Here is a 144,179-nt window from a genome sequence, read left to right as displayed (position 1 = left end):
CTAACATATTCTTATGACTACATTTATCTCTTATTCATGTTGAATAGAATGAATTATCTCAACCTTGGCTAGTCCATCAATAATATTAGATTTTCAAAAATATATGTAACTTTGAGAGTTTATCGATGAACCATGACCATATGATTTGTTTGGCATCTCCAAATCCATGTTGCTTCCAAACTAGAGTCTCAACCTTTGGAAACAAATCATATACTTCTTCATGGTTTGGGCATTTGGTCTTGCACTATATGATTCATCAAGCTTTCCTTTATCACAATTTTCACATTCGAGCTTCAAATATTTTCCATCTACATTGATTTGATAGAGGCATGATTAAGATTCCCTTCACCTATTGCTAGTGACCAACCAAGATTGCATGGGTGTGGATAACCACATAACATCAAGTTATCACATGGTATGTTCTTTACATAGCTCAATATTCTTCAAAGAAAGTGTGCACTTGAGCCTCTATACCATATTGAAAACTCATCAAATAGTTTGTAGAACCCTCAAGATTTGTGTACTACTACAAAAAAGTGACTTGGACATTATGTCAAACATATTACTTGCACTATTTACACCTCCAGATTGTGTCTTTGAATTCACCCACATAATGAACCTAGTGATTGCCATGTATTCATGTGGATATGCACTTATTTTGAGGTCTTTTAATCATATAAATCTTCATCACAAATTCTCTTTGTTAGATCTCTCGACAAATACAAAAGCATCCATTCTAAGAAAATTGTGCTCTTTGATTGGTTGACGTTTGATCGAACAACTTGTTTTGATTCTTTATTTCTTCATGACCCTCTATAGTCTTTTCATTTGAACACTATTATCATGATAAGTTTCTTCTCTTCAATCCTTTACATTTTTTATGAGAAAAAAAGACAACTTTTAACATCAAGCTACACTATGATGACTTGTTGGACTGATAGGATTTGGTATTGAACTTCCTACAATTGGGTTTCTACCAAAGGCTATGTTACAATGAGTCATGGATATTGAAATTTTGTTAAAAAATTTCCATGTGTTTGTATACACATTTTATTGGGCTGATTAATTGACCATAATATTTATTTGACCAATAATCATGTCAAGTAACCAAGTCAATAGTCTTCATCCACATGTCAGTAAATTCATTGTACAATTGTTTGACTTCATTAATTATTCTACCATGCCTTGAAGAACATGGGAAATATATGCCTTCTACTCCATCATTAGCTATACATATTCCTTTAAACTTTAGTCCATCATTAGAAACTATATCCCCAAAAGTAGGATCATAGTTTGACTACATAGATTTCAGTTTCCATATTGTGCAATAATCTATGAATAGAAGATCATTTTGTTACATGTAATATAGTCCCTTTATTTTTTGGAATACATCTCCATTGATACCCATGACTAGTCTTGCATAAATTGGAAGCCCAAACTTGTTGGTAGAGAGATAGACTTGAGTCAAAGATTCATATAAAAAATCTTATGAATATCAAATTTCCACTATCCATTGTGTTCGAATGAGGTGTTTCACATGGAGACTTAGTTAAAAAATTTGGACATTACATTCTAATTCTAAACCCATACCCTTGAATTGATGAAACTCAAAGAATGAAAATTTAATTGATAATCATGCTTCCAACCTTGACCATATATCTCTAACTTGGACTTCAATCTTGAATCTGGGGCTTGAACTTTGAACTTGAACCAATTTATTGAAAACCATGAACTTTGTATCATGTATCCAAACCTACACACTACGAGTCTAGGTTGAACATTGAACCTCTAAAACATGGATTTTGTTGGAAATGCTTTAGAATAACTAAGAGGGGTGGTGAATTAGTTATTCAAGGTCCAAATGTCCTAATAATTTTTTTTCATCAAGTAAAGTGAGCCCATCAAACTGTTCATTCATCCAATCTTAAACTTTCCTACTTAGTAAGTTATTGAAAATCAACATGCAAGAATAACACATGAAGAATCAACACATAAGACAATGATTTATGTGAAAATCCAATTTGGGAAAAACCACCAATAAAATGCTATTTAATTCTCACTCTTCTAAAGTGATGCCCTATGAAAAGCCTGCCCTATTAAAGGCTACAACACACTGTTAAATGTGACTTGGATAAAGGATTTAGCTACCTTGTTAGAACTAGGCTTGGTTAGTGGATTATAGAACATTCACTTGGAATGCCACCCTGTTAAAGGATTTACAAATGACTATTAAATCAACCTAAGTCCATAGGATTTCACCCTAACTAATACAATTGTTAGAGAGCAACAACAAGGTCTTTTGACCTAATACAACTCACAACTTAACTTGTAGATTTTAGATCTCTGTTCAGCTCATAACATTGCCTAGATTTTAGTCTCTACAGCTCTAACAGTTTGTTCTCCTTTCAAGATTTATCTCCTTGAGTCTCCATGCTTGATATGTCGTACAATCTATATGTGACCACTTATCAAAGTAGAGTCTTTGTGCTCTATTCTTTCTTCACTTTGATGCCTTCTCCTTGACACCCTTCAAGCACTTCACAATTTGGCACACCAACAACTCTATCTTCTTGGCCTATGAATTCTTAAATAAAAGTTTAAAATTGCTTTTCCTGCTCGATTCTTCCCTCCTTTAATTTCAATTCAAATGGATTAGGTAGGATTCAATTAATCTAACCCATAACTTGTTCCTTCTAGAAACATCATGAAGAATCCTCCTAAATCCATGTAAAAATGGTTTATCTAAAACTCTGTGCCTCCATCTCATCATCCTTATCCTCCACATGGTTCACAAAATTCAAGGTAACAACCTTGTCAGCTCAGATTTGGCGAATCTTTGATTTTTCACATAATGTAATAGCTCGACACTATTGAAATTCTGGTGCTTGGCACATAAAGTGTTACTTGGCACCAATTACATTTTACTAATGCTTGGCACCTACTATGGATTCACTCAGCATCCAGTAAGTTTTTTGATGCTCGACACCTATTACTTCGCTTGGCTCCTTTTGTATCACTTGGTACACACTAGATTTTGCATTTCCTCCGCACTAACCAAAAACTTTCTTGGCATGAACCAGATTTCTTGACACTCACTAATGAACTTAGTTAAGCTTTATAGATAGCCTTGTTACAACTTATACTTCTAGTGTTTCTAAGTGTGGCCAACATTTGTATCTTCAAGTATACTATCAATACATCATTTTACCATTGTCTTAACTGATCCTTGTACTTCATTACAAAATCATAACTCAACCTTTCCCTTAGGTGCTTTTGTTACATCTTGTTGATTAAATCCTCTACATCAATCAACTAATTGATAGTACTTCGATCTTATAAGAAATTGTCATTCCAACAAATAGCAAGTTTGAGATTAGTGACAAACACTAATACATTTGGTACCAAATTGTGATGGCAGTGCCGTTGCAGTTTTTCTGTCACAACCTTGTTGTCGTCACAATTAAGATGGTCTACCATCGCAATTGCGATGATGACAAGGTTGTGATGAAAAAATTGCAACGGCACTACCATTGCAATTTGGTACCAAATGTATTAGTGAAAACAATGATTGAAAACATTCTTTATCAACAATCTCCTTCTTTACAATAGTCTCTCTTCTTCAATAATGATCTTTTCATTTAGATTTCCACTAGGTTTTTGAATCTTGGAATCTAAATCTTGAACTTCAAGCCTTGAACTTTGAACTAAACTCCTGAACTGACGAGTCTAAACTCCAAACTTGAACTTGAACTTTTGAACTTGAGGCTCAAGTTTAGGTTTAGCATACCCTAAGAACTTTATCTTCTTCACAAGTCAAAGTCTAAAAAATCATCATTATCAATAAAAAGCAGCCAAAGGTTCTTTTTATGGGAACATTTTGAAGTTTAAGATGTGGATGCTACAAGCATGCTTATATGTAGGATCATGGTGTGCCAAAAAGAGGAAATCTGAAAAATATGTAGTTCTAAAATGTCTCAAAGCATTTAAAAGTCTATTCCAACCTTTCCCCACCCATCCTGATACCAAACCAAAAAATTAATAACTTTAAAAGGCCTAATATATCTTTGGATACCAACCCTAAATGGTCAATAAAATGCCTCGAAAATGTGTTTTTGGCCTTTTCTTATGTGTTTTTTTTTTATACTTCAAACATGTATTTGATGACTTTTTTTTCACCCAAAATTGATGAAATGAAAGGGTTTCTTAAGCATGTTCTTATCTCGCCATAAATGTAATGTCTATCAAATTATGAGTTCACTAAGTAATTATCACCTATTTTCTGATGGAGTTATGTATAAAGTGTTAATTGACAAACTAATTAAAAAACAACTATAACCTTCAAATGGTACAACCTCTTTCAAATCTAGAAGATGCATCACATTATTTTTTTCTTCTTCTACTATAAAGAATAAATAAATAAATAAATGTTGCAGAGTTTTGAATTAGTTAATGCATTCAAACATGAGAATTTTTTAATTCAAAAAATACTTTAGTAGAAAACCCATAATTAATTATTTATTTAGAATAAAAATTTCCAAAAATACACATCATATTTTGGCATGAGTCTAATTCTTATGCCTATAATCTTTTTAGAAAAAAAATATCATTTGATTTTGATTAAGGTGGTCATACATACGTCTACTTTTAATTTTTTTTTGAAATATTTGTACTATTGCATTAAAATTAAAAAAATTGACGAACAATTTTTTTAATTTTGTAGATAAAGAATAGTATTTTACAAACTAAATTTAATTTCATAGAGATGCTTTTGTTTCAATTTTTTTTATTGAAAGTTCATAGCAAGTTGAAAATTGCATGTCAAGTTTACATAGTCTTGATTTGCTATTTTTTATTGCAAGTTAACAACATAGTTTGGTCTAGCATGATCTTGCACATGCCCAAATTTTTTTTGAATCCCTTAGATGTCATTAAAACTTCCTTTGAACTCACAACTCAATTAGAGCTAAATATACATTGTATCTCAATTAACAAAAGCTCAATCTGAAATATTAATGTGTATTAGCCTTTAGTAATTTAGTTGTAAAAAGATGAAATAATAACAAAAATAACATAAACACTTGAGACTCCAAGATTTAATGTCAAAAATCAATTTGGGAAAACCAGCAATGCAACTAGTTACAAATTTTTCACTCTTGTGAAGTAAGCTCTATTAGGAGCCAACCCTATTTAAGTTTACAAATTACACTATTAGGTGTGACCCTATTCAAGGGTTTAAATCACTCTATTAAGAGTGGCCTTTTTAGAGGTCTTAAGACACCTCAATCTAGAAATGCCACCTAGTTGGAGGATTTAGAAGATGACTGTAAAGTCAACCTTGTTAAGATATTTATTTGCTACTACAATTGTTAGAGTAACAATGATTGGCCTGATTTATGAAGCAACCAAATTATAGATATAGATCACTATTTTGGATTATCTTCTAGATCCTGCCTAATTAGAATATTCTCTATAGCTCCTTGGATATTCTTCACTTAATTAGATATCCTTCTCTTTTTGCATCTTATACTATTCACTTTTTTCTCCTATTTCAATTGACATCTTGACCTTTCATATATATGAAATCCAATGTCAAGTCAGATTGAATACACTTTCAAGAAAGAAAACTTCCATTGAGATGGCTTGCATAAACCAAAAAATGGATACAATTAATTTGTCGAAGGTCTGCTAAAACTGGGTCACTTAGTTAACACTAAGTTCCTTGCTAACCAACCTAAATCAGTTTACACTGAAGTCCTTTGTAACCAACATGACTCGATTTACATAGGAATTCCTTAACTTCTGTTTTTCTAAAAAAATTCTTGGTGAATACTATAGTCTTTTGAACTTGGTTCCAACTAGAAGTGCTTAGTAAGAGTAATATTTATGTAACATCAATGACAATATACAATTGAATAATTATTATCAACAATCACCCTATTTGGCATTGATTGAAACACATGTCATTAAGAAAAGAAAAATTAGAGAAATCAAGATGATTTGTAAAATTTTAGAATATCCTTAATTTCATTTTTATTCTCTATGCATCTATGAGAACTCCCTTTGAGATTCTCCCTCTACCATCTTATCTTTAGATTCCATTAGATCAAGTTCTCCGTCCTATAGATTACTACCTCTAATTCTCATTATACCAATCTCTCTCAATGAATAAATGGCATGATTCTATCCCTCTTTGACATCAAATGCCTAAGACTTGATATAGTGATTTTTTAATATACATAATGTACTGATTCATATGCAATGACCACTAATTTATTTGCATCAAATTGATAGATCTTCCATGCTATTTGGTTGATGCATCACTAATCTGTACTCTAGTAAATATGAGACAGGGAAATGACCCCTGTCTTTCCTCTCAAATACAAAGAATGTATCCTTATGTAATGTTTTGGTAAATATATCAACAACCTACTCCTTTTTGTTAACACATTCCAATCTAACCTCTTTATCTTGAACTAATTCTCTCAAAAAATGATACTTGATTGCAATGTGTTTTGTCTTGGTATGCATCACTAGATTTTTAGATATATTGATTGTACTTGTGTTATATCACAATAGATAAGTATTGGATCCTTGATTTCTTCATTCCTTTTAGTAGTTTATTGAACCACATTATGTTGGAACAATTAACTATTGCAGCAACATAGTCTACCTATGCTATAGACTCAGAGATGTAGTTCTTTTTTCAACTTGTCCAAGATACTAACCTCTTTCCAAGAAAGAATGCTTCTCCACTGGTGCTCTTCCTATCATCAGTGATTCCAGCCCAATCAACATTAGTAAAGGATTTCAACTAAAATTTTCCTCATTTCTCATACCATAGACCATAGGCTTGTGTTCCTTTTGGATATCTCATAATTCTTTTGATTTCCATGATGTGATTTTCTCTAGGATTTGCAAAGAATATTGAAACTATATCAACTGCTAATGCAATATGAGGTCTTATATGCACAACATACTAAAATTTCCCAATCATAGATCTATAGGTAGTCTAATTTACCTCTTTTGAATCATCTTTCTTGGATAACTTATGTCTAGTAGATATAGGTGTTCCAACTAGTTTGGAATCTTCTATTCCAAAGGTCTTCAACATATCCTTGACATATTTTTATTGATTAATGTAAATGCCATCCTTTATTTGATGAATTTGTAAACCAAAAAATAATTTTATTTCTCCAAACATTGTCATTTCAAACTATTTCCTCATTTCTTTAGAGAAAGGCTTAAATAATTCATCATGAATTGTAAATGGGATATCATCCTCAAATATTTCTACTAGAAAAATCATGTTCTATGGTCCCTCTTTAATGTGCAAACCATTGTTATCATTGGTTCTCTGAAAATAAATCTTTACTATATATCCATGAAGTCTCTCATACCATTCTCTAGGATTTTTCTTTAGACCATATGAAGCTTTGTGTAACTTATAGACCATGTTTCTTTTGTTTGGATCAATGAAAACTTCAGGTTGTTTAATGTAGAATTCTACTTCTATAATTCCATTCAAAAAAGATGATTTTACATCCATTTGATACACTTTCAATACTTTAAATGAAACATATGCAAGTAGTGTACTAACTCATTGAAGTCTGGCAACATGATAAAATGTTTCTCCATAGTCTATGCCTTCTTCTTTAGCATATTCTTTGCACACTACCCTTGCCTTATTCCTTGATACTTCATCATTTTCATTCAAGCTATTTTTGAATACCCACTTTGTACAAATTGTATTTTTATCCTTGGGTCTAAGAACATGAGTCCAAGTATTATTCCTTTCAATTTTCTCAATCTCTTCATTAATTACCTCTATCAAACTTTCATTATTCAATGCATATTTAAAACTTCTATGTTAAAATTCAGTAAGAAAACATGTACCTTTTAGTTTTCTCCTTGTCATTGTGCCTCCTATATGATCTAAAATTATTGACGAGTAGAGTTAGTGTTAGACCTCAAACCTTACCTATGTTTCTAATGTCTATGAGTAATCAAGTGAGCATTTTCTTCTCTTAGGTTAAGAGCATACCAATAGTCACCCTTTTGATCACATAAAAACATCATTTAAACTAAATATTGCATATGAAGGAGTTGTATTTTATAATTTGGAGGGTAGTAATACAACACATACACTGACCTATTTTTTGGTGGCATTCTTTGATTTCCTTAGATTCAGGGCATCTAGAGTCAAGATAAAGCCAAGTTGGAAAGAGGGAAAAACTATTAATTAACAATTTTTGGCTACTGCATTGGGGATCAAAATCGAAGACCAGTGCTTGGTTTATCATTCTCAGAAATCTAAATGTGTCTTCACTAGGATGAAGACTGGTGATTCTATATGAATGACCTATTCCCTTTGGTCTAAGAAGGTCTAGTTTAATTCAATGGCCATGCCAAATTCAAAAATTGGGAGAAGGCCAAAGCCTAAGCCCACTCTCTAAGAAATCAATAAAACTACTAACAAATTGCTAGAAAATCTTGTACTTCTATTTAAAACAAGCATCTCCCATTTTATTGAAGAGATTATCAGGATAAAAGAAGATCATGTTTCTGCATCTTTGTGAGAATTTGTATGCACCAGATTCAACAAGATGAAAGACATTCAAAGAGAGGAACTGAGGTTGAAGAAAGAAAGGTTGAAGCACAATCTTGAAAAACTCCACCCTATAGATGACAAGGTTCTTCATGAGCTCTTTGATAAATATAAAGAAACCAACTCTAATAGAACATCACCATATAAGATGATCATATGTTAAAGATGCATTGGTACCACATCTATTCCCAATTCCAAAGACTCAAGGACCTACAAGAAGGTGAAAGAGGGAAGCTAAACCAAATACAAATAGTTGAACATGAAAAAATATTTGTAAGGTTAGCTAACTCTATTCATTAAGTTTTTTAGATTTTAAAGGGCTAGTGAAGACTTCTGATGTGAACACAAAGGAAATGGAAAGGCTTGAACTTACTCTTCAAGTACTCCATACACCTAAGGATAAGGTCTTTCAAAAGATATTGCTAAATCTTGTAGAAAGCTTTAATAGATTAGATGACTCCAAAGAAAGGAAGATATGGTTTCACATCTACAACCAGTTCCACAAGTTGAATGACCATAAAAGGAACAAGAGAAAACAGCTAAAGCTAAAGATAGGATCTATGTAATCATGAAGCCCCAATGGTAATTTCACCCAATTCTTGTTCTCATATTATTATAGTCTTTGGTAGACAAGAGGCTATTCCTGGTGCTAGAGAGCAAGGTGAAAATACTCCATCCGAGCCCTCTAGAGAAGAATCTTATGACTATCATCTTCTTGCACCAGATAATTCCACTTATGAGCTACCAATATTTTCAAATCTAACTCCAATTGAAGAAATAAGTAATGAAGTTCAACCCAAAAAATGGTTGTGTCAACATGAGGAAGAACTTCATGAACCCACTGGTAAGACTCTTATCCTTGATAAATATTTTATTGAAGAAAAGATTCCTAAGATCACTTCTCAGTGTGTAGAAGAATTAGTAAAATTTGTAGATGCAAATTTTCCATATATTAAGGAAGAAGAGATTGTCTATAGGTACTTATCATCCCTCAAAATAGAAGAATCATTGGATGGCCAAAGTACAAATCCAAATCAAGTTGAAGAAGGGTCATTAATGGTTAATTTTTCTCCCCCTTCTCCTTTATTTATTTATTTAGTTCTCCTTGAAGATAATAAATATGCATTGGAGAATAGAGATTACTGCATAGCTAAGGGAGATTCTATTCTTGAATGCAGTGAAGCAGGCACTCATCTAGTAACATAACTTTTGCAAGAAAAGCCTTTCTCTTCCCTAGTTGATGAAGCCTAGTTATTTGAGAATGTAAAAGCCATAGTACTAATCACCTTACTCCTAATAAGGAAGTGTATGGCCATCTTCCTCTCGTAGAAGATTATAAGAAGGAGACTATGAGAGGATCCAAGGAAGATGAAGTAATCTATGATAAGGCATGGTTGTTTGGAGCAGAATGGGTATATAGCTAGCTAATGAATATAATCAAAGAATCATTTTGAGTTTCTATGTTTTTATTGCTAGGTAAAAGTTCAAACCTATGTTGCCCTTTTCTAAAGGAAAAGGTTAACAAAAGTATAATTTTTCACTTTCAATGACATAAAATTGGTATTATTATTTTTAATTTGAAAATGAAGTAAACTAATTAAATGTGTAGACATGGATGAAGTTTAGGATAATAATTTTTAATAATTATTTGGAATAAGATTGATATATGTTTCTAATTTTTATAGATAATTTTTTAGCTACTAAAAAATACTGCAATTAGGGATCTAGTTCCCACCACAAAACTATATTGAAATAAACTTATTTCCCTTTGATCTCAAACTATTGTTATAGATAACGTATATAGCTAGACCAATGAAAAATAAAAATAAGGTTTAGACCTATATTTTCTCTTTTCTAATGATTCAAATTTCAACTCACTTGAAATCGATAGTTTTTAGCTCCCACCACATTTTTCAAAAAAATCCATTCTAACCTAGAGAAAAAGAAAAATTCTAGAAGACGACTCTCTCCTCTAGAATGTCATATAATTTAAATTTTTTTTTTATATGATTTAATATTGTTTTCTTTCTCAAACTGAACATTTTTTCAAGTGTTAAATACATTCTAGTAGAATTTTTTAATTACAATATACTATATCTAATTAAAACACTATAAAATCTACATGAGAATATTTTTTACTCTAAGCTATATAAAATGGTGTTTATATGTTATTAAAAAAGTATCTTAAAAAATAGTAAGAGTTATTAAAATGCCACTTTTTTGAAAAAAATTGATTTCTTTAGTAATTGGATATAAACTAGTATAAACATGCATTTAATAGACATTTTCAATTGGAAAAGTGTAAGACCATATATAACTTAGCTAGAATGAATCTATCTAGATCATATGTTTGAAAAATATTGATTTTTTGATAGAAATACTCAAATTTAGTCACTCTAATATGTCAAGTTGAAAGGTGACTCAAATTTGTACTTTTTCCCTACTACAAGTAGGAATCCTTCTTAGATGAAAACATCAATTGTGGAGGAGGGGATCCTATTTCAATCAATTAGTAAGAGGATTCACTTGAGAATTTTTTGTTGCTAGTTTCATAAGGTGAAATTCATCTCATCTCTGTAAATATGTTATGTTAGGTGTGTGTTTAGGGTATGTGAAGGATCATGGTGTGCCAAAAAGTGGCTATGTGAAAAGAGTGGAGTTTGAAAAGATCTAAAATAATTTCAAATCTGCACTGACTCTTTTCCACCATTCTTGATACTAAGGCTAAAAAGTTTGGACCAAACCTTTTTGGGTATCTGATCAATAATCGGGTATCCAATTTCATATTGGGTACCTGATATCATATTGGGTATCCGATATGAAACTGGATACCTGAAACTTGCTACATAGATTTAAAAAAAAATTGAGATCTATTTTCCATTGTGTCTTGAGCTCCATTTGAGTATTGGACTTCTAAATCGATATTAGATAAAGGTAAGTTTTTTTCAAAATTTTTTGAATGAATATTATTATAAATTAGTTATTTTAAATAGAATTTATTAAAAAATAGGTTTCTTAAATAGAAATTGTTGAAATTTAGGTTTTTTTAATAGAAATTATGTTTTGCAAATTAATAGGTATGGCTAACCCAAATGATGATACTAAGGTAGGAAATAATGTTCCTCATAACCCTCCTCCAAATAATTTAGTACCCCCCAAAACCATCTACCAAATGATCCCCTACCCCCTTAAAACCCTCCTCAAATTGAAGATTTAATATTTGAAAATCTTGCCAAACTGAGGGTTTTGTGAACCACATATAACAATATACCCACATTGGCTCCCATGTTATCCATGTTAAACACCATAGTGGATAATAGTGAAACACTTACCAATGAACAAAATCTTGCTCTTCACTAGCATGAGAAAATACATGCCATATTTGATGATGGGTTAGAGTATGATGAGGTTGTGGCCCTAATTATAACTAAAGATGATATAATTAGCCTTTTTGCAGACCCAAAAAACAATAAACAAGTAAAATTCACAAAACCTAGATTATCAATTAAATGGTACACAAATAAGGCTATGTGTGTGAACTTTTATAGTTGTTGGTGGATGGTTTTTGACATCCCTCCACATAGAAATTTAGAGGTGTCATTCTATTTCAATAAAAAATTGTATGCCAAATTTGTGTTGTACCTCAAGGTGAACTATTGGAGCATAAGGCCCAACATGGTGTAGGAGGAGGAACTCTCTAGAATAAACCCTTTTTCCCAATGAAAGAAAGCTAGCACTTTTTCTGCCCTACTAATGTCTCCCCCTCCTCCAGTGCAGCATCCTAATATCATTGCAAAGGCTAGCTCTTAGACTATTAGATCCATCCATAGATTGAGTAGCCTATTGATATCCTAGGCTAGGTCAGTGTTGTCTCCATATGTTGATGATGCTCATGTGAGTTCATCATTAGTGAGCCCATCACATGTTTGTGTGCCCCATACTTGCATAACATGCAAGAATATTTTTCTATGTCCTAGAGGTGATCTCTCTATGTATCAATTTGTATTTGAGGAGGATACACCAAATGCACATAAAGAGGCTACACATCTTGATACAATAGAGGAGGGGCATGCAGAGGAATGGAATCCTTCTATGTTAGTACGTGTATACATTTTTTTGTTATGGCATATTCTATTTAAAGTTAATCTTTATAATAGAGTAATTTTAACCTATGATGATTTATACTTGTATGTCATCTTCATTCATGTTTAGTTGATGACTGAGGAGGAGCTCAAATAGGTTGATAATGTCACACTTTCAACTATTTCATTTGGTCTTGAGACATCTATAGTACATTATGTTGTGTTCTAATTATTTTTCTATTTGATATTGGAGCATATATGGTTTCTAATCTTTCTTTTTTCTTACAGGTATCACCTGTCAGTGGGGGATAGAGTATGGGGGGGTGAGGCACTATACATTGATAAGGGAAAGGTAATGAGGTTCTTTTAAAGTTATTAAATGTGGATACATTCTTGTAAAATGTTTGTGGTAATGAAATTTAATTACATTCTTTACTGTACAGGGTGTAGTTATTGGTGATGACTCTAAGAAGATTTCATGTCATAGACCATTTGAAATTTTGATTTTTAGTGAGAGCCACATCATATGTATAAGTATCATTTATTTTTTATTTTCCTTATTTTCATAAATAAATTTAAAACTGATTTCCTTGATATTAACAACTATTATTTTGTATCTCATAGGCAACACCTAATGCGTAGGAGGCTAGACACTAGAGTTTTGTATCTTTTCTACAACAACCATTATATCTAGAGGAGTCAATAGAGGTAAATTGTAGTCTGAATTTTTGATTATATGTTATAAATTTAGTATGCTATGAATTATAATGTTATATTTTATGTTGTAGATTCATCTAAAAGACATACCTAAACATTCACAAGTCACAATCAACAAGGTTCAAGTATTGCCAAGGACATATGAGAGGACTCCTGACCAACACAGAAGGTCAAAAATGTTATAATTCTTTAAAACAAGTAAGAAGGGGGGGGGGGGGGGGGGGTGAATCAGTTATTCAAGGTCCAAATTCCATAATAAAACTTTTTTTGTTTTCTCTACAAATCCTTAATGGTGCATAACTGAACTTATCATGCATGCAATTTAAATATTGAAACAACCAAGAAAAGTAAACATGCATCACACCATAACACTATGAATTTGATAACCCAGAAACCCTTCAAAAATAAGAAGGTAAAATTGGGGTGGGGATGATACCCACAAAATAACTGCACAATTGATTTTAGCCACTTCTAATGGTCTACCCTATGAAAAGCCTGCCCTGTTAAAGGCTACAACACATTGTTAAATGTGACCTTGTTAGAGGATTTCACCAAACTGTTAGGAATGGGCCTTGTTAAAGGACTTTGGAACATTCACTTGGAATGTCACCCTGTTAAAGGATTTAAAACATGGCTATTAAACCAACCTAAGTCCATAGGTTTTATCTTAACTATTACAAGTGATAGAAAGTAACAACAATGGATTTGATCTAATTCAACTTACAACATATCTTGCAAATTATAGATCACACTTCAGTTCAATCCTTTTCTTGGATTTTAATCACTTCAGTTCTGTTAGCTTGTCTTCCTCTCAAGCTTTGTTTCCTTGAGTCTTCTTTACTCATCATACCAATGCAATCATATCTGTGGTCATCTAGCAAAATAGAGTATTCTTTGTTCTCTTACTCCTTATCACTTTTCTTTAGCAGCTCATGATTTCATACTTTCTCACCATCACTCTACTACTTCATGACCTTATGATTTCTTAAATAGAAATTTGAAATATCTTTCCCGCTCAATTCTCCCTCTCTAATTTTAGGGTTTCAATGGATTAGGTAGGATACAATGTATCTGCCCCATTTTTCTTCTTCATCCAGAAACCTTATCTAGCATCTAGTTGTTTTCTCTAAAAACCTTTTTACATGGTGTTCTATGCCACTAGCTCATCACTCTTATCTTCTATTTGGTTTACAAACTTCTAGGTAACAACCTTGTTGGATTAGATCTAGAAAATCTTCGATTTCAAAATAATGCAGCAACTCGACATTATTGGTTTACTAATACTCGACTTGTTCTGTGTTACTTGGCACTTGTATCCTACTTGGCATCTATATCTTTACTCAGCACTTATTTCATGCTCGGCACTTGATGTTTACTCGGCACTTATTTTCTTCTTGGCACTTGATATTTACTCAGCACTTATTTTTTGTTCAACACTTGATATTTACTCGGCACACTCTAAAAGTGAACTTGCTCGGCTTCAACTAAGAATCTGTTCAACACTAACTTGCTTGCTTGGCTCTCTCTCTCTAATGACTTTACAAATGACCTAGCTAAAACCTTACATCTTTGATATGTTTTAGTGTGCCCACTCTCTGTGTCTTAGAGTATGTCATCAATACACTTTTTCATCAATGGCTCAGTTGATCCTTGTATTTCATTACAACATCATAACTTCAACCTTTCTCTAGGTACTCTAGTTACATCTTATTGATTGCCTCCTCCTTGTTAATCAACCAATTGATAGTATTGGATCACTAAAGCAATTGTCATTCCTGCAAGTAGCAAGTTTGACATCAATGACAAAACAATGATTGAGAACATTCTTTACCAGTTCCATTACTTTTTATGTATAATCTCTTCAACCATTTCCAACAATCTCCCTCATGATCTTTTTCAATCATTTCCAACAATCTTCCTCTTTGGCATTGATGGAAAACCAAACTGATCATTTGATCAACTTAGTTACCATCAAAATTACATACACTTTTCTGTCACTTTCTTTTTCTCCCTCTTTTGCTATAGTTTTACTACTGATCATATATCTTTACTCATAAGTCTCCCTCTTTCATATATATCTCCCTTATGAGTATCTTTCTCTTATTTTGTTTATTTTGATTAGTTTCTTCGTATCTCCCTCTTTGGCATAAATGCCAAAGATGTAGCATCTTTAACATGTGAAATATAGGCTTTGCATCTCATATTTTCTCCCTTTGTCACCATGCTTGTGATTGATTTGGAGTTTATGCTCCTAGTGTCATCCTCTGCATCATTCTTCTGATATTTCAATGATTTATTCCTGTTGATGCAGGGAAGCTTCCTTGTTATTTTTATACTACTTCAGTTAGGTTTATTATCCCCAACTTGCCTCTAAGATATTCATAAGCATCCTTGGGCAATGTTTTGGTGAAGATATCTACAGTTTGTTCCTTTGTGTGAATATACTCCATCTTCACTTGTTTGTCCTCTACCAATTCTCTGACATAGTGATACTTGATTGCAATATGCTTGGTTTTTGCATCCATTACTAGATTCTTGGATATGTTTATATCACTTGTGTTATCACAATACAATATCAAAGGTTTGCTTACCTCTTCTTTCATTTCTTTCAATAAATGTGTGAGCCACACAATGTTTGTACAATTGACTGTTGTTGCCACGTATTCTGATTCTATAGTGGACTAAGACGTGCATGTTTGCTTCTTGTTGGTCCAAGTAACTAATATTTTTCCTAAAAATAGTGCTCCTCCACTTGTGCTTTTTCTGTCATCAATGTTACCTCCCCAATCTGCATCTGTGTATGCATTGAGCTCAAAATTTTCATTCTTTTTATAATATAGACCAAAGTTATTAGTTCCTTTGAGATACCTCATTATTCTTTTTACTACTATGAGATGATTTTCTTTGGGATTAGCAAAGAATCTAGCCACTATTCCAACTGCTAATGCTATGTCTGGTCTGCTATGTACAACATATTATAGTTTTCCAATCATGGATCTGTAGATTTTTTTATTAACTTCAGCTTATACATCATTTTTGGATAGCTTATTTCCTATTTCCTTTGGTGTGCTAACAGGTTTGGAATCTTCTAATCCAAATGTTTTAAGTATCTCTTTGACATACTTTGATTGTGTCATAAATATACCATATTTTAGTTGATGTACTTGCAATCCAACAAAGAATTTGAGTTCTCCAAACATAGACATTTCAAATTCATGTTTCATTTTGTCAGCAAAACTTTTGCAAAGCACTTCCTTTCCTCCAAAACCTATGTCATCTACAAAGTTTTCAAATACAATAATGTCCTTACCTTCTTCTAATTTGATATACATGTTTTTTTTGTCATCAGTTCTTTCAAATCCAATTTGCACTAGATACTTGTGAAGTCTCTCATACCATGCTATAGGTGCTTATTTCAGACCATAGAGTTCTTTATGTAGTTTACAAATCATATCTTTTTTGTTTTCATCAACAAAACCATCTGATTTTTCAATGTAGACTTCCTCTTCCAATATACCATTCAGAAAAGCAGACTTTACATCCATCTAATAGACTTTAAAACCTTCATATGTAGCATATGCAAGTAAAGTTCTTACTACTTCCATTCTTGCAATAGGGGCAAATGTTCCACATAGTCTAATCCTTCTTCTTGATCATAACCTTTACACACTAGTCTGGCTTTGTTTCTGGTAATTTCTCCATTCCCATCTAGCTTTTTTCTGAATACCCATTTGGTACAAATCACATTTTTGTCAACTAGTCTGGGAACTAAATTCCAAGTTTTGTTCTTCTTAATTTGATCAATTTCTTCTTCCATAGCTTTATACTAGTCACCATCTTGTAATGCATCATACACTATCTTAGGTTCAATTTTTCTTAGTAGACATGATTCATTTCTTAGTCTATTCCTTGTCATTGGTCTTGCATCTTTGTCACCAATTATGTGTTCAGCAGGGGGATGCCTCTTCACATATTTGGACAATCTTGGTTCTATCCTTATTTCCATATTTGATCTTTCAGATTTAGGATTTCTATGCACTTCATTGTCAGGTAGCTCTACATCTCTATCATGTGTACTGACTTTAGAGTCAGAATGAGCATTTTCTTCATTCTGCAACTCAGCTTCTGAATGCAACTCGGCATTCATTGGTTGTGAGTTGACTAAAATTGAAACTTGTTGTTGAATCCCAGTTTGATTGATGGTATCTTTGTCAATGGGCATTCCTTCATAAGAATACATGAAGGTTCTGTAGTCATCCATTTTCTTTGGTTTTTCAACTTGGACATCTGCATGCTCATCAAATTTTACATTTGCACTTTCCAAAATTTTGTCAGTGTTAGTATTTAAACACTTGTATGCTTTACTTCTAGTGAAGTAACCAAGGAATATTCCTTCATCACTTTTTGCATCAAATTTTCCATTTCTAGCATCTTTAAGGATAAAACATTTGCAGCCAAATATTTTGAAATGCTTTACATTGGGTGAGTGACCATACCATAATTCAAAAGGTGTTGCATTTGTACCTTTCTTGACTTGTACTTGGTTCAACGTATGAACAGCCACACTTACAACTTCTCTCCAATATTTTAGAGCAATAGTCTTTTCCATCATTAATGTTCTGGTGCAGCCAATCATAGATCTATTTCTTCTTTTAGCAATTCCATTTTGTGGGAGAGTTCTTGGGGCTGATGTTTGTCTCTTGATTCCTTTGTCATTGAAGAATATCTCAAATTCATTTGATGTAAATTTACCACCTCTGTCCGATCTCAGGAATTTAAAAACTTTTCCCTGTTTCTTTTTAAACTATAGCCACATACCATTTAAACATTTGAAAAGCATCAGATTTTTGCTTTAAAAACATAGGAGTCATCATCTTGGAATAATCATCAACAAAAAACATTATATATTTGTCTCCTTTGTAGCTTTGTACTTCCATTGGACCACATAAGTTAGTATGGACTAACTCAAGTACTTCTTTAGATGTATAGTTTTTTTTAATTTTAAAACTTGACTTGGTCATCTTTCCTAGCTAACATTGTTTGCACATGATATTGTCAGGTTTCTTCAATTTAGGTAAACCTTTGACTTTCTTCATTTTACTGATATTGACCATGTGGACACCTAAATTTGATTACACCACTTTGGTAATCCTATTTAGTTATCTCTAAAGGCATCATTAATTAAATTCTTATTTATTTAATCCTTTGTCATCCCCTAGCTGATTAATTTAATCAATCATCTATAGTCCTAATTGATAAATCAAATAACCTATTATTTATCAATTAAATCCTATTCTCCTATCTAATTCCAAATCCCAAATTTATTAAAATCACTTTAATAAATAAAAGCCCTCAAATCTAATAGCCCCTAACTTATACCTAACCTTCCATTTAACCTAATCCATCCCATCCACCCATACTAACCTAGCTTAGCCACTAACTCGCCTACCCTCATGAATTCCATCCACTTGCACATCTCTAACATCCCTAATCTAATCCTAAACCCAAGCCTAATCCCCTCCCTAACCTTCTCACATTCCCTAAGTGAGCTTAAGACTTTCCTCAGCCAAAACAAAGTCTCCCCTCCAAAATATCCCAACCACCAAGCCATAAAGACTCTTACAAGCCATTTATGAGGATCTTTAAAGCTTTGAGCCTCCTTTGTTGTTCATCCTTGCCGTTTCCTCCATCCACTCACCTTGTGACACATGTCACTCCTTGATTGGTGCTAAACAAGCTCAATCCATGTGCCCCACTTTGAGTGCATCTTAACCTTCCATAAGCTTTCATCTCTCCTTGCATCTTAGCCATCCATCCCTCAAGCCCTTAGCATATAAATTGAACCTCCTCCCTTCACAAAATCATCCATCCTCTATTGCAAAGTTATAATGCTATTTTGAGAGCACAAACACTATCAAAATACCATTATAATGGCAAAATCACTTCATGAATCCATTGTCAAAACATTGTTTCACTCACTCCACCCATCCATTTGAAGTTTGAAGCATAACTTGTGAGCATACATTCCTAAAATCAAGGATAAATCTATTACATCATTGTGTTATACCATTTGGAGCTTACCATTCTTGGTTTGCCTCCATTTTTGGTGGCAACAAATCAGTCTTATCATAAGGTTTTTCCATTTTAGTATTGTTAATGATTTCCATAATAGATAGTGTTCATTTTATTCTACTAATCTAGGTGATACATTTTGGCATGCCTAGTGGGACTCCACATATGGGTCAATCTAATCATATTTTTGGGTTTTATGATAAACTAACAAAACTAACATTGTTTGCTTGCAACTTTTTGTGTTAGGTTTGCTAACATTCTTATAGGTACACAGGTTACACTTTCGAAGTCACACTCCCAGCCATATCATTGGTTTCCATTTTTGAGACTTCAAAAAATCAAATTTTTTGCGAACCCACAACTGCAAGAACACATCCCCGTGACATGGGAATGAGGCTATTCATCGGCGAGAATGCGAACCCATGATGGCGAGTTCGTAGGTCATCACCGGACAGTTTTACCACATGTCTTTAAAACTTTCTCCACATCCCCACCGACAAATGCTCCTGCAGGAATGTGCCTAATAACAACGGGATCGCCATTCCTACCTTACCATTTCTTGTCTTGACATTTTCGAGATTGTAATAAACCTTTTTCTGCGGGATCGTCATTCCCGCTTGTGGGAACTTTGTAAGGGCATAAACTTGTGGGATCGCTCTGTCAAAAAGAGCTCATGATTTTTTGGCTCATGTTTTGATTTTTCTTTTTAGCAGTCTTTTCTGTCATTCTCACAGTCTACAGGCGTTGTGGGATCATCACTCTCACAAGCAGAAAGCCAGTAGGATCAATAACTATTTTGTGAGATTGCTAACCTATGTGTGGGAATGCTAGTACCATCGCGGGAACATTGTTTCTCACCTTTTCCTCTGCAGGAATGCTTTCTCCCCCTTTGGTCTGCTTTTAAGTCATTGTCTTTCACATTTTCAAATTGGGAAAAATGAACTTGTATGCATAACAACCCCACAAATCAAACACTCAATTTTGGTGCTTTAAAACAAACAAAAACAAACTTTCAATTTTGCATGCAATCTAGGCACACTTCAATTTTTGGGCCATGAAAAGAATCTACATTTTAGAAAATTTCTAAGTTATAAAAACAAATAAAAACACTTTTGAGTGAGTTTGTAGTTGGACTCACCCTCTTTAATCACCCATCAATTTAACCATTGGTTGCAATCTCAACACCATCTATGGGAATGGGTCCACCCAAGAGGGTGTCAAGTGCTCCATGCAAATCAAACTCCACTCACTTGGGTTTTTAGTGGTTTTTCTAAGTTAGAAAATTCCTTGAATGCACATTAGTCTCGCTCACACTTCATTTGGGCTTTAAAATTGAACACATCCTTTACATGAAGGGCCTCCGAGCGTGCGTTTGAAATCAAGCTTCACATGCATCTTTTGTTTTGGACTTAAAAAAAACTCACACTAACTCTTGAATGCCTTAAAGAAAATCAATCCATACTTGATGTGAAGGGCCTCCAGGCGCACAGGTTTATTTCTTGTTGACCCTAACTCTTCTTTGTCCTTGCATTCTTTGATCAATTTTTACTTTTGTTGGCACTTCAAGTTGGAATAGAACATTTACATCCTAAACATGTGTGTTTGCAAGGTCTAAAATAGATAACTTAAGTGTCAGTGGAAAAGAACAATCCTGTTTTTTAGCCCAAGGTCTTCCAAATCTTCTCTCCCCTTGTCATCTTTCAAGGCCATCTTGGGTGTATAAGACTAGGATCCAAAACATTGTTTCTCTTTTTAGAAGGAGGCCTGCTTGGGGATTTCATCACCCCTTGGGATGACCTCAACTTCCGCGTTCTGACAGAGTATAAGAATCGGGGGGTGAATCGATAGACACCTCTCTTGAGATCAAGATTTTGTCACTTGGGCTAAGCCTCAAGGAACTTTATACCCTTGAGAAGTGAAAGAGGAGAAGTGGGTTACCACTCCTCTTAGCTGTGTGAGATCTTTTCAATTTCATCTATGGATTTGGGCATCACGTACCTTGGGTATATCGAGGACTCCCTAGCTAAAGCCAATTGTCAACCTTGCAGACAACCATCTAGGGTGTTAATGTGTTTAAGGTGATTGATGAAAACATTTGTAGAACATACACACTCCTTGGTGCAAATATCATATTCTAAGAATCAAAACTTCTATCTGGTTGTTCTTATCTATTGCTTGATATTCTACTTGTTGAATGAATGTTTTCCAAATGTGGTCAATCCTAGCCTAGGGCATACTTAGCATAGTCGCTGCCTCTAGGAAAACCCATAGTTGTGATCTCACCCCTTGGAAATATCTCATGTCAAGGAAACCTAAGACTAAGTTGAAGAAGGCTAAGCTTCCTTAAATACCAGCCTACAAAGAAATTGAAGCAGAGCATAAGAAGCATACCCCCAACACCAAGATTACCAAATTGGATCAAATTGAGAAAGACGGAGCTGAAGTAGCATTGCAAACAGAATGGGACAACAAGATCCAAAACCTAACCCTTTAATGTGGTGTTAATATGAGCCTTATCGACAACTCTACTATTACTCATTTTGATCAGGTCCTTCCTTTTTCCACACACACTTACACACATATAGGTTTAGTCTCTTCATTTCACTACCACATCTAAGCATTTGAAGTCAGACCATCTCCTCTCATCTTAGGCTATTAAGGAAGAATCCTCCACCTACATTGACAAAATCTCAGTGTCACCTCCTCACTCACTTAGAAAAATTTTACATCACATCTCTCATCATCTTGAGTATCCTTGAAACATAACGCTTCACTCAGAATAGGTTATTTTTGGTGTCCCACATCACCTTGAGCCAAAGGTTAGGGTCACACCTTTTGCATCACTATCACATTCCCCACATTCACATCTTAGGAAAGCACAAGCACCATATCATTTGGACACCTTTAGTGTCATCCCTCGCTACATTTAGGAGAAGCATCCTTTCATGCCACCCACCACACATTTTGGTAGGCACACATAGAAAAAATACATGGATCATGATCATAGTGGTAACACATCTCAAGCTCAACCGTACTCTATGGTATCCATGACACCATTAGATCCACCACCACAAATCCCAAAGGAACGAGGATCATCCATAGATATTGAGGCTTTTATGAACCAACCTAGTCATGCTACTATCATCAATGCCATTATAGATCGCAACAAGGAAACCATCATGGAAAATTTCTTACGAGACCATGTTGGTGTCTTTGAGTTTGGACGTCCACCACCTATCAACATAACAGATCCTACTCACCCATTGTTTGGATGGCAAGCACCTCAGGTAGAACCAACAGACCCAAATATCCCCTCGAACTAGGTGTTGGTTCCCATTCTACAAAACACTCATCCCATCCCCACTCAACCATTGGTGCATACTACATCCCAACCAACCTCAAGTATACCATTTACATCTGCTTCCACCCCTCATTTTTTTGCTCCACCAAATTCTCCATTTACATCTAGTAGCACTACCTTTTCATTCCCACCCCATATCACATCTAGTCTATTTGCTCCTCAAATACCACCATCAGGGTCTAATACCTCATCCTCCATCCTACCAAACATTACCATCAACCCCTTTGTAACTAGCCAAAGCTCTTCAACTGCTTTTCCTTTGGGACCTTGGAATTTTGCTGTGACATAGACACCTATCATTAGTCTTCCCCCTAGCACTATAGTTGCATTCACACCTTCTGCACTATCATCCATGCCTTCACATATCTATTCGCTCCCACCCCTCACCAACTATTTCTCCATGCCTTCTTTAGGCAATAGCCCAAATCCACCGCCATTGCAGTTCTCTACAGTAAGCACTTTGCTGCAATTTAACTACCTTATGCCTACTCCAAATCAGTCCTACTCTCAAGTAGGTGCACAACCCACATATATTGGGCATGGTATATATTCCCAAAGCATGGCACAAGCATCATCTACCTTACCACTGCACCAGGGGCACCTGGATTGGGGGCACCAGTTCCTCCACCTGTAAAGTCTGAATGGGAAGAAATGAAAAATGCTCTCAAAGCCCTTAAGGATCAGACATACACCAAGACTTTCAAATTTGAAAATTATTGCCCGTATCCTTTTGATAAGACTATCACATTGACTCTATTTCCTAAACATTTCGAGGTCCCCAAGTTTGACAAATTTAGAGGGAAAAGTGATCCAGTCATGCATGTTAAGGAATTCTATATGCATTGTTAGGAGGTAGCTTATAATGATGTGTTCCTCATGCAGCTCTTTCTCAAGAGCCTAGTAGGACCACCCTTGGAATGGTTCTACCACATACCTCAAGGTACTATTAAAATTTTTGTAGAACTTTCTAAAGCCTTTGTTGCTCAGTATGCCCATCTTGTTGAGACTAAATTATCTGTAGTAGACCTTGTCCACACTAAACAAAAAGGAGTGGAAAGCCTTACAGAGTATTTACAACACTGGTAGATCCTGACAACAAGGATCTCTTGCACCATTCTCAAGTGCCATCTTGTCAAGATGTTCATAAACAACGCACACCCTAGCCTTGCTCATCATATGGTTATGAACTATTTGCAAACATATAAGGACATCAAAGAAAAAGGAATGGGCTTTGAGCAAGGTCTCATCAAGGATGGTGTCATCCGATTGTACAAAAAAAACACCCAGGACCATAGTTCGAGCAATGGAAAAACCTGATATTGGAACAAAAACAAGAATACGGTGACAGATGGTGCCATTGACACTCGACAAGTCCATATTGTTGGGGTGGCTACCAATATTCCCACCACATTTTTCCAACAACAAACTTATCAACAGCAACCTCCTACGTATCACCCACCACCCATACAAAGTCGTCAGTAAATACAAGTTCCTCATAATCAAACCAATGCTAACACACTGGTGGCAGGTAGTAAACCCCGTGTTTAGAGGCAACCATGAACATACACCCCATTAGGGGAACCTCTTAATACCATCTTTCAAAAATTGGCCAAAGACAACCTTGTTTAGTATCTACAAATGCAACCCTTAGAACCCAATTAGTCTAGAGCATCCTGGTACAAAGATAATGAATATTGCAAATTCCATCATTTCAAAGGGCACACTACCCTTAAATGCATGTAGATTAAGAATTATGTATAGGACCTCATTGAACGAAAAGAGATCATAGTGGGGGAACAACCCTCACCCAATGCAGGATTAATCATGTATCAAAATGCTTTCCCTCCTCATAACACCAACCTAGGAAAGGCACCTGCAAACCCTCCTTTCAACAAACCTAACAATGCTCCAGGTAAACAAGGTGATAACTGAGACACGTCTTAGAATTATACCTCAACATACTTAGACTATGGTAGCTTAATTGGTTGCATATCCCAAGTTGAACCATCTATCAATGTTATCAATATCAAAGGCCCAGACACTCAATGTGCAGTTACTACCCATCGGATGCGACTTAATATAGCTGGTCCATCTGTATCCACACAAATTAGACAACCATCAGCATGACTACCTCCATCTCGAGCATCTCCATAAGAATCACCTTCACTAGGACCACAATATAACCTCTTGGAACACCTTGGAAACACACCAGCCTAGATCTCCATCCTGGATCTCTTACGGACAAGCCCACTTTATCAAGAGATCCTTGACAACACTCTACATGAGTCATGTGTCCCTTCGGACATCAACACCACTAAGTTTCACAACTTGGTTGGCCATCTTTCAGCCTCATGTGCCTTATCTTTCAAAGCTACTGATATCCTAGCAGTTGAACCCGATCACATGCTCCCACTTCGCATAGCTATTATGGTTTCTGACTTTGTAGTTAAGCATGTCATGATAGATAATGGATCAGCTCTCAACCTATGTACTCTAAAGTTCATCAAGTAGGAAGGATATACTGAAGTAGATATCATCAATGAGGTGATCACCATCATGGTATATGACAATTTGGAGTGTACTACTGAAGGAACCATCTTGCTCCCTATCAGGGTTGGCCTAGTCACTCAAGAAACACTTTGTCATGTAGTTGATCTTAATCTTCCATATAACATCCTCCTCGATCATCCATGGATTCATGCCATGAAGGTTGTTCCATCTACATATCATCAGTGCATCAAATTTTTGCATAATGGCACTAAGATAACCATCCATGCAGATCATGAACCCTTTGCTTATTGCAATGCAGTTGAAACTTCATACACCAATCACTATCCTAGCATCGAAATTGGCACCACCATGGCCAGCTCCTTTGGCACCTGCCATGATCTGGACACCATTTTAGCCTCCACTCTCTCCATGATTAAGATCAACTACCAAGGTTGTGGCAAGTATAGTCTCACGGATGCCTTTTCTATTGGCGCTCTACCACTTGACCCACATACTCAAGGATGCCCAACACATCAAGGACCTATACCAAGAACCATCTCTCAGTTTCACCAGTTGGGCCCTACTACTTTTGTCACCAAAGGTATCCTTGATGGAGCAGAAAATACACTAGACATTAGCACATGGCTATACAAAGAGCCACCTCCTAAAAGTGAAGCACTTCTTGATCACTTTAAACAAAAATATCCCTGGTCACATTGTTTGGCCACGGAGGAATGGGATTATCAGGGAGGTGGTTTAGGCTGCTAGGAATCAATTATGAGACAACCTATAGAAGCACACCAAGGGTAGAAAACCACAGGCTTAGGCTATGGACTCCCCGCAACTGGGGGCACTACAACGAAAGACCATGCCTTTACGAACATCCAAAACACTCTCGTTGAGGTTGAAGACATCCCTGAGGAAGTTGAAAAGAAAGACGATGATATTTTCCTTGAAAAAATAATCCTCAGAGCCTCTATACTCTACCAGTTATCCTTGAACCTCATAGGCCTCCCCCTCACTCACCCCAAACTCATAGATTGGGATCAACCAAGTGTCATTCATGTTGATAAGTTCTCTACCGAGCACATGCTCCTTAAATTCATGGGGGCAAAAATGCCACATAAACGGCCACCTCCACCATCGACATATGTCTACAAGTTGGACCTCACAGGTTACTTCGAGGAGGAGGAAATCTCTAGTTGCAAAAATGAAATTCCAAAAGAAACAAAAAAACAAAAAGATAAAAGAAAAACATCCCATGGTGAAAACTCCTCTAGAGCGCCATTGGGTGACTTAAAAAATGAAACAAAAATAAAAGACGTATCCAACGGTGAAAATCTCTTAGAGGCACCTGAGGATGGAGATTTCATCCTCCCCCCACAGGAGCATCGACCTCCTATATCTTCAGTTTTGACAGAAGAAACTCGACCTCTAAATATCAGTTTGATAGAGATACCACATATCACATACATCACAACCTCTTTACCACCGGAACAAGTGGAACTTCTTCTTGAAGTCCTCCATGAAAATATAGGCCACTTTGCATGGTCATATTAGGATATGCTAGGGTTAGACCCCAAACTAGTTGTATACCATCTGGTAGTCGATCCAAGGGCCAAGCTCGTCAAGCAAAAACTTTGAAAAATGCACCCCAAGGTGGTATTATTAGTCAAAGTAGAGCTAGAGAAGTTATTAGAGGCCAAAATCATTTGACCAATAGATTATTCTGAATGGATTTCTAACATGGTACCTATTACCAAGCCCTCAGGTGATATCAAAATTTGCATCAATTTTTGGGATCTTAATAAAGCCTGTCCAAAAGATGACTTTCCATTGCCAAATATTGACATGATTGTGGATCTCACCGCAGGTCATGAACTCTTGTCACTAATCAATGGTTTCTTTGGATATAATCAGATTCATATAGCAGAAGAAGATCAGCGTAAGACAACATTTACTACACCTTGGGGCACATTCTTCTATAATATGATGCCATTTGGGTTAAAGAACACTAGAGCAACCTATCAGCGCACAATGATGGTCATCTTCCATGACCTAATCCATAAGATACTTGAGGATTACGTGGATGATATTCTAGTCAAATCTCTCAATGCTTTGGATTACTTATCTCACCTCGAGGAAATGTTTAACTAATTGGCAGAATATCATCTCATGCTAAATCCAAAGAAGTGTGTATTCAATGTTACTTCAGGAAAGCTCCTATGTTTTATTTTGTCATAGCGCAGTATTGAAATTGACCCTAAGAAGGTCAAAGCCATAATGGATATGGCTCCTCTCAAGATGCTTAGGCATCTTCATTCTTTTCAAGGAAAACTCCAATCAGTTTGGTGTTTCATTTCTCAGCTTGCTGATAAGTGTCAACCTTTCACTCACTTGCTTAAGAAAGATCAAAATTTCAAATGGGACCCAGCTTGCCAGCGCAATTTTGAGCTCATCAAGAAATACTTAGCTAATCCACCTATTTTGGTTCCTCCAGTTGCAGGGCACCCACTTATATTGTACGTCACTACTACTCCTACAACATTAGGTGCTCTGCTAGCACAACTTGATGATGTAGGGAAGGAATGAGCTATTTATTACATCAGCCAAACATTAGTGGGCCATGAGCTCAACTACACACCGATGGAGAAGGCATTCTTAGTAGTAGTATTCGCCACCCAAAAGCTACGTCACTACATGTTGAGTCACACTATACAACTAATATCAAAGATCGATCCATTAAAACATATGCTCTCCTATACAGTACTCACCGGACGCCTGGCAAAATGGGTTATGTTTCTCAGTGAGTTTGACATTCAGTATGTGGACAGAGAGGCCATCAAAGGCCAGGCTATTGCAGATCACTTGGTTGATGCACCTTTAGTTGCAGATCACCCACTCATCATGGAATTTCCAAATGAATACCTCTATTTGATAGAAAAATAATCACTCTGGAAGCTATATTTTGATGGCTCCTATACCTCTCATGGCTTTAGTGTGGGCATACTTTTGGTTACACCTCAAGGTGACTATATTCCTAAATCTTTCAAGCTATAATTTTGGTATACCAATAACATTACAGAGTATGAGGCCCTTGTTGTAGGACTCAAAATTGTAATTAAATGGAATATCACAGAGCTTTAGGTCTATGGTGATTCTTAGCTTATCATCAAACAAGTTTTGGATGAATATCAAACCAAGGATGACAAATTACTACCTTACAAAGACCTAGTTGATCAACTAAAGGAGCATTTCACTCAGATCCAGTTCATACAAATCCCTAGACTCTAGAATAAGGCAGCTGACACTATGGCTACTATTGGTTCTCTCTTAGAAATACCACATGAAGCTACGCAGTATGAATTCTTGGTTGAGAAGCTGCATGAACCTACATATGAGAATGATGAATCAACACGGGTCTGTATCTTGGTTGGTCCCCAATCTCCATGGCACCAAAAAATTCATGCTTACCTACTAAATGGTATCATATCTCCTCACCTCGCATGAACCCAATGGAAAAACCTTATTTGCAAAGCTTCCCATTACACTATCATCACCCAAACCTTATATCATCATGGTTATCATGATACTCTCTCTCGATGTTTAGATCAAAATGAGGTTGTGATGGCTCTCAAAGAGGTACATGCTGGACTTTGTGGTGCTCACACAAGCGAGATGGTGCTAGCAAAGTAGATCCTTCGATCTGAATATTATTGGCCTACTCTAGAACAGGATGCATGTGTGAATTTGTGAAGCAATTTTTACCTTGTCAACAACATGCTAATTTAATTCAGGCTCCAACACAAGACTTACAACCCATTGCACCACCATGGCCTTTTGCCTGCTGGGGTTTTGATCTTGTTGGTCTTATTGTGCCACTTTCTTTAGAAGGGCACAAATGGATAATCACCGCAACTGATTATTTCACTAAGTGGGTCAAAGCAGTTGCCCTTGTTGCTGCCACGGGAGTTTAGGTGTCCAAGTTTATATTATATCACATCATATGTCACTTTGGCATCCCAGCTACCATTTTCATAGACCATGGAGGTAATTTTGAAAACCTAAATATGGAGGAATTGTTCACTTCCCTCCGCATCTACCACCACTTCTCGAGCCCATATTTCCCACAAGGTAATAGTTAGGCTGAGGCAACTAATAAAACCCTCCTCAAAATCCTCAAGAAAGTTGTCAATTACTTCGGCCTTGATTGGAATTTGCAAATTAATTCTGCCCTATGGGCATACCGCACCTCATTCCGTACAGCCACTGGTACAACTCCATACTCCTTGGTCTATGGTGCTGAAGCAGTCTTTCCTATTGAGGTTGAACTCCCATCACTCCACATTTCTCTCTAAGGATAGATATCTGATGAGGAATATAGAGTGGCTCGACTTACTCAACTTGATCTACTTGATTAAAGAAGGCAACAGGCTTATGACCATCTCATGGTCTATAAAAGTCGCCTCAAGCACAGTTTCAACAAGAAAGTCCATCTGCCCAATTTTCAGGAAGGTGACATGGTCCTTAAAGAGAATATGAAGGTTCAAGCTGACTGAGAAAAGAAAGGCAAGTTTGAGCCCACTTGGCTTGGTCCTTATGTAATCATAGCATCTTTTCTCTTAGGAGCCTATCAGCTATCTACCCTTGAAGGTGAAATTCTAAATGATCCTACCAACATCATTCACCTCAAGAAATTCTATGCCTAAGAATAGAATTTACAATTCAAGGAAAGAAATAAGACATCAAATAAAAAAATAAAGCATCCAATGGTGAAAACTTGGCAATTCAAGTGCCTTGGATACGTCCTTGGTGAAAACCTAGAAAATAGGTACCAGGTGTACTATAGCTTCTCCATTATCTATTATCGACGCAAACCCCTTTGATTTCTCCTCCGTATGCTATCACTCATCCCATCCACTTTTCTAAAGGTGTTCCTTATCATTATCCACCATACTTCACAACATCATCCTCTAAGCACTTTGCACTATATAGCATTCCATCTCATTTGTAGCATCTCATGTACCATACCCGATGTACCCTACCATTGTACTCTCCTAGATCTACCTTGTCACATGCCTTTTATCCTTACCATCTGTAGCATATACTACCCATGTAAAAATGTGTCTCATACCCCCTGCACTAACCTATATCACCCATATACTATACCTATGTGAATACAGCAATATTCGACCCCTTGTACATAAATCGTGCTTCACATAACCCTCCCCTCAATGAAACCATGTAGTATGACAACACTATCTCCTCATCATGAGCTTTCCCCCATCATGGATATACCTACTATACTATGCTATCCAATCTCGAGTTCCTATGACCTTACCTAGTCTCGCTTGTACATACTATCCAGGTCTTGTTGCAACCCGTTAGTAACCCGTCAATCAATCTCTTTGGCAAATGTTTCCTTTTTCACTTTGTGGAATCTTTTTGTTTCTACTTTGGTTGATTGTTTCCCCATACCTTTTGTTGTTTCATCCTCAAGATCACTATGATCATTTCATATCATGGTGTGTTTTGATTGGAGCACCTAAGGAGGTTGGGTTCGATCACAGTCTTTCACTATTTGAGATTCAGTTGATATTATCCTTGCATATTTCAAACATGTTTTCATCTTTCAGTAAAACATAATGTACTTGGGTGATCTCATTTTCTTGTGGATCACCAGCATCATGCCAACACGGATCTCTTTGAGACTCACGTGTAATGCTGGGGCAATCCTTGTGTATTTGTTTTACATCCGCTTGTCAATCCTCTGGACAATTGGTGAAAAGGCCTTGATGTTCTTGGTAACCTTGGCAATTAACCAACCATCCTATAGCAAATCTAGTGCTCAACTACATGGTGGTACTTCTCTTTGAATTATCTCCCTACTCAAAAAGCTTCAATGGACTCCCTTCATCTCTATTATCCCCCATCCATCTCCAACATTTGTCTCTCCTACCCCAGCTTAGGCATCAGTATCTCTTTGCTTCAATAATCACTCTTAGCTTTAGGGATCAACAATCCTAGTCTTATGGATCCACCCATCAAATCAATCCACCAAGCCTCATCTTTCGAGATCCACCATCCTAGTCCTAGGGATCTCTGACACCCATCTTCTACCAATCTGACTCTTTGGCATCCTGTTACATCAGCTTTATCATCCCATCATCCATCTCCCTATCTTGGATTCTTTTTTATAGCACTCTGCTCCTTCATCTTCCCCCCAATCCTAAAAGTCTTAAGCTTGCTTCCTCTTGTGCATCTAACCTCCCTTTATCATTCTCCCATAGTGAGAGTTTGAGCTAATTCAACCCCTTCTCTTTGCTAATCTGTGTCTCTGCTCATCTCAGATTCTTGTATTTTTTCAAGAAGCCGTCATGCCTCATTTCTTTCCCTGCCACCTTCTTAAGGGGGCATCATCTAAGTCTAGTCTCTCCTCTTCTTATCTGAGACTAGGGAAACCTTGTTGCTGAAAACATCTTCATCGTGTCATCTTCATTCAAACTTCTTTAAAATAGTTTTGTCTCAACACTATGTCAAAGAGGGGCAAAATGTAGACACCTAAATTTGATTACACCACTTTGGTAATCCTATTTAGTTATCTCTAAAGGCATCATTAATTAAATTCATATTTATTTAATCCTCTGCCATCTCCTAGCTGATTAATTTAATTAATCATCTATAGTCCTAATTGATAAAGTAAATAACCTATTATTTATCAATTAAATCCTATTCTCCCATCTAATTCCAAATCTCAAATTTATTAAAATCACTTTAGTAAATAAAAGCCCTCAAATCTAATAGCCCCTAACTTATCCCTAACCTTCCATTTAGCCTAATCCACCCCATCCACGCATACTAACCTAGCTTAGCCACTAACTCACCCACCCTCATGAATGCCATCCACTTGCACATCTCTAACATCCCTAATCTTATCCAAAACCCAAGCCTAATCCCCCCCTAACCTTGTCACATTCCCTAAGTGAGCTTAAGACTTTCCTAATCCAAAACAAAGTCTCCCCTCCAAAATATCCCAACCAGCAAGCCATAAGGACTCTTACAAGCCCATTCATTGCTCTTACAAGCCATTTATGAGGGTCTCTAAAGCCTTGAGCCTCCTTTGTTGACTCATCCTTACCCTTTCCTCCATCCATTCACCCTGTGACATGTGTCACTCCCTGATTGATGCTAAACAAGCACAATCCATGTGCCCCCCTTTGAGTGCATCTTAGCCTTCCATAAGCTTTCATCTCTCCTTGCAGCTTAGCCATCCATCCCTCAAGCCCTTAGCCTATAAATTGAACCTCCTCCCTTCACAAAATCATCCATAATCAAGTGCAAATTTATAATGCTATTTTGAGAGCACAAACACTATCAAAATACCATTATAATGGAAAAATCACTTCATGACTCCATTGTTAAAACCTTGTTTCACTCACTTCACCCATCGATTTGAAGTTTGAAGCATAACTTGTGAGCATACATTCCTACAATCAAGGAAAAATCCATTGCATCATTGTGTTATACCATTTGGAGGTTACCATTCTTGGTTTGCCTCCATTTTTTGTGATAAAAAGTTGGTCTTATCATAAGTGTTTTCCATTTTAGTATTGTTAATGCTTTCCATAATAGATAGTTCTCATTTTATTCTACTAATCTAGGTGATATAGACCAGATTATCAAAGTTGACATGACATAGCCTTCTATTCCATAACTACACATCATCAAATTTTGCAACGAGACAAGAGGTATTTTCCAGATCAAGATAAAATAGATTACTTCTTGTTTGATCTCCTTTTCCTATCAGTCTATCATCAATATCATAGATTTTTGCAATTTTATTTCCAAATTCTACTTTGTAACCTACATTTCCTAACTATGAGACACTTAGCAAATTGTAGTTTATTCCTTCAACATAGTATGCATTATCACATGAAATTTTTTCTATAAGCTTAATGGTACCTTTTCCTTTGACTTGACATGGAGCATCATTACCAAATCTGACACAATTTCCATCATACTGAATAAAGTTAACAAACTTACTTTTGTCTCCTGTCATGTGATGTGAGTATCCACTGTCTATGATCCATTTATAATTATTGTTCATGCATGCTACCAGTGTTGTTGGCTCTTCTTCATCAGATTGGTCCTTCATGGCCACATAAAAAACTTCATCATCATTATCATCAAAATCCTCTTCAGCAATATAGCACTTCTTGCCTTTGTCTTTTTAATCTCTCTTATCATCTTCTCTTCTATTTTTTTACTTGTTGCTTTCCTTGTATTCCTTTTTCTGTATAAACCTTGCAGCAATATGTCCTATGTCATTTCAATTAAAACAAATGATAGGCATCTTACGTTTGAATCTTCCTTTGCCTTTGTGAAATCTTCTAGCTAGTAGTGCTTCCAATTGTTCCCCATCTTCCTCATTAGTGCTACTGTCACTGGATAAATATTTCTTCTTTCTTCTTTCTTTCTTTGATTTCACCTGATCAACATCTTTTAATGATAGCTTGGCTTCGAAAGAAAATTCAACATTCTTAGGTGTGTAGTTATCAAAGTTAGATAACTAAAATGCAGTGAGTCTAACTAGTATGCCTTCAAAACTTAGATTGTTTCTTGGCACACATCTTATCTCTTGTATAGCTGATACTCTAATAGCATAGATAGGGAGCAAGGTTCATCATCTAATTGACCATTCAAGCATCTTATTGCACTTACCACTTCCTTTATTCTAGCAGCATACTGAATAGCATTCTCACCTTCTTCCATTTTCATATCATCAAACTTTCCTCTGAGACTTTCTCTTTTTACTCTTTGGACATTCTGATCTCCTCCATAAATGTCAAATAGGGCTTTCCCCATTTTGAATGTAGTGTCACATCCTTTGATATCATCAAATTCAGCATAGTTGAGTGCAAAAGCAATTTTCAGCATTGTTTAATTGTGTTCCTGTTTGTTTTTTAAATCTTCTGCAGTAGGAGCACTAGTCGGATTAACATGTTCAGTATCAATTGAGTTTTAGGCATAATCTCCTATGGATCCAAGAAGTAGCTTCATCAATCTTTGCTGAGAAACAAAGTTGTCTTTCTTGAGCTTGGGAGCTTCTCTCTTAGGCATTTTGATCTTTTATGCTTCTGGTCTTTTAAACTAAATCAACAGCCAAGGCTTTGATACCAATTGTTATAATTTTTTTGAATAACTTAGTGGGGGGTGGGGGGGTGAAGTAGTTATTCAAGGTCCAAATTCCATAATAAAACTTTTTCTATTTTCTCTACAAATCCTTAATGGTGCATAACTGAACTTATCATGCATGCAATTTAAATATTGAAACAACTAACAAAAGTAAACATGCATTACACCATAACACTAAGAATTTGATAACCCAGAAACCCTCCAAAAATAAGAAGGTAAAATTAGGATGGGGATGATACCCATAAAATAATTGCGCAATTAATTTTAACCACTTCTGATGGTATGCCTTGTGAAAAGCCTACCCTATTAAAGGCTACAACACATTGTTAAATATGACCTTGTTAGAGGATTTCACCAAACTGTTAGGAATTGGCCTGGTTAAAGGACTTTGGAACATTCACTTGGAATGTCACCCTATTAAAAGATTTACAACATGGCTATTAAACCAACCTAAGTCCATAGGTTTTATCTTAACTGTTACAATTGCTAGAAAGTAACAACAATGGCTTAGATCTGATTCAACTTACAACATATCTTGCAGATTATAGATCACACTTCAGTTCAATTCTTTGCTTGGCTTTTAATCACTTTAGTTCTGTTAGCTTGTCTTCCTCTCAAGCTTTTTTTCCTTGAGTCTTCTTTACTCATCATACCAATGCAATCATATCTGTGGTCATCCAACGAAACAAAGTATTCTTTGTTCTCTTACTCCTTAGCACTTTTCTTCAGCAGCTCATGATTTCATACTTTCTCACCACCACTCTAGTGCTTTGTGACATTATGATTTCTTAAATAGAAATCTGAAATATCTTTCCCAGTCAATTCTCCCTCTCCAATTTTAGGGTTTTAATGGATTAGGTAGGATACAATGTATCTACCCCATTTTTCTTCTTCATCTAGAAACCTTTCCTAACATCCAATTGTTTTTGCTAAAAACCTTTTTACATGGTGTTATGTGCCACCAGCTCATCACTCTTATCTTCTATCTAGTTTACAAACTTCTAGGTAACAACCTTGTCAGCTCAGATCTAGTGAATCTTCAATTTCAAAATAATGTAGCAACTTGGCATTATTGGTTTACTGATACTCAGCTTGTTCTATGTTACTTAACACTTATATCCTACTCAGCATCTATATCTTTACTTGGCACATGTTTCATGCTCAGCACTTGATGTTTACTTAGCACTTGTTTTCTGCTCGACACTTAATATTTACTTGACACTTATTTTCTATTCGGTGCTTGATATTTACTTGGCACACTCTAAAAGTGAACTTGCTTGACTTCAACTAAGAATCTGTTCAGCACTAACTTGCTTGCTTGGCTCTCTCTCTCTAATGAACTTAGTTAGACTTTACAAATGACTTAGTTAAAACCTTACATCTTTGATATGTTTCAGTGTGCCCACTCTCTGTGTCTTAGAGTATGTCAGATCAATACACTTTTTCATCAATGGCTTAGCTGATGCTTGTATTTCATTACAACATCATAACTTCAACCTTTCTCTAGGTACTCTAGTTACATCTTATTGATTGCCTCCTCCTTGTCAATCAACCAATTGATAGTTTTGGATCACTAAAGAAATTGTCATTACTGCAAGTAGAAAATTTGACATCAATGACAAAACAATGATCGAGAACATTCTTTATCAGTTCCATTACTTTTTATGTATAATCTCTTCAGTCATTTCCAACAATCTCCCTCATGATCTTTTTTATTCATTTCCAACAATATCCCTCATGATCTTTTTCAATCATTTCCAACAAAACAAAGATATTTATGATGAAAGGTAAATATTATATATCCTCATTAAAAAAAGAATCATTATAAATTTGACTAATTCAATGTTATATACATAAAATCATATAAATTTAGTGGTCTAAATTTGGATTTTCCTTTTTTGTTTATGTAGGATGCATTAATCCACCTACTGTAGTAAAGAGGCCACATTTTGATAATCCACCACTAGAATATAGGATAATATAGTTTTCATAGGATGCATCATGAGATATTTTCAAATGGAATATGCCACATTGTATACAAAAACATTTATATTATACACAATTTGATGGCATGATCTACCATATTTTGTATATGGATCTATGCATTTTGATATATATATATATATATATTTGCATAATTTATCTATAGATGCAGGAACTTTGATATATATATATATATATGTATGTATGTATGTATGTATGTATGTATGTATGTATGTATGTATGCATGCATGTATGTATGTATGTAATTTGATATATATATATATATTTATTTATGTGCATAATAATATACACATTAATTTGGTATAGTATTGTTCAATTTATAGTGGATCATGTGTATTGTTCATGCTAATGGAATAACATTCATTTTGATCATGTTTTTTATATTTGATTCAAATGCAATAATTTTTTAATAACATTTTAACAACCTTCATTATCAAATTTTGTTGCAATGTTTAATTTGAAATGCTATCATATATGTTTAATTTGAAATGATCTCTAAAATATCTTAAGATGTCACTATGGTTCACTCACACAAATTCTCTTAGAGTACCTTGGAAGTGAGATAGTTTATTCTAGGCCTTGCGACCATCATTTAAAATTTTATGTTTCATCGATAGCCCCCACGAGCTCCAAGTTACAACCCTCAGAACATCGACCTCAAAACACACTTAGAGCACCTTGGAGACTCTTCAGTATAGGTTGGCCAATAATTATGAAGACTCTCCATAGCTAGAATAAGAGTGTCACTAGGTTTCCTCTACCCATTTAGAGCTAATGGCATTGATTCAATTCCAAGATCAGCAGTTGCAAAGTTATGCAGTGGTGCACCTATGAACTAAGGTACACTGTGAGTTTTTTCATTGAGCAAGATAACTATTTAAAATCCAAATGGAATGTGAACTCTAAAAAATGTGATAGGTTATTATAGACCTCAACATGACCATCCTATAGCATTCAACATTTCATCAATAGACCCCATGAGCTTTGAGTTATGACCCTTATAAGATTGACCTCAAAACACACTTAGATCACCTTGGAGACTCTTTCATATGGGGTGTACACAAATGATGGAGGATCTCCACAACCAAATAAATGGTGTCACTAGGGTTTAAATTCACATCTAGAGCTAATGGTACTAAAAATTTGATGCCAAGATCAGCAATTTCAAAGATACACAGTGATGCACCTATGAACTAAGGCACACTTCAAGTTTTGGCATCAAGGGAGATCATTGTGCCAAAACCAAATGAAATTGTATCTCTCATAAATGAGATAGGTTATTGTAGGCTTAAACATGACCATCCTATATCATTTTATATTTCATTAATAGCTCCCACGAGCTCTGAGTTATGACCCTCAAAAGATTGACCTTGAAACACACTTAGGGCACCTTGGAGACTCTTCGATACATGGTGGTTGTGAATGTTGAAGGCTCTCAATAGTTAGAACAAGCATGTAACTAGGGTTTAACCACTTAGTTAAATCTAATAGCATTGATGATTTGATGCCAAGATTAGTAGTTTCAAAGTCACTTAGTGATGCACCCATGAACTAAGGTACACTATGAGTTTTGGCATCAAGAAAGATCATTGTGCTAAACCAAAAAGGAATTTGATTTATCCAAAATTAGTTAGATTACCTTTTCATGAGAAACTTGTAGCATTTGATGTTTCATTGATTTCTACAATGAGCTCCAAGTTATGACTCTCTAAAAATCAACCTCAGAATGCAGTTTGAGCACATTGGAGATTCTTTGATATGGGGTAGCCTCAAATGATGGAGGCTCTCCATGGTTGAAACAAGGGTATCACTAGGGTTCACCCATCAAGAGCTAATGGTGATGATGATTAGGTACCAAGATCAGTAGTTTAAAATTTATGCTATGATGAACCTATGAACTAAGGTACACTACAAGTTTGGGCATCTAGTGAGATCATTGTGCCAAATTGAAATGGAATGTGATCTCTTGAAAATGAGATAGTTTATTATAGGCCTCAACATGACCATCTTGTAGAATTTGACAATTTATCGAGAGCCCTTATGAGCTCTGAGTTACAACTCTTGGAAGATAAACATTGAAACACACTTAAAGCACTTTGGAGACTCTTGGGTATAAGGTAGCTGCAAATGATGAATTCTCTTTGTGGCCATAACAAGGGTATCACTAGGGTTCAACCACCCATCCTGAGCTAATGGTGCTAATGATTGTATGCTGAGATCAATAGTTTCAAAGTTACACTATGATGCACCTATGAAATGAGGCACACTACGCGTTTTGGCATTAAGTGAGATCATTATGCCAAATTCAAATGTAATGTGATCTTTCAAAAATGATATAGGGTATTTTAGGCCTCAATATGATCATCTTATAAGATTTTATGTTTCATCAATATCCCCTATGAGCTTTGAGTTACCACCCTTAGAAGATCAACCTTGAAACACACTTAGAGTACCTTGGAGACTCTTTGATATGGGGTCTCCATAAATAATGGAGGATCTCCATGGATAGAACAAGGGTGTCACTAGGTTTCACCCACCCATCTAGCTAATGGTGCTGATTATTCACTACCAAGATCAATAGTTTCAAAGTTACTCCGCAATGTACCTATGAACTAAGGCACACTACTAGTTTTAGCATTGAGTGAGATCATTGTGCTCAATCAAAATCGAATGTGATCTCTCAAAAATGAGATATTTTATTGTAGGCGTCAACTTGACCATCCTCCAGCATTTGATATTTCATTAATAGCCCTTAGGAGCTTTGACTTTTAACCCTAGGACAATTGACCTCAAAACACACTTAGAGCACCTTGGAGACTCTTTGGTATGAGGTGGTAACAAATGATGGAGACTCTCTGTAGCCAAAACATGGGTGTCACTAGGGTTCATCCACCCATAAAGAGCTAATGGCACTAGTAATTTTATGCCAAGATCAACATTTTCAATGTTATGCACTGATGCACCTATGACCTGAGACACATTGCGAGTTTTAGCATTGTGTGAGATTGTTGTTCCAAATCCAAAAGTAATGTGATCTCTCATAAATGAGATAAGTTATTGTAAGCCTTGTTATGATCATCCTATAGTATTCAAATTTTCATCAATAGCCTCCATGAGCTTAGAGTTATGACCCCCTAAAGATTGACCTTGAAACACACTTAGAGCACTTTGGAGACTCTTTGATATGGGGTGGGCACGAATGATGGAGGTTCTCTGCAGTTGGAAAAAGGGTGTGACTATGGTTATTGTTAAGTAAAAACATTATTTTTTACCTCATGTTTTTGGCATTGGGCACAATGCAAGTTTGGTGTTAGTATGTATTAAAATAATCATTTTTTAGGTCCCTCCATATAAATTGCATCAAGTAAAATCATCTTTGTTTCTGACATTCAATCAACAAGTTTACATTTATAAAATCTCAAGTGTTTCATAATTATTACATCAATACACAACTATTAAAAACTATAGTGTCAAAAATAGTAGTTTCAAAAATCATAGTGTCAAAAATAGAATAGATTTTTCTTCATTTGGCTCCTTATTTAGTTTTTAATCTTCATGGATGGCTACTTTTCATGATGTACCTACATTCCAATATTGTTAAAAATATTAGTAACTTATTCTATTAAACAAGATAATCATTGGTTCAATAAATCATAATGAACAAAAGAACATAAGAAGTAAATGTACCTAGTTGAGTGTTCCTATAGGGTCCTCTATATGTTTTAGGGTTTCAATAGGGCTTAATGATCAATATTAGTAATACTAAAAAGTTATTTTACTTTTGGTCTTCCTTGATGCTTCAAAAACTTCACATGTTTTTCTATAATAAGATGTGAATATATGATAATTTTTTTGTCCTTCTAATAGTCTTCAAATGTAGGAATTCCATTCCTTCTATGAATGTACGTCTGTAGCTATGTTCTTGCAACAACAATTGAACCATTACGATATGTTAATCTATCATCATCTATGATTAGTTGTGCAAGCTTTTATTTACCTCTTATATAATGTACTAACCGATAATATAAATTCTAATTATTCCCCTATGATGCATCTAATGCAATGACACATCCTAGCTAAAGAAGATTTGATAGATGTTTATTATCAAGTGAAATTTCTATGTCATCATTTCTAAGGGAGGGTATGATAAACAACAGAGCAAGATAATGTGGAGCCCTTGTGTCCACCCACTCACTTGACTCACAGTGATCCCAATCACACTAAAAATAACTAGGACTAAAGAAAGCTAGATGTCATGTTCTTATGGTCCATGTACTAGAATTAAAGCTCTAGAATGAATGCATTATTTATGAGACTGTAACTGTATCACAAACTGATCTATCACCTATGGACCTTTCCTCAACCAACCAAAAGTACTTGCATACTATTGAATCAAGAGTCTCCCCCTATAATAATATTGAACTACACCAATCAACAATGCTATGAGCATCAAGAAGCTCTACTTTGAAAATCCTCAATTTCTCCTTAACTATAGCTCTCTTCACAAATGCACCTGCTCCATCATGATCCCCTTTCCCATGGCTGGATTCAAAAAAAATCCAAATATGATTAACCCCCCTCTCCATGTGCATCCTACACAACCAATAAAACATGTAGGCATTCTTTAATTGACCTATGCAATTATCTAATTAAATGATATGTCTATCCATAGAAATGTCATACTCCTATAAGAAATCAAAATAATTCTCAAAACAATGTTGCACAAACTTGTGAGAGTGAGATTTATCATCACTCGTATAAAAATGGTACACTCTAATAATTTTTCGATTATCTTCTACACTATCAAGGGCATGTCTATACGTTATGTGGTAAAAAAAAGAAATCTAAATGAAGTTCCAATACTAAGATTGTGTCTCATTTTGAGGTTGCAATGTGTAGCTCTCAACAAAGGCAACAACTAATATAATAATGCCAATGGAAAAAGTCTACTTACACATTCTAAATTATTGATCCAACCATTGAGACCTATGACTATGGCTATTGGAATTAAAGATGGAGTAATTGAGAGGGGGGGGTGAATCAGTTAATCATAAATATTAATCCTCAAATCCCTTAGATGTCGTAATGAACTACTTACTACTGATAATTGGTAAACAGATGCTGCAACTCAGTAGATTAAGCTATTACTCATCTTTGAGCATTCATACATATAACTAAAAACAAAATGAACACAAGAGACACTAGATTTAACATGGAAACCCAATATGAGAAAAACCACCAAGTAACTAGTCACCAATTTTCACTCTTTTGAAGTGAGCCCTGTTAGGAGCCAACCCTATTAAAGGTTACAATAAAAACTATTAGGTGTGACCTTGTTAGAGGATTTAATCACCCTGTTAGGAGTGGCCTTGGTAGAGGTCTTTAAAAAAATTCAACTAAACTATCACCTTGTTAGAGGATTTACAAAATGGTTGTTAAACCAACTTTGTCAAGAGATTTGAAATCACTCCTACAATGGTTAGAAAGTAACAATGAACTGACCTAAACAAGATAAAACTAAACTTGTTGGATATAGGTCTCTATTCAGAATCATTAGATCCTCCTTGATCAAATACGACTCTGCTACTCCTTAATGATCTCTAATCATTCTTCAAATTCGCTTCCACAATAATCAGTCTTCATATCATATTAACTTTGCATATCTCCTCGCTATATTTTTTGAATTCACAACTTGACTTCTTACTTATACCATTCAAGTTGTCAAGTCAAATCATTTACATGTTTCATTTACCAATAAACCATTCATCAGTCAACTACAGATATTATACTTAAACAAATAAATGTCCTTTACTGGCCAACCCTGCTCGATAAATATTGATTCCTAGAATTTCCCAGAGTTAACCTTCTTGACTCGTTTAATGTTAGAAAATCTTAAAGTCTTTTGGTTTTCAAGTTTACTTGGTAAGAATTGCTTTTACCAAATTACCTTTGATGACCGAGTGAACTCGGTAAGAACTATTTCTGTCATATTTTCTTCGATTACCGAGTGACCTTGATAAGAACTACTTTTGTTATATTTTCTTTGATTATTGAGTGATCTCGGTAAGAACTAAATTTCTTTGATTACCTTGAAGGCTCGGTAACCAATTATCTACTCGATAGACACTGTAAGCTATCTTTACTAACCTTTTGGGCTCAATAGACACTGTCTATTGCCTTGCTAACCTTTTGAGCTCAGTAGTCACTATCTATTGCCTTGCTGATCTTCTGAGCTTGGTAGACACTGTCTAATGACTGATATGACATTTGCATGATATCAAAAATAACGCAAAATTGAACAATTATATCCAACAATCTCCTTCTTTGGCATTGATGGCAACACAACATGTCATAGCAGAATAAAATTTGAAAACAAGTATTTCTAATGACAAAACTCCCTCTTAAATATAATCTCTCCCTCTTACACAAACTCTTATTATTTGCAAATTTCAGAATGAAATGAAAATATATATTCTCCCTCTTTGACAACACATGCTAAAGATAACTCAAAACAACTAAATAGTAGTGTACCTAATGTATTGATTCATATGCAATGTCTTCATTGGTTTGTTGCATCAACTGATAGATCTTCAATTCTATTCCTATTGATGCATCACTAAAATTTTATTTTAGTGAGCTTCAAATAGAGGAATGACCCTAACTTACCTCTTAGATACAAGAATGCATCCTTAGGTAAAGGCTTTGTGAATATGTCAGAAATTTGTTTCTTTGTATGCACATATTCTAATCTTATTTCCTTTTATTGCACCAATTCTCTAACAAAGTGATACTTTATGGAAATATGTTTTGTTTTTGAATGCATCACTAGATTCTTGGAGATATTAATTGCACTAGTGTTATCACAAAACATAACAACTAGTTCTATGATTTCTTGCTTCATACCTTTCAATAATTGTTTAAACCATACAATGTTTGAACAATTTACTATTGTTGTAACATATTTATCTTTTGTTGTGGATTGAGATGTACAATTTTGCTTTTTGCTTGTCTAAGAAACCAACTTTTTTTCGAGAAAGAAAGCTCCTCCACTTGTGCTCTTTCTATTAGCAATATTTCCTGCCCAACCTACACTAGTAAACACCTTTAAATCAAAATTTTCTCCAAGTTTATACCATAGTCCATATTCTTTAGTTCCTTTCAAGTATCTCATGATTCTTTTGATTGCCACCATGTGATTTTCTTTTGGTTTTGCTGAGAATCTTGCTACAATTCCTACTGCAAGGGCAATGTCTGGTCTTATGTGCACTACATATTGCAACTTTCTAATCATAGATCTATACAATGTCTGATCCACTTCTTTTGATTCATCATCCTTAGTGAGTTTTAATCTAGTACAATATAGGAGTTCCAACTAGTTCGCAGTCTTCCATACCAAACTTTTTCAGTATCTCCTTGATGTATTTAGATTGAGTGATGTAGATGCCATTCTTATTTTATTGAATTTGAAGATCAACAAAGAATTTGATCTCACCAAACATTGACATTTCAAATTCCTTGTTCATATGTTCAGAAAATTCTTTGCAAAGATCATCATTTCTTTTGAACAAAGTATCATCTACAAATATTTCTTCCAAAACAATCTTATTATCTGGTCCTTCCTTAATGTACAAACTATTGTTGTCATTAGTTCTTTGAAAACCAATCTAAATAAGATAGTTATGCAATCTTTTATACCATGCTCTAGGGGCTTGTTTCCAACCATATAATACTTTATGCAATTTGCAGACCATGTCCTTCTTGTCTAGATCAACAAAATCTTCAAGTTGCTCAATGTAAACTTCTTCCTCCAATATGCCATTGAGAAATGCTAACTTCACATCCATCTGATAAACTTTGTATCCTTTGAATGCAACATATGCAAGTAAGGTTATGACACCTTCCAATCTTGCAACTGGAGAAAAAGTTTCTCCATAGTCTACACCTTCTTCTTGAGAGTATCCTTTGCACACTAGTCTAGCTTTGTTTTCCCTGATACCTTAGCATCTTCATTTAGTTTTTTTTGAATACCCACTTTGTTCCAATCACATTCTTGTCTTTGGGTCTAGATACAAGAGTCCATGTTTTATTTTTCTCTATCTGTTCTATCTCTTCATTCATAGCTTCAATCCAACTTTCATTGTCTAGTGCATCTTTGACATTTCTAGGTTCAAAATCAATAGGTAAACAAGTGCCTTTGAACTTACTTCTTGTCATTGTTCCTTCTCATTTATCACCAATGATCTGATCTACTGCATGATGCTTTCTGACATATTTGGCTAACATTGGCTCCTTGTCTTTTGAATGAGTTGCATTGTTATCCTTCTGTATCTCAACTTCTAGTTCTAATTTAGGTTGCTTAGGCTCAGTAGATGTTGACTTGGTAGTTGTTTTTTGCAACTCGAGTTCTTGTAACTTGGTAGATGTTGACTTAGTTTGAACTTCTTATGAATCAATTAATGAAGACTCGGGAGTTGAAGATTTTTGATTGATAGGTATACTTGGTATTGTATCAGGTTCAATGTAAAAAAATCTTCTATAGTCTTCAGGTTCCTTCTTGCTTTCTTCTTCTATTCTTTCTACAAACTCATCAACTTTCACATGTGCACTTTCTATGACTTTGTGAGTAGATAAGTTCAAACATCTATAAGCTTTACTTTTGCAAGAGTATCCCAAAAATATTCTTTCATCACCTATTACATCAAATTTACCTTTTCTAGATTCTCTCAAAATGTAACATTTGCTTCCAAATACCTTTCGATAACTTACATTGGGTTTGTAGCCATACCATAATTCATAGGGTGTTTTGAATGAGTACTATTTCAGATATACTTGGTTTAAGGTATAAACTATAGTGTTGATAGCATCCTTCTAGTATTTGATAGCAATGCCTTTTTCAATCAATAAGGTTCTTGCACAGTCCATTATAGATCTATTCCTTCTTTCTGCTATTCCATTTTGTTCAGGAGTTCTAGGTGTTGAAACATGTCTTTTGATTCCTCTTTCAATGCAAAAGTTATTGAACTCATGTGAAATGAATTCACCACCTCTGTCAGACCTTAAGCATTTCAGTCTTTTTCCTGTTTTGTTTTCTACTCTGGCTAGATACCATTTGAACTTTTCAAATGCTTCTGATATCTCTCTAAGGTACATGAAAATCATCATTCTTGAATAACCATCAACAAACATAATGAAATTTTTTTCACCAGTATAACTTTCAATGCCAATTGGTCCACACAAATTAGTATGCACAATTTCTAGAACTTCTTTATTTTGATAGTTCTTGCTTTTAAATTAGTCTTTCCCATTTTACCAATTTGACAATTCTTGCATAGACCAACCTTAGGTTTCTTTATGTCAAGAATACCTCTTACTTTTGTGAATTTACTAATCTTTATTTAGTTGTCAAAGTTTACATGACACATACTCCTATGCCATAACCAAATTTCTTCAATTTGAGCAATGAAACATGAACATTCACCAAGTTCAGGATAAAATAAGTTACCTTTTGTTTGAGTCCTAGATCCAATCAACTTTCCTTTTCCATCTAGCAATCTTGCCTTTCCATGCATGAATTCTACTTTGAATCCATTATTGAGTAGTTGTGCCACACTCAACAAATTGTGTTTTAGTCCTTCTTCCCAATATGCATTATCACACACAAGTTCCTTAGTTAGAGAGATTCTTCCTTTTCCTTTTATGTAACAAGGTTTATTGTTGCCAAATCTTACACTGCCACCATCATAGTCTTCAAAGTATTCAAACTTAGTTTTATCACCAGTTATGTAATGAGAACAACCACTATCTATGATCAATGTATCATTTTTTCTCATATGAGAAATGAGTTCCATTTCCTCATCATTATCAGACTCATCTTTTATAGCAATGTAGACAATTTTGTCTTCTTCTTCATTATCAAAATCATTAGAATCTTTAGCTATAAAACACATTTATTAACCTTTATCCTTGAATGATTTGAACTCTTTCTTGCCATTGTACTTGTAACCTGTCTTCTCTTTTTTTTCTACTTATTTGGGCACCTAGTAGCAATATGTCCAATTTCTTCATAAGAGAAACAGATTAGAGGACTATTACCTTTGTATTTTCCTTTGCCTCTTAAATATTTTATTGCTAGTAGAGCTTCAACCACTTCAAGATCACTATCTGAACTTTGTTCTGATTCTTCATCACTTTCTAATTGTGGTTCCTTCATCTTTCTCCCTTTTTCTTTGAGTGAAAGCTTGGCTACAAATGCTGATTCAACATTCTTGGTAGCTAGAACATAGTTGTCATAGTTGTCTAGCTCAAATGTCGTCAATCTTCCAACTATGGCTTCTAGATTTATCTTATGATTTGCTTCACATCTTCTTTCTTGAACTTCAAGACTCTGATTGCATAAATGGGAAATAGAGTTCTAAGAACTTTACTTATGATTGTCTCCTCCTTGATATCTCCTCCAAATGCTTTGATTCCACTAACACATGCTTTGACTCTTTCAACATACTTTGCAATGTTTTCATCCTCTTTCATCCTCATTTGTTCAAATTGTTCTCTCGAACTTTCTGCTTTGGCTCTTCTTACATTATCATCTCCTCTATAGATTTCTTTTAGCTTCTCCCACATTTCAAAGGCAGATTTGCAGTCCTTGATATCATCAAATTCTTCATAACTCAGAACATATGCTATATCTATCATTATAATGTTGTGGGTCTTCTTTTCAGCAATATCATTAACAGATAGTGTACCAGCTAGTTCAACATATTTTTTATCAAGGTACTTTAGTCCTGTGTCTCTAATAGAAGCTAGATGAAGTCTCATCAACCCTTTCCATGCTGAGAAGTTGTCCCTATTAAGTCTTGGAATTTCCCTCTTATAAGACATCTTGATCTTTACCTTAGATCCTTGAGATATTTTCTTGTAAGTGCTAAAAGCTTTGATACCGATTGTTGGAATTAAAGATGGAGTAATTGAGAGGGGGGTGAATCAGTTAATCACAAAAATTAATCCTCAAATCCCTTAGATGTCTTAATGAACTACTTACTGCTGATACTTGGTAAACAGATGCTGCAACTCGGTAGATTAAGCTATTACTTATCTTTGAGCATTCATACATGTAACTAAAAATAAAATGAACACAAGAGACACTAGATTTAACATGAAAATCGAATATGGGAAAAACCACCAAGTAACTAGTCACCAATTTTCACTCTTTTGAAGTGATCCCTATTAGAAGCCAACCCTATTAAAGGTTACACTACACACTATTAGGTGTGACCTTATTAGAGGATTTAATCACCCTATTAGGAGTGGCCTTGCTAGAGGTCTTTAGAATAATTTAGCTAAACTGTCACCTTGTTAGAGGATTTACAAAATGGTTGTTAAACCAACTCTATCAAGAGATTTGAAATCACTGCTACAATGGTTAGAAAGCAACAATGAATTGACCTTAACAAGATGCAATTGAATTTGCTGGATACAGGTCTCTATTCAGCATCATTAGATCCTCCTTGATCAAATATGACTTTGCTGCTCCTTAATGATCTCTGATCATTCTTCAAATTCGCTTCCACAATAATCAGTCTTCATATTATATTAACTTCGCATATCTCCTCATTATTTTTTTTGAATTCACAACTTGACTTCTTACTTATACCATTCAGGTTGTCAAGTTCACTAATCTACATGTTTCATTTACCAATAAACCATTCATTAGTCGACTACAGATATTATACTTAAACAAATAAATATCCTCTACTAGCTAACCCTACTCAGTAAATACTGCTTCCAAGAATTTCCTAGAGTTAACCTTCTTGACTCAGTTATAATTACAAAATCTTGAAATCTTTTGGCTACCAAGTTTACTCAGTAAGAATTTCTTTTACCAAATTACCTTTGATGATCGAGTGAACTTGGTAAGAACTATTTCTATCATATTTTCTTCGATTACTGAGTGAGCTTGGTAAGAACTGCTTTTGTTATATTTTCTTCGATTACAAAGTGATCTTGGTAAGAACTAAATTTCTTTGATTACCTTGAAGGCTCGGTAACCAACTGTCTACTTAGTAGACACTACAAGCTATCTTTACTAACCTTTTGGGCTCGATAGACACTGTCTATTGCCTTGCTGACCTTCTGAGCTTGGTAGTCACTGTTTAGTGCCTTCCTGATCTTTTGAGCTCAAAACACAATTTCTAATGACTGATATGAAATTTGTGTGACATCAAAGACAACACACAATTGAACAATTGTATCCAACATATGGTTTGCATACTTGTATAAAATATTTATCTTGAAATCTGAAATAAAACTAGCCACATTAATTTCTTTTGCAACCAATTCACATCTAGAGCCCTCACTCCCACTCTTCAATGTCTATTTCATCATTTCATATACCACTTTTTTACTACCATCTTCCCAAGATCTTGTTCACACCTATCATAGAAACATGTGTCAAACTTGGATAAGCCGCCACATTCTGAATTGTTCTCATTTAAGCAAGCATTTCTATAAAACAAACAACCATCAACTCTACGACATAAAAATTGATCTAGCAAGTCTCTTGATGATTTTGGAAGCCCGGTAGAACCATAATTCAACAAAATTTATTTACTATAAAAAGTAGAAAGGATGAAGCATAATAGTTCATGGTGCATAGAAAACTTGAGATGATATTTGCACATGTATTTCAAATTTTAAGTGGGACACAATAAAATTGCTTTAAATATTCAAAAGCCCTTTGTGATATATGCATGACTCTCTCTAAATTCTTTGAACAACATAGTTTGACTTACGTCCAAATAATATTTAGGATGTGGCATGTGATCTCTAATGTCAATTCTATTTATTTCAACATATATTTAGCATTGGGTGATACACTTGAGCTAGAGTGCCAAAACTATGTAATTTCTTCCTTCACATCATCAAATAGCTTCTTATCAAAATGTGGAAGTCTCCCACAAAAAGTCCATGTTTTATTTTGAAGAGGATCATCAATTCTCTCTCATCTACTAAGTTATTTTCTCAAAGTAGTATAATTTAGGTTCAAGTCAATACAATTTTGTCTCATTTATCTACCCTTTCTCAAATTATGACTTAACAAAGAAGTTGTAATAACCCTTCAAGCAACTCTCTTATCCTTCTCTTTGCTATTGAGAGCACTAAAAATATTATTCATAATAATGAAATTTCTTTCCAATTTGGAAAGCAGGTCTCATATTTTGCATCTTTAATAAGTGCATAAAAAGTTGACATTGCTTCACCACTGTCTTATTATCAAAAAACACCTTATATAGCCTTGAAACCCATAACCAAATAATTCTTTGTGAGTTTTTCCCTTCCAAATTTGTAATAATCATTTCATAAATTTTAATTATCCATTTTTGTGTTCTAGGACCTTCATGTAGATTATAATTAGGAGATATGTGTTCTTATGCATTTTCATTTTAGGCATAGTCAATCATGCAACTTACATTATGAACTGGTAAATTTTCATTCTCCAAATTTTCATTCCCTAAATTTTCAATCCTTGCATTACCAATATTAATTGGTACATTTTCATTCTCAAACTATACATATTCATTATATAACTCTATGATCTCACTTTTAATCAATACATCATCAACTTAATACACATTTAACATAGCTTGTCTCTTCCTTTTGTGATTTACCTTGTCCCTTTCCCTATACGTTGCAATGTCTTCATCTAATACCTTCATTTTGTGTTTAGCCTTTTGACAACAACTGCCCCCCATTCAGAAAAAAATATTGAACACCTAATCATACATTATAGCAACTTTTTCTATTTTATGGGCCCCAAGAAATCATTTTTCTCCAAACTCATGAAAATGGCCCCAAAACATGTGATTGCCAATGCTGCAGTCACAAAATATTTTGGAAAAAGTTTGCTAGTATTTCAGGTACTCGATCCAATATTAGGTATCTGATTCTAGATTGGATACCCAATATGATATTAGGTAACCAAAATGGATACCCAAATTTTGGAGGGAAGTCAAAATTTAGCAAGTGTGTGCCATGTAAACTAATTTGTATACTATTATATATTATAATTTTATAAAATATAATATAGTAATATAATTATTATTATGACCTGTAAATATAATATATTAATATATATGATAATTATTTTTATATTTAATAGGATATTATATATGATTATTATATTATATAATAACCTATGATCCCTTTCTATTCATTTCATGACAAAATATGTCCCTATGGGTCCTATGACCCCTAGGGAACTATTTGGTTCTAAAGATTAGATCCAAATCCTATGCCCTGTTTTGATGCATTTCATGACAATATATGTCCCATGGTTTCTAAGAACACTAGGGACCTATTTGGTTTGATCAAATGGGTCAAAAGGGATCATAAGATAACCTATGATCACTTTCAATGCATTTCATGACAACATATGCCCTTAGGGGTCTTACAACCCCTAGGGACCTATTTCATTTGATTGAATGGGTTGAAAGTGGTAATAAAATAGCCTATGAACCCTTTCAATGCTTTTCATGACAACACATGTCCTTAAGGGTCCTATGACCACTAAGAACCTATTTGGTACAATCAAATGCATTGAAATAGGTCATAGGATAACCTATGACTCTAGGCACCATATTTCATGATGACATATGTCTGTAGAGGTCCTAGAACCCCTAGGGACCTATTTGGTTCAATCCAATAGGTCAAAAGGGGTCATAACATATCCTATGTCCCCTTTCAATAAATTTCATGACAACATATGTCCCTAGGGGTCATTGTTAATTCAAATGCATCGATAACCTATGACCCCTTTCGAAGTATTTTAGGACAACATATGTCCCTAGGGGTCTTAAGACCCCTAAGGACCTATTTGGTTCACTCGTATGCCTTGAAAAGGCTCATTGGATAACCTATCAACCATTTTGATGCATTCCATGATAACATATGTCCTCGAGGGTCCTAGGGCCCTTAAAGACCTATTTGATTTGACCGAATGCATCGAAAGGGGTTATAGGTTCCAATGCATTTAATGACAACCTATGTCCCTAGGGTTCCTAGGACCCCTAAGGACTTGTTTGTTTTGATCAAATGGGTTGAAAGGGGTCAAAGGATAGCCTATGACCCCTTTCAAAGCATTTCTGAAGAACATATGTCCCTAGGAGTCCTAGGGACCTATTTGGTTGGTTTGAATGTATTGAAATGGGTCATAAGATAATCTATAACCCCTTTCAATGCATTTCATTACAACATATGTCCCTAGGGGTCCTAGGACCCTTATAGAACTATTTTGTTCAATCAAATGGGTTGAAATGGGTTATAGGATAATATTTGACCTATTTCGACATATTTCATGACAACATATGTCGCTAGGGTTCCTAGGACCCCTACAGACCTATTTAGTTCGATTGAATACCTCAAAAGGGGTAATAGGAAAGGACTCCTATAGATGTATTTAGTTCAATTGAATGAGTTAAAAGGGGTCATAGGATAACCAATGACCCCTTTCAATGTATTTCATGACAACATATGTCTCAAGGGGTCCTAGGAGACCTAGCGAATTATGTGGTTTGATTGAATGTGTCAAAAGGGCTCATCAGATAACCTATTACTAATTTTGATATATTTTATGACAATATGTCTCCATAGGGGTCCTAGGTCCCCTAGGGACCTATTTGGTTCAATCAGCTATGTTGAAATGGGTCATAGGATAATGTATGAGCTCTTTTAACACATTTCATGACAACATATGTCTCTAGGGTCCTAGGACCCCTAGGGACCTATTACATTTAATTGAATGGGTCAAAAGGGGTCATATAATAACCTATGGTCTCTTTTCATGCATTTCATGACAACATATGTCCCTAGGAGTACTATGACCCTTAGGGACATATTTGGTTGTTTCAAATGTATCAAAAGGGCTCATAGGATAACCTATGACACCTTTTGATGCATTTCATGACAAAATATATCTCTTGGGGTCCTAAGACCCATAAAAACCTATTTGGTTTGATCGAATGGGTTGAAAGGGATCATAGGATAACATAAAATGACTTTTGACACATTTTATGACAACATATATAACTAGGGGTCCTAAGACCCATAGGAATTGACTTGGTTCAATTAAATGTGTTGAAAGGGGTCATAGGACCCATTTTGAGATATTTTATCACAACATATCTTGTTAGGGGACCTATTTAGTTTGATCAAATGGGTTGAAAGGGATCATATGATAACCTACAATCCCTCTCAACACATTTCATGACAACATATGTCTCTAAGGTTCCTAGGACCCCTAGGGACCTATTTGGTTCATTTGAATGTGTTGTAAGGCGTCATAGGATAACATATGACTTTCAACCCATTTCATGACAACACATGCGCCTATGGGACCTCAGACCCCTATGGACCTATTTGGTTTGATTGAATGGGTTGAAAGGTGTCATAGGATAGCCTAGAACACCTTTTGATGCATTTCATGACAACATATGTCCCTAGAGGTCCTAGGAGGTTTGAATGTTTCGGAAGAAGTCATAGGATAACCTATGACCCCTTTTGATGCATTTAAAGACAACATACATCCCTAGGAGTCTGAGGACCTCTATGGACTTATTTGGTTTGAATGCATTGAAAGGGTTCATAGGATAATCTATGACACCTTTCAATGTATTTCATGAAAACATACATATTAGGGGTCCTAGGACCCCTATGAACCTATTTTAGATTGAATGCATCAAAAGTGGTCATAGGAAAGGACCCCTACGGATGTATTTAGTTCGATTGAATGCATTAAAATGGGTCATTGCATAACCTATGACCCCTTCGATGCATTTCATGATATAATATGTCCCAAGGGATCTTAGGATTGTTACGCACCTATTTAGCTTAATTGAATTCATCAAAAGGGGTCATAGGAAAGGACCCCTATAGAGATATGTTCCTAGGTGACCCATATCCCCTAGGAAAATATTTGGTTTGATCGAATGACTTGAAAGGTGTCATAGTGTAATCTACAACCCCTTTCAATGCATTTCATGACAATATATGTCACTCTAGGTGTTGGGACACCTAGGGACATATTTAGTTTATTCGAATGCATTGAAAGGGGTTATAGGATAACCTTTGACTCTTTTCAATGCACTTAATGACAACATATGTCCCTAGGTGTCGCAGGACCACTAGGGAACTATGTGGTTCGATCAAATGAGCCAAAAGAGGTCATAGGATAACCTATCACCCCTTTCAACATATTTCATAACAACATATGTCCCTATGGATCCTTTCCCTAGTGACCTATTTGGTTTGATTGAATGGGTCAAAAAGGGTCATAGGATAACCTATGACTCCTTTCAATGCATTTCATAACAACATATGTCCCTAGGGGTCATAGGATGTCATGAAAACTATTTGGTTCATTCGAATGTGGTGAAAGGTATCATAGGATAACCTATGACCCCTTTCGATGCATTTCATGAAAACATATGTCCTTAGGGGTCCTATGGCCCCTACAAACTTATTTGGTTGATTCAAATGCATCACAAAGGGTTATAGGATAACCTATGACACCTTATGATACATTTCGTCATAACATATATCCTTAGGAGTTCTAGGACCCCTATGGACATATTTAGTCCAATTAAATGTGTCAAAAGTAGTCATAAGATAAACTATGACCCCTTCCAATGAATTTCATGAGAATATATGTCCCAAGGGGTCCTAGGACATGTAGGGAACTATTTGGTTCAATTAAATTGGTCAAAAGGGTTATAGGATAACCTATGACCCCTTTTGATGCATTTCATGACAACATATGTCCCTAGGGGTCTATTTTTGTTGGGTGGAATGTGTTTCAATGCATTTCATGACAACATATGTCTTTAGGGCTTGTAAGACCCTTAGGGATCTATTTGGTTTGATTGAATTCTTGGAAAGGGGTCATACGATAACCTATGATACATTTTGATGCATTTCATGACAACATATATCCTTAGTCATCCTCGGGCCCTAAAGACCTATTTGGTTTGATCAAATGCATTGAAAGAGGTCATAGAATAACCTACAACCCATTTCAATGCATTTCATAACAACCTATGTACCTAGGGGTCCTAGGACTCTGAGAGACCTATTTATTTCGAATGCATGTGTTAAAACGGGTCATAGGATACCCTATGAGCACTTTTGATACATTCCATGACAACATATATCCCTAGGTGTCCTAGTTCCCTTATGGATCTATTCGGTTGGATCAAATGGGTTAAAAGGTGTCATAGGATATCCTATGACCCCTTTTGATGCATTTTATGATAACATATGTTCTTAGGAGACATATTTGGTTTGAATAAATGGGTTGAAAGGGATCATAAGTTAATCTACAAACCCTTTCAATGCATTTGATGAAAAAATATGTCCCAAGGCATCCTAGGACCCCTAGGGACCTATTTTTTTCATTCAAATGTATTGAAAGGGATCATAGGGTAACCTATGTCCTCTTTCAATACATTTGATGACAAAATATGTCCCTAGGTGTCCTAGAGATCCTACAGACCTTTTTGGTTTGATCAAATGTGTTAGAAGGTTTCATAGTATAACCTATGACCCCTTCTAACACATTTCATGACAACATATGTCCCTAGGTGTCCTATGACACATAGGTACCTATTGATTTCGATCAAATGCATTGAAAGGTATCATAAGATATCCCATACAACCTTTCAATCCATTTCATGAAAACATATATCCCTAAGGGTCTTAGGATTGATAGGTACCTATTAGGTTCAATTGAATGGGTCAAAAGAGGTCATAGGATACCCTACAACCTGTTTTGATGCATTTCATGATAACATATATCACTAGGGGTGCTAGGATCCATAGGGACTTATTTGGTTGGTTAAAATGTGTCAAAAGAAGTCATAGGATGACCTATGACTCCTTTTGATGCATTTAAAGATAACATATGTCCCTAGGGATTCTAGGATTGCTATGTACATATTTAGTTTGAATGTGTTGAAAGGGGTCATAAGATCATCTATGACCCTTTCAACATATTTTGTGCAACATATGTTGCTAGGGTTCCTAGGACCCCTAAAAACCTATTTAGTTTCGATTGAATGTGTCAAAAGGGGTCATAGGAAAGGACCCCTATGCATGTATTTAATTTGAATGAATGCATCAAAATGGGTCATAGGTTATCAAAATATTTCATGAAAACATATTCCCAAGGGGTCCGAGGATCCCTACAAACCTATTTATTTGAATAGAATGTGTGAAAAGGGGTCATAGGAAAGGACCCCTATCCATGTATTTAGCTTGATTGAATGCATCAAATAGGCTCATAGGATAACCTATGACAACTTTCAATGCATTTCATGGAAATACATGTCCCTAGGGGTTCAAGAACTCCTACATACCTATTTAATTTAATTAAATGCATAAAAAAAGCTCATAGGAAAGGATCCTTATGGACGTATTTAGTTTGATTGAATGCATCAAAAGTCAACATATTTCATAACAAGATATGTCCCAAGGGGTCTTAGGACCCCTAGGGACCTATTTGGCTTGATCAAATGGGTCAAAAAGGGTCATAGGATAACTTAAGACCACTTTCAACAAATTTCATGACAACATATGTCCCTAGCGATGCTTGGACCCTAGAGACCTATTTCGTTTGATTGAATGTGTTGAAAAGGGTCATAGGATAACCTATGACTCCTTTTGTCACATTTCATGACAACATACATGCCTAGGGGTCCTAAGACCCCTAGGGACCTATTGGATTTGATTAAATTTCTCAAAAGGAGTAATATGATAACCTATGACCCCTTTTGAAGCATTTCATTACAACATATGTCCCTATGGTTCTTAGAACCACTAGGGGTCTATTTGTTTTAATTGAACGGGTCAAAAATGCTCATATGATAACCTATAACACCTTTCAACACATTTTGTTACAACATATGTTCCTCAGGGACCTAAGACCCCTAGGGACCTATTTGGTTTGATTGAATAGGTCAAAAGAGATTATAGGATAAACTATATCCCCTTTTGATGTATTTCATGGCAACATGTCCCTAGGGGTCATAGGACCCCTATGGAACTATTTGGTTCATTAGAATGTGTTGAAAAGGGGTCATAGGATAACATACAAGCCCTTTCGATACATATCATGACAAATTATGTCCGTAAGGGACCAAAGACACTTGCAGACCTATTTGATTCAATCGAATGGGTCAAAAGTAGTCATTGTATAACCTATGACCCTTTTTGATGCATTTCATGACAACATATGTCCCTAGGGGTGCTAGGACCCTAGGAACCTATTTGGCTTGATTGAATGCATTAAAAGGGGTCATAAGATAATCGATGACCTCTTTCGACATATTTCATGATAACATATATCCCTAGGGGTATTAGGACCCTTGGGGACCTATTTGATTCTATCAAATATGTCAAAAAGGGTCATTAGATAACCTATAACTCATTTTGACACATTTGACGACATGTCCCTAGGTGTCCTACAACCTGTAGGGACCTATTTATTTGGATCAAATGCATCGAAAGGAGTCATAGGATAACCTATGAACCCTTTCAACACATTTCATGACAACATACCTATTAGGTTTTATTAAAAGGGTCGAAATGGGTGATAGGATATACTATGACCCCTTTCAATGCATTTCATTACAACATATGATACTAGGGATCTACTTGGTTTGATCAAATGGGTCAAAAGGGATTATAGGTTAACCTACAACCCTTTTTATTGCAATTTATGACAATATATGTCCCTATGGGTACTAGGATCCATTGGGAGCTATTTGGTTCATTTGAATGTGTCAAAAGGGGTCATAGGATAACCTACGACCCCTTTTGACACATTTCATGACAATTGTCCATAGGGGACATAGGACCCCTAGGGACCTATTTGTTTGGATTGATTGTGTCAAAATGAGTAATAGGATTACGTATGATGCCTTTCAATGTATTTCATGACAACATATGTCCTTAGGACCCCTAAGGACCCTTTTCATTCATTTGAATGTGTCAAAAGGGGTCATAGGATAACCTGCATCCTTTTTCAACACATTGCATGACAACATATTTCCCTAGTGGACCTAGATCCCCTTGAAAAATATTTAGTTTGGTTGAATGGGTTGAAAGCTATCATAGGATAACCTACGACCCCTTTAAATATATTTGAAGACAACATATCTTGCTAGGGTTCTTGGGACTACTAGGGATCTACCTAGTTGGTTAGAATGCATCGAAAGGGGTCATAGGATAATCTTTGACCCCTTTCAATGCATTTAATGACAACATATGTCCCTATGGGACCTATGACCCCTAGGAAACTAATTGATTCAATCAAATAAGTCAAAAGTTGTCATAAGATAACCTATGACCCCTTTCAACATATTTCATGACAACATATGTCCCTAGGGGTCCCAGCCCTAGTGACCTATTTAGTTTGATTGAATGGGTTGAAAGTGGTCATTTGATAAACTATGACTCCTTTTGATACATTTTATAACAACATATGTCCCTAGGAGTTGTAGGACTCCTTGGGACCTATTTGGTTCATTCAAATGCATTGAAAGGGGTCATAGGTTAGCCTATGACCCCTTTTAACACATTTCATGATTACATTTCATCGTAACATATGTACATAGGTGTCCTAGGGCCCCTATAGATCTATTTGGTTCAATCAAGTGGATCAAAAGGTGTCACATGATATCCTATGATCCATTTTGTTGCATTTCATGACAAGATATGTTCCTAGGAGACCTATTTGGTTTGATTGAATGTGTCAAAAGGGATCATAGGTTAACTTACAACATATGTCCCTAGGCATCCTAAGACCCCTAGGAACCTATTTTCTTCTTTCAAATGTGTCAAAAAGAATCATAGGATAATACATGATCCCTTTTGATGCATTTCATGACAACTTATGTTCCTAGGTGTCCTAGGACTGCTAGGGATCTGTTTGGTTTGATCGAATGTGTCAAAACATTTCATAGGATAACCTATGACCTCTTTTGACACATTTCATGACAACAAATGTCCCTAGGTGTCCTGCGACCCGTAGGGACCTGCTTATTTTGATCAAATGCATCGAAAGGGATCATAGGATAACCTATGAACTATTTTGATGTATTTCATGACACCATATGTCTGTAGAGGTACCAGGATCCCCAGGTACCTATTAGATATGATTGAATGCATCAAAATGGGTCATAGGATAACCTATGGCCCCTTTCTACACATTTGATTACAACATATGTCCCTATGAGTACTAGGATGCTTAGGGAATTATTTTGGTTGGTTTGAATGTATTTAAAGGGGTCATAGGATAAACTATTATGCCTTTCAATGCATTTCACGAAAATATATATCTCTAGTGATCCTAAAATCTCTAGGGACTTATTTGGTTCGATCGAATGGATCGAAAGGGTCATAGGATAACTTAGGAACCCTTTCAACACATTTCATGAAAACATATGTTGCTAAAGGTCATAGGAATTTGAATATGTTCAAAGGGGTCATAGGATAACCTATGACACCTTTCGATGCATTTCATGACAACATATGTCTCTAGGTTTCCTAGGACCCCTATGGACCTATTCGGTTTGATCGAGTGGGTCAAAAGGTCTCATAGGATATCCTATGACCCCTTTCAACACATTTCATGACAACATATGTTCCTAGGGGACCTATATGGTTTGATTGAATGGGTCGAAAGGAACCTATTTGGTTTGATTGAATGGGTTAAAAGGGATCATATGTTAACCTACAACTGCTTTTGTTGCATTTCATAACAACACATGGGATCTATTTAGTTCATTCAATTTTTTTGAAAGGGTTCATAGGATAAGTTGTGACTACTTTTGAGACATTTCATGACAACATATGTCTATAGAGAATATAAGACCCCTCACGATCTTTTTTTTTTTATCGAATGGATCAAAAGGTTTCATAGGATAACCTATGACCCATTTCGATGCATTTCATGAAAACATATGTCCCTAAGGGTCCTAGGACCCCTAGGGACCTATTTGCTTCAATTGAATGGGTCAAAAGGACTCATAAGTTAACCTATGATCCCTTTAGATGCATTTCATGACAAATTATTTTCCTAGGGGTCCTAAATCCCCTAGGAATGTATTGGTTCAATTGAATGGATCGAAAACGGTCATAGAATATCCTATGAACCCTTTCAATGCATTTCATGATAATATATGATCCTAGGGGACCTACTATTGAATGGGTCGAAAGGAATCATATGTTAACCTACAAACCCTTTTGATGCATTTCATGAAAACATATGTCCCTAGGTGTGCTAGATCCTCTAGGAACCTATTTGGTTCATTAGAATGTGTTGAAAGGGTTCATAGGATAACCTATGATCCCTTTTGATAGATTTCATGATAACATCTGTCCATAGGAGACATAGGACCCCTAGGGACCTATTTGGTCTAATCGAATGGGTCAAAAAATATCATAAGATAATCTACAACCCCTTTTGATGGATTTCATGACAACATAGGTTCGTAGGGTTCTTAGGACACCTAGGGATCTTTTTTGTTGGTTTGAATGCATTGAAAGAGGTCATAGGTCATTTTGATGCATTTAATGACAATATATCTACCTAGGGGCCCTAGGACCCCTAGGGACCTATTTGGTTTGATCAAGTGGGTTGAATGGTATCATAGGATAAACTACGACCCCTTTCAAAGCGTTTCATGACAACATATGTCTATAGGTGTCATCAAACCCCTAAGAACCTATTTGGTTTCTTTGAATGCATTGAAAGAGTTCATAAGATAACCTATGCCTCCTTTAGATGAATTTCATGACAACATGTGTCCCTAGGTGTCCTAGGACACCTAGGGACATATTCGGTTTGCTCAAATGCATCAAAAGCTTTCATAGGATAACCTATGACACCTTTCAGCACATTTCATGACAATAGATATCCCTAGGTATACTACAACCTATAAGGACCTACTTATTTTGGTCAAATGAATTGAAAAAAATCATAGGATAACCTATGAACCCTTTCGATACATTTCGTGATGACGTATATCCCTAGGGGTCCTAGGATCCAAAGTACCTATTAGGTTTCATTTAATGGGTCGAAAGGGGTCATAGAATAACCCATGGCCCCTTTCTACACATTTCATGATATCATATGTCCAGGGTATTAGGACCCTTATAGACCTATTTGGTTGGTTTGAATGTATTGAAAGGGGTCATAGGATAATCTATGACACCTTTCAATGCATTTCATGACATCATATGTCCCTAGGGATCCTAGAACCCCAAGTGACCTATTTGGTTCGATCAAATATGTCAAAAGGGGTCATAGGATAACCTAAGACCCTTTTTAATGCATTTCATGGCAACATATGTTCCTAGAGGTCATAGGACCCCTTAGGTCCTATTTGGTTCATTCGAATGCATCCAAAGGGGTCATAGGATAACCTATGACCCCCCTTTCAATACATTTCATGACAACGTATGTCTTTAGGTGTCCTAGGACCCCTATGTACCTATTTGGTTCAATCAAGTGGGTCAAAAGGTGTTATATGGTATCCTATGACCCCGTTTGACAAATTTCATGGCAACATATGTTCCTAGGGGACCTATTTTGTTTAATCAAATGGGTTGAAAGGGATCATAGGTTAACCTACAACCCATTTTGATGCATTTCATAACAACATATGAGACCTATTTGGTTCTTTCAAATGTGTCAAAAGGGTCCATAGGATAGCCTATGACTCCTTTCAACGTATTTAATGAAAACATATGTCCATATGAGACAAAGGATCCCTCAGGATCTATTTCATTCGATCAAATGCATTGAAAGGTGTCATAGGATAATCTACAACCCATTTCAATGCATTTCATGACAAGATTTTTCCTTAGGGGTCATTCAACCCCTAGGAACCTATTTGGTTGGTTAGAATGCACTAAAAGGGAAATGACGACATATGGCCCTAAGGTTCCCAAGACCCCTAAGGACCTATTTGTCTTGATCAAATGGGTTAAAAGGAGTCATAGGATAACCTAGAACCCCTTTTGATGCATTTAATTACAACATATGACTGTAAGGGTCCTACGACCCCTAGGGACCTATTTTGTTGGTTGAAATGCCACCCCTTTCAACATATTTTGAGACAACATATGTTATTAGGGGACCTAGGACCCTAGGTACCTATTTGGTTTGGTTGAATGGGTCGAAAGGGATCATAGGATAACCAACAACCTCTTTTAACAAATTTCATGACAACATATGTACCTATGGGTCCTAGGACCCTTAGAGACCTATTTGTTTTGACTAAATGGGTTGAAAGGGGTCATAGAATAACCTACGACCCATTTTTTCACATTTCATGACAACATTTGACCGTACAGTTCCTAGGACCCCTAGGGACCTATTTTGGTTGGTTTGAATGCCTCGAAAGGGTCCATATGATAACTTTTGACCCCTTCTAATGCATTGAATAACAACATATGTCTGTAGGGGTCATAAGATTCATAGGGACCTATTTGTTATGATTGAATGCATATAAAGGGGTTATATAGGATAACCTCTTTACCCTTTCAATGGATTTCATGACAATGTTTGTCCCTAGGGGTCCTAGAACTCCTAAGCACTTAGTTGTTTAGATCGAATGGGTTGAAAGGGGTCATAGCGTAAAATATCACCCCTTTTGACACATTTTGTGATAACATATGTTCTTAAGGAACTTAGGACCCCTAGGGATCTATTTTGTTTGATCGAATGGGTCAAAAGGGTCAAAAGGGAGAATAGGATAACCAACAACCCCTTTCAATGCATCTGATGACAAAAAATTTCCCTAGGTTTCCTCCCCATAGGGACATATTTGGTTTATTTAAATGTGTCAAAATGGGTCATAGGATAACCTACGACCCCTTTTGACAAATTTCATGAAAACATATGTCCCTAGGGGACCTATTTGGTTTGATTGAATGTGTTGAAAAGTGTCATAGGATAACCTATGAACCCTTTGACATATTTCATGATAAACATATGTGCCAGGGGTCCTAGGATCCCTGGGGACCTATTTTGTTTGATTGAATGGGTCAAAAGGAATCAAAGATAACCTATGACCCCTTTCAACACATTTCATCACAACATATGTCCTTAGGGGTCCTAGGACCCCTAGGTTCCTATTTCATTCGATTGAATTGGTCAAAAGTGGTCATAGGATAACCTACAACCCTTTTCCATGCTTTTTATGAAACCATATGCCCCTAGGGGTCCTAGAACTCCTAGGGACCTATTTGGTTTGATCAAATGGGTCAAAAGGAATCATAAGTTAACCTATGACCCCTTTCGATGCATTTCATCTCAACATATGTCCTTAGGAGTCCTAGATTCCCTTGAGACATATTTGATTTCATTGAATCAGTTGAAAGGGGTCATAGAATAACCTATGACTCCTTTCGACACATTTTATGACAACATATGTTCCTAGTGGACTTAGGGTCCCTAGACCTATCTGGTTCGATTAAATGCATCAAAAGGGGTCATAGAATAACCTATGGCCCATTTTGATGCATTTCACAACAAGATATATCCCTAGTTGTCTTCAAACCTATTTCTTTCGATTGAATGGGTTGAAAGGGGCCATAGGATAACCATTGATCCCTTTCAATCGATTCCCTGATAACATATGTCGCTAGGGGTCCTACAACCCTTAGGGACCTATTTGGTTTGTTCAAAAGCATCGAAGGAGGTCATAAGATAAACTATGATCCATTTCAATTCATTTCATAACAACATATGTCTGTAGGAGTCCTTGGACCCATAGGGAACTATTTGGTTTGATGGAATGAGTCGAAAGGGGTCATAGAATAAGATATGACCCTTTTTGACACATTTCATAAAAACATATGTCCCTAGGGGTCCTAGTACCCTTATTTAGCTTGATTAAATGTGTCAAAATGGGTCATAAGAGAGGACCCCTATGGAGTATTTAGTTTGATTGAATGAGTTAAAAGGAGTCATAGGATAACCTATGACCCCTTTCAATGTATTTCATGACAAAATATGTCCTAAGGAGTCCTACGAAACTTATGGACTTATTTCTTTTGATAAAATGTGTCAACAAGGGTCAAATGATAACCTATGACCCATTTTGATGCATTTCATGACATAATATTTGCCTAGGGGTCCTCAGACCCCAAGGGAACTATTTGGTATGATCAAATGTATCAAAAGGGGTCATAGCATAAGCTATGACCCTTTTTGACACATTTCACAATAACCTATGTCCCTAGAGGTCTTGCGAGCCCTAGGTAACTTTTTAGTTTGATTAATTAGATCAAAAGGGGTCATAGGTTATTTGATGCATTTCATGACCACATATGTCCCCACAGTTCGTAGAACACCTAGGAATATATTTGACTCGATCAAATAGGTTGAAAGAAGTCATAGGATAACCTATCACCCCTTTCAACACATTTCATGACAATATATGTCCTTAGAGGTCCTATGCCCTTAGGTACCTATTTCATTTAATCAAATGGGTTGAAAGGAGTCATAGGATAACCTATGACCCCTTTTGATGCATTTGATGAAAACATATGTCCCTAAGTGTTCTAGGACCCCTAAGGAACTCTTTGGTATGATAAAATGCCTTAGAAGGGCTCATAGGTTTGATGCATTTCATGACAACATGTGTTCTTAGGGGTCCTAAAACCCCTAGGGACCTATTCGGTTTGATTGAATAAGTCAAAAGGTGTAATATAGTAAACTATGAACCCCTTTGACACATTTTGTGACAACATATATTCCTAGGGTACCTAGGACCTTTAGGGACCTATTTGGTTTGATCAAATGGGTTGAAAGGTATCATAGAATAATATACAACCACTTTCTACACATTTCATGAAAACATATGTTGTTAGGGGTTCCAAGACCCCTAGGGACCTATTTGGATAACCTACAACCCCTTTCAACACATTTCCTAAAAACATATGCTCCTAGGGGACCTACGACCTCTAGGGACCTATCTGGTTTGATCAAATGGGTCAAAAGGTGATATAGGATAAACTAATACCCCTTTTGATGAATTTCATGACAACATATGTCCCTAGGTGTCCTAGTACTCCTAGGGACCATTTTGGTTGGTTTGAGTGTGTTGAAAGGGGTCATAGAATAGCCTATGACCCCTTTGAATGCAATCAATGACAACATATATCCCTTGGGTTCCTAGGACACCTAATAACATATTTGGTTTGATCAAATGAGTTGAAAGGGATCATATGATAACCTTTGAACCCTTCTGATGCATTTAATGACAACAGATGTCCGTTGGGGTCCTACAACCCCTATGGACCTCTTTGGTTTGATTGAATGGGTTGAAAGGGTTCATAGGATAACCTATAACCCCTTTCCATGTATTTAATAACATATGTAGCTAGAGTTGATAGAAGCCCTAAAGACCAATTTAGTTTGCTCGAATGGGTCAAAAAGGGTCATGAGATAACCTATGACTCCTTTCTATGAATTTCATTACAACCTATGTCCCTTGGGGTCCTAGGATCCTTAGGGAGCTATTTGTTTTGATCAAGTGTTTTGAAAGGGGTCATAGGATAACCTACGACTGCTTTTGATGCATTTCATCACAACATATGTCCCTAGGGACCTACTTGGTTCAATTAGATGTGTTGAAATGGGTCATAGGATAACCTATGACCCCTTTTGACACATTTCATGAGAACATATGTCCCTAGGGATCCTAGGACCCCTTGGGACCCATTTGGTTTGTTCAAATGCATCAAAAGGGGTCATATCTTTTAACGCATTTCATAACAACATATATCCTAGGGGACAACAAGGTCCCTAGGGAACTATTTGGTTTGTTCATATATGTCAAAAGGGGTCATAGGATAACCTATGCCATTTTTTAAAGCATTTCATGACAACATATGTCCCTAAGGTTCCTAGGACACCTATGGATGTATTTAGTTTGACTGGATGCATTGAAAGCTATCATCGAAAAATCTATGACCCCTTTCAATGCACTTCATAATAACATATGTCCCTAGAGGTTCTAAGACCTCTTGTGACATATTTGGTTTGATCGAGTGGGTTGAAAGGGGTCATTGGATAACCTATGACTCTTTTCGATGAATTTTATGAGAACATATGTCCCTAGGGGTCCTAGTAATCCTAGGGACCTATTTGGTTTGATAAAATTGGTGAAAAGGGGTCATAGGATAACCTATGACTTCTTTTGATGAATTTTATTATAACATATGTCCCCAAGGGTCCTAGGACCCCTAATGACTTATTTAGTTGGTTTATATATGTCAAAAGGGGTCATAGGATAACCTATGATCACTTTCAACACATTCCATGACAATATATATCCCTAGGGGTCCTAGGACCCCTAAGAACCTATTTGGTTTGATCGAATGGGTCAAAAAGGGTCATATGATAACCTATGACCATTTTCAATGTATTTCATGACAATATATTTCACTAGAGGTCCTAGGACCCATATGGATCTATTTTCTTTGATCAAATGGGTCAAAAGGGGTCATAGGATAACCTATGACTACTTTTAATGCTTTTGATGACAACATATGTTCCTAGGGATCTTGGGATCCCCTGAGACCTATTTGGATCAATGGATTGTGTCAAAAGGGGCCATATGATTACCTAAAACCTATTTTGAGTCATTTCATGACAACATATGTCCCTAGGGACCTATTTGGTTTGATTGAATATGTAGAAAGGGGTCATAGGATAACCTATGACCCCTTTGAATGCATTTCATGACAACATATCTCTGTTGGGATGCTAGGGCCACTAGGGTCCTATTTGGTTCAACAAAATATGTCCCTAGGAGTCCAAGGACCCCTAAAGACCTATGGGGTGTTAGTTTTTTGTGACTGATTAGGGAAGTACTATACATACTTCATCAAAAAATTTGGGCCCTATTTTATCAAGATTTTGGGCCAACATGTAATTATTAATGATAACCCTAAAATAGTTAAAACACTTGTATAAAAGTTTTTAGGGTTAGGGATTGTTTCATAAGGTGATGTGAAAAATAGTCCTTGCAATGGTATTGAGCTATAAGGGATTACAGATTGTAATTAAGTTGTAATCACTAGATCATAAAAATATTGGACTTGTTATTTAGTAGACATAGCTTAGGGTTTGAGTGAAGAATGATAAATCTTGGTGTCTTGTGTTCTTTTCTGTGTGATCTATTATTTGATGATATTTTTTATATTTGTGTGTAATTGTTATTTTTGTCTATGGTTTAATCCTAACAAGTGGTATCAGAGCGAGATTATTTTTTTCAGTTATCCGCTATAGGAAAGTCTCATAGTTGAGTGGGAGTGATGGGAGATGAGGGTAAGCTAAGGGTTGACAAGTTTAATGTGTGAAACTTTTAGTTATGGAAAATAAAAATGGAGGACTATCTTTATCAAAAGGATTTATGGAAGCCATTGGATGGAAAAACAAAGAAATCAAGGGTCTATGTCAAATGATGACCAAGATATTTTAGAAAGATAGGCACTTGGAAGCATTTGATTATGCCTATAACCATTAGTGGCATTTAATATTATAAAAGAAAAGATGATGGAAACCCTAAAAAAATTGTATGAAAAGCCCTTCGCTTAAAAGAGGGTAGTTTTCATGAAATGTTTATTTAATATGAAAATGACATAAGGTGGATCTCTTGTGGATAATTTAAATGAGTTTAATACTATTACTAGTCACTTATCTTCTATGGGTATTAATTTTGATGAAGAAATTATGGCTCTCTTGGAATAACATGGTAATGGTTGTGAGTAATTCTATTTCTAGATCTAATAACCTAAAATATGATCATATGATTAGTGTTATTTTTAGTGAGGAAACTCATAGGAAAATCTTAGGTGGATCTACATTAGGAAGTGCTCTGAATGCACAAAGTTGAGGCAAAATGATTGAGAGAGGGAGCAATTCTAGAAGTTGTGGGAAATGAAGAGGAAAGTCAAAGGTGAGGAGGTCTCAATTGAGAGAACCAAACAACTACTGGTAATATGGTAAAAAAACAATTAAAAAGAAAGATTGTTGGACTTGAAAGAGAAATGAAGGAAATAAACTAGATGGAAACAAGGAGGAAAATGTGGTTAGTAGAAAATTTGAAAAGGATGTTTTTTTTTTTCCTTTAGAAAGCGCTGATGATTCATGGGTTTTAGATTATGGTGCTTCATTTCATGCCACACCTCATAGAGGTTATTTCATTGATTATGTCCAAGGGAATTTTGGACTTGTTTATTTTGGGGATAATGAACCCTATCAAATTTTTAGGAAGGGAAAATTTAAAATTAAATTGTAGAATGGGAATCATTGGCTACTACATGAGGTTAGATGTGTTCTAAGGCTAAGCAGGAATTTAATTTTAGTAGGGCAACTCAGTGATGAGTGTTGTGTAGTTACTTTTAATAATATAAATTGGAAGGTTTCAATAGGTTCCCTTGTAGTGGAAAGTTTTTTGAAAGTGCGAACCTTATATCTTTATATAGGTCATATTGTTCCTTCTACTTTAACTATTTTAGAGAAAAATGAATGTTCAGGAATAGTTGTTGCAGTTGGGTAGGGAGAACAAATAACTACTATAAATTTTGATACAATTCTATGGAATAAAAGACTTGAGCACATGAGAGAGAAAGGAATGCAATTAGTTCATTCAAAGATAGTTTTATCAGGTCTGAAATGTGTTAATATGGATTTCTATGAAAGTTGTGTGTATGGAAAACAAAAGAGAGTGAGTTTTGTGAAAAATAAAAAGTAGAAATTAGAGCTTGTGCATACTGATGTATGGGGATTGGCTTAGGTATATTCCCTTGGTGGATCTCATTATTATGTTACGTTTTTTGATGATGCAACTATAAAATTATGGGTTTAATTTCTTAGATAAAAAATTGATGTATTTCAAACATTTAAGAAATGGAAAATGCTTGGTTGAAAATGAGATTGGTAAGAAATTAAAATGTCTCAGATCTAATAATGGTAGTGAGTATTGTAGTCATGAATTTGAAGATTATTTCTCCACTAATGGTATTCGTATTCATAAAACTATTTCAAAGACTCCATAGGAAAATGGAGTGGTTGAATGCATGAACAAGACTATAATAGAGCATGCAAGGAGAATAAGGTTGCATGCTGACTTGCCCTTACACATGTTGGTGGAGGCTACTAATACTATTGTATATTTTATTAATAGAGGTCCCTTTACTCCTTTCATATGTGGTATTCTAGAGGAAGCATGGACTAGTAAGAAGGTGAGTTATTCTTTTCTCAAAACCTTCGACTATGAAACATTTGCTCATATAGATTCTAAAAATAGAACCAAGCTAGAAGCTAAGTCAAATAAATGTGTATTTATTTTATATAGCATTATTGAATTTATTTATAGGCTTTGAGATTTTAAAATTCATAAAATTGTAAGAAGTAGTGATGTCATATTCAATGAGAAAGTGTTGTACAAAGATCTATTGTAGCAACATGAGGAAAAAGAAGATGATTATGTAGTTCTAGATCGTACTCCAAAAGATGATGTTCCGGCTATATCTCATGATGTGCAACAACTACAACAAATGATACCACATAGACTAGTTAATGTTAGATGGTCATCAAGGCTAACTAGACCTCCAAAAAGATTTTCTCCCTCTTTGTATTCTATTTTACTAACAGATGCTGATCAAATTGAATGTTATGATGAAGTTGTCTAGGTGGATATTAAGATTCAGTGGGAGTCTATAATTAAAGTGTTGCCCCACTTTTCACCCTCTAACCACTTCGAAAAAGTGGAAAATTTTGTGTCCTAGTTAAGCCTAAGTATGTCTAGGTCTAGTTTTAATTCCCCTTAGGTGGAAGGAGCCTCCATCAGATTTTTCATCTTTCCCTTCTCCACATTTCATGGCTAGGTGGTTTTCCTTGATGTTGTGAGTTTATGAGTAGCTAGTACCTAATTTAATGGGGATTCCTACAACATGCAAATTTTATTCACAAAGTTGGGCTTGTTTACAACTTATCATATTTTCAATGAAAGAGGGAAGCTTGCGTAAAATTGAGCATCGCCTTCTCCTCAACAAGTTTTCAACCCATGAAGGAAATTTTCTATGAAGAGTAATAGATGATGCTTACAAGCCTATGTAAGAAGATAATGAACTATTTTATGGAAAATCCATACTTTCACTACAATATTCTACCTTGGGAAATATTTAGAATTCATCACAATTCTCAGAATCATCATAAGTAGAAAACTCAAAAATGACTTCTCCTCGGCGGGCTTTTGACCCATGAGGTCCACTTTTTGTCAAAGGCAATTACAAAGGAAAGAAACAAGGAAGCAAGCCAATTTTTGACTTTCATATTCCTTTTAAGATTTTTTGAACCCAAAGGAAATATTAACTCAAAGGATAAAGTTTAAAGGAAAGCCTAGGCTAAAAAATGAGGATCATCGTCTCCTCAGTGGGTTTTCAACCCATGAGGATGATTTTTGACATTTAAGAGAAAATCAACTTTGTAAGTGGATTGGGCTCACAAATTACACATAAAACATCTTAAGATGATAATGGAAAAAATGTAACCACTATGTGAAAGGTATACTGAGAAGAATTCAATTAGGTGGATATTTCCTTACGAGGTAATCTACTCATAATTCTTCGAAACTTAATGGAAAATAGAAAAGAAAGTATGAAAGAAAGGAAAGTTACCATTGGGCCAATGTAAATAGTAAAAAGACACTGAAATATCTATTATGACTCCCACATTTACTATTTCAATGGATTTATCCTTTAATTCATTTGTGTGGCCTGAATCCTGAAGATCAATGGATGAACTAAGACTTCTATATAGGTGGAATATAATAGTTTTTCAAACTACCACTTTTTCTTGAACTGTTATTTTGTTAAATTGCATAACACTTTCAAATAGTCTATGTTTGCAAATTCAATATCCTATTCTTCATCTAGATTTGAAATTCCAATCTATTTCATTCTTAGATAGAATAGCAACTAGGTTTGTAGGTTTTGATGGATTGAATGGAATCAAGTTCACATTATAGAATTTCATGAATACTTCACTCCATTTTTATGATATGCAAGATTTACAAAGGAGGCTGAAGTTGGAGCCAATTCAACCCATAACTGACAAGCTCCAAGGATGTGGACTAGTAGAGGTAGCTGGTTTCTCGGTGGTAGTCCAAGCTCCAAAATTGATTTATGAATGCATAAATCACTACAATTCAGATACTAGACATACTATAATACCTGATCATACAATATTAATCTCCATTGGAAGGAAAACTGTGGTGAGTTGGCTCTGAGTTCTAGAATGTGAGGAGTTTTTTGACTTAATAGTAGGTGGAGCACTCTTTAAGTTCTATGCAAAGAAGATGGTGTGGATGAAGGAAATTATGTAGTCCTAGTTTCAAAAGTTGTGGAGCACCAAGAATAACATCCCCAAAACTATATTTTGTACTAATCTCAAACTTGAGATTGTAGACATTCTGGTTCTCCTGCACAAATTGAAAGGTGAGGTAGAAGCTCTAAATTTCATTGAACACTATTTCTTTCTGGTGCAAGTTATTTGTTTGGATACACAATATATTGATTGGGCTTATGAGGTAAGTGAGAATCTTTCCAATGCTCTCAGTACCATGAAGTTCTACAATACTTTTTATATGTCTTCCTTTCTGATTTACATGCTAACATCTTTGTGGTTATGGTTGGGCCTTCCATGAATAGAAAAGTTTCTTGATTATGTGAAGTGTTATGAGTTCTATCCATGCTTGAAATTGCAAAATAGTTATGCTAGGTATGTCAAAGTTAATGATGCATTCGCAATGAGAATTTGTAGGAAATGATGGTTATTAGTCATTTTAGAAGCTATATTATCTAGTTCTCATCTTTCTCATATTTGTGTCTTGCAACTTTTGATGGATTCCCGTTTAAGCTGCCAAGGTATCTGAGTGACATGATCTTGTTGATAGAGATCATGAGGTAGGTGGTCCAAGTGAATATGCTTAGTGGAGGCTTGAAGAAGAAGGTATATGAGTTCCCTATGAAATTAGGAGCTTTCAGTTGTGAGTCCTGATCTAATGCAAAGAATATGCTCAAAGTGTTCCAGATGAAATACAAATTGGAGATGTATGAAATCTTGAGAGCTATGTTTGATCTGAATGGATATGCTCGGGAAGTGTTTCAAATTGGGAGTGTGATCAAATGCATTACCATGGTTGAAGATTATTGGGTGGATTGTTGAGATGAATTTGAAATTGAAGATCATGCTTTCACAAGACTCACAAAGGAGCAAATAAAAACATATAATATCAATCTTAATGTTGAAGGATTGGAGGATGATGGGAAATATATGTATAGTAATACATATTTAACTAAATTAAGGAACACTACTATCAATTTGGAGCCTTATGAGGATGTTGAGGAAGATTTAGACACTATGATGGCTTGAATCATCCAAAGAACTGGAAAATAGGTCAAATGGATAGCCAAAATAAGCTAGAGTAAAGGCATAATCACTCAAGCTTCTCCACCAACAACAACTTTCTCTTCCTCCTAGAGTGCTACACCAAGTGCAACACTAGGTATCACTTAAGTACCAGCTCAACCTTTAGGAGGAGGTTACCAACCTCCAGATAAGAGCATCCCCATAGCTAAGACTTATCATGATGGCTCCCTCTTAGTTATTGGAACACAAACTAGTGTTGAGGAGAAGAAGATGAAAGAGAAAAAGGATAGTGTTGTTACCTCAATTCTCTCTCCTCATGTTACACTAGTCCCCTCTCTTCATGTCACCCCAATTCCCTCACCTCATCATAGCCCTGTTCCACTAGTAAATGCTACACTTCTACAAGCAAGTGGCTCCCCAATGAAAATAGTAGATTTGGGAGATGCAAAGAGAAGTAGTAGTGAATCTAATAAATCTAATGAGGTAACTAAGAGAACTTTAGAGGTGGAGAAAGGCTAGAGATCTTCCAAGCTCATTTATTAAGGCTTAAAAAATCCCTTCTCATCAACTATGATAAAAATCTCTCTAGTCAAGAAGAAGATGTTTAGCATAGGCTCACTTGGGATGGCCTCCAAGATGACAGGCACTGATTCCTAGTTAGAGGATTATCTAGAGAGAAAGAGAAAAAGGAAAGATGAGAACACCGCTACCAAGGATACCATATCCCTTGAAGTTCATTCTAGATCTACATTAACCAAGATGAAAAAGTAGAAAACCTTGTCTATACTTGGGCAAGATCCAAAAACAAGGCACCTAAGAATTGAAATAGCCAAGCCCTAAAAAGAAGGAAGAATTGAAGATATAACTACTAATGATTTTACTCTACACTTGGTGAACCTTGGATAGGCTAGACATGACACCAAGGTTGTCTTGTGGAAGTCAACCAATGAAGTAATTGAGAGACAATTGGAAAACCTGAAGTTGTCAAAAGTTAGGATGAAGGCTAAGATAAAAGAGTGGAATAGATTGATCAGATAGTAGGTCACTCCATTAGCAACTATCTCTAGAGCATCAGTAACAAGAAATCTTAGTACTACTATAGTTAAAGCCCTTATCTCTAAACTTTAGGAAGATAGGAAATTTGGCCAAATTGGTAAAGACTAGACTGGGAAGCTCAAATTGGAGTAATTCTCTATTATAGAATAAATTGGCAATGGTATCTTAAGATGAGAAATAAAGAAGGATAACATCCTAGAAAATAGTAGTACTTTGGCTAAAGAAAGAGTGTAGAGTGAAAATTGTATCTCTCTTCTAGAAATGATCATTCAAATGAAGGCGAAGAAGGCTATTGAAGAAAAAATCTTGCCAAAGGGAGACATACCTCTATTTGAATGGCTTTAGAGCATATAGTTCAAGTAAGAAGTGATCTTATTAGTAGAAAAAGGACTTAAGGAAATAGAAGATAAAGTGAAGAAGACCGAAGACAAAGGATTTGATCTCATGATGGGACTACATACATATTCATAGATTAGTGCCAAGGAAAAGAACTCATTGGGATAAATGTCGTGAAGGAGAATTTCTTCAAATTCATAGATAGTCTCACTAATGTGTCTTCCAATAATCAAAATAGAATTGTGGAACTCTAGAAACTTTGTAGATTCAATTAAGTGGCCACGAAGGAATTTCCAAATCAATTGAATGTTGTGAGGGAATTGGTAAGTGAGCATTCTAAGTGGCTCTTAAGATACACCAACATACACATCCCTAAGCATGAAGAGCTAATCCCAATCATGGTTGCTGCTAAGGCCTATAGAAAAAATGTAGAAAAGGGGAAAAAGACAAAGTGATTCACATTCTAACCCCTTTTCACTTTCTTATGTAATTATTGGAATATGAAAAATTGGTTTCTTTTCATTTTTCATTCTTTGGAGAGATGAATTGATTGAACTTCTATTGGGATGGTCATCTCAGAATCCTATATGTATGAAATTGAAAGATTAATAAAAGGTCAGTGAATTTTTGGTTTGAATTACTTGATGGTGCAAAGTCAATTGAATGGTATTTTGTATCAACTATTTTATGTTCCATTTATATTAATTGTTAGTTATATGTTATCTTTTTATTTTGATTAAAGCAAGAAAAGAACAAAGTTTCATTCCCCTATTTCAAGGTAGTGAATAGACATGATTAGTAGTGTCATTGTATGTTCAAAGAGGAATCTCTTAAACATTTTTCCCTTTTAGTTAACTTCTTCTTCTCTATAGTTTAGATCCTAGTTAATTCAGTTTAGCATTAGTTGTTATGCTATTTTAAGTCATTAAGCTTTGTGAGTTCATAAGATGTGTGTGTTCACAAACTTAATCAATTCTTCAAAAATATTTTTCTACTTGTGTTAGATCCTATTTAGGTCTAGCTCAATTTTATCTCTTATATTCCTAGGTCAAGAACACACCCCCATATTATTTTTAGGAATAAAAAATAATTCATTGCAAATCCACCATAGGGAGTTGTACCTATTAATTTAGAGAAAAATAATTATATCCAAAAGTGGCTTTTCAATTGGTTGTAATTAAATATTGTTCATAATTTGGGCATTCAAGAGTCATAATAAAAAAAAGAACAAATCTATTTACCAAAATATTTTTGGTGACTCTATTGGGGAGATGAATAGTCGCGTGACTAATGAGCCTATATCATGAGGGAAGATGTTACTACCTCATGAGAACAATTTTCCAGTGCTCCAACCTAACCTTGGTTTTCAAGATGACAAAGAAGACATAATTTCATCCCTTAATACATTTGTTTGGAGAAATAGGAGGAACCTTGAACATTACAGGAATGCTAGCCAAGTATTGGAAGAGGAAGAATCAAGATCCAAAGCTTTAGAAAGGGTTATTCAGAGGAGAGACATTTGAAGAGCAGAAAGATGATTGAAAGTGCAGTAGACTGGTTCTATCATCTGGACGATGGCTCGATCACTAATTGGGGTAAAATGAGAATGGCCTTTGAAACAAGATTTAAGACTATGGAAGATGAACATGTCTTGTTAAAATTGTTGACATCTATTAAAAAGAAACCTACCATGAGTATGAGGGATTTTTTTGCTAATTTCAATAAGATTACTAGTAGAATTCTAACTGGTGATAGGCCCACTGTCGATAATCTAAAAACCTTCTTCATAAGTATGATGCCCCTAGATATCAAGTATGAATTCAAAAGGGTACATCCCATGGATTTAGTAGACACAAAAAAGAAGGAAATTGAATTTGAAGATGACCTGATTTCTATGGGAAAAAGGAAGTGAGAACTTCAAACTAAAGGAAGTTCCAATAAAACGACATCATCTACACCACATCATTTGATGAAATGATTTAGAAATTGTCAAATGAATTGGTAGTAGTAAAAAGGAAATTACCTAGATTTAGTAAATCCTCCAAACAAAATTAACAAAATTTTCCAAGAAGGAACAATGATGAAATTCTTTTGCAGCTCATAGGCTCACAACCCAGGTTTCCAATTGAAGTGGCACCAAAGAAAGGAAATATGCGTGTCTTTTTTTTGACAATGGATCATGATAGTGATAGCTATACAGAGACTACTCATATGATGTAGTTATTATCCACCAATGAGTTGAGCACTGTAAATCCTTGTTCAAAGTCAAATTTGTACTCAAATGGTGACTGTAGAAATTTATTTTTGGAGTATGAGTCAGATTCTGAACCAAAGGGTGAATGTCATGTGACCATTGATGGAACTTCATATATAGTGGTTCCTGATCCCATTCCTTTAGTGAATAATATTCATGTTGATCAAGGATCATCAACATCTCAAATAGGTAAGGTCAAAATGCCTTTTGATTTCATTCAATTTTGTGAAGAATCAAAAGTCCAAATTTCCCCTATAGATTATTTGAAGTCTCACCCCTCTGAGTTTTAAAGACTAGTATATCGATGTAAAGGGAATATTTCAAATTTAAATCACAATGTGACTATTGAAGAAGGGGATGAAACCTTGACATCTAACCTGTTTAATCAAGAAGATTCTACTATTTTAGAAACCTCTCCTAGGAAAAAATGTGATCCATTTTATATTTTTCTATATATCAAGGGATGTAAGTTGAGAAACTGCATAATATATTCAAGGGCATCAGATAATGTTATGGCTTATTTTGTAGCTAAAGCCCTAGGTCTCAACCCTACTAAATTTCATGGGAGGTGTTACTCTATGGATGCTAAATAAGCCCACTTGCTCAAGAAAATTAAAGATGCTGAAGTAGCCTTAGCCTCTCATCCAGAAAAGAAGCTTTTACTAACCATTCTAGTGGCACGTATTAAAGAAAGCTATGGGCTTCTCTTAAGAAGAAGTTTTTTCCAAGACTCAGGAGGAGAAATAAAGTTGGATTGGTCTTAGGCAGTCATGCCCACAGGAAGTAAGAAAGTCAAATTAGAACCTGAAGAAAAGGAAAAATTTACTATCTTAAAATCATATGATCCTAAAGCTCAGATCCTCTACCAAGAGCTTGAGTTTGGCAATTACATGTTATTTACTGAAGACATTCTGAATGAGCAATAAATTGAAGATTGAAAAATGAAAGTCTTAAGTGAAGAACAAGAGTCATCATCTATATGGACATTGTAGTTTGATTGAAGTTTTTCCTCATCAAGATCTAGTGCAGGTGTAGTGTTAATAACCCCTAAAGGTGAACCTAAACCCATGCCCTTCAAATTGGAGTTTGGAAATACAAATAATACTATAGAGTATGAAGCCTTGCTTCTAGGGATAGTGGTTGTGAAAGAAAAAGGAATAAAGATCCTGAAAGCTTGAGGTGATGCAAAGCTCATTGTAAGAAAAATTAAAGGGAAATACTCTATGAAGAATCACAAGTTGAAGACTTATAGAACAAGGTTTGAGACAAAATAGAAGACCTAGATGCTTTTTCTATTGAAGCAGTGCCAAGGGAGATGAACACCAAATTTGATTCCTTAGTAGTTTTTGCTTCACTACTATTACCCCATCTAGAATTCAAAGATAAGAAGTGCCAGATTCAAATTGTGTATCAAGCCACTGTTCTAGATAATATAGAATCCTAACAAGTCTTTGAAGACAACAAGAGCTTGTAGCTACTCCTAAAAAATTACAAATCTAGTTCTAAACATAAATTCAATGATGATAATCATGAAAACTCTAATGTTGAGAGGAAATGAAATCAAAATGATAAAGTTCAACTATGAAGTAATATCATTCCCCGATACTTTATGTATTTGGAAAAATTATTTAATAGACATGATGCTTACATGAAAAAAAAAAGGATAGAAAAAGGTCCTATTATTGGTGAGTATCAAGGGGTGAATATTGGAGATACTCATGATCCGAAATTGATTAATATTGGGAAATGTTGTTGAATTAAAGAGAAAGAAGCTGCAAAAAATCTCTTCATACAATATAAAGATGTTTTTGCCTAGAGTTATGAAGATTTGAAAAGCTATAGAGGCAGGAAGATAAAACATCAGATTCCCCTCAAACTTGATGCAGTTCCTTTTTGGAAAAAATAGAGGAATTACAACCTAAGGTAGTAGATGCTATATTTTGGGAAGTTGACAAGATGCTAAAGGAAAAAATAATCTTTCTCATCCATCACTCTACCTAGATAGCTAATATAGTACCATTTAGAAAGAAAATAGAGAAATAAGGATCTGTGTTGATTTCCAAAATTTAAACTAGGCATCACTAAAGGATATTTTTTCTCTCCCCAATATGGATTACTTACTACAAATAGTAGCCAGATCTGAAATGATGTCCATGCTTGATGGGTTCTTAGGTTACAATAGAGTTGAAGTGGAAGAGAAGGACCAACATAAGAAAGCATTCACCACTCCTTGGGGTATGTTTTCATATCACAAAATTCCCTTTGGGCTCATCAATGATGGCACAACATTTCAAATGTGTATGAGTAAAACATTTGTTGATCTAAAGGATTGGATTATAGTTATATATTTGGATGACCTCACTGTGTTTTCAAAAAAGAGGAAAGTTCACATAGAAGATTTGAAGGAGGTATTGAAAAGGTGTCGAGAGCATGGTATCTCACTTAATCCAGAAAATATATTTTCTGTGTGATAGAGGGAAAGCTCCTTTGTCACATAGTTTTTGAAGATGGTATTAGAATTGATCTTGAATGAGTTGAAGCCATTCGAAGATTGAGCTTGCCATCAAATAAAATAGCAGTTAAATCATTCTTTGGGTAGGTGAATTTATTCAAAAGGTTTGTACCAAATTTTTTAGAAACTACTAAGTGTATTGTGGACATGATGAAAGGAAATTCAAATTTCAACTGGAATGAGGTGGGAAAACAGGCCTTTTAGAATATAAAAACTGCTATTGCTAATGCTCTAGTATTATGTCAGCTAAATTATAAGTGATATTTCAGCATCTACTATTATGCCTCTGAACACAATTTATTGGCAATACTTATGCAAGACAATACAAGCCCCAATAGCTTTCATGAGAATACCCCTAAAAATCATGAATTGAAATAGTCACAAATTGAGAAACATGCTTTTACAATAGTCAAAGCCCTTAAAATTTTTTGATTTTACATCTTACATTCACATTCTATCATTTATGTCGAAGATGTAGTAGTAAAAAGTGTGTTAACATAGCAGGATGTAGGGTGTAATGTCAGAGGAACATGGATAGCAAAGACACAAGAGTATGATATAGAAATTAAACCTACCAAGCTAGTAAGGGGTAATGCATTGTGCAAGGCAATTTCTAGAAAACAAGATCATTGAGGAATTGAAATAATTAGGTGAAAAGAAACTAGTTTTGGCTATAGGTCTTCATGATTTATGGTTTGAGAATATTAATTATCTACTAACATATGGACAATGTCCAAAAGGATTAACTACAAGAAAAATGAGGGATCTTAAATTGAAAGAAACAAAGTATGTAATTTGGGATGGAAAATTGTTTAAAAAGGTCATAGATGGCACTTTCCTTAGATGTGTAGATGAACAGTAGCAATAAAAGCTATTGAAAACATTTCATGATGAAGCCTGTGGAGGGAATTTTTCATCCTTAGTCATGGCTTTCAAAATATTAAGACATTGCTATTATTGGCTCGAAATGTTTAAGGATGCCTATTCCTGGGTGGCAAAATGCAAAAAATGTAAAATGTTCACCAGGAATCCTCAATCAACCACTCTATCATTAAGACCCGTCATCATTGAGGGACCTTTTCAATAATGGGGTCTCAATTTCATTGGTTTAATTAACCCAACATTCATTACTAATCACCAGTATGTGATAACTACAAGTGATTACTTCACTAAGTGGGTAGAAGCCAAAGAAACTAAGAAAACTACTTCTAAAGTAGTATGTGAATTCATTAAAGAAAACATCCTAGTTAGGTTTGGTTTTCCCATCAAATTAGTGATGGACAATGCAACCTATTTCTCTTCAATTGAGATTACCAATTTTTTCTTTGAGCATGGAATCACAATCAGTCATTCATCTAATTATTTCCCACAAGAAAGTGGTCAAACCAAGTCTAGTAACAAGAATTTGATAAATATTCTCAAGAAATTGGTGTCAGATAATCAAAAGACTTGGCACAAAAAAATTCATGAGGCACTATGGGTGGATAGAGTAACACCTAAGAGGGCAATTGCCATATCTCCTTTTGAATTAGTCTATTAAACTAAGGCTGATCTCCCATTACCTTTGGAATTGGCTATGAAAAAACTTAGAAAAGTGATTGAAGATGATATCTATAAAGATGGCTTAGAAAAGAGGATTTTTTACTTGAGCAAGCTTGAAGATGAAAGAGAAGAAATTGTAGATTGCATCACACAACACTAGATGCAAGTAAAGAATCTATTCGATACGAAGGCAAGACAATGGAAATTCATGGTAGGAGATAGTGTATTACAATGGGATAAGCGAAGTGCTCCAAAGGGTATGCATAAAAGGTTTGGCTCCTTGTGGAAAGGTCCATTCAAAATTCATCAGGAGTTTGAGAACAATTCTTTCAAATTGACTTATGAAGATGATGAAGTGCTACCTCCAACCTATAATGGTTAGGATCTCAAACTTTATCAAATTTCAAACTAAGAATAGGTAACCCCTATATTGTATTATAGTTACATTTAGTTCCTTTTCATGTTTTCCTAGTTAGTTTTCCTTGCCTTTGCTTCCTTGTTTTTCCCTATTTTAGTGTTGTTGTGTTACCACCTTTTATTTTTGTGAAACTAGAGATTTTGAGTTCCTTGCTTGGGTATAGTCTAACCAAGTCCCCAGTCAGAGCTAGCTGTTACCCCAATTTTCACCTTGTAACCATTTTGAAAAAGTGCAAAATTTTGTGTCCTAGTTAAGCCTAGTTATGTCTAGATCTAGTTGTAATTCCCCTTAGGTGAAAAGAGTCCCCATCAGATTTTTCATCTTTCCCTTCTCCCACATTTCATGGTCGGGTGGTTTTCCTTGATGTTGTGAGTTTATGGGTAGCTTAGTATCTAATTTGATGGGGATTCTTGCAACATGCAAAGGTTATTCATAAAGTTGGGCTTGTTCATGGCTTATAATGTTTTCAATGAAAGAAGGAAGCTTGCTGAAAATTGAGCATCACCTTCTCCTCAACAAGTTTTCAACCCATTAAGCTGATTTTCTATGAAGAGCAATAAATGATGTTTATAGGCATATGTAAGAAGATAATTAGATATTTTGTGTAAAATTTGTATTTTCACTATAATATTCTACATTGGGAAAAATTCAAGATACATCACAATGTTCAAAATCATATTCAGTGGAAAAGTTCTCAAAACTGACTTCTCCTCGATGGGCTTTTGACCCATGACATTTGTTTTACACCAAAGGCAATTGTAAAGGAAAGAAACAAGGAACTAGACCCATTTTTGAATTTCACAATCCTTTTAAGATTTTTTGAACCCAAAGGAAATATTAACTCAAAGGATAAAGTTTAAAGGAAAGCCTAGGCAGAAAAATGAGAATCATCTTTTTCTTGGTAGGTTTTCAACCCATGAGGATGATTTTTAGATACCAAACATATTGTATTACCTAATCATACAGTGTTATTCTCCACTGATAGGTAAACTATGGTGAATTTCATCTGAGTTCCAGAATGGGAGGAGTTTTTAGACTTGATAGTAGGAGGAGCAGTCTCTGAGTTCTACACAAAGAAGATGGTATGGATGAAGGAAATTATGTAGTCCTAGTTTCAAAAGTTGAAGAGCACTAAGAGTAAAGTCCCCTAAACTCTATTTGGTACTAATCTAAAACCTAAGATTATAGACATTTTGGTTCTCCTACATAGATTGAAAGGTGAGGTAGAAGCTCTAAATTTTGTTGAACAATATTTCTTTCTGGTGCAAGTTACTTTTTTTAATACACAATATATTGATTAGGATCATGAGGTAAGTGAAAATATTTCTAATGCTCTTAGCACCGCGAAGTTTTACAACACTTTCTATATTTCTTCCTTTCTAATTTACATGCTAATGTCTCTATAGTTATGGTTAGGCCTTCTAAGAATAGAAAACTTTCCTAATGATGTGAAGTGTTATGAGTTCTATCCATTCTTACAATTGCAAAATAGTTATCTTGAGTATGTTAAAGATAATGATGCATTCATTATGAGAATTTGTAGGGAGCTCCAAGATGCTTGGAGAGAAGATTTTATTTGGAGGCAATGGTAGTTATTAGTCAATTTAGAAGCTATATTATCCATTTCTCATATTTCTCATATTTGTGTCTTGCATCTTTAGATGGATTTCCCTTGTAGCTGTCTAGGTATCTGAGCAACATGATCGTGCTGATAGAGATTGTGAGGCAAGTAGTCTAGGTGAATGTGCTAAGAAAAATCTTGAAGAAGAAGGGATATGAGTTCCCTATAAAAGTAGGAGCTTTCAATTGTGAGTCTTGATATAATGCAAAGAATATGCTCAAAGTGTTCGAGATGAAATAAAAATTGGAGATGTATGAGGTCTTGAGACCTATGTTTGATCCAAATGGATATGCTAGGGAGGTATTGCATATTGGGAGTGTGACCAAACACATTACCATGGCTGAAGATTATTGGTTGAATTTTTGAGATGAATTTGAAAGTCAAGATCATGCTTTCCCTAGGCTCACAATGGAGCAAATAAAAACATATAATATCATTCTTAATGTTGAAGGATTGGAGGATGATGGGCAATATATGTATAGTAATACATATCTAACTAAGTTGAGGAACATTCCTATCAATTTGGAGCCTTATGAGGATGTTGAGGATGATTTAGACACTATAATGGCCCAGATCATCAAAAGAACTGGAAAATGGGTCAAATGGATAGCTAAAATAAGCTAGAGTAAAGGCATAACCACTCAAGCTTCTCCAAAAAAAAAACTCCCTCTTCCTCCTAGAGTACTACACCAAGGATAACACTAGATATCACTCAAGGACTAGCTCAACCTTTAGGAGGAGGTGACCAACCTCTAGACAAGAGCATCCCCATAGTTAATACTTGTAATGATGGTTCCCTCCTAGTTATTGGAATCTAAACTGATGCTGAGGAGAAGAAGACAGAAGAGCCAAAGGATAGTGTTGTTACCTCAATTACCTCTCCTCATGTTACACCAATCCCCTTTCCTCATTTCACCCTAGTTCCCTCACCTCATCATAATGTAGTTCCACTAGTAAGTGCCACACTTGTACAACTAAGTGGCTCCCTAGTGTAGATAGTAGATTTGGGAGATGGAAAGAGCAATAGCAGTGAATCTACTAAATCTGATGAGGCAACTAAGAGAACCTCAGAGATGGAGAAAGGCTAGAGCTCCTCGAAGTTCATTTCTTAGGCCCCAAAAAATCCCTTCTCTTCAAGTCTGATGACAATCACTCTAGTCAAGAAGAAGATGTTTAGCATAGGCTCACTTGGGATGACCTCCAAGGTGATAGACATTGATTCCTGGTTAGAGGATATTATGGAGAAAAAGAGAAAAAGGAAAGATGAAAGTGCCCCTTCCAAGGCTAATGTATCCCTTGTAGTTCATTCCAGATTTGCATTAGCCAAGGTGAAGAAGCAAAAAACCTTGTCTATACTTGGGCAAGATCTAGAAATAAGGCACCCAACAATGGAAATAGCCAAGCCCAACAAAGAAGGAAGAATTGAAGATATGACTACTGATGATTTTACTCTACACTGAATGGTACTTGGAGAGGCTAGACATGAAACCAAGGTTGGCTTGTGGAAGTCAACCAATGAAGTAATTGAGGGACAATTGGAAAACCTGAAGTTGTCAAAAGTTAGGATGAAGGTTGAGATAGAAGAGTTGAACAAATTCATTAGCCAATTGATCACTCCATTGGAAACTATCTCTAGAGTATCAATAAATAAAAAATCCTACTACTGCCAAAGTTCAAGCCCTTATCTCTCAACTTTGAGAAGATAGGCACTTTGGCCAAATTGGTAAAGACTAGACTAGGAAGCTCCAATAAGAGGGAGTCTCTATTATAGAACAAATTGGTAATGTTATCTTAAGATTAGAAATAGAGAAGGATAAGATCCTAGAAAATAGTAGTACTTTGGCTTGAGAAAGAACCAAGAGTGATGATTGTATCTCTCTTCTAAAGATGATCATTCAAATGAAGGCAATGGAGGCCATTGAAGCAAAAATCTTGCCAAAAGTAGATGAACCTTTATTTGAATGGATTTAGAGCATGTAGTTCAATTCAAAAATGATCTTATTATTAGAAAATGGAATTAAGGAGATAGAGGATAAAGTGAAGAAGACCTAAGATAGAGTATTTGAACTCATGAGGGGACCACATACAAATTCATAGACTAGTGACCAAGAAAAAGCGCTCATTGCGATAAATGTCATGAAGGAGAATTTCTCCAAATTCTTAGATAGTCTAACTAATGTGTCTTCCATCAATCAAAATAGAATTGTAGAACTCTAGAAACTTGGCAAATGCATACACATAGTCATAGAGGAAATGCCAAATTAATTGAATGTTGTGAAGGAGTTGGCAAGCAAGCATTCTAAGTGGCTCTTGAGATACACTGACATACATGTGCCTAGGCATGAAGAGCTAATCCCAATCATAGTTTTTGCTAAGGCATATAGAAAAAAAGAAGAAAAGGGGAAGATGACAAATTGATTCACATTCCACCCCCTTTTCACTTTCTTATGTAATTATTGCAATACAATAAACTAGTTTCTTCCCATTTGTGATTCTTTGCGGAGATGAACCGATTGAACTTCTATTGTAATGGTCATCTCAAAATCCTATATGTATGAAATTGAAAGATTAATAAAAGGTATAAATTTTTTGGTGTGAAGTACTTGATTTTGTAGAGTTAATTGAATGGTATTTTGTATCAATTATTGTCTATTCCATTTATGTTAACTATTCGTTATATGTTTGATCTTTTATCTAGATTGAAGCAAGGAAAGAATTGAGTTTCATTCTCCTATTTCAAGGAAGTGAACAGATGTGATAAGTAGTGTCATTACATGTTCAAAGAGGAATCTCTTAAACATTTTCCCCTTTTAGTTAACTTCTTCTTCTTTGTAGTTCAGATCCTAGTTGATTTAGTTCAGCATTAGTTGTTATGCTATTTTAATTCATTAAGCTTTGTGAGTTCATAAGATGCGTGGGTTTGTGAACTTAATCAATTTTTCAAAAATCTTTTTTTTCCTGAGTTAGATCCTATTTAGGTCTGGCTCAATTTTACTTCTTCTATTCTCAGGTCAAGAACACACCCTCATATTAGTTTTAGGAATAAAACATAATTCATTGCAAATCAACCATAGGGAGTTGTACCTATTAATTCAAAAAAAAAACCAATCTATCAAAAAGTGGCTTTTCAACTACTTGTAGTCAAATATTGTTCATAATTTGGGAATTCAAAAGTCATAATAAAAAAAAGACAAAATTTATTTACCGATAGAAAGATTAAATAGTCTTTTTGTTAAAAACTAAGTCATGGGATTTATGCAAGTTACCTGTAGGTAAAAGGGCTTTACATAATAACTGGGTTTACAAGTTGAAAGAAGAGGAAGGATGTAAGAAAATATTTAAAGCTAGGTTAGTTGGAAAAGGATATGTGTAGAAAAAAGGCATTGATCTTGATGAGATATTTTGTCCTATTGTTAAAATGACTTCTATCCATATTGTTTTAATTATTGTGGCTACTAAAGATTTTCATTTGGAGTAGCTTGATGCTAAAATAGCCTTCCTTCATGGTTATTTGAATGGAGAGATATATATGGCACAAGCATAAGGATTTGAGGTCAAGGGTAAGGAGAACTTAGTGTGCAAATTGAAGAAAAGTTTATATGGCTTGAAGCAAGTACCACAACAATGGTGTTTGAAATTTGACAGTTTTATGCATAAGCATGGATATAGTAGGTGTCATTTAGATCATGTTGTTTACTTTAAGAGTTTTGATGATGATAACTACATTATTTTATGTTTATATGTTAATGATATTCTTCTAGCTGGGTCTAGCATGGATCACATTAAGGGGCTGAAACACCAACTAGCACATGCATTTGCTATGACGGATTTTGGGGCAGCAAAATAAATCCTTGGTATGAAGATTTGTGAAGATAGGAAGAATAGGAAATTAATGCTATCTTAGTCTAATTATGTTGAGAAGGCGTTGCAACAATTTTCTATGGAGAATGCTAAAGTTGCTAGCACACTTTACCTAGTTATTTGAAGTTGACTAAGGAGAGATGAGGAGGATAAGATGTCCAAGGTACCCTACACTTCAATTGTAGGAAGCTTTATGTATGCTATGGTATGTACCAGGTAAGATATTGCACATGTAGTTAGAGTTGTTAGTAGGTATATGGGTCATCCAAGATTTGAACATTGGAATGTAGTCAAATGGATTCTCAGATATTTGAGAGGAACATCTAGCAAGTGTTTACACTTTGGAAGCTCTACTACTAATTTATAGGGATAATTTGACTTAGATTCGGTAGGGTACATTGATATCAGGTGGATTATTATAGGTTATGTATTTTATTGTTGGTGGGGTAGCCATGAGCTAGGTTTCTAGGTTGTGGGAGGTTAATGCTTTATCCACTATAGAGGCAGAGTATGCCACTATTATAGAGATAAATAAGGAGATGATATGGCTTTAGTTCTTCTTTGAAGAATTGGGACACCCTTAGAAGGATAATTATTTAATATAGTCAGAGTGACATTCATCTTGCAAAGAATTTGACTATGCATTCAAAGATAAAACATATAAAGTTGTGGTACCATTTCATGCGACTCATTTTTGGATGACATAAAGTTAAAGATGGACAACATACATACAGATGACAATCCTATGGATATGTTTACAAAGGTAGTGACAAGGGAGAAGTTGAATTCCTCTTCAACTTTGTTTGGTCATCTAGACATAACATGAGTAAATGAACAACATAGTTTAGGGTGGTTTGATACAATGGGAGCCCCATGTGGTAGCGGTATTAGTAGAGGATTAGTCTCCAAGTGGGAGATTGTTGTCTAGTGTGGAATTTGATTAGCCTCCATTTGGGAGATAGTTTGTGGTGATTGATCAAGGAAGTACTGTACATACTTCATAAATTCTTTGGACTGACATGTAATTATTAATTATAACCCCAAAGTGGTAAAATTCTTGTATAAAAGGGCTTAGGGTTAGGGATTGTTTCGTAAGGTGATGAAAAAATTTGTTCTTACAGTGGCATTAAGCTATAAGGGATTACAAATTGTAATTAGGTTCTAATCATTGAATCATAAAAATATTGGACTTACTATTTGGTGGATGTAGTTTAGGGTTTGGGTGAACCATGTTAAATCTAGGTGTCTTGTGTTCTTTTCTATGCGATCTATTATTTCGTTATATTATTTATATTTGCATGTAATTGTTATTTCTATTTGTGGTTTAATCCTAACATTTGGTTTAATTAAATGGGTTGAAAGGGGTCATAGGATAACCTATGACTCCTTTTCATGCATTTCATGACAACATATCTCACTAGGGGTCCTAGGACCCCTAGGGACCTAGTTGGTTTGATCAAATGTGTTGAAAGGGGTCATAGGATAATGTATGACCCCTTTAAACATTTTTCATGATAACATATATACCTAGGGATCCTAGGACCCCTAAGGACCTATTTGGTTCAATTGAATTCCTCGATAGGAGTCACCTATGACCCCTTTCGACATATTTCATGATAACATATGTCCCTAGGGGTACTGGGACTCCTACAGACCCATTTGGTTTGTTAGAATGCAATTAAAGAGGTCATAGGATAACCTATGACCCTTTTGACATTTTTCATGACAATATTATATATAATAATAATAATATAATACTAGATTATATAACAACAATCATATATATTACTATATAATATATTTATTAATAATTATTATATATATTACTATATTATATTTTATAATAATAATCATAATAATTATTTTATATATATTTCTATATTATATTTAATAATAGTAATGGTGATGCACATGTAGTCTCCAATGACATGAGCCAGCCCCTCTAGTGTAGTCATGGGCCCTATAGGGATTATGCATGCACCAAAAGACAATATGAGAAGGCCTAATCTTATATATTACTATATATAATATTAATATAAAATTATTGGATATAACAAGAATAGTAATAATCATCATCATAATCATATATAATAACAATAGTTAATAATAATAATGTTGACACTTTCCCAATTTTGTTTTCCCTCTAAAATTTAGGCTATGAATGTCTAAAACAGTTTTGGCCACCACCTTTTGGCTACTCGATTAGGCTTTATATTTACCAAACCTATTTGGTAAACTCAAAAAACACATTTTAGATAGGTTTCACTAACATTTAGACTTTGAGTAGGCATCTGACAATATTATTTTTATCAAAATTTAATGAAACAAAAAGGTTTTTTTACAACATTCTCAAGATTTCATTTGTATAATTGCTGTCAAATTCTGAGTTGGATAAGTATTTATTAGTTAATTTTTAATGAAGATATCTATAAAGTGTTCATTGACATACTAATTGAAAAATAGCTTTAGCTTTCAAATGGTATAACATTTTTGAAATCCAAAAGATGCATCACATTCTATGCTTTGCCTAGTATAAGGGAAATAAATAAATTTGGTAAAGTTTTCAATTAGTTAAGGTGGTTAGACACGAGATTTTTTTTTAATTTGGAAATGTTATAGTAGAAAATTCATATTTAATTATTTATTTCGAATAAACATACCCAAAAATATGTGTCGCATGCAGCCATGAGTCTACACTTTTAATCTTAAATTATAATAAAAAATATTATCATTTGGTTTTGATTAAGGTGGTCAGCCAGACACCTACTTTTTATTTTTTCCCTAAAATGTTTGTAGTACTACATTAAAATCTAAAATTTTGACAAATCAATTTTTTTTTTCAACATAATGCCAAGTAGTTTACAAATTACATTCAATTTCCTACAGATTCTTTTCTTACGACTTTTTGATATAAAGCCCATAACTACTTTTAAATTACATGTCAACATAACCCTAATTTGTTGGTTTTCCTGCCACTTAAGACTATAGTTTGGTTGACCATGATCCTACACATACCCTTTAGTGTAGTTTTCTTTCCTTGTTTTCCTTCTATTTGTGTGTTTTCCTTCCTTTTTTTTGGCTGCCATATTTCTCTAGTAACCAAATGCATAGTGTCTCCTTCTACTAGTTTAGACTCTGCAACCCAATGAACTAGGGCATTTATCTTTGTTTTTTTTTTTTTTTCTATAGTAAAGACAGTAGGTATCCTATTTCTTTGTGTGTTTTTGCCAATTATTTTGCAAAACCAAATATTGTTAGGTTCTTGCGTAGGCACTAAAATGCTTAGTTTCCTAGTCAGAGCTAACTATTATCATGATTTTAGTTCCCCATATTTTCAAGCTTTTAGGTCAAGTGCAAAGTCAATGTTTCATGTATTTTCTTGGTATAGGTTTCCATTAGGGCTTCCTCTCTCCTCTTTCCCTTAGAGTTTCCTAGGTGGGAATATAAGACAAATGCAAACATTTTCATTTGTACTAGGTGATTAGGATTAGAAGGGTAAGTTAATGCATTCCCTAGATGAGAGAGAAACAATTATATTCAAAAGAAATTCTAACTCTATGATGAAGTTTTCCATTGATAGCATGATATAGATTGAATGCAAAGATTATGAGCATATTCAAAAAAAAATGGTAGTGAAGAACATAAGTACTAAAAATAAAGAACATGTTGCAAAATTGTGAACACACTAAAGAATGATCAGTTGACTTAGATGTGGAATAAGTACTAAAATATGTAAAAATATGGAAGAATATGGGAAAAGGTGGTGAAGACCAAATGTGCTATTAGATCAATGGTGTAGATAGAATCTAAATTTCCACATCCAAATTATAAAGGATCACATGGTCGCACTTGGATTTGGCTTAGAATACTTTTAAGTTGAGAAGATGCAAAAAACTAAAGATCACATGTTTGCATGGCACTCAAATTACCTCAAGGTCAAGGTTAGGAAAATACAAAAGATGGTTGCAATTAAATCAAATAGCTTCTAACACCATGATAGGTGATATAATAGTTAAGTCTTTTCAAGTCATGATGATGTGATGATGGGCCGATCAATTCAGATTTAAGATTTTGCATAGTTGCATGTAGTTAGGGTTAATAATAAGCTAAGGGTGTGAAACTATGAAATGTAATTTGAATTGTGAAGTTAAAAAGAGAAAAACATTGCACACAATCAGCCAAATGATTAAAGTTCATGTAGTGAAGATATGAGAAGCAATGGTAGTTAATTTTGGTAGTCATCGCACCATCATACGTGACATAGGCAATTGAGCTTTTCAAGTTGTGGGCTTGTGAATGAAGTTTTGTTCAAACTCAAGGGAATCATCACAATATCACATGTATTAATAGAATCATGACAAACAATTGCAAAGATGTGAGAAAGAAAATAAAATGACAAGTGTTTACATGGGGCTGTCATATTCTATAGTCACCAAACTCTCTAGCCAATGAAATAACACCACCTATGTGCCATGTATATAGCTAGAAGATGGACCCACACTATAGAAGTGAAAAAGAGAGTTAAGATCTTATAATATTAGCCATTAGATCTTAAATATCAACACTTATTACAAGTTCACAAATAATTAAAGATAACCCATAGTCCACATGAAAAAGCTGTGAAAGCCATTGATCACATGGTTGCATGTGCTTAGAAGTAACCCAAAATTAGGGCCATGATAGAGAAAAAGAATGGAATTTCCTGATTGCAAGCTTGGCTGGTAGTTTAAGGATGATAGTTGTGAAGCTATGAAATGCAAGAGAGGACTACTAGGTTCATGATCGCAATAATTAATTTTTAGTTTTCAAAAGAGTTGTCTACTCAAAGGAAATTAGAATAGCAGTCAGTTTAAGTTGCGAAGTAGTGAACACCTGAAGATTACATCATCACACGCTGTCAATGTTAACCCTTAAATAAAATGGTGAAAATACGAAAGAAAGCTGTGTTTAGATCAAACTAGTTATCATACTATTGCAAGTGGTTAATGTTAATCATGACTTAAGGCTACAAAAGAGTGACAATGTGTATTTTCCTGTCCATAGGAGGTCAAAGTTAAGCCTAGGTCAAGGTCACAAAGTGGAAAAACTCCTTTTCAAAGCTTTGCAGGTGATGTAGGAGCATCTAGTGGTGTAAGGGCAATCCCGCATCACCCAAAAATATGTGTAGTGTTAGTTTTTGTTTAATGTGTTTTCATTTTCGGATACCCATTTGGGTCAAATAGAGATTCCAACTCTCATAGTTTCACTGTTGGTTTTCTAGGTTAGAGGTTTTGAGCACCTTGGGATATATGCCAATGTAGAAAATAGATTATTTTTTAATTAAGCCATAATTATGACGAGTTAGAGGGTGTGAATTAGAGTTATGATTATACTTCTAATTTAAAGCACTTGAGAAAAAAGAAGCAAGTCAAAAGGCTTTATGGTTTGAAAGTTATTGCTATTTTAAGTTGCCTGGAGGCCCCTTAAGAGCACTTCAAAGTTAGATTATGAGGAACTAAAAAGCCTTGTATGGGTCCAAAAAATGAGGGATGAGCAAGGCTTGTCCGTAGGGCTATAGTGTGCTTAGAGACCTTTCTGGAAATGTAAATGGTTTGTTAATTGGAGTCCTAGATCAAAAGTTATTCTTATCAGAAGTTGGACTACCATTTCTAGATTCTTCTAATGTTACATTGACTTCTAACAAGTTTTCTATAACCTTTTTTTTTGGCATTGTAAAGTAAGTTTTTGATGGAGTTTGGAGAAGTTACTATGAGAAGGGTTTTCTCCAGAATCTAATAACATTGTCAGTCCATAGGGCATGTCGTGGAGTCTATTTTTGTTGTACTGGATGTAATAGCATATCGATTTTGATAATAATATTTCCCTTTTCCTATTGTGTTCATTTTGTCTTAGGTTATGCCATCATCAAGTGGTATCAGAGCGTACCTTCATCAATGGTGTCAAAGTGTACCTTCATCATTGGTATCGGTGCATACCTTCATCAATGGTTTCAGAGTAGGTTTTCCTAAGTGTGTATATAGAGCACTGAATATAAGGTAATATTCACCAGGACAATGTGGTTGTGGGATTTGATATAGCAAGAAGATACCTCCATGAAGAGAGTGAGATGGAAGGGTTGGAGTTGTTCCTCTTGAGGTTAGAGCCCTCTAGAGACAAGTTTAGGTATTGTAAGAGGAGATCTATAGAGGGATGAATATTTTCATCAATGATGGAAGTGAGGAAGAAAATGAAGAAGAAGGAAATATTGTGCTGGAAGGGGAAGGAGATGAAGAAGTGCTTAACTAGACAAAGGAGAATATTTTGAGGGCCATTGCCAAGCTGTGTAAAAGACCTAAAATTGACATCAACATGTTAAACCATATTTGAGGTAAGATACATATGTGATGGAAGATAATGCCAAAAGGAAGCTAAGATACATTGCCATATTTGATCTACAATGAAAGTGAACTAGTATCTAAGTATGAGAATGCAAATAAGAGTCTTCAAGTGTGCCTAAAGATCTTGAATTAAACCTACAACATAACAATAGAATGAGAGTCTAAGATCAGGAGCGAGTGGGGTGAGAGCCTCATTTTAAAGAGAAAAGGATCATTATACATTAAAAGGAAAAATCTATGGTGGAGAATGGTTTTCATGTGACATTGGTGTACAAGATTTTCAAGAGGAAAAAAAAATGGCTATGGTCAAAAGGAAAAATATGTGTGGAAGAGAATAAGAGGAAAAAATATATTATACCTCCTTCGAAAGTATGCATTCAAAGTCAAGATAAAAATACCTTTTTATTTTTATTTTAAATTAGGAAATTGATTTTTCATATGCACGCGTCGAATAAAGGGGATTTATTTAGTTAAAATGGAGCATGTTCTTCTAATCAAATAAATACTTAGGATGTGATGGTCAAACTAGAGGTTATAATCTATTAAAAGATAAAATGATAATTTTATCAAAGATGATTGAGGGTATGCATAGGGTCATGGTCAACCAAACTATGCCCTTAAATGGCAGTGGAAAATACATGCAATTTTAAACTTGTTATGAACTTTATATCAAAAAGTTGATTGAAAAGAATAACTAAGAAATTGAATTTAGTTTATGAACTTCTAGGCCTTATCTGCAAAAATGAAAATTGATGGGTCAATTTTTTTAATTTTAATGCAATAGTACAAAAATTTTAGGACAAAAAAAAGTATTAGACCAATATCTGACCACCTTAATCAAAATCAAATGATAATATTTTTAATAAGATTCTAGATATACGAATTAGACTCATTCACATATGTGTCACATATTTTTGGGTATTTTTATTGTAAATAAAAAATTAATTATTAATTTTCTAATATTGTATATTTGGAATAAAAAAACTCTCGTGTGTGACCACCTTAACTAATTCAAAACTTTGCAAAATTTAAAATTTCTTTTTTCCACTCATAGTAGAAGAAACATAGAATGTGGTGCATCTTTTGGATTTTAAAAATGTCTTACCCTTTGAAAGTTATAGTTATTTTTAAATAAGTTTGTTAATCAACACTTTATACACAACTCCCTTAGAAAATAAGTACTAATTACTTACTGAACTCATAATTTGACAAACATTACATTTATAGAAAGCTAAGAACGTTCTTAATAAATCCATTTTGTTTCATCAAATTTGGGTGAAAAAAATATTGTTAGCTATATGTTTGAAGTAAAAGAATACACAACAATAGGCCAAAAATAGGTTTTTGGGACACTTTTAAAGTTAAAAAGGTAGGGTGGCTATCCAAAGATATAATAGGCCTTATAAAGTTATTAGTTTTTTGGTTTGGTATTAGGATGGGTGAGGGAAAAGTTGCAATAGATTTTGAAATACTTTGATGCATTTAAGAACTACATAATTTTCAAGTCACCACTTTTTGGCACAACATGATCTGAGACATAGCCTTGACTAAATAGATAATGAAAAATTGATTAAGCATAAGATGTATCCTAGTATTCTCATTTCATCACAAAAGATACATATTGAAATATTCTTCGATGCAAATCCTATAATATACCTAGGACTATAAGATATACAGATTGTGCTCTTGACCAATACTTCTATGATGGTCATGGATTTTTAGTTTTATAAAATTAGTTTTCACTAGGATAATTTATGGTTATTTTGTATATTTGATTATTGTATTCAATTTATGTTGTTGTATTGCATTAATTTTTATGCTTGTATATTTAAGGATGATTTTCAATTGTGCTATTATTATATACTATCATATCTTATGTGATATTGTAGAATGTTTCGATGGATCAAGGTTTGATTTGTTGATTTTTGTGTGTTCAAGGTTGAAAATAGATATTACTATTGTCTTGGTTATCATTTAATAGATAAATTTTTTCTTTGAATTGTAATAAATTCATATTTAACAATTAGATTTTTTTTTTGACCCTATTTTTCCCACATGGTTGATTAAATTTACCTATTTAAGTACTAATTTGTAATTTATAAAATATGATAGTTTTGGGAGATATATAGAGAGTTGTGAGAAGAGGTACGATGAGCATCTATAACTAGCCTAGAGATTTGTTGTACTCTATTTGGATTAGCCTGACATAGTGAAATTATATTCACTGGTTGATAAATTGTTAATTATTGTCCCCTCTTGTATTATTGTTCATGTGATTTTATAAGATAACGATCCTTTATGTAGTGAGCTCTAAGTAAATTTTATGAATAAACATGCATTCTCATTTCTATTACCTTAAATAGGTAATCATTGTTCAAGCAAATCACACCATCTTATTGCTATTATCCACATACCTCATTTTTTCTCTATAGGGTTTCTATTTCAAAAATATAAGTGCTATTTTGTGCATGTTTTTATTGTAGCTCTTGGATTACTTGCTAAAGATTCATATGTATTCTTGAATATTTAATTATGTAAGTCATTTAAAGTTTTTGTTGTTAGGAAAAAATAACTAGCTCCCTCACCCTTCACCATCTCATGTTGTGTGAAGGTTCTTGATTTTAGTCATTACATTTATTGGTGCATTGGTTTAGTTTTTTTGTATTTGCATTCCAATAATCTAACAAAGAATAAAATAAATGGTTATTCAAAGGAGGACTATTAGAATTTAGTAACATAAATTATTTAGACTTAGGACTGTATTAAAAAAGGAAGTCTTAGGAAAAAAGAAAGATCTCCATAATTTCTTAGAAAATGAAGCATAAGGAAAAAGAGTATATTACTATTCCTTTTGAGTAAAACACTACTTTAGATATCTCTTTCCATAATAACACTAAAAACCTTCATCTTTCCAAAAATACTAAGGGACAACTCATTATTAAAAAAAAGGAAATATTGGGAGAGGGGAGATTCAATATTTCATAAACTTTTGCCCAGTCATGGATATCATTAATAATCTTATGCCTTGCATATGAAAGTAAACTGATTAACCTAAATAGTAAAAAAAAAAAAGCAATGCAACACATAACACCATATTTTCTTAACTAGGGAAACCCTAGCTAGTGGAAACCCTAGCCAATGGAAATGCTATTAGAATATATAGTCCACCAATATAACTAAGAAGGGGGGTGGGGGATGGAGGGTGGATTTGTTATCCAACTAATATCATAATTAAGAACCTTATTAAACTTTAACCATATGAGAAATATACTTTAACCATATGAGAAATATAATCAGAAACCACAACAAGATACTCATGCACATTAACACTATATATGTTAATTGGGGAAACCCTTGATTAGAGGGAAAATCTCGGTGGGGATGGTACCCACAAGGTGATGTACTAACAGGGTAGAAGAAAGAAGTTGATTCTTAATTCCATGGAAGTCCATAGATTAAAATCATAAAAAATAAGCACCTATTTAGGCTTGGGTGCCTAAACCAAAATTCAAAATATGGGCACCTAGTTTTTTTAAAATTAGGAGCCCATTTTTATTTTAAAAAATGGGTACCCAGTTTTTTAAAAAGATAGAGATTTTTAAAAAGGGTACCTATTATTGAAAAATTGGTTACCCAATTTTAGTTTTCAAAAATGAATGCCTATTTCTAGAAAATTCATTTTTTAAATTTTTTTTTGGATTTTAAATGCATTTTATATGTTAATTTGAATTATTCAAAATGGGCACCCATTTTTTTGAATTTCAAATAATGGGTTCCCATTTCTTACAACATGAAGTGGGATTTTTTTCTCATGCCTCAGATTTTGGTTTAGGATAGGCTTGGTAAGACCAAGCCTATGCCTTGACCTCTCAAGCTTTGCCTAAGGCATTGAACTAACAAATTCACACCTTGCCATAATTTTTAAGGGTCTTCTCAATCAAAAAAAATTATGAAACAAAAACCCATTAGAATTCTCACTGTCTTAACTTAGAAATATAAATTTTATAGTGTTATGATTTTATTTACTATTTTTGGATGATTTTTTAATCAAAGGTGATGCCAAAATGTAAAATAGTGAAGTTCACTCAAATTTTAATAACTTTTATATTTTTTTATTTTTCTTAAATTAATTCATATGTCATCAATCTACATGCAATTCTTTTTAAGGTAAATAAAAAGAATTTTTGAAAAAAGTCAAGTTTTGATCAAATTATGGTGTCTGTACATGAGTTGTTTTCAAATTGACCTTTATAGAAAATTAAAAATTAATAATAAAAAATTAATTGAATAAAAATTTAAGGAAAAATATTACCATCAAATCTTTGTTGTGTTAGGTAAATTTGTTTAAAAGGATTTACAAAATTCATTAATGTGTGTCAAATTATGGTGTCTATAAACAAGTGTGGTATGGTCCTAAACCAAGCATTTTGAAAAAATGATTTTTAAAGATCCACAGCAATAAAAAATCTATCATATGGGTACACAAATAAATTACATATTGAAAAAGTAGATTTCGAACGCTACAATTTTTAGCTCTAATTTTTTTTAAAAATTCAATCTCTAAATGCCTCAAATTTCAACATCATCTAATAAGAAATTTTAAAAATAGGAAAAACACTTCAAATTTTTGCCCTAAAGTGAGACCCAACTTCTTGCACTTACCTAATATGGGTAAGTGCACCAAGTTGTGGTGCCAAAAGGGAGGTATAAGTGGCCACATTTTTTTGAAATCAATAATTTCTGAACTTTGACAAGAATTTGAAGATTGTTACGCTTAAAATTTTAAGATATGAGAAAAACAAAAGTAGTAGTCCTCTGACTCTAGTTTCTAAACTACTAATTTTTTTCAAAATGGCTTTTTAAAGGTCCTACAAAAAGGGGGCAACATAAAGATGTAATTTTTATTCATATAAAACATAACAGAGTGCAAAGTATGCCACCCCCCACCGGAAAAAAAAAAAAAATTAACTTTTTTTTGAAATCCTTTAATTGCTTTGGTCAAAAGTTACCTAACACTGTGTAGTTTATCCTGGATATTTTGAGTAATTTTATAATGTGCATTTTTTTAAATGAAAATTTTAATTGGACATATCCAAAAAATGTGAAATATATGTGTGCTCTCCCTAGAAATGATTGAAAATTAATATAAAACCAAAACTTATTTTTTTTCAAAGTGTGAGGAATGGAGTCTAGTTTCTACAAAACCAAGTTTTGTGAAATCCAATAAACAAGCTAAAATCTACAACCCAATTAGTACACATTGGTTTTTGACAAAAAATGGACATACATTCAAAAGAAATTATATTTGAAAGGCTTGAAATGGTTCAAATAAAAAATTAATTATATGATTATGTAGCTAACATAGAGATCTAAAATGTCATGTAACCTAATTTTATCAATGCTCAACCATGAGGATACTTGAAGGAGAGGCTTAGATTCCCAAGGAAAAACCAAACCTTTGACTTTGTAGATTCCAAAGCTTTAAATAACACATGCACACTATTTAAAGCATTTTTACATTGAGGCTTTAATAGTGCATATGTGCTTTAGGATGCGCACACTCTTAAATCCTGAATTTCAATAGAGAGTGAAGGAGAGGGGGAGAGAAGGTAGAGAATGAGAGAGATTAGAGAATGGGGAGAGAGCAGGAGGGTGGATAGGGAGAGAGGGAGGGTGAAATATAGAGAGAGTAGGGGATCAAAGAAGGTGGAATAGGGGGGGAGAGAGAGAGAGAGAGAGAGAGAAAGAGAGAGAGAGAGAGAGAGAGAGAGAGAGAGAGAGAGAGAGTAGGGGGTGGCAGAGATAGTAGGGGATGGGGGAGAGAGAGAGTGAGTGAGAGAAAGAGTGGGGAGTAGGAGAAAGAGAGAGAGATAGAGAGAGATGGGAGAGAGACAGTGAGAGAGTACGCAGTGGGAGAGGGAGTAGGAGAGAGAGAGAGAGAGAGAGAGAGAGAGAGAGTGGAGGGGATGTGAGTGAGAGAGAGTAGGAGATTGGAGAGGGGAGAGAGAGGGATGAGAGAGAGTGTGTTAGAGATAGAGTGGAGGTGGCAAAGAGAGTAGGGGATGGGAGAGAGAGAAGGGGGTGGAAAAAAGAGTGAGAGAGTAGGGGATGGGAGAGAGAGTAAGAGAGACTAGGTCGTGGGAGAGGGAGTGGGAGAGGGAGAGAAAGATAGAGAGGGGGGATGGGAGTGTGTATGAGAAAGAGAGTAGGGAGAGAGAGAATGGGGGATGTATGTGTGAGAGAGAGTAATGGGAGAGAGAGTGAGAGAGAGTGATAAAGAGAGTAAGGGTTGGAGAGAGAGATAGAGAGAGAGAGTGATAGAGAGAGTAGGAGGTAGGAGAAAGAGACAAAGCAAGGGATGGAAGAGAGAGAGTGAGAGAAAGTAGGCAATGGGAGAGGTTGTGGGAGAGGTAGAGCAATAGATAGTGAGAGAGAGTAGGGGATGAGAAAAGAGCGAGTGAGAGAGAGTAGAGAGAGATGGGAGTGTGTATGTGAGAGAGTGAGTAGGGGATGGGAGAAGAGAGAGAGTGAGAGATAGTAGGGAGAGAGGAAGAGAGAGCCAGAGAATAAGAGTGTGAATGTGATAGAGAGAGAGAGAGTAGGGGATGGGAGAGGAGTGAGAGAGAATGAGAGAGAGAAAGAAGGGAGAGAGAGAGAATGGGATGGGAGTGTGTATGTGTCCAAGAAAGAGAGTAGACGCTAGGAGAGAGGACACAAGGTGGGAGAGAGAGAGTAGGGGATGGGGGAGAGAGAGAGTAGGTAGTGGGAGAGGTAATGGAAGAGGGAAGGGGAGAGAGAGTAGGTAGTAGGAGAGGTAGTGGGAGAGAGATAGGAGGGATGGGAGTGTGGGTGAGAGAGTGAGAGAGAGAAGGGGGAGAGAGAGAGTGAGGGGATGAGATTGTGTGAGAAAGAGTGAGAGAGAGAGAGAGGGATGGGAGTGTGTGTGTGAGAGAGAAAGAGTAGGGGATGGGAGAGAGAGTTTCAGAGAGAGTAGGGGATGGAAGAGAGAGTAGGGTATGGGAGAGAGAGTGGGGGATGGAAATGTGTATGTGAGAGAGAGAGAGAGTAGGTGATGGGAGAGGAGAGAGAGTAGGAAGAGATAGAATTGGGGATGTCTGTTAAAGAGAGAGTAGGAGATGGGAGAGAGAGAAAATAGGTGGTGGGAGGGAGGGAGGGGGGGAGGGAGAGAGAGAGGGATGAGTGTGTGTCAGAGAGAGAAAGAGTAGGGGATGGGAGAAAGAGAGTGAGAGAGAGTAGGGGATGGGAGAGAGAGATAGAGAGAGAGTAAGGGATGGGATAGAGTGAGAGAGAGAGTAGGGGTGGGAGAAAGAGAGAGAGAGTAGGGTATGGGAGAGAGAGTGAGAGAGAGAGTAGGTAGTGGGAGAGGGAGTTGGAGATGGATAGCAAGAGAGAGTGAGAGAGAGATAGTAGGGGATGAGAGAAGAGAAAGAGTGAGAGAGAGAGAGTAAGAGAGTAGGGAGGGTGGGAGAGAGAGTGGGGGGGATGGGAGTGTGCATGTGTGGCAGAGAGTGTAGGGGATGGCAGAAGATAGAGAGAGTGAGAGAGAGAGAGAGTAGGGAGAGAGAGAGAATGGAATGGGAGTGTGTGTGTGTGAGGGAGAGATTGAGTAGGGGATGGGAGAGAGAATAGGGGTTGAGAGAGAGAGAATGGGATGGAAGTGTGTGTGAGAAAGAGAGTAGGTGATGGGAGAGGGTACAAGGTGGGAGAGAGATAGAGAGTAGGGGATAGGATAGAGAGAGTGAGAGATAGAGAGTAGGGGGTGAGAGAGACAGAGAGTAGGGGATGGGAGAGAGAGAGTAGGTGGTGGGGGAGGTAGTGGGAGAGGGAAGGGGAGAGAGAGAGAGAGTTGGGGGATGGGAATGTGTGTGAGAGAGAGAGTAGGGGATGGGAGAAGAGAGAGAGTGAGAGAGAGAAGAGGGAGCAAGAGAGGAGGGGATGAGAGTGTGTGAGAGAGAGTAGGGTATGGGAGAAGAGAGAGAGAATGAGATCAGAGTGTGTTTGTGTGAGAGAGAGAGAGAGAGTAGGTGATGGGGGATAGAGTAGGGCATGGGAGAGAGACAGAATGGGATGGGCACGTGTATGTGAGAGAGAGTAGGGGATGGGAGAGAGAGAGAGTAGGGGGTGGGAGAGAGAGTAGGGAATGGGAGAGGGTCAGACAGAGAGAGATTATTTTTCATGTAGTGCGTACGCACTATAGTGCACACATGCTTTAGAGGGCATACACACTATAGTGCATACACACTATATGAAAACATCAAGAAGGCTCGTAGTCTATTTTTTGTCTATTGTGTGTTCCATTGTTCCAATAGAAAACATGGGTTTCATGCTATTGGAAGTTAGCAAACATCATATTTAATCATTGGATATACTATTTAAAGGCTTTTTGAACATGTTTTCATTCTATTTGAACCTAGGAAACACCAAATTCAATCATTGGATACAATATTTGAAGGCTTTTCGAATATTAATTCTATAAAAAAAAGTTAGTGTAGTTCTTTTGAAGTATTCTTTGTTACTATATAGAGAGAAATTTGATTGTAATTTTACAAGTTGTTTAATATATAGTGAATTCATTGAAATTTGTATGTTTGAATGAATTGTTATTTGGAAATGGTTACAAATTTGATGAGTTGTTTAATATATATTGTGTATTCATTGAAATAATTGTAATTTGTATATGTATTTGAATAATTTGTAATTTGAAAATTGTAAGTAATTTAGATGTTTGAATAATTTTACATATAGAAATCATCATCATGCCAAGGAAGAAACCAAAAACTCAAATAGTGGAAGAGAGGGAGAGAGATTTGGCAATTAAATGAGATAAAATGAAACTACTACATAAACAAAGAAAATTGCAAAGAAATAATGAATATTTATCTTTCCAAGAGGAATAAGAATGACTAACACAAAGAAACAAAGAGGAAGAATTGGACAGAAAAAGAGAACCAATGAGATTGTTATGCTCAAGAAGACAATTGAATTGTGAAGCTATACCATCTTCCAATGTAGGAGTCATATCATCATCTCATGTTGAAGAGACACTAATTTATACATCTGATGATGTACACACTCCATCATGTCATGTTGAAGCACAACATCAACATATCAAGTAGGTTATATTCCATCTTTTGCATCTTATTGCCAAGGCACATCATCTTTAGTTCAAGTTATGCAAAAGACTCAAACTTATGTTGATGTTCAAAATATTGAGCGAATGGAAGAGATTATAACACCTTCTAGAAATCATTTTAAAAAACCAAAATATTTGATTGATATTGATACTAACATTTTGCAATCAGTGCTTGACGAGATTAGCAAGCATACTTGTCAAAGAAAAATTAATCGTATGTGGAGATTATTATTTAAAGAATTAAATATTATAGTTCAATGCTAATTATTTGTTAAAATGATGAGGAATTTGAAATTTAGGCCTATCATGAATATTCTTCGGCTAAGAAGGATGGATGATTCAAATGAAAAAAGAATTGTAAAGAATCTTATGAGTGCTTATGACAAAGTGGGTTCTAATCATGCACGAAAGATAGTAATATCACAAGATGAGTACTTACATAAAAAATAGTAAGTACTCAAATGAAGAAAGCTCAACTCATGAGAAAGACAAGAAAAATATTAAAAATTGGTAGAGGCACTCTAAGGAGAGCCATGCTAAGGCTTGAGAGTTTTGGAAGATCCAACAAAAAAATGAGTTATGGACATTTAGAGGTAGACTATTGAAAAAGGTTAAAGAAATTAGTGAAGCTTTGACATCATTGATTGAATATTTTTGGACAAGTAACACACATATTTCCCCTAATCAAATAGATGTTGTAAGAAGGAGGATTGGTAGCCAAAATCACAACCCACATGTGAAACATTTTTTGGACTCAACTCAGACATAACTTTTTGCAAAACTTATTGGTATGTATCCTCAAATTCAATTAAGTCAATTTTTTTTGAGATGGGTAAACCTTTTTATGTGAAGATAAATCAAACATGCACAATTTGTTGTTGTAGGATACATAATAAATTTTCTAACCATTATGATGTTTTTAGGCATATATGTGTTTTTGCATTCTAAGTTTTTTTTGCAATATTGTGACATGAATGAGCCACCTATATATTCAATGTAATTCATATCCAATATTCTATATTAAATAGGGGATGTCCAACAATTTTACAAGACATCATGCTTGGATGGTACATGCTTATTTTTTGGTTCTTTGCAAATTTTATCAACTTGTGAACATATGGATAGTACACATGCAATTGGAAATGAAATAGTAGATTAAAAAATATATAAGATAGTGACATATGCTCTAAAAGATGGGAAATAGGGTAAAAGATGTGATTTAGTCATTGAAAAGATTCCAGTGTATAAGTTCATGAAGATTTTTTGGGAAAAGATTATTTATGAGTATGCAAGGTATACACATAGAGCTTGATGGCTAGATTTGCAATTCAAGTTGTGAAAGGATATGTTTCCATTGTATACCATTGTTTTGGTAATATAATTCATAGAGAACTACACATTACAACCACAAAATGAGGTTGAAACAAAGTATTATAATTTTCAATAGGTTTCTATATTTTTTCACATAACATTCATGCATTCACCTACAAGTACAAAGGATGATAAGAATATTTTGAGGGAATACCATTTTATATCAATAATTATTGATCATATTCTACGAAGTTTGTACATAGTTTTTTTAAAATATTTTATGGAGATTTTGCTAACAATGACATAGTATATCATCAGTGCACTATTTGGTTAGAGAATTGTACATCTCAATTCAAGAATGCAAGGATGTTCTATTGGTTAAGCAAGATGCATAGGCTGTCTAAAATTCAATATATGTGAAATTTTAGAGAGAATGATCATAGAAAGGGAGAGTATGATGGTGTAGATGCATGCATCAAAAGAGCCTCAGCTCATAAAGAACTAAAGTACAATGATGGATCAATATTGACAGATGCAAAATCCATCATCCAGTGGTGTAATGCTCCAATGGGTCTAGGTAAGGAAGGTGAGTCTATGGTTTTTAGATTTTTTTAGTTGATGGATAAGGATTATTGCACACTAATAGGATAAGGTGAGTTACACTCTTTTAGAATCTCTAATGTAGGCTCATGGAGTATCCATAGACAAAAATGGCATGCTACTGTCCATTATGTGTAGAGAAAAACTAAGATGAGTGTGAGACGAATGAATGGGTGGATAAGTGGGATATACGAGCTTTGGAACCAATTGACACCTAATATCCCCCACAAGCATTAGAAATAATAAAGATGGATTCGTCCATTGACTTTGACTACTTGTTTGATCTAGTGCAACTTGGTTATATATATCTTTGTAATTTCAATATGTAACTTTATAACTTTTTCCTAAGTATTTTCTAAATTAATGACCGCATTTTGTACATTTATCACTATAGGCCATGTTTTTGCTATTATTACATCTAAAGACAATGAAGAAGGGAAAAATTATTATTTTTGGGATTGTGTTCAAACCAAAAAAATATTGGATCACTCGGTTATATATGGTGAAGGTTCAGAGTACCATATCAGTGTAGTGGTTGTAACTAACATATGGATTAGATGATATTCTATGAAGAACCCTAACTTGTGGTTATTCTAGGATTGACAAATAGAGAGGAATATTCTTTATTATTTGAACCTTGTTGTCACATCAAATTTTTGCTTGATAAAATATAGTGGAAAACCACATAATAAGACTCTTTGGAAGATTCATGAGTCAAATCATAAGGAAATACTTGAGACATTAAAATGTAGAGTACATTAGATTGAATAGGGAGAGAGAGGGAGAGAGAGAGAGAGAGAGAGAGAGAGAGAGAGAGAGAGAGAGAGAGAGAGAGTAGGGGATGCATGGAAGAGACACTACTCTTGACAAAACATTGAAGAGAGACAACCCTCAAAAAGGTAATAAGTAGTCTCTCTGAGAATCTGAAGCAAGTGCATCCAATAAAGAAAAGGAACACCATTGAAGGATATATATGAATATATAAATGTTAACCAATAAAAAATATAAAAAATAATAATATTGAGTATTTCATACAACAAATATTTTTCCAAACCAAAGGCAATAAGTCATTCATAATAGTCAGAAAATTAAGAACTATATTTGTGTGTGTGTGTGTGTGTGTGTGTGTGTGTGTGTGTGTGTGTGAACCAAATTATTCTTACATATGTATACAATATTATTTAATAAATTAGAATTAACAAAATGATATTGCACATAATCTCCATTATAAGAACATGGAAGCTTTGTTATTTTAATAGTTATATTCTTTAGTCCCAAAAATAGACATTATAGATATTGCTCACTAATCCTTTAAAATAGAAAATGCTTACAAAAAAATGGCATGTACTTGTATGAGGACATTATATATTATAGAAATCCCACACCAAAGTAGATAGCTAGAAACTCAAAAAATAGTAACTGAATGCAAGTGGGATCATAAAGATATCTTAATAAACTAGTATTCCCTTTACTCAAGCAACATCTTGGTCATCTACTTGACTAGGACATGTTTGGGAACTGACAATCTCCTTTAAAACTAAAGTCTCCATTTAAAGATGGAAATGAGCTTTTTGTTGTTTTCTTAAGATTATTAATATATTTTAGTGAGAATTTTGAGGGATCATTCCCAAATTGAGTATCATGGCTTCCCAAGTCTTGTAAATGCAAGGTCATTGATGAATAGGAATTTCTAATTGAAACACATATGATGATGGAATGAAGTGCATGACTAGATTCTTTGCCTACAACTGATCCAATGTAAGGCTTCACTTCACATTGATTTATGGATAATTCTATAGCACTTGGTACTTCTCTATCTAAAAACTTTGTTTCTATATAAATTTATACCCTTTCCCAATAGCTATAGGTTTTGTCTCTTCATCCTAAGTAATTGGCATACCATAGATGGCACCAAGATAACCATTTTCTTTTGAAATGTCCTTTCCTCTTAGATTAATCTCTCTATTAAGTAGGTTTTCTATATCTTCCTTTATATATTTAATCATTTCAATTTTATCTTTAGAATAGGTACCTCATTTGTCTTGAAAGAATAATATATATTATTTTCAATGTCTTTGAAATATCTGTAGCTAGTAGCCCATTGCTTATTCATCACCTTTGAGTATACATGGGAAAATAAGGTATTTGGTTACCTAATAGGTCCTAGTAATCTTAACTAGGGTCCTAAAATAGTCATAGATGGAGCCATTTGACCTAAATATGTAAAGAGAAAAATTGCTCAAAAGTCGCAATGTTTCTCAAAAAGTTGCTTGAACAACTTTTGCAATTTTTGCAAAAAGTTTCAAATGGAAGTTTGGGAAGTTGTAACTATCCATGCTTGGTTATATGAGCATGAAAAACATATTTTTGAAGGTTAGAAGGTTTCCAGTCAGATTTGCATTTTTAAACAACTTTTACAATTTTTGCAATTTTGCACTAAAAGTGCAACTTTTGCAAAGTTCACTAGATTTCACTTTTAGGACTTGGAAAAGGTTTCAAACTATTTAAAAATAATTAAAAGAACCTAATCCTAGGCTATCATGAAAAAAAACTCAAAAAGACCCAATTTTTCCTAAATAGCAACTTTTCCTCATATCTTGCACAAAGTGGCTTAGGCATACATATCTTGATCATATCTCTCTTCTCCTTAATCGTAGGATCAAACTGCCTACTGAATTAGCTCTAGGTGGCTGGATAAATCATAGTTCCAAGCTCATCCCATCTTATTGAGCACTCAAACACTATCGAGCATGTCAAACTAAATTGACCCTAAGAGTCACTAAATGCCATAGGGTAGCTATCTTTGATGGGGCATATCTCGAATCTCGTGCAAAGTATGGATGAAATTCTAATTATTACAAGACCATCTTGTGGAGACCTACAATAAGCTCTCTCCCTTTTTGGAGATCTCATTTAATTTTAATTTTGTGGCCCCATCTTGGGTGATGTTGAAACTTGTAGTGTTGGCTAGTACAAAGTTGCCAACTACCAAATCTTTCTCACCAGTCATTGTGGGTTTGAACTATTTGTTTTGTTAGCTCCAATTGGCTGGGTAAATCCTATCCCCAACCTCCTCTTATCCCATTGAGAGCTCAAATGTTCTTAGGCATGCCAAACCAAATTGACCCTAAGAGTGACTAAATGCCATATGGAAGCAATATTTGATGGAGCATATCTTGGAGCTCGTGTGAGGTATGAATGTGATTCTAGGTGCTACAAGAATGTGTTGTAGAGACCTATAATAATCTCTCTCTCTTTGGAGATCCAATTCTATTTTGATTTTGTGACCCCGTTTTGAGTGATGCTGAAACTTGTAGTATTAGCCAACACAAACATGCCAACTGCTAAATCTCTCTCACTATTTGTCATGGGATTGAACTATCTATTCTATTAGCTCTAGATGGCTAAGTAAAACCTAGACCAAGGCTCCACACATCCTATTTATTGCTCAAAAATTCTTGGGCATGCCAAACCGAATTGACCCTTAGATTCACTAAATGCTATAGGGTAGTAAACTTTGACAAGCCATATCTTGGAGCTCATGCATACAATTCCAAGTGTTATAGGAATACATTGTATAGACCTACAATAACCTCTCTCACTTTTTGGAGATCCAATCTCATATTGGTTTTGTGGCCCCATCTCAGGTGATGTTGAAACGTGGTGTTGGCTAGTAAAAGTTGTCCAACTACTAAATTTCTCTCATCGTTCATTGTATTAATAAACTATCTATTTTGTTAGCTTTGGGTGGCTAAATAAACCCTTTCCCCAAGCTCCTTACATCTTTTTGAGCACTTGAATATTCTTGGGCACACTGAACTAAATCAACCCTAAGAGTCACTAAATTCCATAAGGTAGCAATCTTTGACAGGGCATATCTTGGAGCTCGTTTGAGGTATGGATGTGATTCTATGTGCTATAGGACCATGTTGTGGAGACTTACAATAACCTCTCTAACTTTTTGGAGATATGATTCCAATTTCATTTTACAACCCCATCTCAGGTGATGCTAAAACTTGTGTGCTAGTGCAAAGTTGCCAACTACCAAATCTCTCTCACCATTCATCGTGCAATCAAACTATCTATTTGGTTAGCTTTTGGTGGTTGGGTAAACCCTATCCCCAAGCTCCTTCCATCTTTTTGACTACTCAAACATTCTTAGCCATGCCAAACTAAATCAACCCTAAGAGTCACTAAATGCCATAGGCAAGAGCTTGTGTGAGGTATGGATGTGATTCTATGTGCTATAAGACTATGTTTTGAAGACCAACAATAACCTCTCTCTCTTTTTGGAGATCCAATTCCATTTCTATGTTGCAGCCCCATCTCAAGTGATGCTGAAACTTGTAGTGTTGGCTAGTACAAAGTTGTCAGCTGCCAAATCTCTCTCACCATTCATTGTATGATCAAACTATCTATTTTGTTAGCTTTGAATGGTTGGGTATACCCTATCCCCAAGATTCTCTCATCCTATTGAGCACTCAAACATTTTTGGGCATGAGTCACTAAATGCCATAGGGTAGCAATCTTTGATGGGGCATATCTTGGATCTCGTACAAGGTATGGATGTGATTCTAGGTGCTATAGGACCATGTAATGGAGACCTACAATAACCTCTCTCTCTCTCTCTCTCTCTCTCTCTCTCTCTCTCTCTCTCTCTCTCTCTCTCTCTCTCTCTCTAGATCTAATTATATTTTGATTCTATGATCCCATCTCGGGTGATGCTAAAACTTCTAGTGTTGGCTAGTATAAAGTTGCCAAATTCCAAATCTCTCTCACCATTTGTCATGAGATTGAACTATATATTCTATTAGCTTTAAGTGTCCAAGTAAACTCTAGCCCCAACCTCCTCCTATCCTATTGAGTGCTCTAATGTTCTCAAGCATGCCAAAATGAATTGACCTTAAGAGTCACTAAATGCCATAGGGCAATAATTTTTGATAGGGCATAGCTTAGAGCTCGTTGCAAGGTATGCATGTGATTCTAGGTGCTACATGACCATGTTGCAGAGATTTACAATAAAATCTCTCTCTCTATTTGGATATTCGATACTATTTTGATTTTGTGGCCCCATCTTGGGTGATGTTGAAACTTGTAGTGTTGGCCAGTACAAAGTTTCCAAGTACCAAATATCTCTCACTGTTCATTGTGGGAAAAAAATATTTATTCTATTAGCTTTAGGTAGATGGATAAACCCTAGCCCCAAGCTCTTCCTATCTTGTTGAGTTCTTGAACATTCTCAGGTATGCTAAACCAAATCAACCCTAAGAGTCATTAAATGCCATAGTGTAGTGATATTTGATGGGGTACATCTTAGAGCTCATGATAAGGTATGCATGTCATTCTAGGTGTTATAGGATTAGGTATAAAACCTACAATAACTTCTCTCCCTTTTTAGAGATTGAATTCTATTTTGATATTGTAACCCCACCTCGGGTGATGCTGAAACTTGTGGTCTAGGGCACCTAGGTGGCAACTAGATATGTCATCTCATCCAATGATGGAGACTCATAATATATGGTAAATGGGTGATCATACACCTCATTTTGAACATGTTACTTTTTTATGGTAATAAGGTAATCCTTTTTTGTACGGTCAAGGAACTTGAGGTCACCTGTAAACCCAAATTGCCTTAGTCCTAAGGATTTTTTTTGTTTTTTTTTTTTTGTTAATAAGTTGACTCAATAAGTATTTTGAGAGTCATTAAACTTTATATAGGTCCTATGTGTTACCAAAAATGACCTAGTTAAGTTCTAGGAAGTGTTCGTGCAAAAATTGCATTTTGTAATAAAAGTTGCTGACAACTTTTTGTCAATTTTAGCAATTTTTTGGAAAATGTTGAAATTAATCTTGTAACCAATCAAACCAACTAGTAATAAGTTGAAATAGATTTCAAATGATTAAAATACCTTCTAGGAAGTTTGAGGAGGCATAAGGTGTTGGTGATTATTAAGTTCTTTTTATATCACAAGGAATCACTGCTGATGTTAAACTTGTATATAAGATCATTGAGTTATAATTAAATATCATTACTCCTTGTTTAGAACTAAAAAATTATAATTTTCAAGAATGAAGCACCACTTTAGCTTCATGTTATCACTAAATGGAGTCAGTGGAAGATGTTAAGGATCTTCTAGGTTTTCTCAATAGCCATTTCATGGGTTTGAAACATAATCACTTCCCTTTGTGAAGAGTTGGCTAAAAGTTAGCAAATTACATGTTGTTGCAAAAAAAGTACTGTCATAGGATGTTGGATGATTGTTTTCACTCATAGGATGTTGAAGAATATCTTGGAAGGATGGAATAGATGACAAACTAATGTTTGCAAGATAGTTATTAGGTGTCTCCTAAAGTGTCTAAGGTGTTAGTTTGAAGGAAGAAGTTGATTATGATCCATTTCTCAAATTTGTTAAATTTTTTCTTATTGTTTTCCAAGTCTTGAATAGGGTTTAATTGATCAAGTAGTTTTCTAAAGTGGGCAATAGTTTTTTTAGTGTTGTAACCAAGTTAGAAGGAGTCTTTGAAGACACGTAGGAAGGTTGCAAAGGTAGTTTTCCTTAAAAGTATTCTTGTTGTGAATTCACTAGCTTCTAGTGTGAGCACTCTACATCATTTTGAATGCAAAATACATTAAAATGAGATACATGAAATGTACTTAAAATTTAAATAAGAAAAACTAGATATATATTATGATAACCAATAATGTCATACATGAATAAACTATAATATATTACGATAACCAAGAATTTCATACATGAACAAATATATCATATATTAACCAATAATTTCATAAGTCTAATAATGCCATGCATCAAATATATGGCGTACATCAAATATAAAATGTCATATATACATCAAATGTATATCAAATATGTCCACTAACATCAAATCTAAGATATATGTCCACTAATTCCAATACATATGTGTCTATCCCTATATCTTCTCCTTCCCACGAGGGGAAGGAATCAAATCCCTAGAGTTCTCCAATTGTTGTGTGGAGTGAGATGATGGGGCTGATGAGGTCTTCCTCGCATGCTCACTCATCCTCTTGTTTAGGTTCTTCTTTAACTAGAGCTTATATAAACAAAGTAGATATGAATCAATAATTATTATACATTAAAATCATATATATTTATACACAAAATTTATTATTTTTTTATCACCATCAAATTGTCAGTCTGTATGTCCACCTCAAAGGATCGCGAAGGATCATGTATAGTAATGCCCTACAAAAATTCAATCAATATAATCACTTATAAATAATATTTGGAATTTCAATACTAAGTATTATAAGCAATAAATAAAACTAAGAAAATTCTTTCATACCTTGGTCAATGGCTCTAAACTAGGCATCACAATAGCAACTCCATGATCAATGAACTGGCAAGGATGAGGAAGAGTCTCAAACATCAAAAAATACATGTCATATAATACAATAAATATATTTACAAAAAATGTTACTATAAATTGTCAATACTTCATATGATTACTTAATAAATATATATATTTTTTTTCATTTAAAAGATTAAATCAATACTTCATGTGATTAACAATAAATTTTTTTTGTCAATACTTCATATGATTACTTAATAAATATATTTATTAATTTAAATGAATAAATCAATACATACCTCTCGACTCATCGACGGAATATAAAATGGGGCCAAGAAATCTGTACTAGAGCCATCAACACTCTTACCCTAAATTTTGAACAACATCAAGACATGCTAATCAATTAGTCATTCACTATACATTCAAAATTTGATCAAATTAGTTTATTATAATTTTAATTTACTTATGTTTCAATTCCAAATGTGTCACTCAAAAGCTCATCAGTGACTAGCCCATCATCCATACCATCTCCAACAAGACTACCAAATGTACATAAGGATCCACATGATGTGCACATGTGACTATGATGCAAAGAAGGCTCTTTCTTAACTACTAGACTAACACAATGAATGAGGATATGTATCAAAGCATTGATGGTCCCTAGAGTATTGCTCTTTACATGTTCCTTCACAACTAAAGGAACAATCACATGCTCACCCTGTGGCTTGACAATAGGTACCCTAACTACATGAAGGTCATGACATGCACCCAACCTCTCAAATGATGACTTCCCACCTCTACCCTGAGATTCTAACATATTAAAATAAGTGGGGATCTCTGCAAGGACAAATTCATAGTACAATTTCTTTATGAAATACATTGGAACCTTGTGATTATTTTCAGGAGGTCCATCAAATGCCATCTACCATTTATCCCAAAAGCTATTTCTAATATCATCATGTATGAACCAATGGATGGGGAACCTTTTAGTTGTATGTTTAAGAGTATCTTTTTCTCCAAAATTTTTAAGCAATGCACAAAAGCTACCTTTTTCTATTTCCTTTCTTCTTACATGTTCATAGGATAATTTGTTTGCATAATATCTTCTTTGTTCTTCCCTCTTAACATGAAAAATATCCAACTAACCACTAACATAAGCTACATTGGTCATAATAGAATTAAGGGAGGATGTCCATTGTACTCTCATAGGGTTGATTTTTTCACAAGCTTTCAACTTGCCAATGATTGCTTCTAATTAATTTTTCCGTCTTTCTATTTCATTCATTATGTTGTCTTGGGTTCTAGGAGGAGGTCTTTTAATTGGTGGAGGTTGCAAAATTTCTTTTTCTTCTTGTGGAAGGTTTAATTTGGATCTTATGGAGGGTTTTCATTTTTATTTTTTTGATCAAGCTAGGATTTGGTAGTTCATTATTCACATTTCTTGAAAAGAAACCAATTGCATTCTAAATAAAGAAACAAATTTAAAGAAAAATTGAATAATTTATAAAACAATGCAAAAACATACAAAACAATGCAAAAACATATGAAACAATGCAAAACAAGAATAAAAAATATACTATGGGATCCCAATCTTGATCTTCAGTGATGAGGATGCATTTTTGAGGAGGTTAGTGAGAAAATTCTTCAAGTTTTACAACCTGCATGTGCGCTGTTGAGGAGAAAGAATGAAACAACAAAAACAAATGAAATGGGTCATGGGTTTGCAGCCCATTTATTAAAACTTGGGGTTTTAGAAGTGTGCACACACTTTGGCTTGGGCTGCACAAGCCTAAGGCTTGTGGAGTCGAAGAAAGATGCATGTGTGCTCTAGTGCATAGAGCACATCTACACTCGCTTTTAGAATTTAAAAAATTCATTTTGTGTGTCATGTTTTTTGGCACCACAACTTGGTGCAATTACTCATATAAATATTCCTTATTAGAGAATGAACCCTTTTAGGGAATCGATAACAACATTTAGTACATATCAATCTATATTAGGAAACTTTGAATCCTTGTTAGGGGATTCCAACCCTATTAGGAGTTGTGGAAAATAATTGGACCGACTGCTGAAATCGCTTCAAGGGCAAGATCAACGAAACCACCATCCAAATGATCTTTGTATTATGCCTTGTAGAATAATATCAATGAATAATATTATTTCTTCCTCTTACCATCCTATCAACTAGACTTTTTATCCTTTTGATCTTGTAACCATATCATAAACCTCACATCCAACAATCCCTTGGATCACTTAGTTGCATTCTATACACTCTGCTCATTTTTGCACTTCACATAAACTTCAATCTTTTTTCTACTTTACAATCATGGAAAACATCTTCCATTTACATCATACCTTCAAAATAGTTCCTTGAGTCAATGTTGAGGCTTTCCCAATTAATTATAATAAGATAATTAATTAATTTATAATTACAATAGCACTCTCGGATCATAGTCTATACAAAATTTCACACAAATGACACTAGGGCTTCTATATCAACTAACATCATCCCCACACTATCATAAGTCATTGGATGATGAGGCATCAATAGATTATTTCATTGCCCAAGGATATAATGCAAACATCAGAAACCACTTCTCATGTACTCTATCCTTGTACTATTCTCTATAAATTAGGTACAACTTCCATACATCTACAACTTACATGCTATGCATTGAACCTTCACATAAGAACATTTTACTAAAAATGTCCATGAAAGTGCATCACCAAATAATTGAAAAATTGTCCATACAACTAAGATCTTTATCTACTACTCTATCATTTTTCACATACTTACTCTTATGATGACATCAATGACAAATAGACTCATCAATAAAACATGTCAATACTACTCAATGCTTACGATACTACCCCAAAAGAATAGCATTCATGCTAACAATCTCTTCCTCTAGCATTAATGGCTACATAGATGAAAAACATCTAAGTTCCAAGAATACTAAATAGTAATATATGTTGTTTCTATTGTTCTCATCTTTTCAAATCCTCTTCATTAATCAAATCTAAAGTCCTCTAGAACATTTCTTTATTCTTCTTCTTCTTTTAGATCAGCTATAGTTTTGCACACTAAATACTTCGCCATATATTAGGATTTCTTAAGCTACATATCTCACTCATCGAGATATTCTTGCTTCTTCTTTACATGAATCTTTCTTAAACTCCCTAATAAAGTGGATATTTCCATGCACTCTTCTCTCCATACATACTGAGGAGGTTTTTTTCATGCATATTCTCCCCCATTGACATCAATGACAAAGGCCTCATTATGACAATTTATTGCTTCATATCTTCAATCAACTTAAGTGTCCAAAGACACTATTCAGATCAAATACCAAGAGTCCTAAATGACTCATCTCATCACAGATACTCCACTATAAAGGAAGCATCAACATTGAGTTCAATATAAGAATAATGGTCTCTACCACTAGACTAATACAATCTCTATGTCATCTACTCAGAAGTGGATAGGGCTATAACCCCAACCATACCTCTCAAGTACTCAAATGTATCTTTCTGTAAGGACTTTGTAAACATATATGCAATCCAATATTTAGTACTCACATAATCCAATATAATCTCTTTTTCTGTTGCCTTCTCTCTCAAGGCATGATACTTAATAGTTATATGCTTAGTCTTAGAGTGCAATATAAGATTCTTAGACATACTTATAGTATTTGTGTTATTAGAGTATATGATAATAGATTGTGTAAATTCACTTCCATTATCTTTCAATGTCTTCTTCATCCACATAGATTGATTACAATTAATTTTTTCTTCTACATGCTCTTCTTTTGTTGTCCTCTGTGAGATACAATCTAGTTTCTTGTTCTACCAAGAAATGAATCTTCCTTCAAGAAAAAATGCTATGCCACTAGTGCTCTTTCTATCATCCATACTGTCAACTCAATCTACATCAATATGTCCTCTTGATTATTACATAATGATACTCTTTAGGATCAACTTGAAATCTATCTACTCTACTAACTACATTTTCTATATCTGGTTTGATGTGAGTTAGATATTACAAACTTCTAATCATGAATCTTTATATCTTCTACTCAATTGCAAGTGTCTCGTCCTTATTAGATAACATGTGACCAATTATCTATTGGCATACTTTATAATAACTAAGAGAGAGGGTGGGGGTGAATCTATTATCCATGGTCTATATATACAAATAACACTTTTCAATGATTATTTGACCCATATTCATAAATTCTTATCATGCATGCATTCATTAGATCATACAATACTTAAACTTTGTAGGTTACTATCTTAGGTAAAAATAACTTTGCAAAAATTTAAACATGAAACAACATAAGAATATTCACAGAATTTAGACATAAGAATTTTATGTGTAAATCCAATTTTAAAAAATCCACTAGTAACATGCTACTAATTCTCACTCTTCTTAAGTGATGCCTTGTGAAAGGAAACCCTTGTTAAAGGTTACAATACACCTTGTTAAATGTGACTTGATCAAAGGATTTCAATCACCCTTTTAGGAGTGTGCCTTCTTAGAGGACTTTAGACCATTCCATTAGAATGTCAATTGATTAAAGAATTTGCAAATGACTATTAGGTCAACTTTAATCTAAAGGATTTACCGTAGACTAATGTAATAATTAGAATGTAATAGTAAGGATTGATCTAATAACAAATTACAACTCATAGATTATAGAATTTTTTTTAGTCCTACATTCTATTTAGCTTTCACATGCTTAAGCTTTGATAGCTTGTTTACCCTTCAAGTATTCATACTCTTAAGCCTTCATTCTTTGTATGCCAACTACAGTCACCTCTATTCAATCACTTAATGAATCAATACCCAAGACTCCTTGTCTTCCATAGGTTGTCACACATGACAAACTTTCTTCTAACCAACTATCTATATAAATAGAGAATTTAGATCTTTTGTCACTTAACCACAATTATCCATTTTAGGGTTAGGTAGGATTAGGTAGGATACAATGAATCTACCCACTTTTCCATTTGGTTCCTCTAGAAACTTCTTCTACAATCTTACTTTTATTCACCTCAAAATGGTTTACCTTGAATTTTTTGTCACCAAATTATCATAGTTATCTTCCACACATTTCACAAAATTCAAGAAAACAAAATAGTCGACTTAGATTTGTCAAATCTTTGATTTAATATTATTTATTATCACTCAACATCTATACTATTTTGTCACTCGTCCAATACTAGTTCACTCGAAAAATACTAAATTTTACTGATGCTCAGCACCAACTAAACTTTATTTGACATATAATAACAATCACTCGCCTTGCACTATTTTCATCTTCCCATAGAACCTCTTGATTTTTTCTTAGCTTCTACTAATTTTTTCTCAGCTTATGTTGACTTCTTAGAAAGGCTATGTAAACACTTTTCTTACTTGACTTGCTTCTAGTCTTAACTTGAGTAATCTTTCATTTTAGACTTTAAGTCAATAAAAAATACACTATAATGCCAATGTCTTACTTGGTCTTAATGCTTCTTTTACATAGGATAACTCAACCTTTCCCTAGGTGCTCTTTTTATCTCCCCATTTCAAAGCATCTTCATCAATCAACTAAAAGATAGCTTTTACACCAAAAAGAAACTGTCTCACTAGCAGGTAACTGATTTGACATCATTGACAAAATAATGATTGTTCTATTACAGGTTCTTCACTTCAAAAGAATCTTATATCAACAATCTCCCTCTTTGACATTGATGGCAAACCAATAACAAAAATAATACCAAAAATAAAATAATATCTTTGAAATTTCACCCTTTGTTAGTATATGTCCTTCCTCTATATAGGGTAGTGTGAACTTTATCAATCTTCTTTTATATATCTCTTAGTAGGTTAGATTTCTCTTTCTTGTATCCTCCTCTTTAGAGTATCTCTCCCTCTTTCTAATATTTAGGTAGCTATCTCCACTTATCTCCATCAATACGTATATCTCCACTTATCTCCCTTTGTACTTATATCTCCCCTAGTACTTGGATAAAAGCACAAACATGTGTCACCTTTTATAAAGGAGAAGTGATATCAAAATTTAAAGTCTTCAACTTTAATGACATAAAATGACATTTGTGCTTAGAATTTGAAGATGATGTAAACTAATGAAATTTGTAAAATTAGATGAAGCTTATGTCTGTAAATTTTTTGAAAAATATTGAGGGAAAATTTTATCTATTTTTTAATTTTTGAATCTATTTTTTATTTTTTTTAAATGCTGAAAATATAGAGTTTTTTTTCCTGTCAAACAAATATATGAAAATATTCATATTTTGGTCTGATTTTGGAATATGTTAGAGCAACTTGTATAACTAGTGCACCAAAAAATAAAAATTGAAATTTGGCTAATATTTTTCATGTTATAATTGGTCAAAGTCAAAGTTATTAGAAATTGACAATTTTTTTCTCCTGTCAAACTTTTTCCATCAAATCTACATATATTTTAAAACACATTAAATATTCTTAAAGAAGACTCTCTCCTCTAGTGCAGCATTAAATAATAATAATTTTTTAACATGATTTACTATTTTTTTCTTATTTTTGAATAGACATCTTCCTAAATCTTAAAATACCTACTTGTACTATTTTCAAATTATAACATATTATCCATAATCAAAATTTTAAAAAATTATATAATCATAATCTTGACTCCGAGACCTACAAAAGTATATTTTTAGTTTTTAAAAAAACTTCAATTTAGTAAGTAAAATTGGCCTTCAAAGTGATAATTTTGCAAAAGTTCTTATTTTTGCTTGTGTGGCTGCCACCTAGGATGCCATATACGGAGTTCCGGCCAAAACTTTTTTGGTCGTAACTATTTCGACCGAAAGGGTTACAGCTGAAACCCCCAAGCTTATAAAATTATCGTCAATCACTTTTTGGCTATTTTTATGATATTTTGAGTCATTTGAAACATGGGGGTTACGAACAGAACCATTTCGACCGAAAGTGTTTCGGTCGTAACCTTGCATGCCATGTTGACAGGAAAACTTGCCACATATGTATGGCTGGAACTTGTTCGGCCGTAACCATTATGGCTGAAACTATTTTGGCCATAACCCTGCCAAATATCACAAATGGTGACACAAGTTTGTGCTTTCACCCACTTATATCTCCTCTTTAAAAACAATGCCAAAGACTTGTCATCCTAGTATGTTGATATAATCAATTACAAGTTCTCCCTCTATCATCTTGCATGTGACTATAGGTCTTCTAATTCAAGTCTTTCATTACTCTAACAACTTCTAAAGTAAGATCCACTACATCAAGTTGTAAGATGCAACATTCAACTCAGTTGATGCAAGGCACTACTCATACTTATTAAGTATCTTTGGATAGGGGTATCACCCCTAGTTTAACTTTGAGATATTTATGTGCATCCTTAGGTAAGGCTTTTATGAATATATTAGATATCTATTATTTTGTATTCATATATTCCATCCTCTCTTGTTTATCTTGAACTAACTCTCTCAAGTAATGATACTTGATTGCAATGTGCTTAGTCTTTGTGTGCATGACAAGGTTCTTAATATGTTTATAGCACTTGTATTATAACAATAAAGTACCATAGTTTCAGTGATTTCTTCCTTCACACCTTTGAATAGATATTTGATCCATACCACACTTTTACAATTTACTACAAGAGCCACATATTTAGCTTCAATAGTAGCTTAAGATATGCCATTTTGTTTCTTGCTGGTGTAGGCGACCAACCTCTATGCTAAGAAAAATGCTCCAATACTTGTGTTCTTTCTATCATTAATTTTTCAACCCTATTCCACATCTTTATGTGATCTTAACTCAAAATTTTCATTTTTGTATGGGCCATAGTCTTCTATTTCCTTTTAGATTCTCGTAATAACTATCAAATGATTCTCCTTAGGATAAAATATTGCAACAATCCCAATAGCTAATGCAATGTCAAGTCTGCTATGTACTACATATTACAATTTTCCAATCATAGACCTGTATAAGGTTTGATTCACATTAGCAGAATCATAATTCTCTCATAGTTTATGTCCTATCACTATAGATGTGCTGACTAATTTTGAATCTTCCAATCAAATTTTTTTTAATGTTTCTTTCACATACTTAGACTAGGTTATGTATATACCATATTACATCAGATATACTTACAAACTAATGAAGAACTTGATCTCTCCAAACATAGAAATCTCAAATTCTTTCTTCATTGCATTTGTAAACTCATTATATAATGTATCTTGACCTCCAAATATGATATCATCAACAAAAATTTCAGCTTGTAAAATACCTTTACTTCCTCCTATCTTCAAGTATAGATTGTTGCTATCAATAGTCTTCTCAAAACCAATCTTCACAAGATAATTTTGAAGCCTTTCATACCACACTCTTAGGGCTTGCTTTAATGATATAAATATTTGTGTAGTCTACATACCATGTACTTGTTATTTGGATCAACAAATCTTTCATGTTTTTCTATACAAACCACTTCTTCTAATATGCCATTCATAAATTATGACTTCACATCCATTTGATAAAATTTGAAACCTTTGTATGTAGAGTGAGAAAGTAGTGTTCTTACTCCTTCCAATCTTCCAATAGGGGAAAATGTTTCTCCATAGACCATTCCCTCATCTTGTTCATACCCCTTGCAAACTAATCTTTCCTTTTTCCTTGTGACTTTATCATTTTCATCTAAGTTATTTCTATACACCTACTTGGTTCCAATCACATTCTTGTCCTTTGGTCTAGAGCTAAAGTCCATTTCCCATTCTTCTCAATCTAATCAATCTCTTCTTTAATGGCTTTACTCCAGTCCTCATTCTCTATGGCATATTTCACTCTCTTAAGATCATGCATGCTCAACAAACATATATCTCTTCTTAGCCTATTCCTTATCATTGGTCTAGCATCTTTGTATCCATTAATTTGTTGAGTAGGCTATTGTCTTTTGACATACTTTGAAAATACTTCTTTTTCTCTTCTTTCCTCAATAGGTCTCTCAACTTTAGAACCACTTTGTACTTCTCTATTAGGTAGATCAATATTCCTTCGATATATACTTATTTTAGAATCAAAACATATCTCATCTTATGTCTGCAACTTGGCTATTGAAGGAAAATTGGTTCCTAAATGTAAATTGGCATTCATTCTATGTGACTTGGTAGTCATTAAAACTTGTTGATTAACAACTTGATTTACAACATCTTCATTAGTACGCATACCCTCGTAAAATTATACAATGGATTTATAATCTTTAGGTTCCTTCATAGGTTCAACATCATGTACCTATATATATATTCATCAAACTTCACATTTGTACTTTCCACAACTTTGTTAGTGTTAATATTTAAACACTTATAAGATTTTATTTTCTGGAATAGCCAAGGAATATAAATTCTTCACCTTTAGAATTTAATTTAACATTCCTAAAATTCTTAAGAATGTAACACTTTCTTTTAAATATCTTAAAATATTTTACATTGCATGAGTATACATACCATAGTTCAAAAAGTGTTGAACGAGTATATTTTTTCACTTGTACACAGTTCAAGGTATGGATAGTTGTACTTATATTTTTTCTCCAATATTTAAAAGCAACATTCTTCTCCATAATGAGTGTTCTAGTACGGTCCATTACACATCTATTTCTCCTTTCAACAACTCCAATTTATGGAGGGTTTCTAGGTACAAAATTCTATCTCTTGATTCCTCTATTATTAAAAAACATCTCAAACTCATTTAACTTAAATTCTCCACCACTTTCAGATCTCAAACATTTCAAGATTTTTCCTATCTCTTTTTCAACTCTAGCTAAATATGACTTAAACATTTGGAAAGCATCATATTTCTATTTTAGAAACATAGCTATAATCATCCCAGAATAATCATCAACAAATAAGATAATGTACTTTTCACCTTTGTAGCTTTGTACATCAATTGGTCTACACAAATTAGTATGAACTATTCTTGAATTTTTTTAGAGGTGTGAGTCTTAGTTTTAAAACTTGACTTTTTCTTCTTGCCTAACTGACATTGTTTGCAAATCATATTGTTAGGCTTCTTTAGTTTAGGCAAACCTTTGACTTTTTTCATGTTATGAATACCCACTAGGTTATCAAATTTAACATGAAATAACCTATTGTGTGGTAGTTAGACATCATCAAATTCTACAAGGAACGTAGCATCATTCATATCAGAATAAAATATATTACCTCTATTTTAGTCACCTTTCAATATTAGTTTCCCATTGGTGTTATAGATATTTTCTATCTTTTTCTCAACCTAAACTTTGCAACCTAAATTATTCATTTGTGACACACTCAACAAGATATAGTTAAGTCCTTCTACATAATAATAATTCTCACACATGATATTTTATGTGACTTTGATTGATCATTTTCCTTTTATTAAATAGTGTGCATCATTACCAAACCTTACACTATTTCCATCATAATAATAAAGGGTAATGAACTTACTTTTATCTCCATTCATGTGATGTGAACAACCACTGCCAATTACCCATCTGTCACCATTGTTCACATAAGATACTAATGCAATTACCTCATCCTCATTAGAATCATCCTTCATAGAGACATAGACCACTTCATCATCTTTGGTTTCCTCCTTAACAATGTAGAAAGACTTATTTCCTTTATCTTTGTAATCTTTATTGTCCTCATCTTTTTTGCTCCTATATTTATTTCCACTTATATTATTCTTCTTTTCTAGAGATCTAGTAGTAATATGACCAACCTCATTGTAATTAAAGATATGATAGATAAGTTACCTTTGAATTTTCCTTTTCCTCGAGGAAATCTCCTTGCTAGCAATGTTTCAAGTTGTTCTACATCCTCCTCATCTATATCACTATCACTGGAAACATATTTAGGCTTTTTCTTCTTCTCTTTAGGTTCTTTTAATGGTAGTTTAGCTTTGAAAGTAGATTCAACATTCTTAAATTTCATGTTATCAAAATTAGAGTGTTCAAGGTAGTGAGTCTACCTATCAGTCCTTCAAGGATCAGATCATTATTAGGTGTGCACCTTAGTTCTTATATGGTAGAGACTCTAATAGGATAGATAGGTAGTAAGGTTCTTAGTACTTTTTTGATCATTGTCTCATCTTCAATATTACTAGTTGCTCCTCTAATAACATTATCTACTTCCTTTACTTTGGTACAATGTTGAACTATATTCTCACCTTCTTGCATTCTCATATCATCTCACTTACCTAATAGACTTTCAAATTTCGGTTTCAACACATTTTTTTCTCCTCCATAGATATTTTCTATAGCATCCCACATCTTCTTAGCAGTATTACATTCATTGGTATCATCAAACTTGATGTAGCTTAGGGAAGAGGCAATCTATAACATAGCTTGATAGTGTTCTTTCTTCTTTTTTAGATCCTCAACAATTAGGGCTCCATTATGGCCAACATACTCAATGGTGATGGTAGATTGTGCATGATCTCCAAGTCTACCTAGATGTAGATTCATTAGACTTTTCCATGTAGGGAAGTTCTCCTTGTTATGCTTGCATACCTCTATTTTGGACATCTTGATCTTTTGCTTTTAGTACTTTAGACTAGTTCTCTCAAACACAATGTCTCTTATACAAATTTTTGGAATTCTTTAGAATAACAAAGAGGAGGATTGAATCAATTATTCATGATCCAAATTTACAAATAAAAATTTTCAATGCTCTGTAGAGCAATATTCTTAAAACCTTATCATACATGTATCCATCAACTTGTACAAAAATTAAACTTTTTAGGTTATTGTGCTAGGTCAAAAAAACTATGCAAAAATATAAACATGAAATACCATAAGAAAATTCACACAATTTTGACAAAGGATTTTATGTGATTCGAACCCAATTTGGGACAAACCAATAGTAACATGTTACTAATTCTCACTCTTTTGAAGTGATTCCCTCTAAAAGGCCAACCCTATTAAAGGTTAGAATACACACTATTAAATGTGACTTGGTTAAAGGATTTCAATCACCCTATTAGGAGTGAGCCTTCTTAGAGGACTTTAGACCATTCTATTAGAATGTCACCCGGTTAAAGGATTTACAAATGACTATTAGGTCAACATTAATCCAAAGGATTTATTCTAGACTAATTATAATAATTAGAAGGTAACAGTAAGGCTTTATCTAATAATAAATTACAAATCACTTGCAAATTATAGATCTCTACTTCAATCCTCTATTCTACTTTTCTTTCACACACTTTAGTTCTAATATCTTGTTAACCCATTGAAAAGTCATCTTCTTAAGCCTTCTTTGTTTTTATGTCAACTACAGTCACCTTAATTTTACCACTAAATGAAGCAATACCCTAGACTCCTTGCCTTCCTTAGGTTCTCACACATGAAAACCATTTTTTATGATCAACTATCTCTATAAATAGAGAGTTTAGATATTTTTCCTCTTAACCATAATCACCTATTTTAGGGTTAGGTAGGATACAATGAATCTTCCCACTTTTCCATTTGGTTCCTCTAGAACATTCTTCTACAATATTCCTTGTATTCATCTCAAAATGGTTTACCCTAAATTTTGTGAGACCATCTCATCATAGTTATCTTTGACACATTTCACATAATTTAGTAAAATAAAATAGATAACTTAGATTCAACAAATATTTGATTTAACATTGTCTGTTGTCACTCAACATCTATATTATTCTATTGCTTGGTGAACACTAGTTCACAAAGAAAACACTAAAGTTCACCGATGCTTGACATAAACTAAACTTTACTCAACATATACTAAAAATCACTCAACTTGCACCATTTTTCACCTTTTCTTGGCACCTCTTGATTTTCACTCATCTTCTACTAATTTCTACTTGGCTTGCACTAATTTCTCAACAAGGCTTGGCAAACATGTTTCTTACTTAATCTTCTTCCTATCCTAACTTGAGTAATCTTTCATTTCAGAAATTAAGTAGATAGACAATACACTATAGTATGAATTTCTTACTTGGTCTTACTGCTTCTTTTACATACCAAATAACTCAACCTTTCTTTGGGTTTTCTTGTTATCTCTTTATTTCAAATCCTCTTCATCAATCAACTAAATGATAGCTTTCGGACCAAAAAACAACTATTTCACCAAAATGTAGTAGGTTTGACATCATTAAAAAAATATTGATTTTTTCATTATAGGTTCTTCACTACTAAATAATCTTACATCAACATTATCATAGGTCTACCAAAGGCTTACAACTTTCTAATCAAAATCTCTTCAACATTCTTTCAGGTACTTAGTTTGTGAAATGAGAGTACAATCACTATTCTGCACAATTTGTAATCCTAGGAATAACGTCATTTCTCCTATCATACTCATCACTTGTTTCATCATTACCTTCAATTGTTATATCATCAAAAAAATTACTATTATAAACAAACCATTGTCAATTTCTTTCAAATACAAGTTACTATAAGTCATACCTTAGGAAATCCAAGTTTGTCCAAATAGTTGTCCAACCTTTCATACTAGGTTCTACGTGCTTGTTTTAGTCCATATAGAGTTGTAATGAACCCAAATTGGGGGTCCATTGTTTATTTTTGACTTGATTTCTTATTTGTATCCTTTGCATTATATTTTCTCTGATTTGTATAGATTTCATTCTCTTGTCTCCCATCTGCCCTTACCAAGGTTATAAATCCATATATATATATATTAATTGAAAGGGTCATGTCCTTTCGTAATATTAATTAAATAAAAATAATGCTAATTATATTTATATTAATAACCTTAATTATATTAATTAATACCACAGGATATGTTATATTAATAATTATGTTATATCAACTATACATATTTTATTATATTAATAATAATATACTTATATTAATTAATAAGGTTAGTTATAGTAATGTCATAAAGAATATTATTTTAATATATCGAGTATATATATAGTTGTACAATTTTTAATACAGTATTTTTATATTAAAATATATCTTAATCATAATATTATGATTTATTATATTAGATTATTATTATTATAATGTGATATATGATATTATAATATAGTAGTACTTAATAAAATATTATTATTAATATTACTATATATATATATATATATATATATATATAGTACTTATTTATTATATGGCAAAGTGGGGACATCATAGTCCTCCCCTCTTGAATTTGCTTGCCCTCAAGCAAAATGTTTCATACACAGGCTTTACCATACACACGAAACATATTTGCATTCAAAAGATGAGAGATTTATGAAATATACATGAATGAAAACACAAAACATAGACAATGTAGATAGATGAAAACAAAAAGTAGACACGATGTAGACAGATGAAAACATGGAACAAACACGATGGGAACACATCATACATAACCTTGATTAGATCCCAAAAATCAACAATGTGCAATGACTATACTTCTTCATTAGGCTTATGAATCCTAGAACCACAAAATAAGCATCAGCACATGCATATAAATATATATAAACTTCAAAGAAATTCGAATGATAATAAGTGAATCCAAGCAGTTCCATAGTAAGCCCAGGAGCAGAACTTTGGCCCCATTGGCCTCGATGGTAGGTGTTAGGGGTGGTCTACTTAGTGGACTGCTTGTTTGGCTAGAAAGGTTCTTGTGAAAAGGAGCCATTACTATCTTTCCCTTAACTAGCACTACAATAGGGGTGTTCTCTCCCGATTGCAGACTCCATAGGAAAGTGGCAGGTTTCCTTTTTCTTATTTACATAATCATTTGGAAGGAATCTTTCTCTCTCTCCTTATTATGATAATCATAAGATGGTAGACATATGGTGCAGAGGGTGCATGAAACAAGCTCCAAGCGTATCTGACAAGTGCTCAAAATTACTCCGCCTCTCTCTCTACCAACTCCCTACCTTAGGATATCATAATGTGGATGAGAACATGAGTATTAAATTTAATTTATTTAGTTCATTTGAAATATTTCTTCTTATACTACACCAATAACTTTCTCTCTCCTTGTTATGATCATCTTGATGGTAGAATGATGGTGTAGAGGGCGCGTGAAATAAGCTCCAAGAGTATCCAACAAGTGCTCAAAATTACTCTGCCTTCCCCCCACCAACTCCCTATCTAAGATTACATAATTTTGGACAAGAGATAGACTCTCTGTACTATAATTGAAATGTATTCTAATTACTATATTTTCCTTAAATCAACATATTTATATTTCATATATATATATATATATATATATATATATTCCATTTTCATATATTCTAATTTCATTTATTTGTAACTAGAATCATTTATTGATTATTCAATATTCTTCACAATAAAAAATGTGTCAATAATAAAAAAGATACTAAAAACTATATCTTATGTTAACAATTTCTCATATGATAACAAAATATAAAGAAGATATATGAGTTACCTCCTTACCTTTCTGAAATGGAGTAGCAGTTTGAAAGCACGTAATAATTATCACCGAAGTTTCGTACCTTATTTATTTTGAGGATTTTATTGCTTGAAATGTGTTGTGCTTGATCATTTATATTTTTGTATTTTCAACAATTGGCTATCAATTATATTTCTTATATAATCCTCTTTTTCTCTCAGAGAATTTCTTCGTGATCATGATCTTTTAAAATCTTGCTCACTGCTATGCTTTCAAACATTACTTGGCATTCAGATTCTTCATAGTAATATTCATTTATATGAAATTATTAATGAGTTTAGAATAGGCATAAAATATTTTGATTTCCTTCCTTGCTGCAATTAGCTTGCTGCTTCTGTAATTGCTTGATATGATTATTTTCGTAATTTGTATTTGGTGAATAATATTTATATGTTCTGTTATAAAAATTGATGTTCATTGTATTGGCTTTATTCAAGAATTATGATCTTTTATATCATTTTGACTAAGATGAAGATCCATAATGGATAACTACTGAGTCAAAATGTAAATTATAGGGTGGACGTTGGTAGTTTTAATATCAATTCAAATCTATGTGAATACGGTCTTATCACATCTTTGCATATTATTCCTATATATCTTCGAGCCATGCTGTAAACTTGTTAACGTTGCTATATTAGACTGAATAAAATTTACTTTCTATTTGGGAGTTCAAGGATATATACTTGCACCTATTTATATGTGTATCTATAGACGTAACTAAATACCTACCATATCAGTAGTTTGCGATGAGAGTCTAGGATTATTACTCAGTTGAGGCAGTCCTAGCATATAAACCAACTTTTTTAGCAAGCAAACAAACTCTTTTTAAGGCTTGAATCATAGTGGGATACTATGGACTTGTCTCCAACTTGAACTATATGTCAGAGTTAGAGACATGCCTTGTAATGTCCCCTCTCCGAACATTCGGTAATGTCTCCTTCAATTCTATTCTAATTAGACCTTTGGCCATACCCAAGAGGATGGCAGGTTCAAGGCTCTGATACCATTTGTAATGAACCCAAATTGGGGGTCCATTGTTTATTTCCCACTTGATCTCTTATTTGTATCATTTGCATTATATTTTCTTTGATTTGTATAGATTTCATTCTCTTTTTTCCCATCTACCCTTACCAAGGTTATAAATCCATATATATATATATATATATATAGATATATATATATATATATATATATATAAATTGAAAGGGTCATGTCCTTTCGTAATATCAATTAGATAATACTAATGTTAATTATATTTATATTAATTAATATCATAGGATATGTTATATTAATAATTATGTTATATCAACTATACATATTTTATTATATTAATAATAATATACTTATATTAATTAATAAGGTTAGTTATAGTAATGTCATAAAGAATATTATTTTAATATATCAAGTATATATATATTGTTACACAATTTTTAATATAGTGTATTTATATTAAAATATATCTTAATCATAATATTATGATTTATTATATTAGATTATTATTATTATAATATGATATATGATATTATAATATAGTATTACTTAATAAAATATTATTATTTTAATATTATTATTAATATTACTATATATATAGTACTTATTTATTATATGCCAAAGTAGGGACATCACAAGAGCTTTCTTAATTCCACTTACCATATCTTTATATTCTTTTAGAGGAAAAAATTTAAGTTGCTCAATATATACCTCTTCTTCAAGTTCTCTCTTCAGGAAATCTGATTTAACATCCATCTGATTTACTTTGAACTTCTTATTTGTTGCATAAGACAAGAACATTCTTACTACTTCCTTTATAGCTATAGGGGAATATTTGTCCTCATAGTCTATACCTTCCTACTATGAGTATCCTTTCATACAAGTCTAGCCTTGTTTCTCACTAGTTCAACTTGTTGATTCATCTTATTTCTAAATATCTATTTGGTTCCTATCACATTCTTGTCTTTAGGTCTAGGATTTAACTCCCATATTTTATTCTTCACAATCTAGTCCAATTCTTATTTCATTTCTTGAATCTAATGACTATCTTTATATGCTTCATCTTCACTTTTAGGTTCAACTTGAGAAACCGGACATAATTCCTCATTAAATTTGGTTCTTGTTGTCACACCTTTGTCTTTTCTTTCAATTATCTTCTCTAGAGGATGATTCTTTGTCATGTTTATGTTAGAGGTAGCAGTTGACATCTCAACTCTTATCTCATCTCCTAGTTTAGATCTTTGTTCTTCTCTTTTCTCAATAGTTTGTACATCATTCTTTAGATCATTATTAATCTCAAAGAAAACTTCCACATTTTCATTGTTAGCCTTTGGATCAACAATATTTACCAAAGCTATTGCTTCTAATACTTCCTCTTTCTTAAACAATTCAAGCTCATTATCATTATCATCACAGTCATTCAAGAATCTTTCCATACCTTTAAATTCTTCACCTTCATTATAAAGTGAATCCTTTCTAGATTTTCTAATTCTCTTTGGACATATGGATAAAAAATGACCAAATTATTTACATGTCCAACAAAAAAAAATGTTCATACCTTCTAGCTCTCTTTTCATAAGTAAATGAATTCCTTCTTTGATCTTTATGTCTTCTTTAGATATGGATTTGGTTGTTCTTCTGCTTCTATTCTTTTGTATGTAACAAAAGTATTTAGGATCAAGAAACTCAATGCTTAGTACTTTATGCATTTCTGACAACTCATCAAGAAGTTCTATCTTTTGTGAAATGGAATTTCCTCTATTTGACTTAAGACTATCCTTTCTAGAAAGATTCACCATCAATCTCTAAAAGTTATTAAACTTATACTTCAAAGATATGATTCTCTGATACCAATTGTTATAATATATAGTCCACCAATATAACTAAGAGTGGGGTGGGGGGGGGGGGTGAATTATTTATCCAACTGATATCAAAATTATCAACCTTATTAAACTTTAACCATCTGAGAAATATAATCAAAAACAACAACAAGATACTCATGCCCAATAACACTAGATATGTTAACTAGTGAAACCCATGAGTAGAGAGAAAATTGCATTGGGGATGGTACCCAAAACATGATATACTAATATAAATATTCCTTGTTAGATTATGGAACCTATTAGGAGTCAATAAAAATATTCAATACATATCAGTCATTGTTAGGAAACTTTGAATCCCTATTAGGAGTTGTGGAAGACAACTGGACCCATTTCCCAAATAGGTTCAAGGGTAAGATCAATGAGCCTAATCTCTAAATAATATTTGTATTATTCCTTTTAGAATGATAAAAATGAATAACACTTCTCCTTCCTCTTCTTGTCTTGTTAACTAAACTTCTTCTCTTTCTAATCTTGTAACTAGATTGAATAAATCTCACATCCAATAATCCCTTGGATCACTTACTCATATTCAGTAAACACTCTACTCCTTTTTTCACTTCACATAAACTTTAATCTTTCTTCTACTTTAAAAACAAGGAAAACATCTTTCCTCTATACCATATCTTCAAAATATCCTTGAGCCATCCTTGAGGCATTCTGAATTAATTATAATGTAAGATAATTAATATATTTATAATTACAATAGCACTATTGGCTCACAGTTAGTACAACTTTTTACATGTATGACAATAAGGCTTGCACATTCACTGATGTCATCATCAAACTATCATAAGTGACTAGTTGATTGTGGATCAATAGATTATATCACTTCCAAAGGATATATTAGAAACATGAGAAACCACTTCCGAGCTACTTTGTCTCTATACTATTCTTTGTCAATCAGGTACAACTTTCGCACCTCTTCAACTTATGTGCTATTCTTTGAAACTTCACATCAAGAAATTTTACTAAACATGTCCATGAATGTGCATCACCAGATAATGTGTCTATTTTCTATACAACTAAGATCTTTGTCTGCTACTATATCAGTCTTCACAAAATTACTATTATGTTGACATAAATGACAAACATATTCATGAATGCAAGATGCTAGTACTCTCCAATGCTTAGGATACTCCCCTCAAGGAATATCATGAGAATTCATGTTAACAAAACATTGGCGGGGATGGTACCGACAAAATGATTTAATAATCAAAATTATCTAGTGAAAGATATTGACCTTGTTATGAGTCTATGAAATTCATTTTGTGTCCTGGTCATTATTAGGGGACTACACCTTGTTAGAACCCTCAACCTTGTTAGGAGTTGTTATTAGTATTACAGAAAGTATGAAATATATTATCACTTCCGAAATATGTAATATATAATAATGCTTTGCAATACAAGAGATAACTAAAAATCTCTTATTACTACTAATATCTTTAATATCTAATTTTTTCTTTTGCTAGTTTTTTGAAAACTAATCATGTACTACTCTTCTTATCATCATAATTTGTATCTCAAAATAGTATTATAATTGCTTGCAATTATACTTGCACATTCACAGAAATTCTCATTTCAAGTTATGTCTTTTATATTATAGTACTTTATATTGTCAACCTTCATTACTTTATATATTTTCCAAAATAAAAAATTAACTCTTGGTGACGTATGGTTAAGATCTAGGATATCATCCTTGATTAGTCAAGTAATTATTTTTATAAATAAAATAATTCCTTATCTTGTCCCTTCTATTCAATATTATCATTGTAAAACTAGTATATCTTTGTCTACACTATTCATACAACCTTGTCTACTTATCTCTATTGTCCTCATACCATATTCTTATCATATCTAAGTGTGCACCTACCAAAATACCTTTGTGAACTGCATTGATCAAAACAATGCTTGTGGTGATGGATAAACTCTTTGATACTTAGACAATTTTCTAAGTACTTGTATCAAATCTTTATCTCTATCATTATCTCAATTAACCCTAACTATATGATGCTAGAAATGAAAATATTATATAACAAACATTAGCCAAATTGCCAAAAATCCCCCCTTTGGTAGTTATGGCGACATATGGAAAATTGGCTTAGTCCCAAAAGAAAAATTTCAAAAACTTGTAGTAGACATACAAAATTAAAATAAATTGGTGGATCACCATTACTCATATCATCATATGTCATTACTCCTCCTATTATTATATTCTTTACATATATATAATTTATTTCACTCACTAACACTCACATATTATATTCTTTACATATAATTTTCCTCACTCACTCCACCTTTGACATCAATGAAAAGGGTCAGTCAAAAAACTAAATACAAGTCAAAATTTTATGTTATGTCCATTCTTCATGCTACTAAGTTTGACATTTAGGAGATAAAATTATAAAAAGTATCTTCATATTCTTGAAATATTTCTCCTAACTATCTTCGACTGCATCAAATATACCAATGATAGAAAATAATCCATATTATGCTAATTCTACTCTATTCAAATCTGAATACTTAAACTTTTCATAGGATGCCTTAGCCTTGAGGCATTTTTCCAACTACTTCTAAACATTATTGATTTTAAAGATTGGGTTCTCTCTCAATAGTGAAAATGTTATCATTAATATTTTTATTTTCAACTCTATCATACTTATGCCATCATAAATATTTTCAATTCTACTCTCCAAGTCTTTAATCTTTATATTAGTTAGCTGTAATTCATTTATAGCACTATCTATTTCTTTTTCTCCTATTCAATAATATCCTTGGTAAGATTGTATGATAAGACCCAATTTCCATCAAAACTTCTTCCTTCCACTGTATGTCTTCTTAACTCTTTAATACAAGAGTCAAGACTTACTAAGTCATTCCTAATGTTCTTGTACACACTATCAAATAATTGTGTCTCATGCTTCATTTTTTCTTTAGTGGATATTAATTACTTTAATTTTATGAACTTGATAAATATTGAACACATTCTTCTCTCTTCTATGGTTCAACTTCAATAATTTTTATCTATCCAATATCTTCTAGTTTATTGGTTTCTATGTTAAGGAAATTTTTTGTCCTCTTCATTCTTTTTGTCTTTTCTAGTACTTTACTAGTAGCTAATGCAATGATTTAACTAAATATGTCAATCATTGGATCAATAGTAGATGCTAATGGTGTACTTTCTTATATTATTGCAAATGGTAACTCTATAGGAATCTTATGTCTATGTATGCCTACAATCTTTGAACTTTGTCATTGAAAAAGTGTGACCCACTAAATTTTGTTACCCTAACTATCTTTATGTTCCTTTGTATGAATCTTAACTTCTTCCTCTATTTGGTCTTCCCAATTTTGTTTCTTCTAATCATTTTCTTCTACTACTTCACTTTTCCTTTCCTCTTTCTCATCTTTATTTTACTTCATTGAACTTCTACTATTACTCCCCATGATAACTATCAATAGGTAATGTCTTGTAAACAAGTATATTAGATTGCCCACTTGTTTTCATTTCAATTTTAATTTCAATAGCTTCTTCGAATTTTTTTCTATACCTAATTCCTTTAGGATGTTATCAATGTTCTTATCAACTCTATCCTTTGTCTCCTTACTATATAGTTCACTATCAACTTCTTCAACCTTTTCTTCATAGTTTCCCCATCTAGGATACTCCATATCCTTCTCTAATTCTAGAATGGTCTTCACCTAGCCTTCAATTAATTCCTCTTTCCACTCACATTCCATAAGATCACTAAACTTCACTCCTAGTTCTACTAATTTCATACAAGTAAAATTTGTTTCAACCATAAAATAAATTTCATTGTTATACATCTCATCTAGTGATGGTGGTATTAAAAATCTTTGCTTTATTTCTCTCTAGAAACTCCTCATCATCATAGTGATCTCTTATTTGATTATATCCTCTAATGTATTTCTATAATAATGTAAGATCAAGACCATTATGCACCTATTAGAATCTCATTCAAAGCTTGGCATACTAGTGAACTTTCCTATTACCATGAAAAATAAATATGTCAATAAGGATTCAAATAAAAATAATACATTATTGGTCTTCTTTATTCTCTCTATTTTTTGATCTAATAATACTTTTTAGGTTTTTTTCTACATACTTCTTCACATTATTAACATTTATAGGGCTTCTTCTCTAATTGTTCAATCTAGTCAATTTATTAATCATGTCATCATATATATTATAATAGGCATGTCTCCCACCCAAAACATATCTTTGTGTATACAACTAAGAATTATCCTTGTCCACTCATGGTTATAAAATTCCAAATAAAACATATTCTTAATTATATTTAGGTCTCCCAAATTTTCAAACCATTATTTTAGTGTTATGTCATTGTTGTACACGAGGTTCATATTTTTATGAATGTTGATGTCTCCTATTGAATTAAATTTTTAGTGAATGTATGCATGAATGTCCTCTATATGAAAAACCCTATTAAGTATTTTTTAAAATTATTTTGATTTTTCATCTTCTAGTAAATATGTGGGTCCTTCTTAAACTAGTTTTTAGGTCTCTCACTGACATCACAAGTAGTTGGGGTTTCAAATTTTTTTAAATTAAACGTACGAATTATGTTTTTGTAAGTGATAAATACCTCAAATTTGATAAAATAGGGCTTGTTTAATTATTGTTCAAAACACCTCAAAGTTTCTCTTCAATTCATTGCAATCCTTGTTTTGATCTTTGGAATCTTTCTTAGATCAGATATATTCAATTATGTCCTTCAATTTTTAAATATCTAGTGTTTAGCATCTTAATAATTTTTTAAAAGTTTCTCTCTCTTTTGTGAGTATGTATTGAGATATTCAAATGTGTCCTCTAGGTTGCTTTATAACTAATTCATATCAATAGAGATTTGACTCAAGATGTTTGGTCTTATTTAAGTAACTATGCTTTGATACCAATTGTTAGATATATGAAATACAAAGAGGAAGGGTGGATGTGAATTTTTATTTTTGAAAACTGTTCCCCATTTATGGATATCATCACCAATCTTATAACTTTAAGATTCAAGTAAAGTGATTAAGATGAATAGTAAAGATAACCCTAAAGTAATGCAATACATAACACCATATACTTTTAACAAGGGAAAACTAAAAGATGGAGACACTATTAGGAGTCTATTGCTTTCATATAGTGTCTTGATCCTTTTTAGAGGACTATCCTTTATTAGGAACCTCAAACCTATTAGGAGTTGTTATTACAATTAAGAAAAGTATGGAAGATGAGCCCACTTCCCAAACATGTAATATACAATAATGTTCTTCAAATGAAGAGATAAGTACAAAATTGCTTACTACTAATATCTACAATAACATATTTTTCCTTTTGTTTCTCTTCTCAAGACTAACCATATACTACTCTAATCTAAGATCTATATTAACATCTCAAAACACTATTATAATTTCTTGCAATTACACTTTAACATTCACAAAATTTTTCATTTCAAAGTATGTCATTTAGACTATATTTCTTTATAGTATTAGTCTTCATTACTTTGCCCATTTGCCAATTTTTTTATTATCACTTGCTAACTTAGGGTTAACATCTAGTATGTTATCTCTAATAATTCAAATAATTATTTTGTTTAAAAATTTAATTTCTTAACTTAAAATATTTATTTCCTCATCTTTACCCTATCTCATTTACTTAATACTATCACTATGAAACTAGTATATCTTTGACTATAATTTCTATACAGCCTTCTATACTTAGTTATGGAGTCCTCATACTCTTCTCTTGTCAAACCTAAGTGGATGTTGTGATGTGAAGCCTAATCAGACTTAGAGGTTTATTCGGTGTAGCTTTTTTCAGGTCTAGGAGTAATGCCCCCAAGACAAGGTCATAGGGCAGTGCCCTAGGTGCACTCCCTATCACAATATAGGGTGAGGTCTTGGGAAATGCCACTGTGGGGGTTTTTGGGGGTAGTGCCCTTGAAGCCAAAAATGTCCTTATAATGCAAAAGGCTTCATATATTATTTTTCTATTATTCTAGCACTACTTTTATACATGGAAAAAGCTTGTATAAAAAGGCTTAGGGTTAGGGATTTCATTATAGATGGTGATATTGTAGCTTCTTGTATTTCTATTGAGCTATAAGGGATTATAGACTGTAATCAAGTTGTAATCACTAGATAATAATAATATTGGACTTGTTGTTGGTGGACATAGCCTAGGGATTGGGTGAACCAAATTAAATGTTGGTGTCTTGTATTCTCTTTTATGTAATCTATTATTTTCAGATATTGGTTATATTTACATGTAACTATTATTTCTGTCTAAGGTTAATCCTAAAAAGTGGTATCAAATCTAGATGGTCATCATTTTTTTAACCAAATAGTCATCATTTTTTTTTGGCAATCTTTTGCAAGGAGGTCTCATGATTGAGTGGGAGTGAAGGTAGATGAGGGTAAGTTGAGGGTTGACAATTTTAATGGACAGAACTTTTAGTTCTGGAAAATGCAAATGGAGGACTATCTTTATTAGAAGGATTTACAAAAGGCATTGGTAGGAAAAACTTAATACTAGGGAACTATGCCAAATAAGGACTGGGATTTTTTAGATAGAAAGGCACTTGTGGAATTTAATATTAATGCAAACCATAGTGAAACTATATGAAAAGCCTTCTGCTTCGAACAAGGTATTTCTTATGAAGCATTTATTTAATATTAAAATGGTAGAAGGTGGATTTTTTGTATATCATTTAAATGAGTTTAATACTATTACTAGTTAGTTACCTTCTGTGGGTATTAATTTTGATGAAGAAATTAGGGTTCTCTTGATTTTCTGTTCTTTGCCTGAAATATGGAATGGCTTGGTAATGGTTGTGACCAATTCTATTTTTGGATCTAATAGACTAAAATATGATGATATGATCGATGTTATTTTGAGTGAGGAAACTTGTAGGAAAACCTTAGGTGGATCTACATTAGGAAGTGCTTTGACTGTACAAAGCAGAGGCAGAATGACTAAGACTGGAAGTAATTCAAGAAATTATGAGAAATCAAGAGGAAAGTCAAAGGGGAAGAGGTCCCAATCTAGAGGAGTGAGAGATTGCTAGTACTATGGTAAAATAGGACATAAGAAGAATGATTTCTGGACACAAAAGAGCTATTAGCATGAATGCTAATGCTATGGGGGAGCATTGAAAAACATTATTTGCCATAGATGATAACATAGCAATAAGTTTGTATAAGACTGACAAAGAAGCTAGTTGATATTTGTGTATTAAGGACATTATATTGTGCATCTTCTTATACACAATTACCAGCATGTACTACCATATGTATTTGACATGTTGGTAAGTGCACAGAACCTGAATCGACATCATATGGAAGGTATTGATGAATTACAAAGAACAACAGGAAAATAGAGCATTGAAAAAATAGTTTCTATTGTATGACCAATATAGAGCATTTTATTGTTAATTAAGGGTTGCACAGTTTACTGGAGGTAGCACACTGACTATTGATGACATCAACAAGTGTGTAGGTATAGAAGTGATGGGGACACAACCCAAGAACAGAATGGACACACTAGAAAAGGGAAATTGTATTAACTAAAAAATAAGCTAGTACATTTAGTACAGAGAAAATAAACTTCAAAACCTGCCGCAAGGGCTTACAATAGCATAAATGTGGAGATAATTTCTCCTTTCAGTACCTCCTCTCAAACTCCACTCCGAACTACCTTTTACAATGCCAAAAATCTCCTTAAATAGACCCCAGAGGGTTAAGGACTAGGACTACATTCTAGAAGGTGCTAGTAGGCATCCACCAACCAAATAGAAGGTTCCAAAAGCTACGTTAGAAGTCGGCGCAAATCTAGAAGAATCCAGAAATGGTAACTGAACTTTCGGGAGGCATAACTTTTGAACCGTAGCTCTGATTGACGAACTGTTTACATTTTCGAAAAGCTCTCAAAGCAATCTATAGCCCTATGGACCAGCTTCACTCGTCCCCCATTTTTTGGCCCTTTTCAAGGTCATTTAATGCCCCTAACATGACTTTGAAGCATTCTTAGGAGGTCTCCAAACCTTGAAAAATTGCAATAACTTTCAAATCGTGGGGCCTTTTGACCTGATTCTTTTTTTGGAATGCTCTAAATAACAATTACATTCATCTGGCCAATTCACACCTTCTAGTTTACCAAAATGATGGCCCAATTACATGCTCCTATTTTTTTGAGATTTACTAGTTGACTGATAGTGGAACTGTGAGAGTTGGAACCTTTATTTGACCCAAATGGGTGCCCAAAAATGAAAACACATGAAATAGAAACTAAGTCTAAGTCCATTTTTTTTTGGGTGACACAGGATTACCCTTATACCTCTAGATGCTCCTGCATCAGACACCCAAGGTAGATTGAAAAGTGACCCTGTCACTTTATGAATGGTAGAGGAAATCAAAAATGGGAAACCTCCACTACTAAAATCCAAGTTGAGTCCTCGATCGGTCATCCTTTCCATTTGACCAAATACTCTTCATACTGCCTATTTTTGGTACTCCTACCCACATGAGGATCTAGAATGTCTTCTATCTCCTCCTTCTTAGAAGCAGGAATCAGACATGGCTCTAGCACCAGCTCCTCATCTACACCATCATCATGATACTATGTTAAATCTGCAATGTTGAAAATGGGAGAAATGTGAATACCATCAGGCAGCTCCACCTCATATGCATTTCCTGAGTCATGTTTCTTCAAAATTTTGCAAGGGCCAAATTTCTTCATTTTCAGCTTGTTGTAAGTACTGGCTAGAAATCTTTCTTTTCGTAAGTCCACCATGACTAGATCCCCTACTTGGAATTCCTTATCTCTTTTCCTTTGATAAGCCCTAGCGTTATACTCTTGATTCATCTTGGTAATGTGTGCCTGAACCTCCTCATGTAGATGATTGATATGTTCAGCAAATTCTTTCATTTCAGCACTTGTCCTCTCCCCTTGCTCTATCTTCCTCAATTTTGGTGTAGTCCTTGGGCTATTTCCATATACAATTTGAAATGGTGATTTTCTAGTACTCCTATTTATAGATTTATTGTAAGCAAACTCTGCTTGTGGTAGAATCAAATCCCATCCCTTGGGCTTATCCCCAACTAAACATCTCAGCAAATTGCCCAGACTTCTGTTTGGCCGTTAGTTTGTGGGTGATGCGTGGAACTGAATTTCAAGTCTATTCTCAACTTTTTCCACAATGTCCTCTAGAAATGCCCCACAAATTTAGTATCTCTGTCAGAAACTATACTCCTTGGAAGACCATGTAGTCTTACCACCTCTTTGAAAAATAAGTCCACAATATGGACAGCATCATGAGTTTTGTGGCATGGAATGAAATCCATCATTTTGGAGAACCTATCAACCGCCATGAATACTGAGTCATTACCCCTTTGTGTCTTTGGCAATGCAAGAACAAAATCCATACTTATGTCCTCCCATGGCCTTGATGGAATAGGCAATGGCTGATATAGGCCAATATTGTGACTAAACCCCTTGGCAACTTGACAAACCTTGCAACTCTGTACAAACTTCTTCACAACCTGTGAAATTTGACGCCAAAAATAATGTTCTCTCAGAATGAAAATGGTCTTATCTCGACCAAAATGTCCTACCATCCCTCCACTGTGTTTCTCCTTAATCAGATTTTCCCTCATGGAACTCCTTGGAATGCACAATTGACTACCTTTGAACAACATGTCATCCTAAATCAAATAGTCTAACCACTTGGTTCTATCTACAGCAACAGGCTCTTTACAAGCTTTCCATGCTTCAGTAAAATCAGGATCCTCAGGGTACAAATTTTTGAGTTCATCAAGAACAACTACTTCAACCTGGATTACTGTAAGCAACAATTGTCTGCTACTTAGTGCATCTGTAACCCTGTTAGATTTTCCACTTCTATGCTTCAACACAAATGCATAACTCTGCAAGAACTCTACCCACTTCATATGCCTCTGATTCAATTTACCTTGGCTATTTAGGTACTGTAATACCTGATGATCAGTATACAAAAAAAATTCCTTTGGCAATAAATAATGCCTCAATTTCTTTAAGGCCTGAACTATTGCATAGAATTCTTGATCATAAACAGAATACTTCTTCTTTGCATCATTCAATTTTTCACTAAAATATGAAATAGGCTTACCTTCTTGGCTTAATACAGCCCCAATAGTGCTGCCACTAGCATCACAATCCACCTGGAACACTTTTCTAAAATTTTGAAGTGCCAACACAGGTTGTTTTGTTACCTTCTTCTTCAGCAATTCAAAACTTCTCGCAGCTACTGCAGTCCATTTGAACTCTTTTCTATCCCCTCTTATTGCATCAGTTAGGGGTGTACATATACCATTGAAATTCTTAATAAACTTCCTATAAAAACTAACCAGACCATGAAATGATCTTACCTCAGTAGCAGACCTCGGACTAGATCATTCCAAGATGGCTTTTACCTTCTCTGAATCCATTTTGAGACCTTCGGGTGATATAACAAACTCTAAATAGACTAACTCCCTTTTTGCAAAGATACACTTCTTCAGATTAATTAATAGTTTCTCTTCCCTTAGCCTTTCAAGGAAACTACGAATATGTAGTAAATGTTCTTCCAAAGTCTTGCTGAAAATTAAAATATCATCCAAATAAACAATAACAAATTTTCCCAAGAACTTCTTAAGTACCTCATTCATGAGCCGCATGAAGGTGCTTGGGTCATTCGTCAATCCAAAGGGCATGACTAACAACTCATAAAGACCCTCCTTGGTCTTGAAGGCTGTTTTCCACTCATCTCCTTCTCGAATCCATATCTGATGATAGCCACTCCTGAGATCTATCTTTGTGAAGTACTGAGCTCCACTCAAGTAGTCCATAAGATCATCCATCCTTGGCAAAGGAAACTGGTACTTGATGGTTATCCTATTTATAGCTCAATAATCTGTACACATCCTCCACTCTCCATCCTTCTTTGGTGTGAGTACTGCACGTACTGCACATGGACTCAGGCTCTCTCGAACCAAGCCCTTCCTCAACAACTCCTGAACCTGTCTATTTATCTCCTCTATTTTAGTAGGAGTCATCTTGTGAGCAACCTTGTTAGGCAAATTGGCTCTTGGAATCAGATCTATCTGATGATTGATTTTCCTTACTAGTGGCAACCCATCTAGAACATTATCAGAGATAATATCTCCAAACTCCCCTAGTAAATCTGAAACTTCAAGTCGTATTTCACTACTACCTTCTTTATCTTTCCTAGGAATTAAAGCATAGCACATATGCTGATGTTTCATGCCATCTAAAAACTTCCTTTCATCAACAAGACAAATCCTAGCACTGCTACATACCTTTTCACCTTCATTTTTCATGGGCTTCAATTTGTGGCAAACTCCATCCTTTGTCAGAGAGTATGTGTTTGCATGTCCATCATGTACTGCATGTATATCAAACTGCCATGGTCTACCCAACAATAGATGGCAAACATCCATCGAAATAACATCACAGAGAACTTCATCATGGTAACTCCCAATTTTGAATTTCACTAAACATTGTTCACTTACTAGGACCTTATGATCATATTTTACCTAAGCAATCTGATAGGTCTAGGGATGTTTCTCCCTCTTGAGCTTCAGCTTAGAGACTATCTCTTCTGATACCAAGTTATCAGTGCTACCACCATCAATGATCATGTCACAACATTTATCCTCACACTTGCATCTGGTACGGAACAAACTCCTCCGTTGTCCTGGTTCAATCTCACCACTTAGTAGGACTCTTTTATTTACAAGGGTTTCTCCTCTTTTTGTATCCTCTGAATGTGATGATTGTGCATCCTCATCCACATGAGCAACCCTAGCTTGGCCCTCAGCTCTCCTATCTATCCTTCCTTGTCATTGAGGGCATTCAAAGGCACGATGACCTTCTTCATTGCAATGGAAATAGGTACCATGGAAGCCTCCTCTTCCTTGTCCACATCCTCTACCTCTTCCTCTCTGATTTCCAAAGTCTTGATCATGGGAGCAGTTGAAACCCTCATTCCTCTGGTTCCTGCTAGTACCCACATCTTCATTTTTCTTTTGGGTTTCATTGCGGCCTCCAGATGATCTACTTCTTCCCCTTCCTCTTTGACCACACCCTCTTTGTATTCCTTCAAACCTTTTATTCAACTTCTCTTTAACTCATAGGGAAAACTGGTATGCCTTTCAATGCTGGTCATTCTTACCAGACTTAATTCCTCCTCGATACTAGGTCACAACCAACTGATATAAGGAGAAACCTTCTCCTTATTTGCTTCTACATGCCCCGCTCTAATCAAGAGTCGGTAAAATTCCTCTATATATTCTTGGACTGATCTTCCTACTTGCTTTAACCCATGCATCTTTTTAAACAAATCAAGCTCATAGTCCACAAGAATGAACTGCGTCTTCAATTTGTCCACCATGCGATCCCATCTTGTGATCTTCTCCTTCCCTCTTCTATTTCTTTCCAATTGGACGTCTTGCCACCAGATTTTGGCATGGCCTTTCATTTTTGCCTTTGCAAACTTAACCCTATCCAAGTCCCTAATATCCTGATACTCAAAGTATTCTTCCAGTTCATTGATCTAATCGATCAACTCATCTTGTTTCAGATTTCCTGAAAATATACCCATTTCAATTGTAGGTCTTTTCCCAAACTTAGTAATGGCCCTAAAAAGCCTTTCCTCTACATGATTCAGAACTTCTCCGTCAAACTTCACCTTCTGGTCCCATTTCATCTTCTTCGTTGTCATCTTCACTTTCATCACCTGCGGCCATAGTTGCTCCTCTACGGAGCTCCTCCTGCAATGCTTGTACCTGCCTTTGGCGGGCTCTAACCTCCTTAGGATTAATAGATCCAGCCCTTCCACCATGCTCTCTTTGTGGAGGCATCTTCTTAACTCAAACCCACAACCACACAGTCCTAGTGCAAACTGCTTCACAGTCCGCGCTTTGTCTACACACTCAGGAAAACCAGCTCTGATACCACTTGATGGGGACACAACCGAAGAACAGAATGGACACAACAGAAAAGGGAATTGTATTAACTAAAAAATAAGCTAGTACATTCAGTACATAGAAAATAAACTTCAAAACCTACCCTAAGGGCTTATGATAGCATAAGTGTGGAGATAATTTCTCTTTTCAATACCTCCTCTCAAACTCCACTCCTAACTGCCTTTTACAATGCCATAAATCTCCTTAAATAGACCCCAGAGGAATAAGGACTAGGAATACATTCTAGAAGGTTCTAGTAGGCATCCACTGACCAAATAGAAAATTCCAGAAGCTGCATTAGAAGTCGACACAAATCTAGAAGAATCTAGAAATGGTAACCGAACTTTTGGGAGGCATAACTTTTGAACCGTAGCTCTGATTGAAAAAGCGTTTACATTTTTGGAAAGTTCTTGATGTGCTCATAGCCTTATGGACTTGATTCACTCATCTCCCATTTTTCAGATTTTTTTGAGGTCATTTAATACCCCTAACCTAGCTTGGAAGCATTCTTAGGAGGTCTCCAAAACTAAAAAAACTGCAATAACTTTCAAACCGTGGGGCCTTTTGACCTGATTCTTTTTTTGGAATGCTCTAAATCACAATTACATTCATCCATCCAATTCACACCTTCTAGTTTACCAAAATGATGGCCCAATTACATACTCCTATTTTTTTTGGGATTTACTAGCTCACTGATAGTGGAACTGTGAGAGTTGGAACCTTTATTTCACCCAAATGGGTGCCCAAAAATGAAAACACATGAAATAGAAACTAAGTCTAAGTCCATTTTTTTTTGGGTGACACAGGATTACCCTTATACCTCTCGATGCTCCTGCATCAAACACCCAAGGTAGATTGAAAAGTGACCCTGTCACTTTATGAATGGTAGAGGAAATCCTGAATGGGAAGCCTTAGCTACTGAAATCCAAGTTGAGTCCTTGATCGGTCGTCCTTTCTATTTGATGAAATACTCTTCATACTGCCTGTTTCTAGTACTCCTACCCATATGATGATCTAGAATGTCTTCTATCTCCTCCTTCTTAGAAGCAGGAATCAGACATGGCTCTAACACCAACTCCTCATCTGCACCATCATCATGATACTCTATTAAATTTGTAGTGTTGAAAATGGGAGAAATGTGAATACCATCTGGTAGCTCCACCTCATATGCATTTCCTGAGTCATGTTTCTTCAAAATTTTGCAAGGGCCAAATTTCTTCATTTTCAACTTGTTGTAAGTACCGGCTGGAAATCTTTCTTTTTGTAAGGGCACCGTGACTAGATCCCCTATTTGGAATTCCTTATGTCTTATCCTTTGATCAGCCCTAGCTTTATACTCTTGATTCATCTGGGTAATGTGTGCCTGAACCTCCTCATGCAAATGCTTGATATGTTCAACAAATTCTTTCTCTTTAGCACTTGTCCTCTCCCCTTGCTCTATCTTCCTCAATTCTGGTGCAATCGTTGGGCTATTTCCATATAGAATTTGAAATGGTGATTTTCTAGTACTCCTATTTATAGAGTTATTCTAAGAAAACTCTTCTTGTGGTAGAATCAAATCCCATCCCTTGGGATTATCCCCAACTAAACATCTCAGCAAATTGCCCAAACTTCTATGTACCACTTCTGTTTGGCCGTCAGATTGTGGGTGATGTGTGGAACTGAATTTCAAGTTTGTTCTCAACTTTTCCCACAATTTCCTCCAGAAATACCCCACAAATTTAGTATCTCTATTAGAAACTATACTCCTTGGAAGACCATGTAGTCTTACCACCTCTTTGAAAAACAAGTCCGCAATATGGACAACATCATGAGTTTTGTGGCATGCAATGAAATGTGCCATTTTGGAGAACCTATCAACCACCACGAATACTGAGTCATTACCCCTTTGTGTCCTTGGAAATCCAAGAACAAAATCGATACTTATGTCCTCCCATGGCCTTGATGGAACAGGCAATGGCTGATATAGGCCAGTATTGTGACTAAACCCCTTGGCAACTTGACAAACCTGGCAACTCTGTACAAACTTCTTCACATCTTGTGAAATTTGAGGCCAAAAGTAATGTTCTCTAAGAATGTCAATGGTCTTATCTCGACCAAAATGTCCTACCATCCCTCCACTCTATTTCTCCTTAATCAGATTTTCTGTCATGGAACTCCTTGGAATATACAATTGACTATCTTTGAACAACATGCCATCTTGAATCAAATAGTCTAACCACTTGGTTCTATCTACAAAAATAGGCTCTTTACAAGCTTTCCATGTTTCAGTAAAATTAGGATCCTCAGGGTAAAAATTTTTGAGTTCATCAAACCCAACTACTTCAACCTGCATTATTGTAAGCAACAACTGTCTCCTACTTAGTGCATCTGCAACCCTGTTAGATTTTCCACTTCTATGCTTCAATACAAATGTATAACTCTGCAAGATCTCTACCC

Source organism: Cupressus sempervirens, chromosome 7, assembly GCF_028749045.1.
Source record: "Cupressus sempervirens isolate cs-2001-9-10 chromosome 7, ASM2874904v1, whole genome shotgun sequence".
In the NCBI taxonomy this organism is placed as follows: domain Eukaryota; kingdom Viridiplantae; phylum Streptophyta; class Pinopsida; order Cupressales; family Cupressaceae; genus Cupressus; species Cupressus sempervirens.
This window is presented reverse-complemented; position numbering follows the sequence as displayed.